The 144,179-nt window shown below is 45.2% G+C and overlaps 3 protein-coding genes across 4 annotated transcripts in view; 1 reads left to right on the top strand and 2 right to left on the bottom strand.

Moving 5' to 3' along the window:
* Window positions 1–33,093, top strand: part of LOC139375352 (protein ELYS-like) — a 35,143-nt gene extending 2,050 nt beyond the window's left edge. The window contains exons 2-37 of one of the 2 annotated variants that reach the window (XM_071117055.1): window positions 140–177; window positions 304–429; window positions 702–955; window positions 1,051–1,231; window positions 1,365–1,572; window positions 1,662–1,778; window positions 3,847–3,931; window positions 4,280–4,430; window positions 7,457–7,589; window positions 7,846–8,027; window positions 8,160–8,221; window positions 9,721–9,849; window positions 9,992–10,082; window positions 10,316–10,405; window positions 10,672–10,812; window positions 16,291–16,395; window positions 16,595–16,691; window positions 19,256–19,379; window positions 19,560–19,616; window positions 19,895–20,041; window positions 21,175–21,365; window positions 21,487–21,631; window positions 21,770–21,901; window positions 22,096–22,243; window positions 22,356–22,506; window positions 22,643–22,735; window positions 22,951–23,107; window positions 23,350–23,565; window positions 23,698–24,526; window positions 24,946–25,051; window positions 25,143–25,264; window positions 26,570–26,847; window positions 27,028–29,143; window positions 29,257–29,357; window positions 29,695–29,774; window positions 32,053–33,093. In XM_071117055.1, the coding sequence (XP_070973156.1) occupies window positions 309–429; window positions 702–955; window positions 1,051–1,231; window positions 1,365–1,572; window positions 1,662–1,778; window positions 3,847–3,931; window positions 4,280–4,430; window positions 7,457–7,589; window positions 7,846–8,027; window positions 8,160–8,221; window positions 9,721–9,849; window positions 9,992–10,082; window positions 10,316–10,405; window positions 10,672–10,812; window positions 16,291–16,395; window positions 16,595–16,691; window positions 19,256–19,379; window positions 19,560–19,616; window positions 19,895–20,041; window positions 21,175–21,365; window positions 21,487–21,631; window positions 21,770–21,901; window positions 22,096–22,243; window positions 22,356–22,506; window positions 22,643–22,735; window positions 22,951–23,107; window positions 23,350–23,565; window positions 23,698–24,526; window positions 24,946–25,051; window positions 25,143–25,264; window positions 26,570–26,847; window positions 27,028–29,143; window positions 29,257–29,357; window positions 29,695–29,774; window positions 32,053–32,248 (7,536 nt within the window). In that variant the 5' untranslated portion in view covers window positions 140–177; window positions 304–308 and the 3' untranslated portion in view covers window positions 32,249–33,093. The remainder of the gene's footprint in view (window positions 1–139; window positions 178–303; window positions 430–701; window positions 956–1,050; window positions 1,232–1,364; window positions 1,573–1,661; window positions 1,779–3,846; window positions 3,932–4,279; window positions 4,431–7,456; window positions 7,590–7,845; window positions 8,028–8,159; window positions 8,222–9,720; window positions 9,850–9,991; window positions 10,083–10,315; window positions 10,406–10,671; window positions 10,813–16,290; window positions 16,396–16,594; window positions 16,692–19,255; window positions 19,380–19,559; window positions 19,617–19,894; window positions 20,042–21,174; window positions 21,366–21,486; window positions 21,632–21,769; window positions 21,902–22,095; window positions 22,244–22,355; window positions 22,507–22,642; window positions 22,736–22,950; window positions 23,108–23,349; window positions 23,566–23,697; window positions 24,527–24,945; window positions 25,052–25,142; window positions 25,265–26,569; window positions 26,848–27,027; window positions 29,144–29,256; window positions 29,358–29,694; window positions 29,775–32,052) is intronic. The other variant, XM_071117054.1, reaches the window with a different exon arrangement.
* A 14,832-nt stretch (window positions 33,094–47,925) lies between these two features.
* LOC139375351 (phosphatidate phosphatase LPIN1-like) lies at window positions 47,926–89,525 on the bottom strand. The gene is given in 23 exon segments (XM_071117053.1): window positions 47,926–48,232; window positions 48,235–48,422; window positions 48,588–48,691; window positions 48,969–49,083; window positions 49,277–49,429; window positions 50,102–50,188; window positions 50,301–50,449; window positions 50,755–50,893; window positions 51,179–51,246; window positions 51,613–51,705; window positions 54,041–54,110; window positions 54,377–54,470; window positions 55,046–55,233; window positions 57,105–57,198; window positions 58,642–58,790; window positions 59,163–59,368; window positions 60,363–60,477; window positions 60,751–60,843; window positions 61,579–61,695; window positions 62,341–62,651; window positions 72,127–72,222; window positions 73,302–73,502; window positions 89,221–89,525. Coding segments are annotated over 23 exon segments (2,958 nt in total). The 5' UTR covers window positions 89,281–89,525; the 3' UTR covers window positions 47,926–48,164.
* A 2,240-nt stretch (window positions 89,526–91,765) lies between these two features.
* Window positions 91,766–131,452, bottom strand: LOC139374320 (protein GREB1-like). Its single transcript, XM_071115351.1, has 33 exons — window positions 131,299–131,452; window positions 130,868–130,975; window positions 130,499–130,675; window positions 127,479–127,661; window positions 124,398–124,514; window positions 124,122–124,247; window positions 122,440–122,577; window positions 120,192–120,314; window positions 116,517–116,702; window positions 116,216–116,373; window positions 115,738–115,951; window positions 115,410–115,538; window positions 112,411–112,608; window positions 111,950–112,147; window positions 105,632–105,812; window positions 105,328–105,517; window positions 104,983–105,119; window positions 104,261–104,615; window positions 102,728–102,843; window positions 102,417–102,634; window positions 100,935–101,259; window positions 100,674–100,833; window positions 99,329–99,431; window positions 98,840–98,995; window positions 98,450–98,586; window positions 95,086–95,247; window positions 94,406–94,610; window positions 94,060–94,222; window positions 93,688–93,930; window positions 93,306–93,441; window positions 92,909–93,103; window positions 92,628–92,766; window positions 91,766–92,542 (listed from the first exon to the last, which is right to left on the bottom strand). The coding sequence occupies exons 1-33, from the start codon at window positions 131,450–131,452 to the stop codon at window positions 92,379–92,381; spliced, it is 5,694 nt and encodes a 1,897-aa protein (XP_070971452.1). The 3' UTR covers window positions 91,766–92,378.
* Between the last annotated feature and the right edge of the window lie 12,727 nt (window positions 131,453–144,179).

The following is a 144,179-nucleotide window of genomic DNA, read 5'->3' as shown; positions in this document are numbered from 1 at the left end:
TTACCAAACTTTGCTTCTGCACTGTTGAAGTAAATGTGTTTTTGTAACATTTTCAGTGGAAGTTAAAAGTAGTCATTGTGCATAATTGTATGGATTGTTTAACTTTAGAATCATTCGTTTTTGTTTGCCATTTTTAAAGTGAACATCTCTGTGACTATGGAATTGCCAAGCAACAAGGTAACCTTGTAGGTTTTCGCATGCATATGTGCCTCAAACCTGAAGTTTGGAAGAATCACATGTAAAGCAATGTCCGTTTTGTCTGTTTTGTACATAATGCAGTGCAATGTCATGTTTTGTGTGTAGTGAACATGCGTGACCTGGCTGCCCAGGTCACCAGCAGCCTGCTGCGTTTCCCGGGGGTGACTGTAGATGCTCTGGGGGAGGATGAGATCACCCTGGACTCTGTGCTTCATGGGAAGTTCACTGTTGGTAAGTCAGTGTGTATGCACGGCGGCCATCTCTCACAAACAACCCAATGCATTTAGGTTTTTCTTTATTTTCTCATTTCAACTCATTCCGTCCCAGCATATGTTGTTTGCAGGAGGGAAGCTTTGAATTCCTGCATTCTTCAGTCTTAAAACAACTAAATACATCTCAAACAATCCCTTCTCAGAGGAGAGGTTTTACAATAAACCACCATGAACTAGGCCTAACTGCTCCCTTTTCCCTACCTCATGTTGTGCCTCCCTCCCTGGACGAAGGTCGTAGTGGGCTAGCTTGGCTCGCCTGTGGGCCCCAGCTGGAGGTGGTCCATGCGGTGACAGGTGAGCGCCTGTCCGCCTACTGCTTCTGTGGCGATGGAGAGCACCCCCCCAGCGTGCTGGCAGCCAGGGACTTCTGCTGGCTGAAAAGGACCGGGCTGCTTGTGGGCCTTGAGGAGGCCCAGGGCAGCATGCTCTGTCTCTATGACCTGGGTATCTCCCGAGTGGTCAAAGCCGTAGTCATACCGGGCAGGGTGAGTGCGCTCTCACCATCTACTACTGTCGCTTGCATCAACTGGTTGATTTGATGATTGTGATATGGACTTACTGACAAACTGATGATTGACAGATCAGGGCCATCGAGCCCCTGGTGAGCTATGGCGGGGCCAGTGCCAGCACACAGCACCTCCACCAGAGCCTGCGCTGGTTCTTTGGCGTGGCAGCGGTGGTCACGGACCTGGGACATGTCCTCCTAATGGACCTGTGTCTGGATGACCTCTCCTGCAGCCAGAGCGAGCTGGAGGCCTCAGGTCAGCGTGTGTGTGTTTTAACCTAACACAGACAACTTTTCTGGCCCACAGTTCCTCTCAAGATTGAGAATTTGATGAGTGTGTGTGTTTTCTCCCCCCCTCTCTAACCCACACCCTCCTCTGTCCTCTCCAGATCTGGAGGTGGTGAGTAAGTCCCTAGCTGAGATCCCCCGGCTACGTGAGCAGGAGACCCGTCAGGGGAGACATCTCTGTCTGCAGCTGAGCAGCCCCACGGGCACAGGGGCCACGGCTCTGCAGTACATCCCTCGCACCAACCAGCTGGCCGTGGGCTTCTCCGACGGATACCTGCAACTCTGGAACATGAAGACGCTCAAGAAGGAGTGAGTTGACGGCCCAGGGATGACATGGTGGCTATGGTAAACCTTCAGTTATAGCTTTTTCTGACTGTCTCTGCTGTGTTCTGCCACAGGTATCACTCCCAGCTGGAGGGCGGCAGGGTGCCAGTGTATGCCTTCACATTCCAGGAGCCAGAGAACGACCCCCGCAACTGCTGTTACCTGTGGGCCATCCAGTCTGCCCAAGACCAGTGAGTTCTCCCTCCCCACCTGTCTGCCTGCTTGAGGCACAAAGTTCAATAACTCTTGGAAGAGGTCACAGTGTGCACACCAGACCAGGATGTGATGTATTTGAAATACTTGAGGTTGTTTTGGTTTGTCCTGGACAATGGAACCAATGGAATAATTGCAGCTCCATGTGGGCTGGGATCTCTCAGCCCCAATCCCCTCTGGTATTCACATACTGTACCTGTCAAACACACCTACTTATTTAAGGGGTGGCAGCGTAACCTAGTGGTTAGAGCGTTGGACTAGTAACCGAAAGGTTGCAAGATCGAATCCCAGAGCTGACAAGGTACAAATCTGTCATTCTGCCCCCGAACAAGGCAGTTAACCCACTGTTCCTAGGCCGCCATTGAAAATAAGAATTTGTTCTTAACTGACTTGCCTAGTTAAATAAAAAAATTCCAGGGTTTTTCTTTTGCTATTTTCTACATTGTAGAATAATAACACATTCAATCAAAAAGTGTTAAACATATCAAAATTTATTTTATATTTGAGTTTCTTCAAAGTAGTCACCCTTTGCCTTGATGACAGCTTTGTACACTCTTGGCATTCTCTCAACCAGCTTCATGAGGTAGTCACCTGGAATGCATTTCAATTAACAGGTGATGCCTTGTTAAATGTTCATTTGTGGAATTTCTTTCCCTCTTCATGCGTTTCTGTTGTGTTGTGACAAGGTAGGGTTGGTACACAGAAGATAGCCCTATTTGGTAAAAGACCAAGTCCATATTATGGCAAGAACAGCTCAAATAAGCAAAGAGAAATTACAGTCCATTACTTTAAGACATGAAGGTCAGTCAATCGGAAAATGTCAAGAACTTTGAAAGTTTCTTCAAGTGCAGTCGCAAAAACCCTCAAGCGCTATGATGAAACTGGCGCTCATGAGGACCGCCACAGGAAAGGAAGACCCAGAGTTAACTCTGCTGCAGAGGATAAGTTCATTAGAGTTAACTGTTCATTGGATTGCAGACCAAATAAAAGCCTCACAGAGTTAAAGTAACAGACACATCTCAACATCAACTGTTCAGAGGAGACTGCTTGAATCAGGCCTTCATGGTTGAATTGCTGTAAAGAAAGAAAGAAACTACTGAAGGACACTTATAAGAAGAGACTTGCTTGGGCTAAGAAACACAAGCAATGGACATTAGACCGGTGGAAATCTGTCCTTTGATGAGAGTCCCAATTGGAGATTTTTGGTTCCATCCGCCGTGTATTTGTGAGACACAGAGAAGGTGAACGGTGTGATGTTGTAGGGGTGCTTTGCTGTTGACACTGTCGCTTTTATTTTAATTCAAGGCACACTTAACCAGCATGGCTGCCACAGCATTCTGCAGAGATACGCCATCCCATCTGGTTTGCGCTTAGTGGGACTATCATTTGTTTTTCAACAGTACATTTACCCAAAACACGCCTCCAGGCTGTGTAAGGGATATTTGACCAAGGACAGTGATGGAGTGTTGCATCAGATGACCTGGCCTCCACGATCACCCGACCTCAACCCAATTGAACTGCAGAGTGAAGGAAAAGCAGCCAACAAGTGATCAGCATATGTGAGAACTCCTTCAATATTGTTGGGAAAGCATTTCTCATGAAGCTGGTTGAGAGAATTCCAAGAATGTGCAACGCTGTCAAGGCAAAGGGTGGTTACTTTGAAGAATCTCAAATATTTTTTTTACTACATGATTCCATATGTCATTTCATAGTTTTGATGTCTTCACTATTATTCTACAATTTAGAAAATAGTGAAAATAAAGAAAAACCCTTTTAATGAGTAGGTGTCCAAACTTTTGACTGATACAGTGGACTGGATCAGTGAAAACAGTATGGTGGAAGCTCCACACTTTATAGCTTGTATGCAAATATAGCATTGGTCCAGTGAATGCAGCTATGGTGCTCAGTGGTCATAGCACATTGTTGGCCTTTATTTTGCATAAATACTCATGCAGCATTAACCACCTCATGTCAATACACATTACTTGGTGTATTTGCTTCCCTTTAACACATCTCCCTCTCTCCCCCCTCTTTCTCCCTCTCCAGTGAGGGAGATGTGGTCAGTCTGCACCTGCTCCAGCTGGCCTTCAGTGAGAGGAAGTGTTTAGCCTCAGGAAAGATCCTCTATGAGGTAACCGTAATTTCACCCCTTGTTTTTACCTCAAAGATTTTGTTCTGTCTAACTGAAATAAGTAGCTATTCCCGCTTCCAGCATGGATCGAGACGGGTCCAATTTCTGTTCAATGCCCCTTTTGCTTGGTCAAGACTGTTCTGACCGTCAGCTGGATGTTCAAGCTTGCTGGTTTCCAACAGTTCTTCTCAATGTTTCAGTCCTGAAGATGTCATTTAGTAATCTATTATGCCCAACCATATTTATTTCTTACTTAAATGTGGTGCTTTCACTGCTTTGAGACCTTTAAATCTTTCCATTGGTGCTGTATTAATGTCAATCCTTTCTCCCCCTCCGTCTCTTTCCTAGGGTCTGGAGTACTGTGAGGAACGGTACAGTCAGGAGCTGAGCAGCACAGCCTTCCCCCTGAGGGCTCAGGCCACCAACACCCGCCTGCTCAGCTGCCAGACCATCGAGAAGTTCCGACACCACCCTGACAGAGACGACAGCATGAACGAAGGTACCTTTTCCTTCATCTCAAGTCATCTCAACTCAAATCTTTTCAGGATTATATTGGTGTCTAAGTGACCGGAAAACCAACAAAAAATGTTCTTTATTACCTACGTGGGTGGTATTCATTTACTAGACACCAAACGGACCGAAAAGGAGTGGGGCTACCTGAACTTGTCCAACAGGAAATGCACGTTTGTTTTCCTTTGCAAAATTATTTGCCACGGTGTGCTCTAATGAATGCGACCCTGGAGGGAAAAGGATGTACAGTTGAAGTCGGAAGTTTACATGCACAGCCAACTACATTGAAACTCAGTTTTTCACAATTCCTGACATTTAATCCTAGTAAAAATTCCCTGTCTTTGGGGTAGTTAGATCACCACTTTATTTTAAGAATGTGAAATGTCAGAAAAATAGTAGTGATTTATTTCAGCATTTCTTTCTTTCATCACATTCCCAATGGGTCAGCAGTTTACATACACTCAATTAGTATTTGGAGCATTGCCTTTAAATTGTTTAACTTGGGTTAAACGTTTTGGGTAGCCTTCCACAAGCTTCCCACAACAATTTGGGTGAATTTTGGCCCATTCCTCCTGACAGAGCTGGTGTAACTGAGTCAGGTTTGTTGACCTCCTTGCTCGCACCTGCTTTTCAGTTCTGCCCACAAATTTTCAATAGGATTGAGGTCAGGGCTTTGTGGTGACCATTCCAATACCTTTACTTTGTTGTCCTTAAGCCATTTTGCCACAATTTTGGAACTATGCCTGGGGTCATTGTCCATTTGGAAGACCCATTTGCGACCAAGCTTTAACTTCCTGACTGATGTCTTGAGATGTTGCTTCAATGTATACACAATTTTCCTCCTTCTATTTTGTGAAGTTCACCAGTCCCTCCTGCAGCTAAGCACCCCCACAACATGATGCTGCCACCCCATGCTTCACAGTTGGGATGGTGTTCTTCTGCAAGCCTCCCCCTTTTTCCTCCAAACATAACGATGGTCATTATGGCCAAACCGTTCTATTTTTGTTTCATCAGACCAGAGGACATTTCTCCAACAAGTACGATCTTTGTCCCCATGTGCAGTTGCAAACTGTAGTCTGACTTTTTCTATGGTGTTTTTGGAGCAGTGGCTTCTTCCTTGCTGAGCGGCCTTTCAGGTTTTGTTGATACAGGACTCGTTTTACTGTGGATATAGATACTTTTGTACATGTTTCCTCCAGCATCTTCACAAGGTCCTTTGCTGTTGTTCTGGGATTGATTTGCACTTTTCGCACCAAAGTACGTTCATCTCTAGGAGACAGAACGTGTCTCCTTCCTGAGCGGTATGACGGCTGCATGGTCCCATGGTGTTTATACTTGCGTACTATTGTTTGTACAGATGAACGTGGTACCTTCAGGCATTTGGAAATTGCTCCCAAGATGAACCAGACTTGTGGAGGTCTACATTGTTTTTTTCTGAGGTATTGGCTGATTTCTTTAGATTTTACCATGATGTCAAGCAAAGAGGCACTGAGTTCGAAGGTAGACCTTGAAATACATCCACAGGTACACCTCCAATGGACTCAAATGATGTCAATTAAATCAAATCAAATTTATTTGTCACATACACATGGTTAGAAGATGTTAATGCGAGTGTAGCAAAATGCTTGTGCTTCTAGTTTCGACAATGCAGTAATAACCAACGAGTAATCTAACCTAACAATTCCAAAACTACTACCTTATACACACAAGTGTAAAGGGATAAAGAATATGTACATAAAGATATGAATGAGTGATGGTACAGAACGGCATATAGCAAGATGCAGTAGATGGTATCGAGTACAGTATATACATATGAGATGAGTAATGTAGGGTATGTAAACATTAATTATTAATTGTTTAAAGTGGCTAGTGATATATTTTACATCAATTCCCATTATTAAAGTGGCTGGAGTTGAGTCAGTGTGTTGGCAGCAGCCACTCAATGTTAGTGGTGGCTGTTTAACAGTCTGATGGCCTTGAGATAGAAGCTGTTTTTCAGTCTCTCGGTCCCTGCTTTGATGCACCTGTACTGACCTCGCCTTCTGGATGATAGCGGGGTGAACAGGCAGTGGCTCGGGTGGTTGTTGTCCTTGATGATCTTTATGGCCTTCCTGTGACATCGGGTGGTGTAGGTGTCCTGGAGGGCAGGTAGTTTGCCCCCGGTGATGCGTTGTGCAGACCTCACTACCCTCTGGAGAGCCTTACGGTTGTGGGCGGAGCAGTTGCCGTACCAGGCGGTGATGCAGCCCAACAGGATGCTCTCGATTGTGCATCTGTAGAAGTTTGTGAGTGCTTTTGGTGACAAGCCGAATTTCTTCAGCCTCCTGAGGTTGAAGAGGCGCTGCTGCGCCTTCTTCACGATGCTGTCTGTGTGAGTGGACCAATTCAGTTTGTCTGTGATGTGTATGCCGAGGAACTTAAAACTTACTACCCTCTCCACTACTGTCCCATCGATGTGGATAGGGGGGTGCACCCTCTGCTGTTTCCTGAAGTCCACAATCATCTCCTTTGTTTTGTTGACGTTGAGTGTGAGGTTATTTTCCTGACACCACACTTCGAGGGCCCTCACCTCCTCCCTGTAGGCCGTCTTGTCGTTGTTGGTAATCAAGCCTACCACTGTAGTGTCGTCCGCAAACTTGATGATTGAGATGATTTGAGTTGGATTAGCCTTTCATGGCTTTAGAAGCTTCTGATATCATTTTCTGGAATTTTCCAAGCTGTTTAAAGCCACAGTCAGCTTAGTGAATGTAAACTTCTGACCCACTGGAATTGTGATACATTGAAATAATCTGTATGTAAACAATTACTTGTGTCATGCACAAAGTAGATGTCCTAACCGACTTTCAAAAACTATAGTTTGTTCACAAGAAATTTGTGGAGTGGTTGTTAAACGAGTTTTAATGACTCCAACCTAAGTGTATGTAAGCTTCCGACTTCAACTGTATGAGGTGCTTGCGCTTTAATTGTTGTGGTCACGGCTTGTACTAAGGCCTTCTCTCCTTTCTCCCCCATCAGTTGCGTCTCCAGACACCAGCGTGTCCATTTTCAGCTGGCAGGTGAAGGCCTACGGACAGGGCAACCCCTCCACTTACATCGGCGTCTTTGACATCAACAGATGGTACCATGCACAGATGCCTGACTCTCTGAGGTAACATTCTGACATTAATATTCCATCACCAGCCGCCTAAATCGCATGCTGTGTCCAATTTACCCGAATACCAGGCGTTTATCAATCAGGTTATTTATTCATTTATGAATGTAGTTGGTTTAAAAAAACATTTTTTTTACAAACAAGTCTACTTTTTTGGGGGAAGGAGTGTTGATGGGACATATTTTCTGGGGTTGATAGTAAGCTTTTACATGATTACATGAATATGAAACCAACGTGTGTGTGTGTGTGTCAGAACGGGGGAGTCTCTGCGCAGCTGTCCCTACCTGGCCGTGTGGTCTCTGGATTCAGTGGTGGAGATGACATCACCCTGCCCCCTGTTGGACGTCCTGGTGCACGAGCGCAGCCTGAGCCGCGGCCTGCCCTACACCTGCCCCCCGCCAGAACAGTTCTTCAAACCCACCACATACAACTTCGGCAAGTTGGACACACAGCGCAAGCCTTTTCACACAACACCCTGAGCAAATAGAAATGCATTTAGCTCTTTAAAGTCATTCGGATAAGTTTTGTAAATGTTGTCATGACTTAATTTGTTTTTCCTTGGAACAGATGCAACCTGTTTGCTCAACACTGGTATTGTGCACTTAACTTGTTCTGGGTATCAGAAAGAGGTGAGTTTATCCCTACATTTTTGGTGTATTTTCTCCATCTGTATCGTTGCAAAGATAGTTATAGTGCATGCGGAAAGTATTCAAACCCCTTGACTTTTTCCACATTTTGTTATAGTACAGCCTTATTCTGAAATGTATTCAATTAAAGATTTTCTTCATCAATCGACACACAATACCTAAATGACAAAGCAAAAACGGGTATTTTGACATTTGCAAATTTATATTAAAAAAAAAAAACTATATTTACATAAGTATTCAAACCCTTTGCTATGAGACTTGAAATCAGGTGCATCCTGTTTCCATTGATCATCCTTGATGTTTTTTTCAACTTGATTGTGGAGTCTCCCTGTGGTAAATTCAATTGATTGGACATGATTTTGAAAGGCACACACCTGTCTATATAAGGTCCCACAGTTGACAGTCCATGTCAGAGCAAAAACCAAGCCATGAGGTCGATGGAATTGTCCGTAGAGCTCCGAGACAGGATTGTGTCGGCATTGATCTGGGGAAAGGTACCAAAAATGTCTGCTGCATTGAAGGTCCCCAAGAACACAGTGGCCTCATTCTTAAATGGAAGCAGTTTGAAACCAAAAAGACTCTTCCTAGAGCGGGCTGCCCAGACAAACTGAGCAATCAGGAGACGAGGGCCTTGGTCAGGGATGTGAGCAAGAACCCGATGGTCACTCTGACAGAGCTCCGGAGTCCCTCTGTGGAGATGGGAGAACCTTCAAGAAGGAAAACCATCTTGGAGTTTGTCAAAAGGCACCTAAAGGACTCTGACCATGAAACATGATTATCTGGTCTAATGAAACTAAGATTTAACTTTTTGCCTGAATGCCAAGCGTCCCGTCTGGAGGAAACCTGGCACCATCCCTATGGTGGTGACAGCATCATGCTGTGGGGATAGTTTTCAGTGGCAGGTACTGGGAGACTGGTAAGGATAGAGGGAAAGATGAACAGAGCCAAGTACAGAGAGAGATCCTTGATGAAAACCTGCTCCAGAGCACTCAGGACCTCCGACTGGGTTGAATGTTCACCTTCCAACAGGACAGCGACCCAAAGCACACGACCAAGTCAACATAGGTGTGGCTTCAGTACAAGCCTCTGAATGTCCTTGGGTGGCCCAGCCAGAGGCCGGACTTGAACTCGATAAAACATCTCTGGAGAGACCTGAAAATAGCTGTGCAGTAACGCTCCCCATCCAACCTGACAAAAGTTTGAGAGGATCTGCAGAGAAGAATGGGAGAAACTCCCCAAATACAGGTGTGCCAAGCATGTAGCTTGTTTTTTTCTATGTCATTATGGGGTATTGTGTGTAGATTGATGAGGGGGAAAAACTATTTAATCAATTTTTGAACAAGGCTGTATTGTATCTTTCTGAATGCACTGTACATGTGGCTAACATGACGACTTTCAATTAGTTGACTATTAAGCCATCCATTGTCCATACAGCAGGATGTTATCTTGTGAATCACATGAACTATCTCTTGCTGTCTCAGACTCTGAGCTTCTTGAAGAAGGCTGCTCCCTGCTCCAGTGATGTCATCTCAAATGGCTACTCTCGCTGCCTGATGTCCGGCCTGCTCTCCTCTCGCCTGGCTGACGTGCAGCCCTCCAGCCTCTCTCAGGTACACACACAGCTTCTGAGAGGTTGACGGTTATTCCTTTTTGCGGTACAAACTTTCCAGTGTCTAAAGGTTTTTAAGGACTATTTTATATATGTGAATGCATTAGCTCAATGTGCCGGACTCTCTTCCTCTCTCTGGTCAGGAAGAGCAGTTGGACGCCATCTTGTCTACAGCCATAGAGACCAGCTCCTTGGGCCTGATCACCAGCTGTATCAAGCAGTGGACCGCTGAGGGTGAGACACTGCATAACAACACTGGCACCCTGTTATTTAGATCAACCCTGGCTTCATCTCCTGTACTACATGTACACTGATCCGAACACACACAACAGGTGAATCACTTTCAGATATTCACATCCTCGCAGATAGAGGAAAGGAGACGGGGTGACACAGACAGTTTGGGTTATTGAGATGCACCCCTAGATTGGATTTCTCTCTAATGTAAAATGGTGGTGTTTGCTTCACAGAGCAACCAGGCTCTGCGGTGAACCTGCGCTACATTCTGGAGTGGGCCTGGGACAAGGTGGTTCACACCAAGGAGCAGCTGGATGGCATATGTGAGTGTTTCCTACCACAGTGATCAGCATGACACTCTGTCAACACCTTGTTGACCTTCTGGTTTACATTAAAAATAATACTCATGGCTGTGTATTTGGTTGGTAACTATAGCAACTTGCAGCTGTGTTGTCATGTGATTTCCTCAAGCATTTTTGGATTTGATATGTTTTCCTAGGGCAATAGATGTTCTTATACGTGAGGAGGTCCAGCAATCTGGACTGTGTTTTCTGATTTCCGTCTGCCCTTATTCTTTGTCTCCCCCCAGGTGCTCCCCTGTTTGACAGCTCATCTAACTTCACTGACTCCCCGACCCTTCAGCTGCTGCAGCACAGCCAGAGGCTACTGGGGAACCTCAGCACCATCTTCCACTGTCTGCTCAGAGAGGCACAGGATCTCACTCAGCGAGGTAAAGCCTAATTCAGACAAGGGGCACCGTTGCCAGGAGGCTTATTTATTTTAACGTTGAAGCACTGGTCGTTGACCGAGCAGAGCGGCAGTGCTCATGCAACTGAATATCACTTTGCTTCTGTAGAGAAAATGTTCAAAATATCAATATTTTGAGAGGCAGAGACGGGGTTCACACAAGTGTCTTGGTTGGTGGCTTTCACTCCCTGTGGTTAGAGCCATTAACACACCCTTTACTAAAATGGCCCTAGAGAAGAAGGCAGATGTTCTACGTGTCCCCAACCAATTGTTTATTTGCGTTTGTAACATTTTTAAACTTAATTTGTACATAATGTTGCCGCTACCGTCTCTTATGACTGAAATTAACTTCTGGACATCAGGACTGCAATTACTCACCATGGACTGGCAGAATCCTTTTTTTTTTTTTTACCTTTAGCAAGTCTGACGAGCCCGAAGTGAACGATATACTGCTTTCTCGGGAACCGGCCCAGATCCCCATGATTTGTGTGAAGAGGAGGCGGAGAAAAAGGGGCCAGAGGGCAGGTTGCCTTCTGAGAATTTGTAGGCGATCGAATAAACCCCCACTTCCTTCCATTCTGCTAGCAAACGTGCCATCGTTGGAGAATATAATTGATGATTTACGAGGAAGTTTAAACTACCAATGGGACATTCAAAACTGTAATATCTTATGCTTCACGGAGTCGTGGCTGAACGACGACACTCAACATACAGCTAGCTGGCTGGTTATATGATGTACTGGCAGGATAGAACAGCGGCGTTTGGTAAGGAAAGGGGCAGCGGTCTATGTATTTTTGTAAACAACAGCTGGTGCACGACACCGAAGGAAATCTCGAGCTATTGCTCGCCTGAGGTAGAGTTTCTCATGATAAGCTATAGACCACACTACCTACAGAGAGAGTTTTCATCTGTATTATTTGTAGCTGTTTACATACCACCACAGCCAGAGGCTGGCACTGAGCATTGAATGAGTTGTATTCTGCCATAAGCAAACAAGAAAACACTCACCCAGAGGCGGCGCTCCTGGTAGTCGGAGACTTTAACTTCTCTAGGGTAGGGGGCAGCATTTGGAATTTTGGATGAAAAGCGTGCCCAAATTAAACTGCCTTCTACTCAGGCCCAGAAGATAGGATATGCATATAATTGGTAGATTTGGATAGAAAACACTCTGAAGTTTCCAAAACTGTTAAAATAGTGTCTTGAGTATAGCAACTGATTTGGCAGGTGGATACATGAGAAAAATCCATTCAGGAAGTAGGATTTTTTTTGTGTGTAGTTTTCTATTCAATGCCATTACAGTATCCATTGACTTAGGACTCAAATTGCAGTTCCTATGCCTTCCACTAGATGTCAACAGTCTAAGTAAGTAAGAGTAAGAGCAGTCTATGAGTGGACCCTGCTGTGTCACAGAGCTTTTTCATGCGCGTGACCGAGAGTGCCTTTCTTGTTTACCTTTTATATTGAAGACGTTATTGTTCGGTTTAAATATTATCGATTATTTAGGCTAAAAACAACATGAGGATTGAATATAAACATAGTTTGACATGTTTATATGAACTAGAGGTCGACCGATTTAATCGGAATGGTCGATTTAATTAGGGCCGATTTCAAGGTTTCCTAACAATCGGAAATCGGTATTTCTGCGCGCCGATCTGCTGATTTATTATTTATTTTTTTACACCTTTATTTAATCTTTATTTAACCAGGCAAGTCAGTTAAGAACACATTCTTATTTTCAATGACGGCCTAGGAACGGTTGGTTAATAACTGCCTCGTTCAGGGGCAGAAAGACAGATTTCACCTTGTCCGCTCGGGGGATCCAATCTTGCAAACTTACAGTTAACTAGTCCAACGCAATAAGACCTGCCTCTCTCTCAATGCACTCCACAAGGAGACTGACTGTTACGCAAATGCAGTAAGCCAAGGTAAGTTGCTAGCTAGCATTAAACTTATCTTATAAAAAACAATCAATCATAATCACTAGTTAACTACACATGGTTGATATTACTAAATATTATCTAGCGTGTCCTGTGTTGCATATAATCTGACTGAGCATACAAGTATCTAAGTATCTGACTGAGCGGTGGTAGGCAGAAGCAGGCGCGTAAACATTCATTCAAACAGCACTTTCGTGCATTTTGCCAGCAGCTCTTCGTTATGTGTCAAGCATTGCGCTGTTTATGACTTCAAGCATATCAACTCCCGAGATGAGGCTGGTGTGACCGAAGTGAAATGGGTGGCTAGTTAGCGCGCGCTAATAGCGTTTCAAACTTCACTCGCTCTGAGCCTTGGGGTGGTTGTTTCCCTTGCTCTGCATCGGTAACGCTGCTTCAATGTGGTGGCTGTTGTCGTTGTGTTGCTGGTTCGAGCCCAGGGAGGAGCGAGGAGAGGGACGGAAGCTATACTTTTACACTGGCAATACTAAAGTGCCTATAAGAACATCCAACAGTCAAATGTTAATGTAATACAAATGGTATAGAGGGAAATAGTCCTATAATAACTACAACCTAAAACTTCTTACCTGGGAATATTGAAGACTCATGTTAAAAGGAACCACCAGCTTTCATATGTTCTCATGTTCTGAGCAAGGAACTGAAACTTTAGCTTTCTTACATAGCACATATTGCACTTTTACTTTCTTCTCCAACACTTTGTTTTTGCATTATTTAAACCAAATTGAACATGTTTCAGTATCTACTTATGGCTAAATTGATTTTATTGATGTTTTATATCAAGTTAAAATAAGTATTAATTCAGTATTGTTGTAATTGTAATTATTACAAATAAAAAAATATATATTTTAAATTGGCCGATTAATCGGCATCGGCTTTTTTGGTCCTCCAATAATCGGTATCGGCGTTGAAAAATTATTATCGGTCGACCTCTAATATGAACCTTACGGATACAATTTGCATTTTTTTGTCTGCCTGTTACTGTGTTTGAGCCTGTGGATTGCTGAAGAAAAGGTTTTTGGATATAAAGAGAGGCTTTATGAACAAAAGGAACATTTATTGAATAAATGAATGTGTTCTGAGTGCAACCATATGAAGATCATCAAAGGTAAGCCATTAATTTTCTCTATTTCTGACTTGTGTAACTCTTCTACTTGGTTGGTTACTGTTTGTAATGATTGTGTGCTGGGCTATGTTCTCAAATAATCGTAAGGTATGCTTTCGCCATAAAGCATTTTTGAAACCTGACACCGTGGTTGGATTCACAATAATTTAATCTTTAAACCTATGCGATAAATCTACGATAATTGAATTTCAACAAGCATTTTTCTACGGCTGGCCATGCTTTCCACCTGGCTGCCCCCTCCTTCTCCCTCACCAAAATCCAGACAGCTGATGTCCTGAAAGAGCTGCAAAATCTGGATCCCTACAAATCAGCTGGGCTAAACAATCTGGACCCTCTCTTTCTAAAATTATCCGCAGAAATTGTTGCAACCCCTATTGCTAGCCTGTTCAACCTCTTTCGTATCGTCTGAGATACCCAAAGATTGGAAAGCTTCCGCAGTCATCCCCCTCTTCAAAAGACAATACTGTGCAGCCGTCTTCCTCGACCTGGCCAAGGCTTTCGACTCCGTCAATCACTGCATTCTTATCGGCATACTCAATAGCCTTGGATTCTCAAATGACTGCCTCGCCTGGTTCACCAACTACCAACTACTAGACAGAGTTCAGTGTGTCAAATCGGAGGGACTGTTATCTGGACCTCTGGCAGTCTAAGGGGGTGCCACAGGGTTCAATTCTCAGGCTGACTCTTTTCTCTGTATACATCAATGATGTTGCTCTTGCTGCTGGTGAATCTCTGATCCACCTCTACGCAGACGACACCATTCTGTATACATCTGGCCCTTCTTTGGACACTGTTAACTAACCTCCAAACGAGCTTTAATGCCATACAATACTCCTTCTGTGGCCTCCAACTGCTTTTAAATGCTAGTAAAACTAAATGCATGCTCTTCAACCGATTGCTGCCCGCACCCGACCGACAAGCATCACTACTCTGGACAGTTCTGACTTAGAATATGTGGACAACTACAAATACCTAGGTGTCTGGTTAGACTATAAACTCTCCTTCCAGACTCACATCAAACATCTCCAATCCAAAGTTAAATCTAGAATTGGCTTCCTATTTCGCAAAAAAGCATCCTTCACTCATGCTGCCAAACACCCTCATAAAACTGACCATGCTACCGATCCTCGACTTCGGCGATGTCATTTACAAAATAGCCTCCAACACTCTACTCAATAAATTGGATGCAGTCTATCACAGTGCCATCCATTTTGTCACCAAAGCCCCATATACTACCCACCACGGTGACCTGTATGCTCCCGTTTGCTGGACCTCACTACATATTCATCGCTAAACCCACTGGCTCCAGGTCATCTATAAGTCCTTGCTAAGTAAAGCCCTGCCTTAACTCAGCTCACTGGTCACCATAGCAGCACCCACCCGTAGCACACGCTCCAGCAGGTATTTTTCACTGGTCATACCCAAAGCTAACACCTACTTTGGCTGCTTTTCCTTCCAGTTCTCTGCTGCCAATGACTGGAACAAATTGCAAAAATCACTGAAGCTGGAGACTTATTTCCCCCTCTAACTTTAGGCATCAGCTGTCAGAGCAGCTTACTGATCACTGTACCTGTACATAGCCAATCTGTAAATAGCACACCCAACATCCTCATCCCCATATTGCTATTTTGCCCCACAGTATCTCTACTTGCACATCATCATCTGCACATCTATCACTCCAGTGTTAATGCTAAATTGTAATTATTTTGCCTCTATGGCCTATTTATTGCCTTACTTCCCTAATCTTACTTAATTTGCACACACTGTACATAGACTGTACGTTTGTTTATCCAATGTAACTCTGCTGTTTTTGTCGCACTGCTTTGCTTTATCTTGGCCAAGTCGCAGTTGAGAACATGTTCTCATTTACAACTGGCCTACCTGGTTAAATAAAGGTGAAATAATAAAATTTATAAATAGTCTGTTCTCTCTGCTACCGCACGGCAAGCAGTACCTGACCACCAAGTCTAGGTCCAAGAGGCTTCTAAACAGCTTCTACCCCCAAACCATAAGACTCCTGAACACCTAATCAAATGGTCACCCAGACTGTTATCTATGCATAGTCACTTTAATAACTCTACCTACATATTACCTCAACTAACCGGTGCCCCCGCACAAGCTCTGTTCCCGGTACACCCCTATATATATATATAAAGTCTCGCTATTGTTATTTTACTGCTGTTACTTTTATTTCTTATTCTTGTAGGTATTTTTTTTTATCTGCATTGTTGGTTAAGGGCCTGTAAGTAAGCATTTCACTATGAAGTCTTCGCCTGTTGTATTCGGTGCATGTGACTAATAAAATGTCATTTGATTTATGTGCCTCTACATACCATGTCATGATATGTCAGAATTGGGTGTTATAATGCAGTTATTTGTGCAGGTCTGCTGGGTCTCATCAATAAGAATCTGGTGTCCAGCCTTATCTCTCAGTACGCCCAGGTGGTCCTCTGGTTCTGTCGGACTGGACTCCTGCCTGAGGGCTCCGGTAAGACCACGTACTGTGGTAGCAGTTCAAACATTTAAGTTCAGTCCATATTCCATGCCACCTTTTGGAACATAGACCACTTTCACCATGTACACCAAAAGTATTGTACGTCATAGGGAGTAGGGTGCCATTTCAGATGCAGTGCTAGAGATGTCCACTATTATAGGTTTGCAATAGTTTTAATTCCCCTGTCAACCAGATGAGGATGCTGTGCAGATCCCCCGGCCCTTCTACAGCTACTCTGTGAACCAGAACTACTACACCATCCGCAGAGAGGAGCTGCAGCAGCTCTCCAAGTGAGTGCTGTTCATATCATCCACGAGCTGGTACAGGACTGATAGTAAAACACATCAACAAGAAGAGACAGGAGAAGTTTAACTTAGTCCCCCCTGTGTCATTCTTCTGAAGATCTGTTTTTGTGATCTTGTATACGGTATGGGTGTTTCTCAAAATGCATACCACTGTGCTCCGAGCACGGGCGCGTTGGGAGTATGAGTCCAAGTCAAAGTTTCAAAATGGAGCACGAAGGGTCTTATCGAATGCATACTCCGTTTGAAAGCTTCATCAGAAATTTATGCAAAGAAATATGACGCAACCAATTTAAAAATGATGCAACATGTCTTAATGTTTCCTATTCACATCTCATATGTTGCCTGACTACAGTATTGTATCTTGATACGTTAATAAATATATGCTGTGTTCATTTTGGCATGTTTACCTGCCTACGTACCGTAGATCGCAAGCCCATAATAAGTTGTTGTGACGTTGTATTAGTTAATGTGACGACTGTTGTTCATCGAATGGTTAAAAGTTTCTAATTGCGTGATTAACTGAAGCAATTATTAACTCATTAACTTGGGGCACCATGGGAGAACTAGTTTTTATTGAGTTTCTATTTCCCAAATTAACTCAAAGAATATCAGAATATCGATTTCACAACAGCCGCTAATTAACCAGTTACCTCTACCAATCTCGTTCTGAACGAACGTCGTATAGACCGTGAATCTGCACGGACCCAGGTCTCACCAATGAGTTCCTACCACACCAATCTTAGTTGAATATGTATTTACTAAAAAGCTAAAATGATTAAAAGATACACATAGACAAAACACATTATAGGCTATTGATTAGAACTTAGTATAACGGGCCAACACACTATGGCGCGTGTTACCCACAATGGGGATTTCAAAGAGAGAGGGGGAAAAGAAAGTACACGAGAGAAATATACATTTGGGTGAATATGTCAGCTATGCTATTCTAACCCTAGCTTTGGCCCAAACTGCCGCTCTTATGGGTCAGAATATAATGATGTAGTTACGTGGGGTAGAACTCTGAGGATTCTCTGCGTGGACCGTTCAGGGGACCGTTTAGCTGCTCGATGACGCACTTCTCCTGCGCTCCTCTCTGATCGTCCTCCCGATGTCTGTGTCCTTTTGGCTTAGGAGTCTGTTCCCTCACCCTTGCTCTGGAAGGGGTCTTCTGAGGACAGACAGCTCTGTAGCTCAGAGCTCACAGCATAGGAATGAAACCCTTTAGATACCACAATTCACTGGGATTGGATGCTAAGGGGGTCCGGCTTGAATTCCCCTGCTTAGACACATCTACTCACCCGTAGCTTGGGTAGAAAATTATTTATTTGTCTTCAAACTTGTTGCGTTCTGTGTTCCTTGACTTTTTAGACCTTGGCTGCAGCTTGGGTCACGTAGTCTCCTCTGTAAATTCTATACTCACAGGTTTTATACCCTTGGGTCAGAAGTGGGTGTAACCCCCTTTAGGGCAATTCTCTGGGCGTACCAAGTTAATGAGGCAAGGTCTAGATTTGACTCAAATACAATTTTAGACAACTAACTTAACATTTCATCTTTACCAAAACATTCCCTTTGATTTGGACATTTTCCACACAACATCAAACATATACTAGGAAAACTCTTCACGTTACAATGTTTTCGTAATAACGTCATCTATTAACCTTTCATAACAAAACAAAAATGACATACATTTTCATATTCCATCTATCGTCATGACCATTGTGGCTGACGGAAACCATTGTTCCAAAGTCCTTTTATTTCATGTTTAATGTTCTGAGGCTGGTTCTCCATAGTGACAGGACAAAGGAATTTGTCTGGCCTGAGATTTACCAGGGGTGTGTGGGGTCATAAAACCCCCCACATCTTCAGACCCCTGGATCTCTCCTCCTCTGTTGGTGTTGAGAGATAATCTGTAGGGTTGTGGTCTCCTGTAACCTGACCTGATCAGGACAGTCATGACAAAGTCAATAGGCCTAACTGGCTAGCTACTACTGTTAGCTTGATAGCCACGAAGAATTGGTAGCTAGCTACCTACAAGTGTTTAATCTACCTTGCATAACATTCATTTTTGGTCACTTTTGCCTGTTTAACTATCTAGCTAGCTCGATTATTACGATTCGCACACATCTAGCTGATAATTATGAAGTAAAACATTAACTTTTGTATGTCTTGTTTTGTCTATTGTTGCCATTGTCCTGGCTGGATAAAGGTTCAGTGAATGGGGAGGTGCAGCGTAAGGTAATACATTTGGAGTGTGGGTGCTTGTCAAAGGGAATGTTTTATATGTTCTCCACACTCTTGTCCTCACAAGAACGTACTCAAGAGAACGTCCTCTGAGAATGTACTCTGAGCATGAGAGCGTGCAGTGCGGTAGTATGCATATTGAGAAACACCCTATATTTGGTATGCGTGTCTCATAGTAGTGTCCATTTTCCTTCATGTTCCTACTGTGGAGTCCTACTGTGAAAGACTGTTTTGGGAAACTAATGCATTTCACGTAAGACCACCTCAACCACCATCAATATTTAGAATGAACCATCTGTTCTTCTCAGGGGGAAGTGGTGTGCAGACTGCCTGATGATTGACGGCTTAGTCGCCCAATGCGGTGATCGCTTGGTTGACCTGTGGAAACGGGACGAGGGCGGGACGGGACAGTATCCGCCACCTACGCTACATGTAAGCATTTGGTACCTGCGCGTGAATGCGCGTGCATTCACGCGCACACAAACACACAGAGCCAAACAAGGATCTAACTTCCTACCTTGAGCACGTACTCTGAATGATTTCCATGATGTAGACATAGTATAACAGAAGCTAAAACACACCTAGTGTTGATCTTCTCTCTGCTGTCCACAGGGCCTGCTGGATATTTACCTCCTGGAGAACATAGATGAATCTGCTAAGCACGCCATCGTATCCTTGCTCTGTACTGGGTTCCCTCGCAACCATCTTACTAAGTGTTCATATCAGGGAATTGGTTTGATTTTAAATGCTGTGTCCCGTCCTTACACTCCTAACCCACACAAGTGCCTAGACTTGTGAAATCCACCTAACACATACAGACCCACTCTTCTACACACACACACACACACACACACACACACACACACACACACACACACACACACACAGTATATTGAGACAGAACACACTTCTTCTCTCTATGTGTGAGCCTTGACCCCTCCCCCCAGGTGATCTACCTGTTGTTGGATGTGATGTATTCCTTCCCCAACAAGAGCGGTGGGTCTGTGGAGTCCTTCCCCACTGCCTTCGCCATCCCCATCGGCCTGGTCAAACTGGTGCAGGGCTTCTGGCTGCTGGACCACCACGACCACCAGGTAAACGCGCACACACGTGCACATATACAGGCCAGACAATACAGGGTTATAACCAGTCACATTTCAGAAGACTATCTGGAAGTTAGCATTTAGCAAGGATAGTGTTTGGTTTGTGATGGGGCCTTTTCCCCGTAACTCAAACCTTGCATGTGGAATTTCAAATGTCTACAGTGAGTTATTTCATAGAATGATTCGTTGGTAGACGGATTACCAGGATGTGTACTCAAAGCATGCGCAGACCAACTGGCAAGTGTCTTCACTGACATGTTCAACCTCTCCCTGACCGAGTCTGTAATACCTGCATGTTTCAAACAGATCACCATAGTCCCTGTGCCCAAGGAAGCGAAGGTAACCTGTCTAAATGATTACCGCCCCGTAGCACTCATGTCGGTAGCCATGAAGTGCTTTGAAAGGCAGTTCATGGCTTACATCAACACCATCACTCCAGAAACCCTGGACCCACATCTGCCATGCTGGTCCTCAACACTGTGGCCTCTCTGGGGTGTGTGCTTAGTCCCCTCCTGTACTCCCTGTTCACCCACTGCTCGGCATCTGACCGTAAAGCGCCACAGAGGGTAGTGCATACGGCCCAGTACATCACTGGGGCCAAGCTTCCTGCCATCCAGGACCACTATACCAGGCGGTGTCAGAGGAAGACCCTAAAAATTGTCAGACTCCAGCCACCCAAGTCATAGACTGTTCTCTCTGCTACCGCATGGCAAGCGGTACCGGAGCGCCACGTCTAAGACCGAAAGGCTCCATAAAAGCTTCTACCCCCCAAGCCATAAGACTGCTCAACAATTAATCAAATGGCCAGCCGGAATATTTACTTTGTTTTTACACTGCTGCTACTCGCTGTCTATCTATGCATAGTCAGTATATAAATAACCTTGACTTACCTGTACCCCTGCACATTGACCCGGTATCCCCTGTACATAGCTTCGTTATTGTTATGTGATTTTCTTGTTACTTTATTTATATTTATACTTTTGTTTATATAGTAAATATTTTCTATTTTTTCTTGTAAGTAATCACATTAAGGTTGTATTCGGTGCATGTGACAAATTTGATTTGATAAAGGTAGTGATAAAATGGTTTCATCTAGTTGACACCTGAACTTTGACCCTCTCCAGAACTCCCTGGAGATGCTGCTGCACCCCACCACCTCCCCGTCCCTGTGGGGCTGGCAGCATGATCGCATCCTGCAAGCTCTCATGTGCCAGGGGAAACACGGGATCGCCCTGCGCTACCTCCACGTTATGAAGCCCCCCCTCTCTTCCACCGCTCAGGCCCAGCTCTGCCTGGCTGTGCTGCTACACAACAGGTGGCTGTTATAAGTGTGTGTGTGTGTTTGCTAGCATCCGTGCTAACAGTGACGGCATTGTGATGTTTTTTTTATTCTTCCTGGTACAGTTAACACGTCTGTGTAACCCCTCTCCGTGTAGGTGTCTGGTGGAGGCCTGGGCCATGCTGAGGCAGCACTCCAACAGCCTGAACACGGAGGAGTTGTTAAGTTTCCTCTACCAGACCTGTCAGGAGCTTGGCCTCATGAAGGAGCTGCTCAAACTGCCCCTGGGTCTGGCTGAACAAGTAGGATGCCTTGTTCCCCCAACTTTCCTTTCTACCAGGGCGAAATCACGAACCTGGCATGCTCATCAATAACATGTGTTTTCATGTGACAATCCCATCTCTGAAGATTTACCTGTGTGTGTGTGTGTGTGTGTGTAGGAGTGCTTGGAGAGGTTCCTGCAGGGTACAGGGGGTCTCCAGAACAGAGAGCTACTGATGATGCACTACCTGCAGCAGGCTAACTACGTCCCCGCCCTGCAGCTCAACCACACCCTCAAGATGAACATGGTGGTACGTTCACATTTACATTCATATTTAAATAAACTCATGGTTTATTTATACACTTCACCAATACAAAACATATGCTACGAGAAATGTTGAGCATGTTTTTAGAAATAAGTCACCCTAACGTGTATGTGTTGATATGACATGTTGCTGAAATCTGCCCTTAATGTTTCCATTCCGTTCATATATCTGTTCTCCAGAACGAGAGGGATCCCAAGCTGAAGGAGAGAACCAAAACCAGGAACTCAATCCTGGACCAGTACGGGAAAGTTCTTCCTCGGGTCCAGAGGAAGCTGGCCACGGAAAGAGCTAAGCCATACCACCACCCCTCCACCATCCTCAGAGAGGGTACGTGACCTTGTCCCTCCTAGCTTCTTATTACACTGCTCTGTACACGCTTCAAGGTTCGATTTATGTTTTCAGCGTGACCCTTGACTTCGATAATGTGTGTTCTTCTTAGTGTCGCGGCCACAGCCGCTGTCGACCATCGCCAAGCGGTCGGCCAATGAGAACGTGCTGACCAGAGCGGCGTTCATCAACAGCGTCCTGTCGAAGATCGAGGAGGTGTGGGTGGGGAAGAACCCCACGCCCCAGTCCTCCCCACTCAAGAGGTGAGACCCCAACCGCCCTGTCCCCAACCCCCCCCTTTCTGACTAAGATGTAAGTAAGTGGTAAAGATGGGTTATCCACCCCTGGATTTGATCTGTTCAATTGAGTTGTTTCCCTTCCCCTCTCCACGCCACCCAGCCCCAGGGCAGCGGAGGTGCTCTTCCCCTCCCGGGATCTGCCCGAGGCCTTCGTGGGCACGCCTATCACCATGGCCTCCAAGAGGAAGTCCAGGTACGACACACACCGAACCTCAACTTGACATAATCCCACCGAACTCAGACTCAAGTTAATCATACATCCATCCATGTCAATGAGAGGTTTGGGTGGAAGTATGTAAGATGAGCTATAAATGACATGCCGCTAGTCTTTTGTGTAAGAGGTTTGACATGTTGATTTCAATACATCTGACATGCTTTCCTAACCCTTCCTCCTGTCACAACCCCCAGGGTGCTGGACCTAGTGGTTCACCCCTCTCAGACCACTCCTCCAGAGGGGGCACGACCCCTGCTGACACCCCCTAGGGCAGCTAGCTCCTGGAACCCCCCCAAAAGTATCAACAAGGCCCCTGAGCTCAGCCTGCTGCAGACCCCACAGGTGGTCAAGGTAAGACCCAGACAAAAGGGGAGGGTGTCGACTGTCCCCACTGTCACACATGCTCCCACATCCTAGACACTGATGCTCACTGGCACGATGACTGGAAATCCCCTAGTTTTATAGCTTGGCTGGGAATGAACTCCTACTAGAAGTCACATGGTCCTGAACACCACTGTGCCTGAGACCTAAGCCTTCTGCAGTGGGTTGTCAACTGTGTGTTTGAAACTCAAATGGTTGTTTCTTTCCCGTAGCGAGCGCGAGCCCTGGCAACGTCCGGTCCCTTGTTCTCGGCCTTCACCCCTCAGTCCATCCTGAGGAGCAGCCTGCGCCCCACCCCCGTGGCCACCCCCTCTGCCTCTCCCGGGCGCTCTGTCACCCCCCCACTGTGCCCCAAGGAGAGTCGCATCACTTTCATCGAGGAGACTGCCTCGCAGTCAGAGAAAGGCACCCTCCACTGGAGCAACGGGGTAAGACCTCCTGGACCACTGGGCCTTATTTAGCAACATAACAGTGGAATTGAGAGAGTCTTTCTATGAAAAAACTTTTCAGATACTTTACCCTTGTGTACCATGTTAATGATTTTGTTTTGTACTCTACAGATCGCAACCGAGAATGAGATTAGCCTGCTGACAAGAGGCTCTCCACTGTCAAAGGCTGGACCTGAGGCCTGGACCTCACACTCTGCTGACTATGATGAGGAAGAGCAGGAAGAGGTGCAGGAGGTGAAGGTGACACATGTGAAGTTCCTGCAACCACCGGTCCGCGAGCCCTCACCAGAGAGTGGAGCGTCTGAGAGCGGCTCCTCTGTCGTGGTAACTGCATTGCCTAGCACGTTACCAGGACGACTCAGCCTAGGCTTGGAGACGAGCCAGGCCTCTGTCCTTTCAACGGACACCACACTGGAGTTCCATGATGCACCTCTGCCTGAAGACCTGGAGATGGAGGCGCTGCAACATCCAGCCAATGAGGTCACATATGAGGATGATGATGAAGTGGTGATTAACCTCAAAACTCAAGCAGTACTGGAAGCCCCACTCTCAAAGGAGGAAGTGCAGCCTGCAGCAGCCAATGAGCTGACTCTCCTCCTGTCACTGGAGGAAGGGCAGAACAAGGACCCGCAAGTAAAGGAAGAGGCGGTCAGCAGAGAAGTGGAGCTGGACCAGGAAGTAGGGGAGATGGAGGTCAGCCCTGACCAAGAGCCTAAGGCAGAAAATGAAGTTGTAGTCCAACCAAGGGTCACACAGGCAGTAGAACCAACTCCTGACACGGAGGTGGTTGAGGAATCTAACCTTCACCAGGAAGTTATTGATATGCCCAACCATGAGCTTGAGGTGGAGACTGCGGAGGTGGTGGAAGAGGGGACTCCCAAAGAGGATGAATCTCAACCCACTGAACCAATGAAACCTGTGGATGCCACAGAACACACTGGTGAGGGTTCCACCCACCTGTGAGGACATCACTCAGCCAGGATCTTACAGATGCTCCAGTAGACAAATTAAATACATTACATTCATGTCCTGCTTGGTTTCAGCTCTGTGTAGATGGTGTCAAATTATTCAAACCTGTGTAGTCTGAGGCAAAGTGAACACCAAAAATGTGTGTTCAATCAAAAACGTTAATGTTTTTGAGGAACAGTTTAGATTATCCTCACTGTGCAAAGGCACGCCCGTTTGAGGTGATTTAGGCTTTGATAATGTACTGAGGGCCTGTGAGGGGGAGCTCAGTGCAGGTAACCGAGCTAAACCTAACCACATCGAAATACTAAGCTTGGAAGAGTTTTACCCAGACAGGACTCATCTTGATGCACTTGATTTTAAACCTGGTTGATTCCTCTCTTGCTCTTGTAGATCTGGATGAGTTTGTGGAGCACCATCTGTTTGGCAACGACCTGTCTCCTCCCCTGACCCGCTCGGGCATCCACAAGGCTTCTGACAACTGGACATCCTTCAACAAGTACGTCCTGAAACACACAACCAATATTGTTGGGATGCATGTGCTTACAACCATTTATTGATATTAAACCTCCTCTCTCTCCCCTGGGCAGTGAGCCGGTGTGTGACGTGGTAAAGGAGGAGTCTACTCCTACAGCCGTCCCCCTGGCCCTCACCACCCAGAAGTCTCTGGTGTCCGTAGCCACCTCAGACCCCACGGGCACCGACTCCCAATGTGAGTGATCTCTCACCTCTTGCTCATGACTGTTTTATTTGTCACATACATTAACTTCTAGGTCATGCGATCAGAGATCTAACACGGGCTCACTGTACGAGCTACAACCACAAATTATTTTGTGTTTTTATTGGCTGGCAGCGGGATTAACACCTCTCTGGGCTAATACCGACCAATAATGGTCTGGAATGCTCATAATTAGAGATGCACGATATATCGGTGAACATATCGGAATCTGACGGTATTAGTTAAAAATACCAACATCGGTATCATCCGATGTCTAGTTTAACACCGATGTTAAAACCGATGTCAACGGTACCGTACATACATGACGTAATAACGGCACGTAAAATGTTGCTCTACACGTGCAACACAGCATTCCTAACCTAGCCCACAATGTCTGCTGTGTGGATCGAAGAGTAAGAACATTTCAGCGAGACAACTCAAAGGTGAAATCCATTAAAGGCAAGATAATGGGATTCATTGCCCTTGACAATCAACCAGAGTTACACAGTAATAGCGTCACTGCTATTAGCTTCACGACAATCATACTATAGAACGCAGTTTAGGTCTTTGCGTGTCAAAAAATATAGTAGCACAGTCAAAGCTGTAAAGTCTGCAAACAAGCAAACACCGGCCACGAACAATGTTTACAATACCGCGTTGGTAATGAAGCATCATTTGTTCAACCGTAACTGGGGTAGCTAGCTTTAGCTTGGTACCTAGCTAGCACCAATACAACCAGCCTGAAAACAATGACCAGTGGAAACTGTGGTCTTTTTCATTATTCTAAGCAACGATTTTGGAATCCTTGTAAGTATTAGCTAGGTTGCCACTTTTGAAATTGAACTTCAGTTCATGAACATACATAGCTAACCAGCTACTTAACTCAGTTGCCCAACGCTAACTTTGTATGCAGCCAGCTAGTCAGGTAAGAACAAATTCTTATTAACAATGAGGGCCCGGACAACACTGGGCCAATTGTGCGCCGCCCTATGGGACTCCCAATCCCGGCCGGATGTGATACAGCCTGGATTCGAACCAGGGACTGTAGTGACGCCTCTTGCACTGATGCAGTGCCCTAGACCGCTGCATCTGTTTTGTGTGTGTGTGTGTTAACTATTTAACTGTACTAGAATGCTTAAAAGGCTGCTAAAAATGTAAATATCTTATCAGTAGTGGTTTTTTTCGCAAGGAAATATCGGATATCGGTATCGGGCAAAAATGTCATTGGTGCATCGCTACTCATAATAGCTAATGTTACCTTTAGTGAGTGTGTTTGATGGGGCTCTTCCCTCCCTGTAGCTGTGGTGAGCCTGAACGACAATGAGGAACTCTCTAGTTCTGTGTTGGAGGATGATGATGAAGATGAGTCAGATGGTCCTGCTGAGCAGGACTCGGGCAGCGAGGTGGAGGTCATCGAGGAGGTGCAGGGGAACGGGAGGCAGCGAGCCCCCTTGCCGCCCCCCTCTCTCTTCCTGGACCAGCTCCCGCCCCTGCAGCCACACCCCCAGTTCCTGCCTGCACTATCGGAGCAGGATGCAGCTGTGCTCTCATTGGTCACCACAGAGGAAGACCTAAAGGTAAAACAGTGACTGTCTTAGGATTTCATAACTCAGTCATGTAAGCAGTGTAGACCTAAATGCTGTGGGTGACTGATGTTAAAAGTTGCACTTTTTGAAAAGGGGGTGAAAGTATCTTGTTTTGTGATCGTAGGTTTTGCTCTATAAATGTTCTCATGCTTCTGTGTTTTTCCCCTGCAGATGGTGGGGGATGACCTAGAGGGGGAGGTGGTGATGGTGAGGCTGGGGGTAGGAGGAGATGAGGCAGAGGGGATTTGCTACACAGAGCTGAAGCCCTCCACCACCCTGCTGGTTCCTCTGGAGCTGGTGGAGGGGCATGCCCTGGCCGACGGCGCCCACCTGGGGCTCATTGAGGTGGGGGAAGGCAGCCAACCAGAGGTAGCCACCTCTGGAGCCCACAGCAGCTTCTCTCTGATTCTGGAGGATGGGGATGACGATGCAGACACGGTACCACTAGAACCCAGTAAGCATCTGACCACAGAGGAGGCAGGTGGCACGTCTGAGACGCCTGTGACCGACCCGGAGGTCATCTGCCTGGGTACGGACAACCAGGACACCCTGGCTGCAGCTGAGCCCCTGCAGGAGCAGAAGGCTGAGATGGACACCCTGGAGGGGATGGACACCCTGGAGGGGATGGACACCCTGGAGGGGATCATGGATAGCTGGACGGAGGCAGAGACTGGTGGAACTGAGGCCATGTCAAAGGAGAATGTTCCTCTAGTCACGGACGTCCTGCCTGAATCCTTTGAGGCTAAACCAGCCAGATCAGCTGAAGATGTTGACACAGACCATGTAGAAGAGCCAGATGAGATCCCTGCTGACTCTGAACCAACCAAAGCAGAAGAGACGTCACCAGTCCTGGATGAGAATGAGCAGCCGAACGGAGCGTTGGAGGAAACCGAAGAGATGACCATGGAAGAGGAGACTCTCTCGTGTGCTCATCGAAAGGAGGAGATGAAGGCAGACGTTGTTGAGCTAGAAGAAGAGCGAGAGGAGCCCGTCTCTGTCCCTGCAGACCAGCCTCTGCCTCAGGTAGAAAGCAATGGATCCATCCAGTCAGACAACCATGAACCTGTCCAGGGAGAAGCCATAAGTGAGTTGGCAGCCATACTTGAAGAAGAAGCTGCTCAAACCGGAAAGCTCTCTATAGCCAGTGTGGAGGAGAGGAATCCGGACAAGACTTCCAACAGCCAGTCTAAGTCTGTGGAGGAAATCTCAGAGGGGGTCAGGAAAGCCCCGTCCACTCCGACACGCAGGATAACCAACCAGAGGAAGATGGTGAAGTTTACCTCAGTGGAGGCGGAGAGGCCTGGGTCAGAGGACGAGAGGCCGGCGGGACAGACTGAGATGGAGACAGACGCTCAGGTCCCAATCACACCCAGACGGATCACCAGGAGCTTCCGGCACGGCCAGGACTTCGGAGTTCCCGTCACACCTCGCCGAAGCGCTCGGAAAACTGAATCCCAGCCAGAACCGGAGCCTTGGAGAGAGCAGGAGGAGAGGAAAAGGGAGGAAGAGGTCCCGGCGGAAACTGTGGTCCTCTCAAAGGCCACCCCGACCAAGCAGCGCACTCCACAGAAGGCCACTCCGAGGACGGGAACCCGTCAGACCAGGAACACCCAGGTGGGGAGCAACAGAGAGCCAACAGCCATGGATGAAACAGCCAACCAGGTGTCAGTTCAGTCTGTTACACGCAGCGCTAGGAAAAGCACAACTGGAACCAAGACCCCAGCCGCCCATACTCAGTCGGTGGTCCCTGAGGAGGAAGAGAAGGGGAATGATGAAAGGGCCAAACAGCCCAGCAGTCCAGGCAGGGTGACCCGCAAATCGACCCGTGCGGGCGTGACCCTCGCCCTTTTCACAGAGGAAGGGGTTGCTCTGACCCCTCCTCGCAGCCGGAGGAAGACGAGGGGTGAAGGCACCGCTGAGAAGACGCCCTCCGCACTCGCCCTGGATGACCCGCCCCTCAGCATCTACCGCCGACCAACCAGGAGCCGCCTGTGGAACCACCAGGAGGAGGACCTTCCCCTGTTGGAGACGCCGCTGGAGGTGGTCTCCGGAACGCCGGTGGCCGACGCCCTCATCCAGAGACTCCGTGACGAGGAGGTCAAGAGGGAAGTGGTTGAGGCCCCGGTCATCACAGAGATGGTGAGAGTCAAGAGGAGAGTCACCAAGTCATTGGGTCAGCGGTCGCCCTCTCCACTCCCGATGGGAGACATCATGGTGCCCGAGGCCGACCAGGGAAGCCCCGTCAGGGACTCGTTCATCTACTCACCACCTCGAAGGAGAACCAGAGGTAACTTGCTCCTAATTTTTTAGCACATTTGCCTGTCAGACTTTGTGGTTAGAAGAGGAAGGTTATTCTGTAGTTCTGGCTTTCTTTCACACCTTTCATCTTCTGTCTGATAGGTAGGAGAGTAGAGTCTCCCGGTCAGAATGACATGTCTGCGCCTCCTGTTACTCGTACCAGGCGACCGGCGGACACCACTGCAGCACAGCCTGATAACGAGGTCAGTTGATCACGTCCTTTAGACTGATGTTAGACAAGACAGGACTGGCCGGTTCCATTTGCCTCCATAGCCCTGCTCCCTCAGCCACTACTTTAGTGTTCACAGGTTTAAATGGACTGTCTAGGTTTACACAATATGGTGGAGATGATTTCTCCACCTAGCCCTCAAATACAATAACTGGTTCCTTTGGCATATTGCACTCACCTATCCCATCCTCTCAGATCTGTGAACATAGAGGCCGTGTTCACAGATACATGGTCATTTGCTACATGTCAGGTTGCTGTTAGCTAAAACCATATTCAAGCTTAGTCTCTGACTATATCTTTCTATTGCTCAGGAAAAGAACTCGTCAGAAGACGATGTGGAGAAAGAGACGGCTGCTGCTAAAACCAAAGCACCCAAGAGGCGAACAACCAAGTAAGTTCTGTTGACATACGGCCATCGGCGTTCCTCTAGTCAAAGCTTGCCCTAACATGTGAGTGCTCCATCTGCAATGTGAGTGCTCCATCTGCAATGTGAGTGCTCCAACCCGCCAGGACTTGACATTAGCTGTTGTCCGGGACAAGTAAATAAATTGGCGGACAAAAGAATATACCATTTTTAAAAAATATATTTTTTTATCGCACAGTATCAAACAATTACACAGATCAGAATTGCATCAGAGGGGCCAACAGTGGAATAATATTACAATCTATTTTTCATGTACATAAAAAAAGCCTACAGGTCAGTGTAGGTGATATGCATATTGGCTACAGCCTTATGTCCAAACAGATGTTGACATGAGTGAGGCGCCAGAAAATGTAGCTAAACTTTAATGAGCTTTAATGAGACGTTTAGTTAAATAAATATATGTTAAACTGCAGTCATTTTTGACTAATATAATGAAGGATAATTAACATTAACGTCTAAGATTCTGTCGACATACTCGAGGCATGGTTCGTTCAGATCAAATGGTCACAAAACCGGAGAGTGAAGGACAGGGCCTGTTGCACACCGCGCATCTCCCAACTTGAATCAAAGCGGAGGTGGTCAGCATTTTGAAACTATTTCACCATAAACTTAATTGTTTAAAATATGGATGATTTGTCATGCAGCATATTGTTTCAAAGTAGCCTAGCCAAAATACAACAACATAAATGTTGAGGTAATTATTTAATAAACACGTAATATGCCATTTAAACCAGCATTTTACTCTGTTTTATTGGTTTTCAAAAACGTTATTTTATTGTCCAGAAGCAAAAGGCATAATCCTAGTCATTAGTAACCCGTGCTAGTTGATGATAATCCTAGTCATTAGTAAACCGTGCTAGTTGATGATAATCCTAGTCATTAGTAACCCGTTCTAGTTGATGATAATCCTAGTCATTAGTAAACCGTGCTAGTTGATGATAATCCTAGTCATTAGTAACCCGTGCTAGTTGATGATAATCCTAGTCATTAGTAACCCGTGCTAGTTGATGATAATCCTAGTCATATTAAGAACCCGTGCTAGTTGATGATAATCCTAGTCATTAGTAAACCGTGCTAGTTGATGATAATCCTAGTCATTAGTAAACCGTGCTAGTTGATGATAATCCTTGTCATATTAGTAACCAGTGCTAGTTGATGATAATCCTAGTCATATTAGTAACCCGTGCTAGTTGATGATAATCCTAGTCATATTAGTAACCAGTGCTAGTTGATGATAATCCTAGTCATATTAGTAACCAGTGCTAGTTGATGATAATCCTAGTCATTAGTAACCCGTGCTAGTTGATGATAATCCTAGTCATTAGTAACCCGTGCTAGTTGATGATAATCCTAGTCATATTAAGAACCCGTGCTAGTTGATGATAATCCTAGTCATTAGTAACCCGTGCTAGTTGATGATAATCCTAGTCATTAGTAAACCGTGCTAGTTGATGATAATCCTAGTCATATTAAGAACCCGTGCTAGTTGATGATAATCCTAGTCATTAGTAAACCGTGCTAGTTGATGATAATCCTAGTCATTAGTAAACCGTGCTAGTTGATGATAATCCTAGTCATTAGTAACCCGTGCTAGTTGATGATAATCCTAGTCATTAGTAACCCGTGCTAGTTGATGATAATCCTAGTCATATTAAGAACCCGTGCTAGTTGATGATAATCCTAGTCATTAGTAACCCGTGCTAGTTGATGATAATCCTAGTCATATTAAGAACCCATGCTAGTTGATGATAATCCTAGTCATTAGTAAACCGTTGTAGTTGATGATAATCCTGGTCATTAGTAAACCGTGCTAGTTGATGATAATCCTAGTCATTAGTAACCCGTGCTAGTTGATGATAATCCTAGTCATTAGTAAACCGTGCTAGTTGATGATAATCCTAGTCAAGGGTGGCCAACCATACTACAGGAGAGTCTTGTAAATGGGCAGTGTTGTGTTTTTAGACAGGCTTGACACAGAATCCAATGGGCAGTGTAGTGTTTTTAGACAGGCTTGAATATGCAAAGAAACCCATGGGCAGTGTAGTCTACATTTTAGTTTGATTCTCTACCATATAGAAACTATAGTACGGCATTTTATTTTGTAAAGTGGGGTGACAAGTGACTGGAGATTCTGTCCTATTTGTCCAAAGCACAAATGGCAAAAAAGTTTGTCGCGCCCTGCTCACTCTCTATCAGTTTGTTCCAGAAGTCACGAGATGACCTTTTCTCTCTTACTCTCCCCCAGGCGCAATGCAGCGCCCCCTCCCCCAGCCAAGGTGGATTTAATCTCTCCTATGCCCAGCCCGGCCAAGCCCGCCCCGCGCACCACGAGGAGGCTGGTGGAGGAGAACGATGCCCCAGCCTCCCGGATGAACCTCCGACGCAAACGAGTGCTGGAGGCAATCTTCCCCAAACCAGTCACCCGCAGGAAGAAACTATGATCGGATGCCAATTTAGCCCTGAACAAACTACAGCATCAACTTGGAATCTTACAGACTGAACTCATAGGGTGAATCTCCTCGTCTCCTTTCCTTCAACTGCCCTGAAAAATAGGATGGGGGAAAGTAGTATGGTGCCTGCTGGGTATTTGCTTTTCAATACACTATAACGCAGATGAAGAAAAGGAGACAGAGGAATCCATTCTAGAGATGCATCTGTGGACTGGACTCCTAACTTTACTCTGAGGAAACTATTTTATTCAGATTTTCTTTTAACGGTTACAGCCTGGGTTTTTGTATTTAAGACAGACAACCAGTGGAGAAATGTTTTTTTAAATGAATTAAGCAAATTTAATTGGATATTAATAAAATAATTTTCTATAAATTATTGTTATGTTTACAGGGTGGAAGACTGGGGGACTTGAACACCAAAAAAGTGTTTTTTATTTCTGGAGAATTCTTACATTTCTATAAATTGATGCGTATGTAAATAGTCTCTCTTGCCATGTTATGAATAAAGTTGAATACTTGTGAATGATCTGTGCTAAATTTGTGTTTTGAAAATGTTTGGCTCATAATCACGATGCCAATATCAGCCTTAAGACAATATTTAAGTTAATTGCTGTTTTTCGAGTGATTTAATTTGCAATGATTTGGATAATTTTGGCGTCTTTTCCTGTACTGTATCACTAACATGTATATAACCTACACAGTAAATCCACTGGGGCTGATGAGGCTTGTTTTAAGGTCGTTTATTTGACCAGCATAACATGCAGATGAATGTAGAATGTCTTATTTTCCGTGACTGCTCTTTGACAATACGCTAAAGCTGAAGTATTTCATTGAGACTGTGTGGAGTTCTTGTCTCTGTCCAATGTTCTGCTCTTACCAGTAAGCAATAAGAAGCAAGTAGTAAGACTTGATCCTGATTGGCTAGAAACCTTGATTGTGTACATTTAGTAGTGGGGCACGAGTATTTGAATTGTCCCATTTTGATTTATGACCAATTTAAGGTCAGGGTCAGATCGAGCTAGATAAGACAATTGAAATAGGGCAATCATGGGCCCAAAATGGCAGTATAAGACGGATGGGGACTGAGGGTTCAGGGAGTTATTAGTATTGGCTCATATGACAAAAGTCAACTGTGTGTATCAGTAATCTAACTTTTATAAAGTTTAGTGTGTTTAGTGTTAGGTTCTAATTCTGAGTAAAACACTCGACGGACACTATAAACACTAACCAAGTTTAATTCTTCCCAGTCAATACAGCTGCATTAGACAAATACGTTTTCACACTGCTGGTATTTAACCCTTCCTCATTGGATGAGTCTCCTGCACATCTGTACAAACATCATTCTTTACTGCTTGGCAGGACACTAGTGAAATGGGCCATCAACTTTAATTCTCCCATAAGGTGACCTGACCTCAACCTCCCCCCCCCCCCCCCCCCCATCACTAATCCATGGCTCCCTCCCCTTATCAATTCCTGCCACGTAATCGCTTCCCTGCACTCAACACATTCCAAGCTTTGTTGCACACACTATATACATTCCTCCTATAACCGTTAACTTCTGGTGTAGACCCTCTAAACCTCAGCACTCCATCAGTGACATGAAGAGGTATATTTCATATTCTCAGAACCTAACACTAGCCTTTCTCGGTAAATGGCTGTGCGTGTCAGTAGCCTTCCTGAAAGACAAACTTTCTAAAGGTGTTGTGTGTGTCTATAATTCATACAGGGAGATGCAGATTGAAAGTGATCAGGTTACTTAGCTACTCCCCTCGGCTGCATCTCAATAGTCTAGAATGGTCTTCACGTGTCTTCTCCATCTGCACTATCTGGAAATAAATGCTTGGTGAAAGCAACATGGATGATGACTGTGTGCACAGGAGCAACAGATCAATAGACACCCCGCCCAGGACCCACGCTGAGAAGACCTACAGCCACATACACCCCCCCCAAGTCAACCATGCCCACACCCCATTTAGGTCCCCTCAGATCAGACCTTTGCCCACCCCACCCCCGCAAAGAGGGCCTCAACATGTCAGTCAGACATGCGCCCAGGTCGTGAGTGTGCAAACAGGCCCAACCCCCACTCTTACACTAGCCAAGCCATTGTCTGCTCTGTACCATCACTCATTCATATATCCTTATGTACATATTCTTTATCCCCTTACACTGTGTACAAGACAGTAGTTTTGGAATTGTTAGTTAGATTACTTGTTATTACTGCATTGTCGGAACTAGAAGCACAAGCATTTCGCTACACTCGCATTAACATCTGCTAACCATGTGTATGTGACAAATAAAATTTGATTTGATTTGATTTGTCATGTACCAGATGCTCAGTAGGCTCTGCTCACACTTACTGGCCTGAGGCCAAACCACATGACCAACAACATTGGACACTTTATGGAACACAAAAGCCTTCACTATCTCATCCTGGAATATCCAAGGCCTGAGGTCATCTGCCTTTGGCCTAAAGAGAAGGAACCAAGACTTCATCAAAGAAATCAGAAATACAGACATTGTCCTCCTACAAGAAACCTGGTATAGAGGAGATGGACCCACTGGTTACCCTCTAGGTTACAGAGAGCTGGTAGTCCCATCCACCAAACTACCAGGTGTGAAACAGGGAAGGGACTCTACTATGCTAATTTGGTATAAAGCACACCTTACTCACTCCATTAAATTAATCAAAACAGGAACATTTAGCATTTGGCTAGAAATTCAAAAGAAAATGATCTAAACAGAAAAATGTCATCCTGTGTGCTACCTATATCCCCCCACTAGACTCCATACTAATGAAGACAGCTAATCCATCCTGGAGGGGGGAAATCAATCATTTCCAGGCCCAGGGACATGTACTAGTCTGTGGCGACCTAAATGCCAGAACCGGACAAGAACCTGACACCCTCAGCACACGGGGATAAACACCTGCCTGGAGGTGACAGCATTCCCTCCCCCATATGCCCCCCTAGGAACAACTATGACAACATAACCAAAAAAAATGGGTCACAACTCCTGCAGCTCTGTCGCACGCTGGGTATGTACATAGTCAATGGTAGGCTTCGAGGGGACTCCTACGGTAGGTACACCTATAGCTCATCTCTAGGCAGTAGTATTATAGACTACTTTATCACTGACCTCAACCCAGAGTCTCTCAGAGCGTTCACAGTCAGCCCACTAACTCCCCTATCAGACCACAGCAAAATCACAGTCTACTTGAACAGAGCAACACTCAATCATGAGGAATCAAAGCCAAATGAACTGAGTAATATTAAGAAATGCTATAGATAGAAAGTAGTGTGGAAACCTACCAAAAAACAATTAGGCAACAACAGATTGAATCCCTTTTAGACAACTTCCTGGATAAAACGTTCCACTGTAATAGTGAAGGTGTAAACTTGGCTGTAGAAAATCTTAACAGTATATTTGACCTCTCAGCTTCCCTATCAAATCTAAAAATCTCAAATAGAAAACTGAAGAAAATGAACAACAATATCAAATGGTTTGATGAAGAATGCAAAAATCTAAGAAATAAATTGAGAAACATGTCCAGCCAAAAACATAGAGACCCGGAAAACCTGAGTCTACGCCTTCACCACGGTGAATCACTAAAACAATACAGAAATACACTACGGAAAAAGAAGGAACAGCACGTCAGAAATCAGCTCAATGTAATTGAAGAATCCATAGGCTCTAACCACATCTGGGAAAATTGGAAAACACTAAACAAAGAACAACACGAAGAATTATCTATCCAAAATGGAGATGTATGGGTAAACAATTTCTCCAATCTTTTTGGCTCTATAACAAAGAACCAACAGCAAAAACATATACATCAAAATACAAATCTTAGAATCAACTATTAAAGACAACCAGAACCCACTGGATTCTCCAATTACCTTGAATGAGCTACAGGACAAAATAAAACCCTCCAACCCAAAAAGGCATGTGGTGCTGATGGTATCCTCAATGAAATGATCAAATATACAGACAACAAATTCAAACTGGCTATACTAAAACTCTTTAACATCATCCTTAGCTCTGGTATCTTCCCCAATATTTGGAACCAAGGACTGATCACCCCAATCCACAAAAGTGGAGACAAATTTGACCCCAATAACTACCGTTTGATATGCGTCAACAGCAGCCTTGGGAAAATCCTCTGCATTATCCAATTTTTACCAAATTACTGTACAACAGACCACGTATTCATCCTGCACACCCTAATTGACAAACAAACAAACCAAAGCAAAGGCAAAGTCTTCTCATGCTTTGTTGATTTCAAAAAAGTCTTCAACTCAATTTGGCATGAGGGTCTGCTATACATTGATGGAAAGTGGTGTTAGGGGAAAAACATACGACATTATAAAATCGATGAACACAAACAGCAAGTGTGCGGTTAAAATAGGCAAAAAACACACACATTTCCTCCCACAGGGGCGTGGGGTGAGACAGGGATGCAGCTTAATCCGCAACCACTTCAACATATTTCAACGAATTGGCACGAGCGCGAGAAAGGTCTGCAGCACCCGGCCTCACCCTACTAGAATATGAAGTCAAATGTCTACTTTTTGCTGATGATCTGGTGCTTCTGTCACCAACATAGGAGGGCCAACAGCAGCACCTAGATATTCTGCACAGATTCTGTCAGACCTGGGCCCTGACAGTAAATCTCAGTAGGACCAAAATAATGGTGCTCCAAAAAAGGTCCAGTTGCCAGGACCACAAATACAAATTCCATCTAGACACTGTTGCCCTAGAACACACTTCAGGGCAGTAACTCTGTCTCCCTCAGGGCAGTAACTCTGTCTCTCCTCCCTCGGGGCAGTAACTCTGTCTCCCTCAGGGCATTAACTGTCTGTCTCTGTCAGGGCTGTAACTCTGTATGGTCTCCTTCAGGGCAGTAACTCTGTATGGTCTCCTTCAGGGCAGTAACTCTGTATGGTCTCCTTCAGGGTAGTAACACTGTCTGGTCTCCTTCAGGGCAGTAACTCTGTATAGGCTCCTTCAGGGTAGTAACTCTGTATGGTCTCCTTCAGGGTAGTAACTCTGTCTGGCCTCCTTCAGGGCAGTAACTCTGTATGTCTCCTTCAGGGCAGTAACTCTATATGGCCCCCTTCAGGGCAGTAACTCTGTATGGTCTCCTTCAGGGCAGTAACTCTGTATGGTCTCCTTCAGGGCAGTAACTCTGTATGGTCTACCTCAGGGCAGTAACTCTGTATGGTTTCCTTCAGGGCAGTAACTATGTATGGTCTCCCTCAGGGCAGTACCTCTGTCTGGTCTCCTTCAGGGTAGAAACTCTGTCTGGTCTCCTTCAGGGATGTAACTCTGTATGTCTCCTTCAGGGCATTAACTATGTCTCCCTGATGGCAGTATCTCTGTATGGTCTCCATCAGGGCTGTAACTCTGTATGGTCTCTCTCAGGGCAGTAACTCTGTATGGTCTCCTTCAAGGCAGTAACTCTGTCTCTCCTCCCTCGGGGCAGTAACTCTGTATGGGCTCCTTCAGGGCAGTAACACTGTCTGGTCTCCCTCAGGGCAGTAACTCTGTCTCCCTCAGGGCTGTAACTCTGTCTGGCCTCCTTCAGGGCAGTAACTCTATGGTCTCCTTCAGGGCAGTAACACTGTCTGGTCTCCCTCAGGGCAGTAACTCTGTCTCCCTCAGGGCAGTAACTCTGTATGGCCTCCTTCAGGGCAGTAACTCTGTATGGTCTCCTTCAGGGCAGTAACTCTGCATGGTCTCCTTCAGGGAAGTAACTCTGCCTGGTCTCCTTCAGGGCAGTAACTCTGTCTCTCCTCCCTCGGAGCAGTAACTCTGTATGGGCTCCTTCAGGGCAGTAACTCTGTATGTCTCCTTTAGGGCAGTAACTCTGTATGTCTCCTTCAGGGCAGTAACTCTGTCTCTCCTCCCTCGGGGCAGTAACTCTGTATGGTCTCCTTCAGGGCAGTAACTCTGTATGGGCTCCTTCAGGGCAGTAACTCTGTATGTCTCCTTTAGGGCAGTAACGCTGTATGTCTCCTTTAGGGCAGTAACTCTGTATGTCTCCTTTAGGGCAGTAACGCTGTATGTCTCCTTTAGGGCAGTAACTCTGTCTCTCCTCCTTCAGGGCAGTAACGCTGTATGTCTCCTTTAGGGCAGTAACTCTGTATGGTCTCCTTAGGGGCAGTAACTCTGTATGGTCTCCCTCAGGGCAGTAACTCTGTCTCCCTCAGGGCAGTAACTCTGTATGGCTTCCTTCAGGGCAGTAACTCTGTATGGTCTCCTTCAGGGTAGTAACTCTGCCTGGTCTCCTTCAGGGCAGTAACTCTGTCTCTCCTCCTTCAGGGCAGTAACTCTGTATGGTCTCCTTTAGGGCAGTAACTCTGTATGGTCTCCTTAGGGGCAGTAACTCTGTATGGTCTCCCTCAGGGCAGTAACTCTGTCTCCTTCAGGGCAGTAACTCTGTATGGCCTCCTTCAGGGCAGTAACTCTGTATGGTCTCCTTCAGGGTAGTAACTCTATCTGGTATCCCTCAGGGCAGTAACTATGTCTCCCTCAGGGCAGTAACTCTGTATGGGCTCCTTCAGGGCAGTAACTCTGTATGGGCTCCTTCAGGGCAGTAACTCTGTATGGTCTCCTTCAGGGCAGTAACTCTGTCTGGTATCCCTCAGGGCAGTAACTCTGTATGGTCTCCTTCGGGGCCCTTCTCAAATGAACAGTAATCTGCACCGCTCAGTCATGTCAACAAGGCAGCATGGTGCATTGTTGAGAAACCATAAAAGCGTTTTTATCAAAAGCAATCACTTTCACATGTTCAGCACATAATCCTACTCATTACTCCACATCCTTAACATACATCACAGTCTACCTCTGAAAGTAAAATAAAGGTCCTTGGATGCTTGCACTAGCCACTGTGTAACTCAAATGAACTGATAGCTAACTTGCTAGCTAACTTTACTTGGAGAACTCTTGCCCAATAAAGAACCTGAGTATTTTGTACCTTTGTATTTAAAAAAAAAATTTTACCCCTTTTTTCTCCCCAATTTCATGGTATCCAATTGTTGTAGTAGCTACTATGTTGTCTCATCGCTACAACTCCCGTACGGGCTCGGGAGAGACGAAGGTTGAAAGTCATGCGTCCTCCGATACACAACACAACCCTTCTTAACACAGCGCACCAATGTGCCGGAGGAAACACCGTGCACCTGGCAACCTTGGCTAGCGCGCACTGCGCCCGGACCGCCACAGGAGTCGCTGGTGCGCGATGCCAACCTGTGCCTGTCCCACATGTGTGATGTTCGGATGTACCGATCCTGTGCAGGTGTTGTTACAAGTGGCCTGCCACTGTGAGGACGATCAGCTGTCCGTCCTGTCTCCTTGTAGCGCTGTCTTAGGCGTCTCACAGTATGGACATTGTAATTTATTGCTCTGGCCACATCTGCAGTCCTCATGCCTCTTTGCAGCATGCCTAAGGCATGTTCACACAGATGAGCAGGGACCCTGGGCATCTTTCTTTTGGTGTTTTTCAGTCCGTAGAAAGGCCTCTTTATAGTGTCCTAAGTTTTCATAACTGTGACCTTGATTGCATCGATCGTTACACAGGTGAATGTTAATTAATTGTTTGTGATTCATTGAACCAGCATGGGAAACAATGTTTAAACCCTTTACAATGAATATCTGTGAAGTTATTAGGATTTTTACGAATGATATTTGAAAGACAGGGTCCTGAAAAAGGGACGTTTTCTTTTTTTGCTGAGTTTATGTGTTATAAGTATATCCTACATTAGATGGCAGGAGATACCAAGCCTGCACAAAGCCATGGAGCAATACCATGGTATACATGGGCAGTAATGGGTGTTAGTTCTGATACCATGGTATACATGGGCAGTAATGGGAGTTAGTTCTGATACCATGGTATAAATGGGCAGTAATGGGTGTTAGTTCTGATACCATGGTATACATGGGCAGTAATGGGTGTTAGTTCTGATACCATGGTATACATGGGCAGTAATGGGTGTTAGTTCTGATACCATGGTATACATGGGCAGTAATGGGTGTTAGTTCTGATACCATGGTATACATGGGCAGTAATGGGTGTTAGTTCTGATACCATGGTATACATGGGCAGTAATGGGTGTTAGTTCTGATACCATGGTAAACATGGGCAGTAATAGGTGTTAGTTCTGTTACCATGGTAAACATGGGCAGTATAGGTGTTAGTTCTGTTACCATGGTAAACATGGGCAGTATGGGTGTTAGTTCTGTTACCATGGTAAACATGGGCAGTATGGGGGTTAGTTCTGATACCATGGTAAACATGGGCAGTAATAGGTGTTAGTTCTGTTACCATGGTAAACATGGGCAGTATGGGTGTTAGTTCTGATACCATGGTATACATGGGCAGTATGGGGGTTAGTTCTGTTACCATGGTATACATGGGCAGTATGGGTGTTAGTTCTGATACCATGGTATACATGGGCAGTAATGGGTGTTAGTTCTGATACCATGGTATACATGGGCAGTAATGGGTGTTAGTTCTGATACCATGGTATACATGGGCAGTATGGGGGTTAGTTCTGATACCATGGTATACATGGGCAGTATGGGTGTTAGTTCTGATACCATGGTAAACATGGGCAGTAATAGGTGTTAGTTCTGATACCATGGTAAACATGGGCAGTATAGGTGTTAGTTCTGTTACCATGGTAAACATGGGCAATATGGGTGTTAGTTCTGTTACCATGGTATACATGGGCAGTATGGTGGTTAGTTCTGATACCATGGTATACAACTCTGAAACTAAGGAAATACTAATCTGGTTTCACATCATGACATGTTCACTTCAGGGAGGAGAGATGAGACACATGCACATCCATCAACAATCATCTTAGCATTTATTGAAATAATTATTTTCAATATACAGTTATTTTTGAAACCAGATTGTTTAGCTATACAACATGACACAGTGCAAGAGTAATGGACTCTGTACATCTTAGAAACAAAACCAAAGAGGACAGACAACCAAGACATAAGACAAAATCACTTTGTTCATATGGATCTTTCACAGAAAGAACAGTCAGTCTGCTTAACCAGAATACACAGGTACAGTGCCTTGCGAAAGTATTCGGCCCCCTTGAACTTTGCGACCTTTTGCCACATTTCAGGCTTCAAACATAAAGATATAAAACTGTAGTTTTTTGTGAAGAATCAACAACAAGTGGGACACAATCATGAAGTGGAACGATATTTATTGGATATTTCAAACTGTTTTAACAAATCAAAAACTGAAAAATTGGGCGTGCAAAATTATTCAGCCCCTTTACTTTCAGTGCAGCAAACTCTCTCCAGAAGTTCAGTGAGGATCTCTGAATGATCCAATGTTGACCTAAATGACTAATGATGATAAATACAATCCACCTGTGTGTAATCAAGTCTCCGTATAAATGCACCTGCACTGTGATAGTCTCAGAGGTCCGTTAAAAGCGCAGAGAGCATCATGAAGAACAAGGAACACACCAGGCAGGTCCGAGATACTGTTGTGAAGAAGTGTAAAGCCGGATTTGGATACAAAAAGATTTCCCAAGCTTTAAACATCCCAAGGAGCACTATGCAAGCGATAATATTGAAATGGAAGGAGTATCAGACCACTGCAAATCTACCAAGACCTGGCCGTTCCTCTAAACTTTCAGCTCATACAAGGAGAAGACTGATCAGAGATGCAGCCAAGAGGCCCATGATCACTCTGGATGAACTGCAGAGATCTACAGCTGAGGTGGGAGACTCTGTCCATAGGACAACAATCAGTCGTATATTGCACAAATCTGGCCTTTATGGAAGAGTGGCAAGAAGAAAGCCATTTCTTAAAGATATCCATAAAAAGTGTCGTTTAAAGTTTGCCACAAGCCACCTGGGAGACACACCAAACATGTGGAAGAAGGTGCTCTGGTCAGATGAAACCAAAATTGAACTTTTTGGCAACAATGCAAAACGTTATGTTTGGCGTAAAAGCAACACAGCTGAACACACCATCCCCACTGTCAAACATGGTGGTGGCAGCATCATGGTTTGGGCCTGCTTTTCTTCAGCAGGGACAGGGAAGATGGTTAAAATTGATGGGAAGATGGATGGAGCCAAATACAGGACCATTCTGGAAGAAAACCTGATGGAGTCTGCAAAAGACCTGAGACTGGGACGGAGATTTGTCTTCCAACAAGACAATGATCCAAAACATAAAGCAAAATCTACAATGGAATGGTTCAAAAATAAACATATCCAGGTGTTAGAATAGCCAAGTCAAAGTCCAGACCTGAATCCAATCGAGAATCTGTGGAAAGAACTGAAAACTGCTGTTCACAAATGCTCTCCATCCAACCTCACTGAGCTCGAGCTGTTTTGCAAGGAGGAATGGGAAAAAATTTCAGTCTCTCGATGTGCAAAACTGATAGAGACATACCCCAAGCGACTTACAGCTGTAATCGCAGCAAAAGGTGGAGCTACAAAGTATTAACTTAAGGGGGCTGAATAATTTTGCACGCCCGATTTTTCAGTTTTTGATTTGTTAAAAAAGTTTGAAATATCCAATAAATGTCGTTCCACTTCATGATTGTGTCCCACTTGTTGTTGATTCTTCACAAAAAAATACAGTTTTATATCTTTATGTTTGAAGCCTGAAATGTGGCAAAAGGTCGCAAAGTTCAAGGGGGCCGAATACTTTCGCAAGGCACTGTAGTAATTCAACATACTTGGAACAAATTGTGTGACAATACATTAAGGAGACAAGAGGACAAGACAAGTGAACACATCACAACACATCACATGCCTCCTTTCACTCATCCATCCACCTATCCATGCTTCCATCCATCCACCTATCCATCTATCGATGCTTCCATCCATCCACCTATCCATCTATCCATGCTTCCATCCATCCACCTATCCATGCTTCCATCCATCCATCTATCCATGCTTCCATCCATCCGCCTATCCATCTATCCATGCTTCCATCCATCCACCTATCCATCTATCGATGCTTCCATCCATCCACCTATCCATCTATCCATGCTTCCATCCATCCACCTATCCATCTATCCATGCTTCCATCCATCCACCTATCCATCTATCCATGCTTCCATCCATCCACCTATCCATCTATCCATGCTTCCATCCATCCACCTATCCATCTATCCATGCTTCCATCCATCCACCTATCCATCTATCCATGCTTCCATCCATCCACCTATCCATTTATCCATGCTTCCATCCATCCACCTATCCATCTATCGATGCTTCCATCCATCCACCTATCCACCTATCCATGCTTCCATCCATCCACCTATCCATCCATCCATCTATCCATCCGTTACGGCTCCTCCAAATACCACCTCTTAGGTCGATGGCGAGTCCAACACCTCACGTTAGTCTCTGTTTCAATATTCTGAAATACCTCTATTTAAATTCATCCTAGAAACCCATGACTAGAGGAATGGCAATGGATGTTTCAACCAGCCCATGAAAGACATCTAGCCAAGAAATTCAAACTTATTTAAATCAATATGGTCCATAGGGACAGTGAGAACCTTCTCTCCTTCACAGTGATGTGATCAAGTTTGTATTGGTCATCAATATGATCAAAAGAGAAATACCACAGTGTAAGTATTCATTCAGGTAGTACAGGACGTCTTGCATTTTAGTTGTTGAACTCATCCATACTACATACAGGATAACATTGGAAATTGCACCATATACACGTTAGATACACATTACATGGCTGCCACTCCTAGAAACATACCTGCTCTGATAACAACAGAGATAAGATGGACTGACTGATGCACTGACTGAAGGGGCTTTTTACTTTTAACCCTTTGAGGAGGTTTAGAATATTCAAGGATATTGGGAATTCTAATGGCTGAAATTACAAGGAACATCAGTGTTGTAATCTATAAAGTTATTTGTATCTTAGTAATAGATTCTAGAATTTAGTAGAATATTGAATTTTTACTGTTGTAGAACTCCTCAATGGCTTTGCTTCAGTGGACACTGAAGTCAATGCAAAATGTTGTTCGCCATTTTAGATCAAACGACTGTAGTCCAGAAGCCAGCCAATGACTGACAAGATCAATGTTTCTGAATTAGATCACTAAAAAACATTGCACTATATACAAAAGTGAGAATAAACACCAATACTCTGAATATGAACAATCACATAAACACAATATATAAAATCAAAGGCCAAATACAAGTGTGTTCACAAGCTGCTTCTTAAAAATGATCGATTCATGAAATAGTTCCTAAATTAGTAGGTTTCTCTCATCTCGCAGTTAGAGTTGAAGATGATGGACAACCAAAGCAAATGACAGAATATGTTTTCTATTGTCTGCAACATAATACTCCCCCCAAAAAGAGCTCAGTCACACATCTGACTGATGCGACAGGACTAGTAGGCTATTCAGTGACCATAATGGTAGCCAAGACAATCTCCCTGCACAGTGTACGCAGTGAGAATATGATATGTTATATGTGTCATTGTCAACCTGAGTTTCCTTGCGTTGCTTATTATCAGAGTAATGCCAGTTTTAGATGTTTATTCTGAAGTGTTAAATTAGCATTAAAGGACTATTGATGACTATGGGTGAGAGACATCAATGAGAGAGGAAACCCCCCTCTGTGCCTTGTTAATAAACTGAAGAGCTACAATAGTTACCAGGTTTAGTTCAGTTGATCAGTAACATATTTACCTTACATAGAACAAGACAAGAAACTTAAGAATAAAACCCTAATATGGAATGCTACTACACTTTTAGAAAAAAGGTGCTATCTAGAACCAAAAAGGGTTCTTCGGGTGTCATAGGAGAACCCTTTGAAGAACCCCTTTTGGTTCCAGATAGAACCATGTTTGGTTTCAGGTACAACCCTCTGTGGAAAGGGTTCTACATGGAACCCAAAAGGAAACATGATTTAAAACTTCTTATAAACTGGGTGGTTTGAGCCCTGAATGCTGATTGGCTGACAGCCATGGTATATCAGACCTTATTCCACGTGTATGACAAAACATTTTATTTTTACTGCTCTAATTACGTTGCTAACCAGTTTATAACAGCAATAAGGCACCTCGGGGGTTTGTGGTATATGGCCAATAAACCAAAGGTAAGGGCTGTATCGGAGCTCTCCGCGTTGCGTAGTGCATAAGAACAGCCCTTAGCCGTGGTATATATATCAATTATAATGACAAGTTTGGAGCTCACAGGTGAACTGAATTATCGTCATGTCCTATAATATTTTCATTGCAAGTTAATAATACTATTGTATTGCTGAGCATTTATTACATTAGCGCCTAAAATGTATGTGAACATTAGCGCTTAAAACGTATGTGAACATTAGATCTGAAAATGTAGGAGATTCAATCAAAAGTAATTCCATTAATCAGACAACGTTATCTGGGTGAAACTCAGCTGTTTCACTGTTAGGCTCTACTTCACAATTATTTTTCCAGGTAGACTGTACTTCACAGTGATTTCTCCAGGTAGTCTGTACTTCACAGTGTTTTTTTTTCAGGTAGACTGTACTTCACAGTGATTTTTCCCAGTAGGCTGTACTTTTATCAGTTGTCTGGTTACCCAAACTCCTTGCTCTGGCTAAACGCTACGCCACGCCGTTAGTTTCTTCTCTGCAATGAGTCTGGATCTGAGTACCTTCCTGACAATTTTTAGAACTCAATCACATTTGAAACATTCTGATTGGTCCCAGAAACCGATGGGTTGGGCCAGAGCAAGAACACACGTGGGTAAAGCGGTGTTTTAAAAATGTGTTATTGGCTTTGATACTCTGGTTAGAGATGATCCAATTGCTGATTACTTTGTTTTGTACAACACCCCTCATTTTCACGTCACCACAAGTTATTTCAACGATGGCAGTCTCAGACTGAAGTATGTAGAGAACATAGAGCAGAGGAATAATTCAGTTTGAGTCATCAGGCAACTGAATCAGTGCTTCTTTTGCCTAAAAGTAGTACCTACAGTGGCTCGCGAAAGTAATCACCCCCTTGGCATTAATCCTATTTTGTTGCCATACAACCTGAAATTAAAATAGATTTTTGGGGGGTTTGTATCATTTGATTTACACAACATGCCACTTGAAGATTGCTAAATATTTTTCATTGTGAAACAAACAAGAAATAAGACAAGAAAACTGAAAACTTGAGCGTGCATAACTATTCACTCATTGTACTGCTGGAAGGTGAACCAATCTCAAATCTCTGGAAGACTGAAACAGGTTTCCCTCATGAATTTCCCTGTATTTAGCGCTATCCATCATTCCTTCAATTCTGACCAGTTACCCAGCCCCTGCCGATGGAAAAACATCCACACAGCATGATGCTTCCACTACCATGCTTCACTGTGGGGATGGTATTCTCGGGGTGATGAGAGGTGTTGGGTTTGCCCCAGACATAGTGTTTTCCTTGATGGCCAAAGAGCTCAATTTTAGTCTCATCTGACCAGAGTATCTTCTTTCATATGTTTGGGGAGTCTCCCACATGCCTTTTGGTGAACAACAAACATGTTTTTTTTAGTTTTTTTTAAGCAATGGCTTTTTTTCTGGCCACTCTTCCGTGAAGCCCAGCTCTGTGGAGTGCATGGCTTAAAGTGGTTCTATGGACAGATACTCCAATATTCACTATGGAGCTTTGCAGCTCCTTCAGGGTTATCTTTGTTGCCTCTCTGATTAATGCCCTCCTTGCCTGGCCCGTGAGATTTGGTGGGTGGCCCTCTCTTGGCGGGTTTGTTGTGGTGCCATATCCTTTCCATTCTTTAATAATGAATTTAATGGTGCTCAGTGGGATGTTCAAAATGTTGGATTAGTTTTTATAACCCAACCCTAATCTGTACTTCTTCTCCACAACTTCCTCCCCGACCTGTTTGGAAAGCTCCTTGGTCATCATGGTGCCGCTTGCTTGGTGGTGCCATGGGGCCTTTCAGAACAGGTGTATATATACTGAGATCATGTGACAGATCATGTGACACTTAGATTGCACACAGGTGGACTTTATTTAACTAATTATGGGACTTCTGAAAGTAATTGGTTCCACCATATCTTATTTAGGGGCTTCATAGCACACTTTTCTGTGTTTTTTTTTGTTGTTGAATTTTTTTAAACAAGTAGTTTTTTTCATTTCACTTCACCAATTTGGACTATTTTGTGTATGTCCATTACATGAAGTCCAAATAAAAATATTTATATTACAGGTTGTAATGCAACGAAATAGGAAAAAAGCCAAGGGGGGTGAATACTTTTACAAGGCACTGTATTTCACCTGATGAACAGTAGGCTGTGTATGAGTAGGCTAGGTAATGTACCTATTTCACCTGATGAACAGTAGGCTGTGTATGAGTAGGCTAGGTATTGTACCTATTTCACCTGATGAACAGTAGGCTGTGTATGAGTAGGCTAGGTATTGTACCTATTTCACCTGATGAACAGTAGGCCGTGTATGAGTAGGCTAGGTAATGTACCTATTTCACCTGATGAACAGTAGGCTGTGTATGAGTAGGCTAGGTATTGTACCTATTTCACCTGATGAACAGTAGGCTGTGTATGAGTAGGCTAGGTATTGTACCTATTTCACCTGATGAACAGTAGGCCGTGTATGAGTAGGCTAGGTAATGCAGAGAAAACAACACTGAAGAGTAAAACATAAATATAAATGATGACTACATATAAATACCACTCAGTGCTAACATGCCTGTTGTTGTAGCAAGTACACTTTCACTAGTGCAAGGTCTGCCTCTGCATAGCTGTGTGTGTGTGTGGCATTAGAGCAGATACATGCTTCTTGCATTTGCATGCCTGCATCATTATGAGTTTGAGCGTGTCTCTCCCTTCCCTTCCGTGATTGCACACAGCTCACTCCTGGGGTGGTCTGATGTGGTGTGGGGTCTCCTCAGCTGTTGTCCAGGGGCTGGTTGGTGCTGTGGACTTGGGGCTGGTCGGGGCGGTGGACTTGGGGCTGTGGACCTGTGGGTGGTCTGGGCTGTGGACCTGGTCAGGGATGTGGACCTGGTCAGGGATGTGGACCTGGGGCAGCTGTTCTCTCCAGTAGGTGAACTGGCTGAAGGTGTCAGGGCAGGAGACGTCAGAGACGTGGCCTCTAATCAACAGGGGAAAGACGTGGTCCACCACCTCACACAGGCCACCATACCTGGTAGGGACACAAACAGAAACATAATTCACTTCATTGTTCATAGACAGACACAAAGACAGAGAGAGGAAGAGAGAGCTACTGAGGGAGAGAGAAACAGAGACAGACAAAGACAGAGGGAGAAAGATAGAGGGATGAAGAGAAAGAGAGAGATGTCTGACTTACGATGAGATGTTGGTCTTAGCGTGTTCCTGTATCAGCTCTCCCTTGGGGTTGACTGTGAAGATCCTGTTTAGGGGAACGCCCACCTCCTTATAGGAATACACATCCTAAACAACAACAACTTTAACAACAACCGACATACTATCCAAAAACACGCATACAACAACAACTGCAACAGTAGCAAACAGAATATTCAGGTTGCAAATAGCCTTTTGGCTGAATCTGTCACATTTACAGATCGGTTACAGATCGGTTACAGATCGGTTACAGATCGGTTACAGATCGGTTACAGATCGGTTAATTACTGTGCATGGTTCCAGTCAGATGAAGGCAGATGTTTCCATAAGGTAATGTGTGCAGTGAGGGAGGGAGCAGGGCTCTCACCGTGGCTCTGTTGCCGAAGGCTGCGTAGAAAGGCTCAGTGTTGGGGTGGAACAGCTGCTTCACGTCGGTCAGACACTGGATCTTAAACCTCTCAGGCTTCTTCTCTATCACCTCCCTACAGGAAGGACAAGAAGGACGGGACAGGATGGAATCATCGTTATACAATACAGGGATAGCTAGTTCTATTACATCAGCGGCTGTACATCGTTACATATGATTGTCCACTTTTGTGTTTGACTCTTTGATTCTGCTGTGTTTATTTTTAGGATGGTGATGAACGAAGGTGTGTGACTGTATGTGTTCCTCACCTGTGCAGAGCTGAGAACAGACTGCTGGGGCTGAGTAGGACAGGTCCAATAGGCAGCATGGTTCCTCTCTCGTTGACCCAGTGGAGATACCCCCTCGTCATATCAGCCATACCTATGGCCCTCGCTGAGCAGTACATAAACTTATAACCATTCCTGAAAGAGAGAGAGAGAGAGGGATAGAGCGAGAGAAACAAATCGTATTTTGATAAACTCCCATATCTACTGGGTGAAATACCACAGTGTGACATCACAGCAGCAAGATCTGTGACCTGTTGCCACAAGAAAAGGTCAACCAGTGAAGAACACACACCACCCATATGTTTATTTATTTTCCCCTTGTGTACTTTAACTATTTGCACATCTTTACAACACTGTATATAGACATAATATGACATTTGTAATGTCTTTATTCGTTTGGAACGTTTGTGTAATGTTTACTGTTCATTTTTATTGTTTATTTCAATTTCTTTTTTTATCTACCTCACTTTCTTTGGCAATGTAAACATATGTTTCCCACGCCAATAAAGCCCCTTGAATTGAATTGAAAGATAGAAGGATAGGTAGAGCAAGAGAATGAGATTGAATTATTCTACTGTCTCAGTGTTTCCTAAGAGCAATGGAGGGGACAGTAGTTTAACTAATGAGCGTCAGGGGACAGGGCTGCCTTCATGAGGGTGCAACGTACTAAACCTTGTAGATTGAAACACCATGAATAAAGTTGATATGATTCATTGATCTTACGTTGAGCCCTATTCTAAATGTGACCTAGGTTTCATTACTGTAATGCTCATCTATAGTTATTGAATTACTCCTGTGGTAACTCACTGGCTGACTCGGTGGTAGAGGCGGGCAATGCCCTGATGCGTCCAGTCTTTACCCAGCGTGGGAAGAATGTGGCCCAGGGTGTCCGACCTGAAAGAGAGGACACACGCACACGCACACGCGCACACCTCATTAGACTACCATTAACAGAGATTTCACATGATCACACACAATTGCCAATAAAACTCATGCACACACACACCTGGTGATGGTGCCGTCAATGTCTGAGATGATGATCTTGTCGTCCCAGCTCCAGAGGTAGATGGTGCCCTGGCAGCGGCAGGTGCCCTGGTACTGAGTGGTCACACTGAACACCACCTCATTAGGACCCACCTTCAACTGCAGACTGGCCTGAGGACACAAAGACTACATTACCCATACACCCTCTAACGCTAACCCTGCTACTGAGTGGTTCAACTGCAGACTGGCCTGAGGACACAAAGACTACATTACCCATACACCCTCTAACGCTAACCCTGCTACTGAGTGGTTCAACTGCAGACTGGCCTGAGGACATAAAGACTACATTACCCATATAGACTAACTCTAACCCTGCTACTGAGTGGTTCAACTGCAGACTGGCCTGAAGACTACATTAGCCAGACACACTGAACACAACGTCGCCAGATAAAGAGGTCAGAAGTATTGTTCCTCACCAGCTGCTCTGGGGTCAGTCTGAGGGTCTTCCTGTAGCACACACTACCGGGTGTGAGAAGGGGCTCGGCGTTGCAGGATTCTGAGCCCTGATTGGACAATCTGTGGTCCTCATCGCTGGAGGAAGACTCCTCCTTCATTCTGTCATGACAACAGTTCAGCTATAAATACATTTTTTACTTTATAAGCAGAATATAAACACTATATAAACATGTAGTACACATTTTTAGGGGTGGTTTCCCAGACAAATTTTAAACCTAGATCTGCACAAATAAACAAACTCAAAGGAGAATCGGTTCATGAAACCGACCCTTTCTGTATAACGTATATGAGGATCTGTAAACTACAGTATATAAACATGTATTCAAAATAATTCAATTCTATTGCACATGATAAGCTTTTCTGGTGTTAGAGAAGTGTAGTTACCCGTTGACTGAAGCTATGCTGAGAGAGGTCTCACCCTCATCTCCAACTCCTGTCTCAGACACGGAGTCCTGGGGTAAAACAACCAGTCACACACTCATACAACAACCAGGACATTCTAAGAAATATAACACGCCAGTCCACTAGGCCTCCAATGTTGTAACTTCTGCAGAGTTTCCTAGTTATAGTTATGTTATAGAAGTTTGTTCAGGAGGTGTGTGTTACAGAGGTGTGTGTGTTACAGAGGTGTGTGTGCTTGAGCTGAGGTGTGTGTTACAGAGGTGTGTGTATTTGAGCTGAGGTGTGTGTTACAGAGGTGTGTGTGTTACAGAGGTGTGTGTGTTACAGAGGTGTGTGTGTTACAGAGGTGTGTGTTACAGAGGTGTGTGTTACAGAGGTGTGTGTTACAGAGGTGTGTGTGTTACAGAGGTGTGTACCGATTTGGAGTCACTGTTCCTGCTGCGCCATGAGAACCACCAGCGGCCTCCTTTCTTGGGCATCTTCTCCTTCATGATGTTCTCCACTGAGGCCTGGAACAAACGCACACAGTTCCTGACCAAAACTACAACTCAACAAAACTACTGAAATGCAAAAACACAGAGATACAAAAAACCCAAATGCAAAAATGTGAAGCTAGTGTCATATGTCTGGATGATGGCGATCTAAGGAAGCGAGCTGGCGACAAAGGGAGAGAGAGAGAGAGAGAGAGGGAGAGAGAGGATAAACACACAAAGAGACGTACAGACAGATATGCTATACCCAACAGGCAGACAGACAGATATGCTATACCCAACAGGCAGGTAGACAGATATGCTATACCCAACAGGCAGACAGACAGATATGCTATACCCAACAGGCAGACAGGCAGATATGCTATACCCAACAGGCAGACAGACAGATATGCTATACCCAACAGGCAGAAAGACAGATATGCTATACCCAACAGGCAGAAAGACAGATATACTATACCCAACAGGCAGACAGGCAGATATGCTATACCCAACAGACAGACAGGCAGATATGCTATACCCAACAGGCAGGTAGACAGATATGCTATACCCAACAGGCAGAAAGACAGATATGCTATACCCAACAGGCAGGTAGACAGATATGCTATACCCAACAGGCAGAAAGACAGATATGCTATACCCAACAGGCAGACAGACAGATATGCTATACCCAACAGGCAGACAGGCAGATATGCTATACCCAACAGGCAGAGAGACAGATATGCTATACCCAACAGGCAGACAGACAGATATGCTATACCCAACAGGCAGACAGGCAGATATGCTATACTGAACAGGCAGACAGACAGATATGCTATACCCAACAGACAGACAGACAGATATGCTATACCCAACAGACAGACAGACAGATATGCTATACCCAACAGACAGACAGACAGATATGCTATACCCAACAGACAGACAGACAGATATGCTATACCCAACAGACAGACAGATATACTATACCCAACAGGCAGACAGACAGATATGCTATACCCAACAGGCAGACAGACAGATATGCTATACCCAACAGGCAGACAGACAGATATGCTATACCCAACAGGCAGACAGGCAGATATGCTATACCCAACAGACAGACAGACAGATATGCTATACTGAACAGGCAGACAGACAGATATGCTATACCCAACAGACAGACAGACAGATATGCTATACCCAACAGACAGACAGACAGATATGCTATACCCAACAGACAGACAGACAGATATACTATACCCAACAGGCAGACAGACAGATATGCTATACCCAACAGGCAGACAGACAGATATGCTATACCCAACAGGCAGACAGACAGATATGCTATACCCAACAGGCAGACAGGCAGATATGCTATACCCAACAGACAGACAGACAGATATGCTATACTGAACAGGCAGACAGACAGATATGCTATACCCAACAGACAGACAGACAGATATGCTATACCCAACAGACAGACAGACAGATATGCTATACCCAACAGACAGACAGATATACTATACCCAACAGGCAGACAGACATATATGCTATACCCAACAGGCAGACAGACAGATATGCTATACCCAACAGGCAGGCAGACAGATATGCTATACCCAACAGGCAGAAAGACAGATATGCTATACCCAACAGGCAGGCAGACAGATATGCTATACCCAACAGGCAGAAAGACAGATATGCTATACCCAACAGGCAGACAGACAGATATGCTATACCCAACAGGCAGACAGGCAGATATGCTATACCCAACAGACAGACAGACAGATATGCTATACCCAACAGGCAGACAGGCAGATATGCTATACCCAACAGGCAGACAGATATGCTATACTGAACAGACAGACAGACAGATATGCTATACCCAACAGACAGACAGACAGATATGCTATACCCAACAGACAGACAGACAGATATGCTATACCCAACAGACAGACAGACAGATATGCTATACCCAGCAGACAGACAGACATATATGCTATACCGAACAGGCAGACGTACAGACAGACAGATATGCTATACATAAAAGAGGAAAAAGACTTTAGTGTGAGGACGATGTAGTTAAAGAGAATGCTTTTCAGTGCGCAGGAAGTTCAAACGAGACAGAGGATGTAGGAATTCAAACAAAAACAAAACAGGGCCAGACACAGAACTGGGCCCCAGATTTAGCAGGTACATGGGTTACATTTGGACTGCTTTTTTTTTTACATTGTCATACGATTAATGTGACATATGATAAACCTCAGGTAAAACCACTCAGGTACAGTGCACTATATTTGAGATCAGCATATATTCTCGTCTACCAGCCGTGTAGCCCAGATGCTATGCTAATGGTATGTTGCTAATGTTGTGGGGGTCTTACCATTGGCAGGGGCTTCTGATACACCTGCATAGCCAGCATCAGAGGGGCTGCAGTGGTCCAGTTATAGTACCTGGAGGAGAAAACAACAACATTTTCTACAACCAGTTTCTACATTTCTTATCAGAAGTATTATATTTGACAGCACACGAAGGGTGTTCTGTACATGACATACTTTTCTGTCAGGGATGTGGTCACGACAACATATAAAATCGGGATTTTGTCTATGGAATAGGTCAGATATATGAATGGAAGATAGTGTGTCCTGATTAATCAACAAACATCACATCCCTGCCATCTTCACTGCTATGATGCAGAGTTAGAAGGTATTTTACATACTTGGTTCCTATCTTGACCACCAGGTTGGGATCGTCAATGATGGAGGGGTTCTCAGTGAACTGCTGGTAAGAGATGGCTCTCTCCTCAAACTGTTCTATTGAGACACACAGACAGGAGAGGGTTAATATAACTGTTCTGTAGAGACACAGACAGGAGAGGGTTAATATAACTGTTCTGTAGAGACACAGACAGGAGAGGGTTAATATAACTGTTCTGTAGAGACACAGACAGGAGAGGGTTAATATAACTGTTCTGTAGAGACACAGACAGGAGAGGGTTAATATAACTGTTCTGTAGAGACACAGACAGGAGAGGGTTAATATAACTGTTCTGTAGAGACACAGACAGGAGAGGGTTAATATAACTGTTCTGTAGAGACACAGACAGGAGAGGGTTAATATAACTGTTCTGTAGAGACACAGACAGGAGAGGGTTAATATAACTGTTCTGTAGAGACACAGACAGGAGAGGGTTAATGTAACTGTTCTGTAGAGACACAGACAGGAGAGGGTTAATGTAACTCTTCTGTAGAGACACAGACAGGAGAGGGTTAATGCTCTTCTATTCCAGAAAGTTGTTCCCTTCCATCTGATCTCACATCAATTAGTGGATCTGAGCAGCAAATAGCTGAAGCTACAATTTTCTACAGTATTGAGATGCAGCCCCTACCTCTTGTGATCTCTCTGTTGTCAGTGAGACCTCCACACAGGGAGATGGCGATGTTGGGCATGTCTCCCAGCTGGTCAGAGTAGCTGTCCACGCCGCTGTCCATCCCACTGCTGCTCACCGACTGAGGGGATTGGTTGGCACTCCGCACTCCCGTTTCCAAGCCACCTCTCACCGAACCGCCCCCGTCACTAAGGAACAGGGTCATAGGGTCAGGAGTGTAGGACAACTCTGTGCGTAGGACAGGACAGGTGAGTGTGTGTATGTGTGTGCGTAACAGGTGTGTGTGTGTGGGTGTGTTGAGTGCCTGTATATGTGTGTCATTGGAGGCTGGTGGGAGGAGCTATAGGAAGACCAGCTCAATCGAATGGCTGGAATGGAATCAATGGAGTAAAAATATGTTCATATGTTTGATGTATTTGATACCGTTCCATTTATTAAATTCCAGCCATTACAATGAGTCTGTCCTCCTATAGCTCCTCCCACCAGCCTCCTCTGATGTGTGTGTGTAATAGGTGCGTACAGTGCATTCGGAAAGTATTTAGACCCCTTGACTTTTGCCACATTTTGTTACCTTACAGCCTTATTCTAAAATGGATTAAATCGTTTTTTCAATCATCATTCTACACACAATACCCTATAATGATGAAGCAAAAACAGGTTTTCAGAAATGTTTGCTAATTTATTAAAAAAAATTAAATATCACATTTACATAAGTATTCAGACCCTTTCCTCAGTACTTTGTTGAAGCACCTTTGAAAGAAATTACAGCCTCAAGTCTTCTTGGGTACGATGCTACAAGCTTGGCACACCTGTATTTGGGGAGTTTCTCCCATTCTTCTCTGCAGATCCTCTCAAGCTCTGTCAGGTTGGATGGGGAGCGTCGCTGCACAGCTATTTTCAGTCTCTCCAGAGATGTTCGATCGGGTTCCAGTCCGGGCTCTGGCTGGGCCACTGAAGGGCATTTAGAGACTTGTCCCGAAGCCACTCGTGCGTTGTCTTGGCTGTGTGCTCAGGGTCATTGTCCTGTTGGAAGGTGAACCTTCGCCCCCAGTCTGAGGTCCTGAGGGCTCTGGAGCAGGTTTTCATCAAGGATCTCTCTGTACTTTGCTCCATTCATCTTTCCCTTGATCCTGACTAGTCTCCCAGTCCCTGCCGCTGAAAAACATCCCCACAGCATGATGCTTCCACCACCAGGCCAAAAGTTCAATCTTGGTTTCATCAGACAAGAGAATCTTGTTTCTCATGGTCTGAGAATCTTTAGATGCCTTTTGACAAACTCCAAGTGGACTGTCATGTGCCTTTTACTGAGGAGTGGCTTACGTCTGGCCCAGATGGTTGTCCTTCTGGAAGGTTCACCCATCTCCACAGAAGACTCTGGAACTCTGTCAGAGAGACCATCGGGTTCTTGGTCACCTCCCTGACCAAGGCCCTTCTCCCCCGATTTCTCAGTTTGGCCGGGAGGCCAGCTCTAGGAAGAGTCTTGGTGGTTCCAAACTACTTCCATTTAAGAATCATGGAGGCCACTGTGTTCTTGGGGACAGACATTTTTAGGTACCCTTCCACAGATCTGTGCCGTGACACAATCCTGTCTCGGAGTTCTACGGACAATTCCTTCAATTCCTTGGTTTTTGCTCTGACATGCACTGTCAACTGTGGGACCTAATATAGTCAGGTGTGTGCCTTTCCAAATCATGTCCAATCAATTGAATTTACCACAGGTGGACTCCAATCAAGTTGTCGAAACATCTCAAGAATGATCAATGAAAACAGAATGCACCTGAACTCAAATTCATGTCTCATAGCAAAGGGTCTGAATATTTCTGTTTAAATTTTTTTATACATTTGCAAAAATGTCTAAAAACCCGTTTTGTCTTTGTCATTATGGAAAATTGTGTGTAGATTGATGAGGGATTAAAAAATATATATTTTAGAATAAGACTGTAACGTAAGAAAATGTGGAAAAAGGGAAGGGGTCTGAATACTTTCCGAATGCACAGTATGTGTGTGTGACAGGTGTGCCTGTAAGTGTGTGTGTGTGTGTTAGTTACAGTTGTGTTACCTTTTGGGGAAGTAGAGAGCGGCCACATCTGGCTCCAGCTCAGTGATGTCATCCAGGTAGATTCCATCAGAGCCCAGGTGGTGGCTCCTCTTGTCTGCAGGTACAGCGTCACACGTTACCATGGATACAATGATTGACAAGGCATTACTTTCATTCATTAAGTTGATATGAAACTAATGGCTGAGACATGCATATCTACAGACGTGAAACTAATGGCTGAGACATTCATATCTACAGACATGAAACTAATGGCTGAGACATTAATATCTACAGACATGAAACTAATGGCTGAGACATTCATATCTACAGACATGAAACTAATGGCTGAGACATTCATATCTACAGACATGAAACTAATGGCTGAGACATTCATATCTACAGACGTGAAACTAATGGCTGAGACATTCATATCTACAGACATGAAACTAATGGCTGAGACATTCATATCTACAGACATGAAACTAATGGCTGAGACATTCATATCTACAGACGTGAAACTAATGGCTGAGACATTCATATCTACAGACATGAAACTAATGGCTGAGACATTCATATCTACAGACATGAAACTAATGGCTGAGACATTCATATCTACAGACATGAAACTAATGGCTGAGACATTCATATCTACAGACGTGAAACTAATGGCTGAGACATTCATATCTACAGACGTGAAACTAATGGCTGAGACATTCATATCTACAGACGTGATATTATATATTCTGTCTGTCCTCTCCTTCCAGGTAATGGTTCAGCTACTCAAACATGCCTCTCCATGAACACTGATTACAATAACATATAACATATGCCGTTTAGCAGACGCTTTTATCCAAAGCGACTTACAGTCATGTGTGCATACATTTTACGTATGAGTGGCCCGGGGAATCAAACCCACAAACCTGGCGTTGCAAGTACCATGCTCTACGAACTGAGCTCCACGCTCTACTAACTGAGCTCCACGCTCTACCAACTGAGCTCCACGCTCTACCAACTGAGCTCCACGCTCTACCAACTGAGCTCCATGCTCTACCAACTGAGCTCCATGCTCTACGAACTGAGCTCCACGCTCTACCAACTGAGCTCCACGCTCTACCAACTGAGCTCCATGCTCTACCAACTGAGCTCCACGCTCTACCAACTGAGCTCCATGCTCTACCAACTGAGCTCCATGCTCTACGAACTGAGCTCCATGCTCTACGAACTGAGCTCCACGCTCTACCAACTGAGCTCCATGCTCTACCAACTGAGCTCCATGCTCTACGAACTGAGCTCCATGCTCTACGAACTGAGCTCCACGCTCTACCAACTGAGCTCCATGCTCTACCACCTGAGCTCCACGCTCTACCAACTGAGCTCCACGCTCTACCAACTGAGCTCCACGCTCTACCAACTGAGCTCCACGCTCTACCAACTGAGCTCCACGCTCTACCAACTGAGCTGCATGCTCTACCAAGTGAGTCATACAGGACACCCTAACCCTGAATGTGACACTGAAATAAACCAGATCATTACAGAAGCAGACTTGTAAGCTGCGTACCTTTCCTCTTAGATGGGGAGTCTGTGTGTCTGACCGTGTTGTCCCTATGGCACCCCTCATCCAGTTCTGACCGCATCCTGGAGGCCACCAGTCCCTCCACCTCTCTACAGGCTGCCCATACTTCCTCCATGTCTCCTCCAGGCCAAGACCTGGCCCCACACCCGGCCCCAGACCCAGCCCAAGACCCGGCCCCAGACCCAGCCCAAGACCCGGCCTCAGACCCTGCTCCAGACCCTGCTCCAGACCCGGCCCCAGACTCTGCTCCAGACCCTGCTCCAGACCCGGCCCCAGACCCTGCTCCAGACCCTGCTCCAGACCCGGCCCCAGACCCGGCCCCAGACCCTGCTCCAGACCCTGCTCCAGACCCGGCCCCAGACCCTGCTCCAGACCCTGCTCCAGACCCGGCCCCAGACCCGGCTCCAGACCCTGCTCCAGACCCGGCCCCAGACCCGGCCCCAGACCCGGCTCCAGACCTGGCCCCAGACCCTGCTCCAGACCTTGCTTCAGACCCTGCTCCAGACCCGGCCCCAGCTATGTTGTCCTCGGGCTGTGGAACATACAGGGTGAGGGACGGGGGGGCGCTGTCTTTTTGGCTCTGGGACTGGATCTGATCAGAGGGGCCACCGTCTCCAGTGATGGTTCTGAAGTGTGTGCTGTCACACACAGGGATGGTGACAGGGGACATCATCAAAGAATCTTGCATCTGGAACGGAGGGAAGAAGGAGGGCTAGAAGAGGAGAGAGAGAGAGGGAAAGAGAGAGAGGAGAAAGAAGAGAGAGAGCAGGACAGAGCAAGGGAGGGGAGGTAGGGTGTAGATAGGAGAAGAGAGAGAGAGAGAAAGAGAGAGAGAGATGTGTGGTTAGAGTGAGTGCTAGTGTATTAGCGTGTCCTCAGCTGCTCTCATGGAAGATGATTAAAGAGATTAAAGTCTGAAAACATCAGTCCTGATTTCTGGATCAACGTGTGGACATAATGCCTCCCTTTTTGTGTCTTTTCTTTCCTGTTCTGTCTCTCTGAATCTGTCTCCCCTCCCTATATCCCTCCCTCCCTCCCTATATCCCTCCCTCCCTAAATCCCTCCCTCCCTATATCCCTCCCTCCCTCCCTATATCCCTCCCTCCCTAAATCCCTCCCTCCCTCCATCCCTCCCGCCCTAAATTCCTCCCTCCCTATATCCCTCCCTCCCTATATCCCTATATCCCTCCCTCCCTATATCCCTCCCTCCCTCCCTATATCCCTCCCTCCCTCCCTATATCCCTCCCTCCCTATATCCCTCCCTCCCTCCCTATACCCCTCCCTCCCTAAATCCATCCCTCCCTCCCTATATCCCTCCCTCCCTCCCTCCCTATATCCCTCCCTCCCTATACCCCTGCCTCCCTATACCCCTCCCTCCCTCCCTATACCCCTCCCTCCCTATACCCCTCCCTCCCTATATCCCTCCCTCCCTATATCCCTCCCTCCCTATACCCCTCCCTCCCTATATCCCTCCCTTCCTATATCCCTCCCTCCCTATACCCCTCCCTCCCTCCCTCCCTCCCTCCCTATATCCCTCCCTCCCTATGTCCCTCCCTCCCTATATCCCTCCCTCCCTATACCCCTCCCTCCCTATATCCCTCCCTCCCTATACCCCTCCCTCCCTATACCCCTCCCTCCCTCCCACCCTTCACCCCCCCCCCCCCCCCCCACTCTGTCCCTTCCCGACCTCCCTCCCTCTCTCTGTACCTTGGCAGCTTGTGGCAGCTCTCCCCAGGCCCACATCATCTCAGGGTTGTCTTTGCTCTGATTGGTCAGCTCTGAGTCACTCTTTGGAGTTGAGGGGCTGGAGCCGCCTGGGCTGCTTGGTAACAAGTCACATAGAGGGATGTGATTGGTTGAGCCAGTACTACACTGATTCATGGACATCAACAATACAGTACAAAGTCTCTGCTGGTTCGCATGATTTTAGACTTTATAATGTAGTAAATAAATCTAATTCAATTTGATTAGATTTTTATCAACATGCGCCAAATACAACTGGTGTAGACTTTACAGTGAAATGCTTGCTTCTGAACCTTTCCCAACGATGCAGAGTTTAAAAAATAATAATACAAAATAAAATAGTATAACTTACCTGATCGGAGAAGGGAAGAGAGAAGTCTGCTGTGGACAGGAGATGGACAGACCACCGCTAGGAGGGATAGACAGAGTATGTTCTATCAGAGGACTGGAGGGAGACAGAGGTGGGGATGGGGAGGGAGAGAGAGATGGAGATGAGGAGGGAGATGGGGATGGGGGAGAGAGGGAGAGAGATGGGGATGGAGAGGCAGATGGGGGTAGGGAGGGAGAGGGAGATGGGGGTGGGGAGGGAGAGAGAGATGGGGAGGGAGATGGGGGTAGGGAGAGAGGGAGATTGGGATGGGGAGGGAGATGGGGGAGAGAGATGGGGATGGGGAGGGAGATGGGGGTAGGGAGGGAGGGAGAGAGAGATGGGGATGGGGAAGAGAGAGATGGGGATGGGGAAGAGAGAGATGGGGATGGGAAGAGAGAGATGGGGATGGGGAAGAGAGAGATGGGGATGGGGAAGAAAGAGATGGGGATGGGGAAGAGAGGGATGGGGATGGGGAAGAAAGAGATGGGGATGGGGAAGAGAGAGATGGGGATGGGGAAGAGAGAGATGGGGATGGGGAAGAGAGAGATGGGGATGGGGAAGAGAGAGATGGGGATGGGGAAGAAAGAGATGGGGATGGGGAAGAGAGAGATGGGGATGGGGAAGAGAGAGATGGGGATGGGGGAGAGACAGATACAGAGAGAACCATACGCAGTTCTTTCATTCTACAAAGGCATCCGACAAGAACCTGCATGAGTACAACAACCAAACTGTTTATTATTCTGTTCTGTTCAATCTTGTGGGTGCATGTGTGTGTGGGTGTGCATGCATGTGTGTGGGTTGGGTCATTACCTCTGCGAGTGTGCCCAGTCTGCGTCAGTGCGTGTGTATGTTGTGTTCTGGGTGTAGGTGATGCTCAACACACTGGCCTTAGGCCCCTGCTCTTCATCAAACTCTGGAGTAGAGGCCCTGAGACAGAGAGAGACACAAATATATATATATAGAGAGACAAAGAGAGAGAGAGAGAGAGAGAGAGGGAGACAAAAAAAGAGAGAGAGGAGACAAAAAGAGAGAGAGAAAGGCAAAGACAGAGAGCGACAAAGAGAGAGAGAGACATTAACAACAACAACACACACATCAGATGAATGAGAGAGAATAAGGAGGGTTCGACTGAGAGGCCCACGGTCATTACTCCACAGAGACAGAGAGCATTGTGGGAAAGATGAGTTACTGGAGCATTTCCAATACGGAGGACATAGAGCTGGCATTCACACACACACACACACACACACACACACACACACACACACACACACACACACACACATACACACACACACACACACACACACACACACACACACACACACACACACACACACACACACACACACACACACACACACACACACATTAGACAGACACTGGTTACTTCAGGCTTGTTTACCCAGTCTCAGCCACCCAGCACAGGGACGTGTGTGTGTATGTATGAGGGGGGAGGGGGGATTCACCAGAGACCAAAAAAAGGTATCTTGCTGTTTTTTTCACACACACACGCGTGTTGTACAGAAATGTAAATAGTGTTGATGTAAAGACTACATGTACTGTAATCACCTGCTGGAGTTGTTATCGTGCTCTTGCTCCTCATCAGTGCTCATATCGATGGTGAACATGTCCTCATCCTCTGAGTGCTCCCCACTCTCTTCCCGCCTCCCTCCTCCGCTCTCCCGCGCTTTCTTCCTCCTCTTCCTCCTCTTTTTCATCATCATCCCTCCTCCTCCTATGGTCTGCTGGGAGCTCAGGGTCTGGACCGAGAGGGAGGCGGGGTCAGAGAGGCGAGACATGCCCTTCCCCAGCTGGGCTTCCATTAGCTCCACCCCCTGGGACACAATAGGTGACGTTGCCAGGTAGGACGGAATCCCTTCCTTTTGGGGACAGAAAATAGAAAACAGGAAGTGAGGTCATGATGAAACATGAATGACTTATTAAGTAATCAGCCCTGGAAGTACATTTTGACCAAATATTATAAGATAGTAGAACATATTCAGCTCTTCTAATCTTCAAGGTACACCAGGTGAGTAGACTGACTTGCCAATCAGTAACATGAATCAGCCAATGAACTATCAGATTCTGATAAGCAGTAGCACGTGGAGGTATATGTTTTATGATCAACGACTTATGTTGTAACTGTGATAACATACAGGAACTCAAGTCCTTCTGTGCACCCGACCTAGAATATCTCACAATCAAATGCCGACCGTACTATCTTCCGAGAGAATTTTCATCAACAATAGCCACAGCGGTCTATATCCCCCCCAAGCGGACACCACGACGGCCCTCAAAGAACTTCACTGGACTGTATACAAACTGGTAACCACATATCCTGAGGCTGCATTTATTGTAGCTGGGGATTTTACCAAACAAATTTGAGGAAAAGGCTCCCAAAAATCTATCAACATATTGATAGCTGTACTCGCGCTGCTAAAACCCTCTCGACCATTGCTATACTACTTTCCAGAATGCATATAAGGCCCTCCCCCGCCCTCCATTCAGCAAATCGGACCACTATTCCATCTTGCTCCTCCCCTATAGGCAGAAACACAAACAGGAAGCACCCGTGATGAGGACTATTCAATGCTGGTCTGGCCAATCGGAATCTATGCTTCAAGATGGTTTTGATCACGCGGACTGGGATATGTTCAGAGTAGCTTCAGATAATAATATCAACACATATACTGATACGGTGAATGAGTTAATCAGGAAGTGTATATGAGATGTTGTACCCATTGTGACTATTAAAACCTACCCCAACCAGAAACCATGGATAGATGGGATTATTCGTGCAAAACTGAAAGCGCGAACTACCGCATTTAACCAGGGCAAGAAGACTGGAAATATAGAAGAATACCCTAGACCCACTTCAATTTGCTTACCGCCCCAATATATCCACAGACAATGCAATCGCCACCACACTGCACACTGCTCTGTCCCATCTGGACAAGAGGCATACCTATGTAAGAATGCTGTTCATTTACTATAGCTCAGCATTCAACAACATAGTACCCTCCAAGCTAATCATCAAGCTCAAGGCCCTGCGTCTGAACCCCGCACTGTGCAACTGGGCCCCGCACTGTGCAACTAGGAAACAACACCTCTTCGCTGATCCTCAAACAGGGGCCCCACAAGGGTGTGTGCTCAGCCCCCTCCTGTACTCCCTGTTCACCCATGACGGCGTAGCCAAGCACGCCTCCAACTCAATCATCAAGTTTTCAGACGAAACAACAGTAGTTGGCCTGATTACCAACAACGATGAGACAGCCTACAGGGAGGAGGTGAGGGCTCTGGGACTGTGGTACCAGGAAAATAACCTCTCACTCAACGTCAACAAAACAAAGGAGATGATCGTGGACTTCAGGAAACAGCAGAGGGATCAGCAGTGGAGAAGGTGGAAAGCTTCAAGTTTGTCTGCGTACACATCACTGCCAAACTGAATAGATCCACCCTCACAGACAGTGTGGTGAAGAAGGCGCTGTCTTCAACCTCAGGAGGCTAAAGAAATTTGGCTTAACAACTAAAACCCTTACAAAATTTTACAGATGCACAATTGAGAGCATCCTGTCGGGCTGTATCACCGCCCGGTACGGCAACTGCTCCGCCCACAAAGCTCACCAGAGGGTGGTGCGGTCTGCCCAACGCATTACCGGGGGCAAACTTCCCGCCCTCCTGGACACCTACAGCACGCAATGCCATAGGAAGGCCAAAAAGATCATCAAGGACATCAATCACCCGAGCCACTGCCTGTTCACCCCAATATCATCCAGAAGGCGAGGTCAGTATAGGGACCGAGAGCTGGGACCGAGAGACTGAAAAACAGCTTCTATATCAAAGCCATCAGACTGTTAAACAGCCATCACTAGCACATCAGAGGCTGCTGCCTATAGACATAGACTAGGAATCACTGGCCACTTTTAGAAATGGATCACTAGCCACTGTAATTATGTTCCGTATCCAGCATTACTCATCTCATACGTATAAACTGCACTCCACACTATTCTACAGTGTCTTAGTCACTTTAATTGTGTGTAAATATAGCATCACCCATCTCATGTGTATATACTGTACTCTATACTATTCCACTGTATCTTAGTCACTTTAATTGTGTGTAAATATAGCATCACCCATCTCATGTGTATATACTGTACTCTATACTATTCCACTGTATCTTAGTCACTTTAATTGTGTGTAAATATAGCATCACCCATCTCATGTGTATATTCTGTACTCTATACTATTCCACTGTATCTTAGTCACTTTAATTGTGTGTAAATATAGCATCACCCATCTCATGTGTATATTCTGTACTCTATACTATTCCACTGTATCTTAGTCCAATGCTGCTCTGACATATGTGTATATTCTTAATCCATTCATTACTTAGATTTACGTGTATTGTGGGTATATGTTGTGAAACTGTTAGATATTCCTTGTTATATATTATTGCACTAGAAGCACAAGCATTTCACTGCATCCACAATAACATCTGTTAAATACGTGTATGTGACCAATAAAATGTGATTTGATTGGATGTGTAGTAAGATAGGCTGCAGCTGCAGCACCCTCCAATACTGTCTGAATAGGAGGTCTATCCCTGTGAGGGATCTAGGGGTTCAGGAACACACACAGATGGTAAACATTTCTCTGCTAAGGAAATACACTAGGAACACATGTGGTGTGTGTGTGTGTGTGTGTGTGTGTGTGCGCGCGCGCGCATGTGTGGTAGCAGGGAGCCTAGCAACCAGTAACAGAAAGCTTGGTGGTTTGAATACCCACGCCGACAAGGTGAAAAACCTGTTGATGTGCCCTTTAGAGAGGCACTTACCCCTAATTATCTCCAGGGGTGCCGTACTACTATGGCCGACCCTGTAAAACAACACAGTTCACTCCACCTATCTGGTGTTCGTGACAATAACACATCTGTGTGTATATCAGGGGTGGGCAACTAGATTCAACCGCGGGACGATTTTTATCGAAGCGGATGGTCGAGGGGCAGGAACATAATTATACACATTTGACCACAACTAGTTCCCATACTAGCCCCAGAAGAGATGGTATTGGAAAAGAACTGTTTACGTTCATACCTTGATTACATTGAGACATACAGTCTGGGAATTCATGAACAGATTCTCTGAGTTAACCTCGTTTTCACCCTCAACGTTCTCTATATCTATATTTACTGAACACCTATATCTATATATACTGAACATCTATATCTATATATACTGAACAAATATATACTGAACATCTATATCTATATATACTGAACAAATATATACTAAACATCTATATCTATATATACTGAACAAATATATACTGAACATCTATATCTATATATACTGAACATCTATATATATATATACTGAACAAATATATACTGAACATCTATATCTATATATACTGAACAAATATATACTGAACATCTATATCTATATATACTGAACAAATATATACTGAACATCTATATCTATATATACTGAACATCTATATCTATATATACTGAACATCTATATCTATATATACTGAACATCTATATCTATATATACTGAACATCTATATCTATATATACTGAACATCTATATCTATATATACTGAACATCTATATCTATATATACTGAACATCTATATCTATATATACTGAACATCTATATCTATATATACTGAACATCTATATCTATATATACTGAACATCTATATCTATATATACTGAACATCTATATCTATATATACTGAACATCTATATCTATATATACTGAACAAATATATACTGAACATCTATATCTATATATACTGAACATCTATATCTATATATACTGAACATCTATATCTATATATACTGAACATCTATATCTATATATACTGAACATCTATATCTATATATACTAAACATCTATATCTATATATACTGAACATCTATATCTATATATACTGAACATCTATATCTATATATACTGAACATCTATATCTATATATACTGAACATCTATATCTATATATACTGAACATCTATATCTATATATACTGAACATCTATATCTATATATACTGAACATCTATATCTATATATACTGAACAAATATATACTGAACATCTATATCTATATATACTGAACATCTATATCTATATATACTGAACATCTATATCTATATATACTGAACATCTATATCTATATATACTGAACATCTATATCTATATATACTGAACATCTATATCTATATATACTGAACATCTATATCTATATATACTGAACATCTATATCTATATATACTGAACAAATATATACTGAACATCTATATCTATATATACTGAACATCTATATCTATATATACTGAACATCTATATCTATATATACTGAACAAATATATACTGAACATCTATATCTATATATACTGAACATCTATATCTATATATACTGAACAAAAATATACTGAACATCTATATCTATATATACTGAACATCTATATCTATATATACTGAACAAAAATATACTGAATATCTATATATACTGAACAAATATATACTGAACATCTATATCTATATATACTGAACAAAAATATACTGAACATCTATATCTATATATACTGAACATCTATATCTATATATACTGAACAAATATATACTGAACATCTATATCTATATATACTGAACATCTATATCTATATATACTGAACAAATATATACTGAACATCTATATCTATATATACTGAACAAAAATATAAACGCAACATGTAAAGTGTTGGCTCCATGTTTCATGAGCTGAAATAAAAAATCCCAAAAATGTTCCATATACACCAAAAGCTTATTTCTATAAAATGTTGTAAACAAATTTGTTCACATCCCTGTTAGTGAGCATTGATAGGAGCACCTGATAGGTGTGGCATATCAAGAAGCTGATTAAACAGCATGATCATTACACAGGTGCACTTAAGACTGATGGAGGCCACTGTTCTTGGGGACCTTCAATGCTGCAGACATTTTTTGGTACCCTTCCCCTGATCTGTGCCTCGACACAGTCTGACTGTCTCGGAGCTCTACGGACAATTCCTTCAACCTCATGGCTTGGTTTTTCTCTGACATGTACTGTCAACTGTGAGACATTATATAGACAGGTGTGTGCCTTTCCAAATCAGGTCCAATCAATTGTATTTACCACAGGTGGACTCCAATCAAACTGTGGAAACATCTCAATGATGATCAATGGAAACAGGCTGCATTTGAGCTCAATTTCAAGTCTCAAAGCAAAGGGTCTGAATATTTATGTAAATAAGGTATTTCTGTTTTTATAAATTTGCAAAAAGTTCTCAAAACTTGTTTTTGCTTCGTCATTATGGGGTATTGTGTGTAGATTGATGAGAAATGAATTGTATTTAATCCATTTTAGAATAAGGCTGTAGTGTAACGAAATGTGGAAAACGGGAAGGGGTCTGAACACCTTCCGAATGCGCTCATAATTTAAGAACCTGAGGCATACTGCAATGACTATCAAACTACACTACACACTGACACACACATGTATACACACATGCAGTCAAATGCACATGCCCACAGAGAAGCTAATAGCAGACCAAATAAATGGCTGTATGGACAGACATATTAGCAGCCAGCGCTCTGGACACAAGATGTCAGATCACATCATTCATCTTAGAAACCTACATCATTATTATAATGTCATGCATATTCATGATGCCCAGTCCACATGGGTTTATAACACTGTATTCTTTATCCAAATAAAATGGACCACTCAGAGGGTAGACACGGTGAATCAGGGAGAGGACAGACCCCAGAACGTGTGTGTGTGTGTGTGTGTGTGTGTGTGTGTGTTTGTGTGTGTGTATGCTGTGCAGTGGAATGTAGAAAAGGGATTTTTTTGTCCATAAATAGGGTTGTTATTTTTGGCTGGGTCAAGAGGAGGGTTTATCCCAGAGGAGAAACAAGATCTGTACAGTACAACCAAAACACACACTGTAAACTGAAGAACTCACTGGACGTGGAAAAGATATACAGCCACTGTCAGGAATAGCTCAGTGATACTTAGAACATGTTTCTGCATGAAATCCCTCGGTTGTTAGAGGGGAATAGACTAGGACAGGGAGGAGGAGAGGAGAGGAGGGGAGGGGAGGGGGGGGAGGAGGAGAGGCGAGGAGGGGAGAGGAGGGAGGGGGGGGGGGGGGAGGGGAGGAGGGCAGGAGAGGAGAGGCGAGGAGGGGAGGGGAGAGGGGAGGGGGGGAGGGGAGGAAAGGAGGGGAGGGGAGGAGAGGAGAGGAGGGGAGGGGAGGGGAGTGGAAGGGAGGAGAGGCGGGGAGGGGAGGGGAGGCGGGGAGGGGAAGGGAGGCGGGGAGGGGAGGGGAGGAGAGGCGAGGAGGGGAGGGGAGGCGAGGAGGGGAGGGGGGGAGGGGGGGAGTAAGGAAAGGAGATATGAGAGGAAAGGAAAGGGGTGGTTGTAGCAGGGAGGAGAGAAGAGGACAGCTGAGAGGAAAGGATGTAGCAGGAAAGTGGGGTGGAGGGAGGAATGGGAGTCCGACAGTCACGACAGCCCAGTTAAACTAAACCCCAGATTATAACAGCTCTGGTTTAATCCCTTACTGGAGAAAAGACCAAGCATCATCCCTCTATCCCTTTATCATCATTCTTCTCCTTCTACCTCACCATTATTCATTCTCTCCTCTCCCATCTTATCTTCTCCTCTCCCATCTTCTCTTCTCCTCTCCCCCTCTCCTCTCCTATCTTCTCTTCTCCTCTCCCATCTTCTCTTCTCCTCTCCTATCTTCTCTTCTCCTCTCCTATCTTCTCTTCTCCTCTCCCATCTTCTCTTCTCCTCTCCCATCTTCTCTTCTCCTCTCCCCCTCTCCTCTCCTATCTTCTCTTCTCGTCTCCCATCTTCTCTTCTCCTCTCCCATCTTCTCTTCTCCTCTCTTATCTTCTCTTCTCCTCTCCTATCTTCTCTTCTCCTCTCCTATCTTCTCTTCTCCTCTCCCATCTTCTCTTCTCCTTTCCCATCTTCTCTTCTCCTCTTCCATCTTCTCTTCTCTTCTCCCATCTTCTCTTCTCTTCTCTTCTCCTCTCCCATCTTCTCTTCTCCTCTCCCATCTTCTCTTCTCCTCTCCTATCTTCTCTTCTCCTCTCCTATCTTCTCTTCTCCTCTCCCATCTTCTCTTCTCCTCTCCCATCTTCTCTTCTCCTCTCCCACTCTCCTCTCCTATCTTCTCTTCTCCTCTCCCATCTTCTCTTCTCCTCTCCCATCTTCTCTTCTCCTCTCTTATCTTCTCTTCTCCTCTCCTATCTTCTCTTTTCCTCTCCTATCTTCTCTTCTCCTCTCCCATCTTCTCCCATCTTCTCTTCTCCTCTCCCATCTTCTCTTCTCCTCTTCCATCTTCTCTTCTCCTCTCCCATCTTCTCTTCTCTTCTCCTCTCTTCTCCCATCTTCTCCTCTCCTCTCCTCTCCTCTCCTCTCCTCTCCTCTCCTCTCCTCTCCTCTCCTGTGTGATGTTATTACTAAGGCCTGAGGGCTCGGTGGAGCAGTTCATCTGAGAGCTCAGAGAGCCACATACTAGATGATTAATAGAGTGACAATAAGAGTGAGGTAGTTAACTTATAAAAACACAATCTGTAGACTTTACTTCAAACAGAACTGTTCAATTTGGCATTTCCCCTTACTAAAGGTTATGAATTGAGTTTACATTTGCTGATCCTAGTAAATGTCATTATTGTAGGATTATTTATAGGACTCTATTATAGAATCAATGAGATCTATTACAGGATTCTTTCTCGCCTCCTGTCGCCTAAGATGGTGTCTCAAAGTTCACACTTGCACACTATTTAGTATGCATGGCTTAGGTGTATGCATGGCTGGTGCATCACTTCAAACTAAGTAGTGTGAGATCACATCACCGGGATTGAGTTTCCATCTTAAACCTTTTGGCCATGACCCCTGAATTGTGTGTGTGTGTGTGTGTGTGTGTGGCCTTGTCTGGACATGGAGTCCATTCTCTTCCCATCCTGTCCAGGATCCAGTTACAGCATGTGTCCTCATTGTTTGTTTCCAGGGAACACCGCTCACATTACTGAACATGCACCAAGTCAGTTCACTAGGCTACAGTCTTAGTAAAAAGTTTATATTTATCCTTAAAAGGTATATTTGGCTGTCCCCATAGGAGAACCATTTGAAAAAAGATTTTTGGTTCTAGGTAGACCCCTTTTCAGTCCCATGTAGAACCCTTTACACAGAGGGTTCTACCTGGAACCAAAAAGAGTTCTACCTGGAACCAAAAAGGGTTCTACCTGGATCCAAAAAGGGTTCCCTTATGGGGACAGCCGAAAAACCCTTTTGGAACCCCTTTTTTAAGAGTGTACTTTTTTTACTCTCTCTCTCTCTCTCTCTCTCTGTCTCTCTCTCTCTCTCTCTCTCTCTCTCTCTCTCAATTAAATTCCATAAAATGTCAATTCAATTCAAAGGGCTTTACTGGCATGAGAAACATATGTTTACATTGCCAAAGCACATCTTCTCTCTCTGTTCTCTCTCTCTGCTCTCTCTGTTCTCTCTCTGTTCTCTCTCTGTTCTCTCTCTCTGCTCTCTCTGTTCTCTCTCTGTTCTCACTCTGTTCTCTCACTCTGTTCTCTCTCTGTTCTCACTCTCTGTTCTCTCTCTGTGTTCTCGCTCTCTGTTCTCACTCTGTTCTCTCACTCTGTTCTCTCTCTGTTCTCTCTGTGTGTTCTCTCACTCTGTTCTCTCTGTGTTCTCTCTCTGTGTTCTCGCTCTCTGTTCTCACTCTGTTCTCTCACTCTGTTCTCTCTCTGTTCTCTCTCTCTGTTCTCTCTCTGTTCTCTCTCTGTTCTCTCTCTGTTCTCTCTCTGTGTTCTCACTCTCTGTTCTCTCTCTGTTCTCGCTCTCTGTTCTCACTCTCTGTTCTCACTCTCTGTTCTCTCTCTGTGTTCTCTGGCTCTGTTCTCTCTCTGTTCTCTCTCTCTGTTCTCACTCTCTGTTCTCTCTCTGTGTTCTCGCTCTCTGTTCTCACTCTCTGCTCTCTCTGTTCTCTCTCTGTTCTCTCTCTCTCTCTGTTCTCTCTCTGTTCTCTCTCTCCGTTCTCTCTCTGTTCTTCTCTCTGCTCTCTCTCTCTGTTCACTCTCTGTTCTCTCTCTCCGTTCTCTCTCTGTTCTTCTCTCTGCTCTCTCTCTCTGTTCACTCTCTGTTCTCTCTCTCTGCTCTCTCTCTATTCTCTCTCTTTGTTCACTCTCTGTTCTCTCTCTCTGTTCACTCTCTCTGTTCACTCTCTCTGTTTCGGGGGTGATGGTTGAGTGTGTGTGTGTGTGTGTTGGTGTGTGCATGTGTTTGTGGTTGTGTGTGTACATACCAGTGTGTTCTCTGTCTCCTTGACGAAAAAGGCCTCTCCGTTCTCCCCCAGCTTCATTTGTAGACTCACAGGCTCTCCATTGATCTCTATGTCCACCTGAGACACAGATGACACCAACCATCACTATACCTTTCAATCTCACTCTATCCCTCTCTCTTTCCTCTGCACTACCCTCCATCTCTATCTCTCTTTCCTCTGCTCTACCCTCCATCTCTATCTCTCTTTCCTCTGCTCTACCCTCCATCTCTATCTCTCTTTCCTCTGCTCTACCCTCCATCTCAATCTCTCTTTCCTCTGCTCTACCCTCCATATCTATCTCTCTTTCCTCTGCTCTACCCTCCATCTCTATCTCTCTTTCCTCTGCTCTACCCTCCATCTCTATCTCTCTTTCCTCTGCTCTACCCTCCATCTCTATCTCTCTTTCCTCTGCTCTACCCTCCATCTCTCTCTCTTTCCTCTGCTCTACCCTCTATCTCTCTTTCCTCTGCTCTACCCTCCATCTCTATCTCTCTTTCCTCTGCTCTACCCTCCATCTCTATCTCTCTTTCCTCTGCTCTACCCTCCATCTCGATCTCTCTTTCCTCTGCTCTACCCTCCATCTCTATCTCTCTTTCCTCTGCTCTACCCTCCATCTCGATCTCTCTTTCCTCTGCTCTACCCTCCATCTCGATCTCTCTTTCCTCTGCTCTACCCTCCATCTCTATCTCTCTTTCCTCTGCTCTACCCTCCATCTCGATCTCTCTTTCCTCTGCTCTACCCTCCATCTCTCTTTGTATTCATACTAACCTATGTCCATCTCCATCCCTCCAATCTACCATCATCTCTGTCTCTCCCACCATCTACCCCTTCTTCTCTATTTTTTTATTTCCATTTTTCTCTCTTCTATCTACAATAAATATTTCTCTCAGCAACTGTCATTGTCCATTTTGTCTGTGTCAGCTCAGGTCAAGGACAGCTACAGGTATACGTGGCAGAAAAATTAATGATTCATTTATCTCTCTCCCTTCATTCCCTTTTCTCCCTCTCTCTTTCTGTGTGGTAATTTCCATATAAACTGAGCGAAGATGAGCCTCCCTCCTTCCAGTACTGTAAGCACCCTCTTCTACCCAATGTCCTCTGCCCCAGTGCTCCTTAACCCAGACCCCCCCCCCCACAGCCTCCCTGTGTCCTCTCACCACTTTCTCACGGGAGCGCAGCACACCCATCTTGCCGAAGCGAACGTGGAAGGGCGAGCACTGCAGGGTGCCGTCAGGCTGACGCACCACGATGACATCGATGCAGCCCGACAGGGTGGCCGGGTTCAGGCCCCGGTACAGCTCCTTCACCTGCACAAACACCTGGCCCGCCAACTGGCCCACGTAGTTCATGGTCTCAGACTGAGGGGGTTAGAGGATGGAAGGGAGAGGGATGAGGGGAGGGTGGAGGGGAGAGGGATTAGGGGAGAGGGTTGGGGTGAGGCGAGGGGGAAAGGAAGGGGGAGGGATGAGGGGGAGAGGGATAGGAGGGAGAGAGAGAGAAAGACACCAAATATTTAATTTCCCAAACGCTTGCAAGGCAATCTGATGATGACTCTTGATGATCCTGTGGAGTGATGAGGGCGTGGTCATATCAATAGAATCTAGATGACATTACGACACACCAGAGTGATGTTATTGCCTGGATGGATCAGCCGGGACATCTCTCTGACTCTAACTGTGATTAACATTCCTCTCTGACTGCCTGTCCTCAATCCCCGCACATCACGTCTTTATAAGGCTTGTAACTCATACATTTGTCACATAGTGCTGAACAGCAACCAGCCGGGCCTCCAAAGCCCCACTGCCCTTTTAGCGGAAACAGAGGAATAGGGCTGGAATTGCATAATACGATGCAATAAACACACGGACATTCTCAGTCAAACACATGCTTGCTCTCTGCATATCACACACACATATATACACACACACAGACACACACACACACAGACACACATATATACACACACACACACAGACACACACACACACACACACACAGACACACATATATACACACACAGACACACACACACACACACACAGACACACACAGACACATACACAGACACACATATATACACACACACACACAGACACATGCACAAACACGCTTGGTGCCCAGTGCCACTGCGCTGGCATCTGAATGGGGATGAATCTGCATGCCAGTCTCTCAGTCACAGAGAAGGCAACACCACTAACACCTTCTGACTAGAACCAACAGGGCCCAGGGGAGGGAGAGGAAACCATTTCACTGGAAGGCCAATGTAACTATTCACTAACAGTGCAAAAGACAGACAAAATGTTCACTATCCTGTATTGTATAAGTCTTAACCACACCTACCATTATCTGGGTAAAATCTCCCATTGACTATGTTTGGGTAAAATCTCCCATTGACTATGTTTGGGTAAAATCTCCCATTGACTATGTTTGGATAAAATCTCCCATTGACTATGTTTGGGTAAAATCTCCCATTGACTATGTTTGGATAAAATCTCCCATTGACTATGTTTGGGTAAAATCTCCCATTGACTATGTTTGGGTAAAATCTCCCATTGACTATGCATGATTTACGTGAAAGTCAGCAGTTTTCAAGATAGGATTTGGCCCTAACAATGAAAAACAGTGAGAGGGAGAAGAAGGCTTGCTTTGTTGGCTGTAACTCTCCTCTTGATATCCCCCTGTCAGGGACATACACACACGTGCCTAGAGGATAGATGGCTTACTAGCCTGCTGACAGAATGTCAGTTCTCCTGACTCATGATCGTTATTTCTCAACCCCCATCAGTTACCAGGTTCAGAGAGGGCTATCTACTGGAATGTACTGACATTTTCTCCCACTGAGAGACAGCCCTACTGATCGTCTTCTCCATGCCTGGACACCTCATACTACTGTATATGAGGGCCGGGCGATATGACGATATATATCGTGTGACGATAGAGAAACGTCTATCGTTTCATATTATGCTCTATCGTTTATTTTGTTGTGCAGCAAATCGTACTCTTTCGGGCAACTGAACAACGCTTTGCGTTCTTGCACATGTGCCGTGTGGAAGGAAATGTGCAACACAAACAAATCTGGAAGAGAGTGAACGTGACACAGAGCACGGAGACCGTACCTAAAAGAGGGGCAATTTCGGTCACATGGACGTGGTTTGGGTATGAACAGTCTGACACGGACCAGAAAACCGCTCTCTGCAAAATATCCCGCAGGCCGGTCCCGACAACAGGCTCAAACACCACTAACCTCTATTACCACCTACGTAAGAATCATGTGAAACAGGCCGGTCCCAACAACAGGCTCAAACACCACTAACCTCTATTACCACCTACGTAAGAATCATGTGAAACAGGCCGGTCCCGATAACAGGCTCAAACACCACTAACCTCTATTACCACCTACGTAAGAATCATGTGAAACAGGCCGGTCCCGACAACAGGCTCAAACACCACTAACCTCTATTACCACCTACGTAAGAATCATGTGAAACAGGCCGGTCCCGACAACAGGCTCAAACACCACTAACCTCTATTACCACCTACGTAAGAATCATGTGAAACAGGCCGGTCCCGACAACAGGCTCAAACACCACTAACCTCTATTACCACCTACGTAAGAATCATGTGAAACAGGCCGGTCCCGACAACAGGCTCAAACACCACTAACCTCTATTACCACCTACGTAAGAATCATGTGAAACAGGCCGGTCCCGACAACAGGCTCAAACACCACTAACCTCTATTACCACCTACGTAAGAATCATGTGAAACAGGCCGGTCCCGACAACAGGCTCAAACACCACTAACCTCTATTACCACCTACGTAAGAATCATGTGAAACAGGCCGGAGAGAGTCTATGGATGAGACCCAAAGAAGTACAGTCGAGGGCTCAAAACAAACCCCCGACTCAGACGTTGAAGAGGCTTTTGCCCTCGTCACACCATATGGCAAAGCATCACGAAGATGGAAGGAGAGAACAGCCACCGTTACAACTTACATCTGCAAAGACACGGCCCCAATTTACACGGTCCAGAAACGGGGGTTTCGTGAGTTGGGCTAACACTCGACCCAAGGTACCAAATGCAAATTGATACGTGACACGTATTAATTCCAAAATAACATGCAAAACAGGCAAGCCCCCAAATGGCGGCAGGGTAGCCTAGTGGTTAGAGCATTGGACTAGTAACTGGAAGGTTGCAAGTTGAAACCCCGAGCAGACAAGGTACAAAACTGTTGTTCTGCCCCTGAACAGGCAGTTAACCCAGTGTTCCTAGGCCGTCATTGAAAATAAGAATGTGTTCTTAACTGACTGAGCTGGTTAAATAAAGGTTAATATATATATATATATACTGTATATATATTTAGGCCTGTATTTATTTTGTTTGCAACTATAGTAGAAGTATTTTCCATTTACCTTTTTAGATGTTATATGTTGTTTCATGCTTAATTGAAAATTTGCACAGATTCTAAATCAAATAAATTATCAAATATGAGTAAGTACCTTTTTATTTGTTGAGTATAATTCAACATGTAATAACATGGTCATTTTATATAAACTATTTATTCATTGAATTTACAGAAAAGAAAATATGCTATATCGTGATATGTATGTTATCGGGATAATGACCTATATCGGGATATGGCCATATCTCCCAGCCCTACTGTATATGTTCAAGGAGGAACAGAACATAGAATATATTGAGGTAAATGTGGATGTTTGAATCTATGAATCCTGTTTTTCATGTTGTTGTCATTTACAGATGTATTTTCTCATATTCTATTCCCTTCTGAAAATAACCAGTTTAATATTTGCACTTGATTACACAGTGCATACCTGACAAACATACTTAAACAGTATGCAGTCAATGGAAGCATCAAGTCTCTCTCTCTCTTTCTTGCCATCTCTCTCATCTAGCCCTACCTCTCTCCTCATGCCCCACCTCTCTCTCCTCTCTCCTCATGCCCTACCTCTCTCTCCTCTCTCCTCATGCCCTACCTCTCTCTCCTCTCTCCTCATGCCCCACCTCTCTCTCCTCATGCCCCACCCCTCTCTCCTCTCTCCTCATGCCCTACCTCTCTCTCCTCTCTCCCTCATGCCCCACCTCTTTCTCCTCATGACCCCAATCTCTCTCCCTCTCTATCCTTATGCCCCACCTCTCTCCCTTTCTCCCCTAACGCCCCCTCTCTCTCTCCCTCTCTCTCCTCATGCCCCCTCTCTCTCCCTCTCTCTCCTCATGCCCCACCTCTCTCTCCCTCTCTCTCATCATGCCCCCTTTCTCTCTCCCTCTCTCTCCTCATGCCCCACCTCTCTCTCCTCATGCCCTCTCTCTCTCTCTCTCTCCTCATGCCCCGTCTCTCTGTCTCTCTCTGTCTTTCTCTCCTCATGCCCCACCTCTCTCTCCTCATGCCCCACCTCTCTCTCTCCCTCTCTCTCCTCATGCCCCACCTCTCTCTCTAGTTCTCTCTTGTCATGCCCCACCTCTCTCTCCTCATGCCCCCTCTCTCTCTCCCTCTCTCTCCTCATGTCCCACCTCTCTTTCTCTCTCTCTCTCTCCCTCTCTCTCCTCATGCCCCACCTCTCTCTCTCGTCATGCCCCACCTCTCTCTCCTCATGCCCCACCTCTCTCTCCTCATGCCCCACCTCTCTCTTCTCAAGCCCCACCTCTCTTTCCTCATGCCCCACCTCTCTCCTCATGCCCCACCTCTCTCTCCTCATGCCCCACCTCTCTCTACTCATGCCCCACCTCTCTCTTCTCATGCCCCACCTCTCTCTCCTCATGCCCCACCTCTCTCTCCTCATGCCCCAACTCTCTTTCCTCATGCCCCACCTCTCTTTCCTCATGCCCCACCTCTCTCTTCTCATGCCCCACCTCTCTTTCCTCATGCCCCACCTCTCTCTCCTTATGCCCCACCTCTCTCTCCTCATGCCCCACCTCTCTCTCTCGTCATGCCCCACCTCTCTCTCCTCATGCCCCACCTCTCTCTCCTCATGCCCCACCTCTCTCTTCTCATGCCCCACCTCTCTTTCCTCATGCCCCACCTCTCTCTTCTCATACCCCACCTCTCTCTCCTCATGCCCCACCTCTCTCTCCTCATGCCCCACCTCTCTCTTCTCATGCCCCACCTCTCTTTCCTCATGCCCCACCTCTCTCTTCTCATACCCCACCTCTCTTTCCTCATGCCCCACCTCTCTCTTCTCATGCCCCACCTCTCTTTCCTCATGCCCCACCTCTCTCTTCTCATGCCCCACCTCTCTCTCCTCATGCCCCACCTCTCTCTTCTCATGCCCCACCTCTCTTTCCTCATGCCCCACCTCTCTCTCCTCATGCCCCACCTCTCTCTTCTCATGCCCCACCTCTCTCTCCTCATGCCCCACCTCTCTCTTCTCAAGCCCCACCTCTCTTTCCTCATGCCCCACCTCTCTCCTCATGCCCCACCTCTCTCTCCTCATGCCCCACCTCTCTCTTCTCATGCCCCACCTCTCTCTTCTCATGCCCCACCTCTCTCTCCTCATGCCCCACCTCTCTCTTCTCAAGCCCCAGCTCTCTTTCCTCATGCCCCACCTCTCTCCTCATGCCCCACCTCTCTCTCCTCATGCCCCACCTCTCTCTTCTCATGCCCCACCTCTCTCTTCTCATGCCCCACCTCTCTCTCCTCATGCCCCACCTCTCTCTCCTCATGCCCCACCTCTCTCTTCTCATGCCCCACCTCTCTCTCCTCATGCCCCACCTCTCTCTTCTCATGCCCCACCTCTCTCTCCTCATACCCCACCTCTCTCTTCTCATGCCCCACCTCTCTCTTCTCATGCCCCACCTCTCTTTCCTCATGCCCCACCTCTCTCTCCTCATGCCCCACCTCTCTCTTCTCATGCCCCACCTCTCTCTCCTCATGCCTCACCTCTCTCTTCTCATGCCCCACCTCTCTTTCCTCAATCCCCACCTCTCTCCTCATGCCCCACCTCTCTCTTCTCATGCCCCACCTCTCTTTCCTCATGCCTCACCTCTCTCTCCTCATGCCCCACCTCTCTCTTCTCATGCCCCACCTCTCTCTCCTCATGCCCCACCTCTCTCTTCTCATGCCCCACCTCTCTTTCCTCATGCCCCACCTCTCTCTCCTCATGCCCCACCTCTCTCTCCTCATGCCCCACCTCTCTCTTCTCATGCCCCACCTCTCTCTCCTCATGCCCCACCTCTCTCTCCTCATGCCCCACCTCTCTCTCCTCATGCCCCACCTCTCTCTTCTCATGCCCCACCTCTCTTTCCTCAATCCCCACCTCTCTCTCCTCATGCCCCACCTCTCTCTCCTCATGCCCCACCTCTGTCCCTCAATGTGACAACACTACAGAGCCGTGGCATTTCAGAACAATTCCATAATTACCCTGCCCCCCACTGCCGCACTCCCGACACATTCTGCCATCCCCACTAATACAAACACAAGGCCACGTGTTAAAGGAACTCATTCAGATGAAAGGTTTCCTCCACTCCCCCCTCAAGGACATAAACCTGCTTCCTGATTTACAACCAATCACAAGATACTCACAATATAGGCCCAGGGTTAGGGTTAATAAAATAAAACTACGCAAACCCTAGATCAGGCGTAACTTTATCCTAGTCCACAATGTAAGACACATGTCACAGTAGTACCATTACATCCTAGGGACACTCAGATTAGAGGTGAGGTGTTCGTGCCCATTCACTGACAGCCAGGTCGGGGAGAAAGGTAACCTTTAATACAGTCACTCCTTTCATAGGATTAGTCAATAACTGCATTAACTGTACCAAGTTTATCATCTTATCTCACCTAACAGACACCACACACACGCACGGAAGCGTGCATACACACATAAACATACACACACATGCACACACACAACAACATACCCATTGGCTGAGGTTCTTATTGATATACTAGAAGTACACACACACCGGTTGAATCAACATTGTTTCCACGTCATTTAAATTAAATGATGTAGAACCAATTTGGAATAGATGTTGAATTGGTGACTGCCCAGTGGGTTATGACATAGCGATCCCACACAAAGCTATCTGGCTGGCAGTCAGGGCAGTGAGAACACATTCAGGTGGCCACATTTGTCCAACACGGGTCCACATCAACGGCATGTATTCCAAATACGTTTCAGATATATTTTCAATTGTATGCCACTGGAATAATTGTTAGCTATGCTGATGCATATTCCAGCCGCTGTTCTGCAGCAGAGGACATGCATGACCTGGCATAAACTGCTGTTCAAACATGAATCTTTCACATTCTGACCAGTTTACAACAAATAACGACTAAGTGAAAACGAGCTGTTGTTGTGTTTATGTCCATAGCCTATTTCAGTCTCCATTGTATCATATGAATATAACTGTAATCTCAAAAGGCATCCTTTAGCATAATGCCTGACAATTGCTTGACAAAAACAAACTAGGCTAATCACAATCCAGGCAGAGATGATCTGGGTGCAGCTATCCGTTGATAAGAAATTATAGACCACACAAATATTAAGAATATCATATTGATAGATCGCCTAAAATTCACAAACATATTCATACATACATTATTGACGTTGTCACTTCGGGGTCTTGTCGTCATACAAATACCTTCCGTTGTATAGGTAAAGCTGTTTTTCTTATTCCACTTCACTACTACATTGTAATAGCGAACAGAACCGTTCCCGACATGTGATCTGCGGTTTGGCGGTGTGTTAAAGCACTGAGATGATAATCCTGTCACCGAAGAGAGAAAAAACACCCTACCCTCACTCCGCTGGTGACATATCACGTTATAAACCCTCACCAGGACCAATGACAGACCAGACCACCCATTACAGTGAGAAGAGTACAACTGCAGCCCGCAATTCGGGGTGTTCCTGCACGTGGGCTTTCCTGCATCTGCAGGAACCCGTCTTTATATTTATATTGTCAGTCTTTAAACTATGACTCCAGTACATAGGCGGAAGGCAGGGGCGCTCCACTACGGTAATGCATCAGAACTGCAGATAAACCCTACATAAAACATAGCTAGTTAGCAACGAGTGACGGGGACGATCCCCCGCCTGTCTGGCAGTTTACCCCAGCAGGCGGGAGCGACACCGGGTGTTCGCTAACTACGGTCTGCCGTACTAGCGGGGGGCGACCGGTAGACTGGCAAACATTGCCGCACGAGGGCGATGCGGGCACATTGGTGACAGAACAAGGAGTTGTTATAGAACTCCAGAAGGAAAGCCTGCTTCTTATGAACGCATTTCACACTACTTTTGTATTATGATTTGAAGGCTCGTATGAATGTCCTGCTTAATGCGTGTGTTATCATCGCATCAACTGCATTATACGTAAAAATTAAATAAATAAATAAACACTTCAACTTCAACCAGTAAAATGGCTATTTGGCTAGCTTTTTCTACAGCCTATAGTAGGCGGTGTCGATAAAACTCAGATAATACTTCATGCAGGAATGCCCCGATTGGCGGGCTGCAGTTGCACACTGTCAATAGCAGTAGCAGCCCACTAGCTGGTTACAAAGTAAAACATTTACTGACCAGTGTTGCTTTTAAAGCTGCAATATGTACATTTTTGGAAGACCCACCCAAAGAAATTCAATCTGTTCTATGTGCAATATTTCTATGCTTCCCGTTCTTAAATTTTGTTTTTGTATCTTTTACTTTCAGTTTTGTATACCTGCTTCAAGCAGCTGAAAATACAATATGTTTGATATTGCAAACACATTTCACAGCAGTTTAGATGGTACAATGATCTTCATTGCTTGTTTTGTCATATAAACTGAAATTAGGCAAACTATTAGAAGTTTAGCAACCAGGAAGTTCCAGACCGATTTCCCCATAGTGCACCTTTAAAGCTCAAAACATTTCTTAATTTACAAGGTAAATTCACATATTTTCAGAATGGTAGAGATGTGGTGATGGGGAGTCTCATAGACTAGAAATAACATAAATTCAAATCCGAGACGTTCAAATTAGTATGATACAGTAGGTTACATTTGATCTTGATAAGACAGGTTACTTAAAGGTCCTGCACAGTCATCCCTTTTCCCATGTAAAAATACCAACACATCATCCATAACATCTTTACTCTATTAAAATGCTCAGAATTGAAGAGATTTGTACCTTCTCTCTTCTCTTACTATCAGAAATCCTGAAAGAACAGACCCAGTGGGACAGGGAGCGTATATCCATGAGTTCGCCTTGACTGACAGCTCTTTTAAACACCCTTGTGATCGTTGCCAGGTAACAAGGTAAACAATGGGCCACATGTCATTGATGACCAGTAAACAATGGGCCACATGTCATTGATGACCAGGTAAACAATGGGCCACATGTCATTGATGACCAGGTAAACAATGGGCCACATGTCATTGATGACCAGGTAAACAATGGGCCACATGTCATTGATGACCAGGTAAACAATGGGCCACATGTCATTGATGACCAGGTAAACAATGGGCCACATGTTATTCCCGAGCCTAAATAGTGTGCTTCACCCCACTTTCTCTGCAAAATGCTCTTATTGTCAACAGAGCTGATCATGGACTGCTGGATGTCAGACAAACAGCAGCAATACACAACTGTATTTATATTGTTTTGTAGCTAATTACGGAATACACTTCACTGATTCAGTTCTTCCCAAGAATTTGTCAAGCCTGATTGACCTTAGAAGCTTAGACATAAGAGAATGTACATTAAAATAACTGTAAAATGTATTGGTGCTTCTGCATTAGCATTATACATGACAAATATGTTCAGAATTGTATGTATTAGTCAGACATTTATTTGATCATTTACAATAGGCCAGCATAGCCCGAAATATTGATCAAAATGAACACTCATGAGAAATAAAGGTTAGAAATAATGGCGAGACATAATTGAACATAAAACAAATAATTAGAGCCATGAGCCTAATATATGCAGGACCCCATCTGTCCTACAGTGGGCAGGCACCCATCCGCTGGTGACATATCACGTTATAAACCCTCACCAGGACCAATGACAGACCAGACCACCCATTACAGTGAGAAGAGTACAACTGCAGCCCGCAATTCGGGTGTGCAGGACCCCATCCGTCCTACAGTGTGCAGGACCCCATCCGTCCTACAGTGTGCAGGACCCCATCCGTCCTACAGTGTGCAGGACCCCATCCGTCCTACAGTGTGCAGGACCCCATCCATCCTACAGTGTGCAGGACCCCATCCGTCCTACAGTGTGCAGGACCCCATCCGTCCTACAGTGTGCAGGACCCCATCTGTCCTACAGTGGGCAGGCACCCATCCGCTGGTGACATATCACGTTATAAACCCTCACCAGGACCAATGACAGACCAGACCACCCATTACAGTGAGAAGAGTACAACTGCAGCCCGCAATTCGGGTGTGCAGGACCCCATCCGTCCTACAGTGTGCAGGACCCCATCCGTCCTACAGTGTGCAGGACCCCATCCGTCCTACAGTGTGCAGGACCCCATCCGTCCTACAGTGTGCAGGACCCCATCCGTCCTACAGTGTGCAGGACCCCATCTGTCCTACAGTGTGCAGGACCCCATTGATTCGTACAATTTCTAACACATCTTCCTGTCCGAATGCTTAAAAAAAAAATACAAAGTAACAAAATGTGACATCCATCATATGACGTAAAAGTGAATTACTTAGGCTTTGGGAAATGACACAAGCTACATCAACTGTAAGACAACAACACACACAATGGAATTGCAAAATATGATTTTTAAGTAATTACAAGTACTGTACACACCACAACTCCTTTTGTGAACAAAATTCATTTGTGTCAGCTGTGTGCTGGCAGACTCAACTTTGGGGGCTTAGGGATGGAAGAACAAAAACCATATAGTGACGATCAGTTGTGTTCCAGAAGTTATACCTTTCACAACAGTGGAGGCTGCTGATGGGAGGATGGCTCATAATAATGTCTGGAACAGAGCAAATGGAATGACATCGAACAACTGGAAACCATGTGTTTGATGTATTTGATAGCATTCTACTGATTCCTCTCCAGTCATTACCTCAAGCCTGTCCTCCCCAATTAAGGTGCCACCAACCTCCTGTGGTTCTTAAGTCAAAGCAGCCACAGTTACAGCCACAATTACAGCCACACATGATGTCTTAGTTCTTTGGAAAATAGTGTAACATTAAATTAACACTATGGCTTCCAATTACAACACAGTGGGCTTTTTCTAGCATGCTGTTAAATAGTCTGCTAGCTACAAGTCACAACACAGTGGGCGTTTTCTAGCATGCTGGTAGGTAGTCTGCTAGCTACAAGACACAACACAGTGGGCTTTTTCTGGCATGCTGGTAGGTAGTCTGCTAGCTACAAGTCACAACACAGTGGGCGTTTTCTAGCATGCTGGTAGGTAGTCTGCTAGCTACAAGACACAACACAGTGGGCTTTTTCTGGCATGCTGGTAGGTAGTCTGCTAGCTACAAGTCACAACACAGTGGGCTTTTTCTAGCATTCTGGTAGGTAGTCTGCTAGCTACAAGACACAACACAGTGGGCTTTTTCTGGCATGCTGGTAGGTAGTCTGCTAGCTACAAGTCACAACACAGTGGGCTTTTTCTGGCATGCTGGTAGGTAGTCTGCTAGCTACAAGACACAACACAGTGGGCTTTTTCTGGCATGCTGGTAGGTAGTCTGCTAGCTACAAGTCACAACACAGTGGGCTTTTTCTGGCATGCTGGTAGGTAGTCTGCTAGCTACAAGACACAACACAGTGGGCTTTTTCTGGCATGCTGGTAGGTAGTCTGCTAGCTACAAGACACAACACAGTGGGCTTTTTCTGGCATGCTGGTAGGTAGTCTGCTAGCTACAAGTCACAACACAGTGGGCGTTTTCTAGCATGCTGGTAGGTAGTCTGCTAGCTACAAGACACAACACAGTGGGCTTTTTCTGGCATGCTGGTAGGTAGTCTGCTAGCTACAAGTCACAACACAGTGGGCTTTTTCTGGCATGCTGGTAGGTAGTCTGCTAGCTACAAGACACAACACAGTGTAATTTATATGGCATGCTTGTAGGTAGTCTGCTAGCTACAAGTCACAACACAGTGGGCTTTTTCTGGCATGCTGGTAAGTAGTCTGCTAGCTACAAGACACAACACAGTGTAATTTATATGGCATGCTTGTAGGTAGTCTGCTAGCTACAAGTCACAACACAGTGGGCTTTTTCTGGCATGCTGGTAAGTAGTCTGCTAGCTACAAGACACAACACAGTGTAATTTATATGGCATGCTTGTAGGTAGTCTGCTAGCTACAAGACACAACACAAATGATTAAGGGTTATTCACCAGTATCGTTATGCTTGAGCTATCTTACGATTTGTAAAAAAGCCTTATGATGCGCCCAAGTGATGACATTTTAAGGCTATATATATTTAAAGTAGTTACAACTATAAGACACTACCGTTGACATCAATCAATCAAATGTATTTATAAAGCCCTTTTTACATCCCCAGATGTCACAAAGTGCTATTCAGAAACCCAGCCTACAACCCCAAACAGCAAGCAAATGCAGATGTAGAAGCACAGGGGAGGGGACCAGTAACTTTATGATCAACTTTGTCAATGTTCCTGGTACAGTCATTTTTCATACTTGGGTCAACCTGCTATGAGCTGGTTTCATCCAAATATCATCCGATTTGATGAAAAACATGATTTTCCGTGTTGGGGCCTTTAAGTCAAAAACAAAAGTAGGGTGGTTGGTCGGGGTGGATGGGTATAACGCCGCGAACATCTAGCAACCCATAGGTTGTGTGTTCAAACCTCATCATGGATAACTTTAGCATTTTAACTAATTAGCTACTTTGCAACTACTAAGCATGTTAGCTAACCCTTCCCCTAACCTAAAATAACTCCTAACCCTTTAACCTAACTCCTAACCTAGCTAATGTTAGCCACCTAGCTAGCGTTAGCCACCTACCCACCTAGCTAACGTTAACAACAACAAATTGTAATTCGTAAACATATTGTATGAATTGTAATTCATAATATATCATAATATAACATGAAATGGATGATGGACCACCACTAATTAATAGATACAATATGAAACGCAACATATGATAATAAATGAAGTGTCCCGGATTTACAGTTACTATGTTTCTTCTACCCCACTCAGCAGTGAAATTATATAACCACACACACACACACACACACACGCACGCACGCACGCACGCACGCACGCACGCGCACGCACGCACGCACACACACACACACACACTCACTCTCTCTTGGCATACCACACATTGATTTAACACACATATTGATTTCTGCACATCCTGTCCAAATTCACCAAGCTATTTGTTATTGCTCAAGAATTCCAAGAACAGCCCCAGAATTCCACTCATTATGATATTACAGAACGTTTTCCACCCATTGCGTCCTGGAGTCACCCTGAGCGTCGTGAGGGCTGGGCTGCCAGAGGGAAATATAGAAAGCAGAGTGAGAACAGTATCTATTGCAGCATGTGACCGCTGTTACAGAAGTAGTAGCAGAGGCCACTGTAGGAATGTTGTTTCTCCAGGAATTGGGGCCCAATGTAAACAGATAGCTCAGAGGAGGGCTGTGTGTGTGTGTGCCCCTCTTGCCAAATGCGTCCCTGTCTGTACAGACGTTCTGGGCACATACACACACACACACACAGACACATGCGCACATGCGCACACACACAGACACACAGACACACGCACACACACACCCAGCCTCTTGAATCCTGATTTCGAAACAGTTATTTCATTCACCTAGGTACATAAGCTGCCCATGGGACACGGCCTGGAACAGACAGTAATACTCATGTTCAGTGTTTCTAGGAACTATTAGAAAGTTCAGTGATTATTTTTCACGTACACATGGTTAGCAGATGTTAATGCGAGTGTAGAGAAATGCTTGTGCTTCTAGTTCCGACAGTTCAGTAATATCTAACAAGTAATCTAACAATACCCCAAAAACTACCTAATACAAACAAATCTAAAAGGGTGAATGAGAATATGTACATGTAAGTATATGGATGAGCGATGGCTGAGCAGCATAGGCAAGGTGCAGTAGATGGTATAAAATACAGTACATACATGTGATATGAGTAATCTAAGATATGTAAACATTATTAAAGTGGCATTATATAGAGTGGCTTTTTATAAAGTGACTAGTGATCCATTTATTAAAGTGGGCTGTGATTGGGTCTCAATGTTGGCAGCAGCCTCTCTGAGTTGGTGATGGCTGTTTAGCAGTCTGATGGCCTTGAGATAGAAGCTGTTTTTCAAGTCTCTCGGTCCCAGCTTTGATGCACCTGTACTGACCTCACCTTCTGGATGGTAGCGGGGTGAACAGGCAGTGGCTCAGGTGGTTGATGTCCTTGATGATCTTTATGGCCTTCCTGTGACATCGGGTGTTGTAGGTGTCATGGAGGGCAGGTAGTTTTCCCCAGTGATGCGTTGTGTAGACCGCACCACCCTCTGGAGAGCCTTGCGGTTGATAGCGGTGCAGTTGCTGTACCAGGCTGTGATACAGCCTGACAGGATGCTCTCGATTGTGCATCAGTAAAAGTTTGTCAGGGTTTTGGGTGACAAGCCACATTTCTTCAGCCTCCTGAGGTTGAAAAGGAGCTGTTGCACCTTCTTCACCATACTGTTTGTGTGAGTGGAACATTTCAGTTTATCTGTGATGTGTACGCCGAGGAACTTAAAACTTTCCACCTTCTCCACTGCTGTCCCTTCGATGTGGATAGGAGGGTGCACCCTCTGCTGTTTCCTGAAGTCCATGATCATCTCCTTTGTTTTGTTAATGTTGAGGGAGAGGTTGTTTTCCTGACACCATACTCCGAGAGCCCTCACCTCCTCCCTGTAGGTTGTCTCGTCGTTGTTGGTAATCAAGCCCACTTGCTGTCTGCAAACTTGATGATTGAGTTGGAGGCGTGCATGGCCACACAGTCGTGGGTGAACAGGGAGTACAGGATGGGGATAAACACACACCCTTGTGGGGCCCCAGTGTTGAGGGTCAGCAAAGCGAAGATGTTGTTTCCTACCTTCACCACCTGGGGGCGGCCCATCAGAAAGTCTAGGACCCAATTGCACAGGGCAGGGTTGGGACAGGGCCTCCAGCTTGATGATGAGCTTGGAGGGTACTATGGTGTTGGATGCTGAGCTGTAGTCAATTAACAGCATTCTTACATAGGTCTAGCTTTTGTCCAGATGTGATAGGGAATGAGTCACCTTGCCTGAGACCTGAGGACTGATTCACACTATAGGGCCAAACTGAACCAAGCTGAATTGGGCTGGCCTGGTTACGCATCCACCATAGTTGCTGGAACCATGTTGGAAAGAAGATATCTGAGCCAGCATGGTACGTGTCAGGTTGGCCAATTGTATGAATCGGGTCTCAGACTGGCATTTGGTCCCCCAGCTAAAGCCTAGACTTTGGCACAGCGGGTTACCACAATCTTGTGGCACGCAGATGACTTGGGTTCATACCCAGAGTTACACTTTCAGTACCTTCAGTATAGGGAAAGGGGATCCCTAGTCAGTTGCACAACTGAATGCGTTCAACTGAAATGTGTCTTTCTCATTTAACACAGCCCTCTGAAACAGAGAGCTGCGGGGGTACTGCCTTAATCAACATCGTCCACGTCATCGGCGCCCATATTCTTATTTGTGGCCAAGGAAGCCTTTTGAGTGCACAGTGCATTTTGAGATGTTCCAACAGCCCATCTCTCTCCAACCTCATCCCACTCTCTCCCTCTCTCTCTGCCTCTCCCTCGCTTTCTCAGAATTATATAGTCTCAACTGCCGCCACTGACTGTCTACCGACGGATATTCAGCAACAGAACAGTCTGTCTAGACTCAGGTTATAGTAGTCGTCTATCTCAGATAGTGACATACTCAGAGAGAGTATGGTTGGTAAAGAACTGTTTTAGGTCATTATAGGACCGTCTGTCTGTCCATGATATGATAGAGATGAGAGAAACAGAGAGAGAGTGAGTGACTGAAGACAGACAGACAGGCAGACATCCACAGGCAGACAGACAGACAAGCAGGTGGACAGACAGACAGACAGGTCACCGTACCCAAGACCAGTTGGGACTGGCGTTGTTGCAGAATTTTTCCAGATGTTCCTCTGGGGTCATGATTCCATGACACGGCTTGATCCCCACTCAGGTATACGATCCAAAAGGTGCGTTTCTGTGTTAAAAAACGGGTGATCCGACTGAAGTGTGTGTTTTAGATACTTGGTGATCTAACAGACAAGTGTATTCAGACGTTAGTTAAGTAAAGGTTCAATAAAACAGTTAAAGCACGTAGTGATCCCAGCTATTCTGTGTAAGACTGTAATACTGTGTTCAGTCTCACTTGTCAGACTGTCTATATAGTGTTTCTGGAGATATTGTGGGACTCCTTTTACCCAGTGTGTTCTGAGAACCGCGTTCCAAAGCTAAACGTTAGAGCACCCACCAGATCTTATCCCAGCCAGGACGGCACACACACACACACACACAGACACACACACACAGACACACACACACACACACACACACACACACACACACACACACACACACACACACACACACACACACACACACACACACACACACACACACACACACACACACACACAGGCCCGTCATGAGTGAGACATCTATTGGGGCAGTAACTCCTGGAACTTGTTTGCTACCTGACTCTCAGCTCTCTCAGTGACGTCATCAGAGCCACTTGGGACTCGGAGAGGCTCGGTCCCCTAAGTTCTGCCCTCTACTCTACACCCCCTCTTATATCCTACAAGCTCCCACAGTCTCACGCCACATCCATGTTTCTCAAATGTCACTCGGTTAGGGTTAAGTTTAGGCATTAACTCTGTAATACTAAGGTTAGGCATGAACTACGAATGGTTAAGGTAAGGGTTAAGGTTTGGGATCGGCTTACAATAAAAGTCTCAAAAACAACTTTCTATCGCTGGATTCGAACATGCAACTTTTTACACCAGAGGCAGATGTTTAAAACTGAAACCAACTTGAAGGTAACAGCGATAACTGTTGCCCCTATTGGCCGGTTTCCATGTCATCTCCCAACGTCCTCTGACTTGGATGGACGTCTAATACGATGTTGTATCACAGGTGACGTGGCTGCTCTATACCTGGATCAAAGGCTGCTAGACAGGTCAGCTCAACATGTCACTCCAACCCAGGACACACAGCTCAATTGAATGGCCATAGATGTCCTTATCTGCCCCCTTGGAACCCCCTCCCCCTCCCCCTCCTGCCCTAGCTAGTACAGACCTGCACCATGTCTCACCACTATCTACTGCAGGGGTACACTACTGTATAGCTACAGTAGGACACAAGACTCTTACATAATGACAGATTCTCTTAGTGATTCGCTAAGAGGAAAAACTTAGGTGTAAGGTAACACTGTTGCTCATGGGAGCTAGCCAACAAGACAACTACAGTAACATAATCACTTCCAACTGAAGTTGGAAAGACTGGAAATTAGCTGTGTTTCGTTTCACTTTTTATCAATGTATATATTTTTGTATATATATATATATATATATATGTATTCATAAAAATGATGACAACTGATTCATGATTTTGATTGGCTGAGAAACACTGCCTGCCTGTGTCTCGTCCCGACTCCCAACGTTCTTCACTATGGGACAGCTGGAGATCGAATTTCAATATTGAAACAATGTTGCAAATGTCGGAGAGACAGACAGGAAGGTTTATACAAATCTCTGCTGTTGAAAACTAAATGTTAGTCTAAAAGAAATGTGAGATAATGTCTAGATGCTTTTTGTACTGGAAATAAAGTTTATACATTTCTTTGCTGGGTTGATGAGACAATGGATTGCGCAGTCAGATGGAATAGAGTAAAAAGGCATTTTAAAGTCATAGATTTGTGGCAATTTGTGGAATAGACACTGGCTAGAATGCGGTTTTAACCTATCAGCATTCAGGATTAGACCCACCCGTTGTATAATACTGTATAACTACAGTAGGCCACAAGACTCTTACATAATGACTGATTATCTTAGTGGTTCGCTAAGAGGAAAACTTAGGCGTAAGGTTACACTGTTAGGTGTCAGTAAGGCACATTTCAATTGGACTTGATTTATTGTTCTCGTCTATCCTCAATTTGAGCCCAGTGGCAATAGCTTCCATTGACCGTCAGTTTAAATGTATAGTGTGTGCTGCCCTCTGCTGGCCACAGATAGTGTCGAGTCTCCTATGTGTAGTAAAAAGAATACAAATGGGGGGAATAAACAGGGAGACACCACCCACACTAGTGGTGGGAAATGAGAGTTGCTGTGAGAGATGTGTGAAGTGCAGTGAGTTAATGTTTAGAGCAGGGTTTTATGACTCCAGCACTTGGACAGCAAATGGGTGCATAGGCTTTTGTTCCAGCCCCGCATCAACTCTTCCTGGTCCAGACTACATACAGCCTGTGATTAGTTGATTATTTGAAACAGGTGTGTTAGTGCTGGGCTGGAATGAAAGCCTGCACTCCGAGTGGTTCTCTCGGACCTGATGGTAAAAAACATCATTCAGAAGAGCACCAACTTGGACGGATGTACAGCATAACCAACAGCAGATACTGTAAAATAGATTGAGACTGTTTTCAGAACATGTACATTTATACATTGTAAAACATAACAGTACACAGGACATTGTGTCTATAGAACATGACAACATCAATTCAAGTTTCTCAACACATTGATAATCAGGAGACCACAAACACGGAGCGTCAGAAATGAGAGCCACATACACACATAAGAGTTCTCACCTCTTGAAGAACACTGGCATGAAATCACTAAAGAAAACATCTTCTTTTACATAGATAAGTACTTTTTACATGACACAAAACTGTCAAAATATATGCAAAATATTGAATCATTGTATATCACAAAAAACGTATTTAAAAAAAACGACACTTCATTATCTCCAATAAGAATGGTGGCATGCACTGTGGAATGATGACTTGTAACAAATCACAACAGAGAGGAGGAGGGCTGATTGGAGTATTGTAGTATTGTAGTAAATACCACAGCAATGCTACAGTAAACAGAGCCATACAAGTCGCAGACTCAGAGCTATATTCACTAGCAGCTACTCTCTCTATGGGTTATTGGCTTGATCCACTAGAAGAGTACAGACAGTTTTTGGCTTTCTGTTTTGAACCTACAGCAGGGTTGAGGGTTGAGATTCATGGGTTTAGGAGTTAGGGGGGTTCATATGTGTTTCCCTGTGAGGAAGAAGAGGGGCCGGTCCTCTTTAGCGTTGGCTGTCTGGAACTCGTCACTCAGCCGGAACCTCCACTCGTCCTCGAGCTCCAGCCTCACCACTGTCTGTCTCAGAGAGCTGCGGTCAGCACATATCACACACAGAACCGCCCCTGGAGGAGGGAAGAGAGAATACCGTTGAAGAACTGATGACTTCTCTGTGTGTGAGTCTGCCTGCATGGGTCTGTGTACGTTTACCTTTGAGGAAGTGAAAGTTCTTTAGGAATCCTGGCGTGACGAAGGAATCCCAGAAGCAGAGCAACAGGCCGCTGAACAGCAGCCCTGTAGTACTGATGTTGATGGAGCGAGGTCTGGAACTCACAAAACACACCGTCACCTGGAGAGAGAGAGGGGGGGGGGGAGGAAAGGATGGAGGGATGGAAGGAAGGAGAGAGGGAGGGAAAGAGATGCCCCAATGACTGATCTGACATCGGAACAATCACATATTTATTTGTGTGTGTGTGTGTGTGTGTGTGTACCTCAGGCCCCAGGTTGAGGTAGCAGTCTACAGACAGTATGGGGTGTGTGTAGTTGCATGTGCTAAGGGGGAACAGGCTAGAGTGTTGCAGGTATTTCTCTAGCAGTAGCTGTGCAGGCGTGGCCAGGAATGGATGCTTGCTGTCCGGGGCACAGATATACTGAGACGGCTGGACCGAGGTGGGGACATCAGTCATCTGAAACCACACATTATATCAACATTACAATGGTCCTAGCATGAACGGTACAACAACATTACAACTGAGACATCACATTACAGAGGGATATGAATCGATCCCTGCGGAACACCACATTTGATTTGAAGATGATGTCGTGAGTGTATGTTTGTGTGTGTGGTTGTGTGTGTGTGTGGTTGTGTGTGTGTGTGTAAGACTGTACCTTGTTCTTGATGATGAAGGTGTGGTATCCTCCAATAGAGATCTGTTTCTTCATCACACTAAAGTTGTTGAAACGACAGATGAGCAGACCAGCACTGTGGACTCGCAGGGTGAAGTCAACATCATCACACGTAAACCTGAGGAGGAAGAGGAGGAGAGGGGGAAGAGAGGAAGAGAGGAGAGAGGGAGAAGAGGAGCGAAGGGAAAAAGAAGAGGCAGAGAGAAAGAGTGGGGGATGGTCCACATAGAAACCATTTCAACCTGCCACCACTCTTCTTCCAAAACAAATGACTTATCTAAAGTCAAGTGTCTGTCCTCTCTAATCCATTTTGGTTGTACAGGACTATTCTAGCATATTATTCAATTCTAGTCTACTGTCTCACCTGTTCTGGTTGAACTGGATGCCCTGGGTCAGGTCCACGTTTAGAAGCAGGAAGTCGTGGAGGTGTCCTCTGGAGAAAGGCTCCCTGTGACGAGCTCCTCCCCCTGACCCCTGACCCTGACCTGGGGAGTGACTGCTCCACTTCCTGATCCCACAGAGGCCGAACTGTGTGAGGTCAGGACACGCCTCCATGTGCTGCAGCACCTGCTTCAGCGACACGTTCCTCTCTACAGGGCCTGAGGTACTGGAAGAGAGAAAGAGAGAGAGGATTACAGAGCTATGCAAGGACATCAATGAATTGTGTTGTTGTATGTGTAGCTGAGAATCATTCCTTGTCGTGTGTATGTGTGTGTGTGTGAGTGTGACTGTATACCTGTGTGAGTCCAGGTCCACAGCATTCCACATGACGCAGGAGTCGTCAGAGAGGATGATGAAGGGCCAGACGTCGGCTGGCGGCCCTCCTCCCTCCACCCTGCGGCTGCGTTCCAGCTCCAGGTTGTTATAGGACAGCTCCTTGATCAGGAAGTGGGCCGCACCTGGGGGAGGGGACAGAGGTCAGAGAGGGAGACATTGTCTCTGTATCTCATAATGTATGTTAGTTCGTTTGTTTGTGTGGGGGAGAGGGTGAGAGATAGATGAAGGGAGGGGGAGTGAGAGAGAGTAAGAGAATGAGTGAGTTAGTGAGAAAGAGAGTGGAGCTGGAGGTGGTTATAGCGTACCGAGCCCGGCTCCATTGAAGATGGTGGGCAGCACCAGCATAATGTGGTTGGGCCAGTACTTCTTATAGACAGCCATCTCATGCTCCTTGATGACCAGGATGTGGAGGTGGGCCGCCCCATCCATGGCGTGGTACAGGTTGAACAGGCCATGCTCATGACGACCTGTTGTTGGGGTGAAGATGGGACTCTTGATACAGTCTGGGTTCTGATAGGGGAACGAGAAACATACACAAGTTTGAGTGGGTTCCGCAAAGATTTGATCTTTTCAGGGTTTCTATACTATGTATTATGTTGACTGTATATGTTAGTGGAGGTTTCAGATATGGAAGTACTATAGGAAATAAATAAATAAATAAATAAAGAGTAAGAGAGGAAAAATAGGCTCTTGGGAGCTCCCTGGTGGTGAGATTATGCAGTGCATCTTCACTTCACTGATTGTGGGTTTGAGGAAGGGGTTAGTAGTGTACTGCTATGGTTCAATTCTCTACTCTTCTCCTTGACATGTGTACCTGCTCAATCCCCCTATCATATTTAAATGTAATGAGTTAGCACCCTATTTCTTAAACCAATCCATTTATTTCACATCCATAAAGGGGAGTGGATGAGTGCACACCTCAGGAAGAACGGTAGAGAATGGGTATTACGGTTAGTATTAAGGGTGAGGGGCTTAGTTAGATTACCCAATCGGAGGTGAGGGGCAGTCTCATGCTCTCTAGTTGGCCTCCTGGTTGGCTAAAGCTGAAGTAGTGGTGTTTAGACTTGGGAATGATGAAGTAGAGCTGGATATCCTCCCCCAGCAGCAGGTGGGAGAAGGTGAAGGCATGCAGGGTCAACTCATACATCTACACATATATAATACACAAAGAAAACACATTACCATACATCTACACATATATAATACACAAAGAAAATACATTATCATACATCTACACAAATCAAATACATTATCATACATTTACACATATAGAATACATTATTATACATATACACATATAGAATACATTATTATACATCTGACATTTAATCCTAGTAAAAATCCCTGTTTTAGGTCAGTTAGGATCATCACTTTATTTTAAGAATGTGAAATGTCAGAATAATAGTAGAGAGAATGATTTTTTTCAGCTTTTATTTATTTCATCACATTCTCAGTGGGTCAGACGTTTACATACACTCAAATAGTATTTGGTAGCATTGACTTTAAATTGTTTAATTTGGGTCAAATGTTTCCCACAATAAATTGGGTGAATTTTGGCCCATTCCCCCTGACAGAGCTGGTGTAACTGAGTCAGGTTTGTGGGCTTGCACACGCTTTTTCAGTTCTGCCCACAAATTTTCTATGGGATTGAGGTCAGGGCGTTAACTTGACTTTGTTGTCCTTAAGCCATTTTGCCACAACTTTGGAAGTATGTTTTGGGTCATTGTCCATTTGGAAGACCCATTTGTGACCAAGCTGTTTCATCCGACCAGAGGACATTTCTCCAAAAAGTATGATCTTTGTCCCCATGTGCAGTTGCAAACTGTAGTCTGACTTTTTTTATGGCGGTTTTGGAGCAGTGGCTTCTTCCTTGCTAAGCGACCTTTCAGGTTGTGTCGATATAGGACTCGTTTTACTGTGGATATAGATACTTTTGTACTTGTTTCCTCCAGCATCTTCACAAGGTCCTTTGCTGTTGTTCTGGGATTGATTTGCACTTTTCGCACCAAAGTACATTCTTCTCTAGGAGACAGAACGCATCTCCTTCCTGAGCGGTATGATGGCTGTGTGGTCCCATGGTGTTTATACTTGCATACTATTGTTTGTACAGATGAACGTGGTGCCTTCAGGCATTTGGAAATTGCTCCCAAGGATGAACCAGACTTGTGGAGGTCTACAAATTCTTTAGATTTTTCCATGATGTCAAGCAAAGAGGCACTGAGTTTGAAGGTAGGCCTTGAAATACATCCACAGGTACACCTCCAATTGACTCAAATGATGTCAATTAGCCTATCAGAAGCTTCTAAAGCCATGACATCATTGTCTGGAATTTTCCAAGCTGTTTAAAGGCACAGTCAACTTAGTGTATGTAAACTTCTGACCCACTGGAATTGTGATACAGTGAAATATTCTGTCTATAAACAATTGTTGGAAAAAGTACTTGTGTTATGCACAAAGAAGATGTCCTAACCAACTTGCCAAAACTATAGTTTGTTAACAAGAAATGTGTGGAGTGGTTGAAAAACGAGTTTTAATGACTCCAACCTAAGTGTCTGTAAACTTCCGACTTCAACTGTATGCACATATAGAATACATTATCATACATCTACACATATAGAATACATTATCATACATCTACACATATAGAATAGATATACATCTACACATATAGAATACATTATCATACATATACACATATAGAATACATTATCATACATCTACACATATAGAATACATTATCATACATCTACACATAGAATACATTATCATACATATACACACATATGTCATACATCTACACATATAGAATAGATTTACATCTACACATATAGAATACATTATCATACATCTACACACATAGAATACATTATCATACATCTACACATATAGAATATATGATCATACATCTACACATATAGAATGCATTACTATACATCTACACATATACAATACATAATCATACATCTACACATATAGAATAGATATACATCTACACATATAGAATACATTATCATACATCTACACATATAGAATACATTATCATACATCTACACATATAGAATAGATATACATCTACACATATAGAATACATTATCATACATCTACAAATATAGAATACATTATCATACATCTACACATAGAATACATTATCATACATATACACATATAGAATAGATATACATCTACACATATAGAATACATTATCATACATCTACACATATAGAATACATTATCATACATCTACACATATAGAATAGATATACATCTACACATCTACAGTGCAATCAGAAAGTATTCAGACCCCTTGACTTTTCCCACATTTTCTTACATTACAGCCTTATTCTAAAATTGATTTAAAAAAAGTTTCCCCCTCATGAATCTACACAAAATAACCAATAATGACAAGGCAAAAACAGGTTTAGACATTTTTGCAAATGTATAAAATAAAAAAAAAACAGAAACATCTCGAGGATGATCAATGGAAACAGGATGCACCTGAGCTCAATTTAGAGTCTTATAGCAAAGGGTCTGAATACTTATAAGGTATTTCTGTTTTTAAATTGTAATACATTTGCAAAAAATATCTACACCTGTTTAGCCTTGTCATTATGGGGTCTGTTTGTAGATTGATGAGGATTTTATTTATTGAATCAATTTAGTTGAAATGTGGACATTTTAGAAATCAATTGACAAAATGTGTAAAAAGTCAAAAGGGGTCTGAACACTTTGGAAGGCATTGTATGTTTCTATTTATAAATGATAATATGTTTATAATACATGATCATGTATCTACAGATATAGAATACATGATCATGTATCTACAGATATAGAATACATGATCATGTCCCAGAGAGATACAACATAACAACATATTAAAGACCAACTATGCACTGATTAGTACAGCTAATAATAAACAGTGTGTGTGTGTGTGTTTGAGATTGTGTGTGTGTGTGTGTGTTTGAGATTGTGTGTGTTTGAGACTGTGTGTGTGTGTGTGTGTGTGTGTGTGTGTGTGTGTGTGTGTTTGAGACTGTGTGTGTGTGTGTGTGTGTTTGTGTGTGTGTTTGAGACTGTGTGTGTGTGTGTATGTTTGTGTGTGTGTTTGAGACTGTGTGTGTGTGTTTGAGACCATGTGTGTGTTTGAGACCGTGTGTGTGTGTGTTTGAGACCATGTGTGTGTTTGAGACCGTGTGTGTGTGTGTTTGAGACTGTGTGTGTGTGTGTTTGAGACTGTGTGTGTGTGTGTTTGAGACCGTGTGTGTGTGTGTGTATTTCAGACCATGTGTGTGTTTGAGACCGTGTGTGTGTGTGTGTTTGAGGCTGTGTGTGTGTGTGTGTTCTCTGCTCACCTGGTATGCGGGGTTGAAGCCAGTGTACTGGTGACACTGCTCACAGTGGTGGTAGGTGTTGTAGGCTGCGTATTTAGACAGTTTGATTCTGGCCGTACGCCTCCGCAGATACACGCCCTCCTGACGTCTGGGGATTCCTGGGGGGAGAGCAGGGGCTGGGGGTTAGTCGACCAGGAGAACACCAGTCAACAATCATGGAATAACCATAGAGCATCTGAGAACCAGAACCACATACTGTACACAGCTACAGAGTTTAGCCAATCATTGGTTATCTAGTTTGTTTTTTCTACAATAGTAGAACAAGAGACCAGGAGGTCCAAGACAATGATCTAGTAAGACTGCCTATGATAATGTTATGGTCCTAGAGAGATGTCCCGCTTAATGTCCAACCATCAGTGTTGGGGTAGTAGCCAGGGCAGTAGAGAGTGCTGATGTCTTCATATCTGGGGTCGTGGACTGTGTAGTCAAACGGAATGCCCCTCAGTGTGTCTGTGACTGGCCAGGAGGCACAGGTTGGCTGGCACTGGACACGCTCCAGCTGACCACCTATACAACACAGATATGTATATATTCATGATACATTCATAACAGCTAATAGTGCCTTAAAACAACCTCATGTAGGGTTATCAGAGTCCAAACCGCTTCTGCGTCTGCACAGCTGTTTTCTAGAATCTTGGACCGTTGAAGTGTCAGCACGGCCCAGATGATGTATCTATCTGTCATCACATTCAGTTGAATGGAAGGTGCTCTCAGTTAGCCGCTGGGCTATTAAGACTCTGCACCCTTCACTGCTCTAATATACAATAGCACAGAGGTGTAAAACACAATTCAGAGACCCACAGCCACAGTGGTTATGGGAGTGTTGTCATGGTAACTCACTGAAGTTGATATCTTCCTCATCATAGATGTCCACCTCCATCAGTCGGATCAGCATACGAGACAGGATGCCCAGAAACTGGAGGTACGCCCCTGTCTTCCCCACCTGAACAGTTTACAGGAGTCAGTAAGGCGTGTGTTTGTTTTGGTGTGTGTGTGTGCAAGGCTATGTATGTGTGTGTGTTTCCACTAAGCAGCAGTCTGCATGTGTGTATGTCTGTGTATACCTGTGGGGTCCACTGAGCAGCAGTCTGCATGTGTGTATGTCTGTGTATACCTGTGGGGGTCCGCTGAGCAGCAGTCTGCATGTGTGTATGTCTGTGTATACCTGTGGGGGTCCACTGAGCAGCAGTCTGCATGTGTGTATGTCTGTGTATACCTGTGGGGGTCCACTGAGCAGCAGTCTGCATGTGTGTATGTCTGTGTATACCTGTGGGGGTCCGCTGAGCAGCAGTCTGCATGTGTGTATGTCTGTGTATACCTGTGGGGGTCCACTGAGCAGCAGTCTGCATGTGTGTATGTCTGTGTATACCTGTGGGGGTCCACTGAGCAGCAGTCTGCATGTGTGTATGTCTGTGTATACCTGTGGGGGTCCGCTGAGCAGCAGTCTGCATGTGTGTATGTCTGTGTATACCTGTGGGGGTCCACTGAGCAGCAGTCTGCATGTGTGTATATCTGTGTATACCTGTGGGGGTCCGCTGAGCAGCAGTCTGCATGTGTGTATGTCTGTGTATACCTGTGGGGGTCCGCTGAGCAGGAGTCTGCATGTGTGTATGTCTGTGTATACCTGTGTGGGTCTGCTGAGCAGCAGTCTGCATGTGTGTATATCTGTGTATACCTGTGGGGGTCCACTGAGCAGCAGTCTGCATGTGTGTATGTCTGTGTATACCTGTGGGTGTCCGCTGAGCAGCAGTCTGCATGTGTGTATATCTGTGTATACCTGTGGGGGTCCACTGAGCAGCAGTCTGCATGTGTGTATGTCTGTGTATACCTGTGGGTGTCCGCTGAGCAGCAGTCTGCATGTGTGTATGTCTGTGTATACCTGTGGGGGTCCGCTGAGCAGCAGTCTGCATGTGTGTATGTCTGTGTATACCTGTGGGGGTCCACTGAGCAGCAGTCTGCATGTGTGTATGTCTGTGTATACCTGTGGGGGTCCACTGAGCAGCAGTCTGCATGTGTGTATGTCTGTGTATACCTGTGGGGGTCTGCTGAGCAGGAGTCTGCATGTGTGTATGTCTGTGTATACCTGTGGGGGTCCGCTGAGCAGCAGTCTGCATGTGTGTATGTCTGTGTATACCTGTGGGGGTCTGCTGAGCAGGAGTCTGCATGTGTGTATGTCTGTGTATACCTGTGGGGGTCCACTGAGCAGCAGTCTGCGGGGATGGAAGTTGTCTGTGCGCCCCTTTGCAGGGCGGTTGCTGCTGTCCATGTGGTGAGGCTGTGGGATGGTCCACTGGCGGTAATACAGAGACTGTTCTGTACACGTCATCATCTTACTTAGCAGAGGTCTGACACAGAGGAAGGGAAAGCTTCATTAGAAACGTTGATATACAGCATCATCTTACTCAACTGTCTGTGTGTGTTTGTGTTTGTGTGTGACTTTTCCTACCTGAAGGAGCTGGCCCAGGTCACAGACCGGTGTGGTAGGAAGGAGGTGCAGCGAGGCAGTCCGCTCCCGTCGCGTGCCTTGATGATGTCATAGAGTCCCCGGGGCAGCAGCAGGGAAGGGGGGCGGCTCACCCCCCGTGCCCAGGAGCAGCCCTGAAGGAGAGAGGGGGGTAGGGGGGAGGAGGAAACCAAGGAAGTGGACTTGGAGGGCCGGCGCTGGGTGTTGGGGGGGCGGTGAGGGTCTTGGGGGGTGGTGTGGGGATGGAGGGGGTCCACAGCAATGCTGTCGGGGAAGGTTCGGGTGGGCTGGAGAACCGATTTCAGAGCTAGAAGGAAGAGAAGAGGAAGAGGGTTAGAGGAGAACACAGAGGTGAGTTATACTGTTGATATAGAGAAGAACACAGGTGAGTTATACTGTTGATATAGAGAAGAACACAGAGGTGAGTTATACTGTTGATATAGAGAAGAACACAGGTGAGTTATACTGTTGATATAGAGAAGAACACAGAGGTGAGTTATACTGTTGATATAGAGAAGAACACAGGTGAGTTATACTGTTGATATAGAGAAGAACACAGAGGTGAGTTATACTGTTGATATAGAGAAGAACACAGGTGAGTTATACTGTTGATATAAAGAAGAACACAGGTGAGTTATACTGTTGATATAGAGAAGAACACAGGTGAGTTATACTGTTGATATAGAGAAGAACACTGGTGAGTTATACTGTTGATATAGAGAAGAACACTGGTGAGTTATACTGTTGATATAGAGAAGAACACAGGTGAGTTATACTGTTGACATAGAGAAGAACACAGGTGAGTTATACTGTTGATATAGAGAAGAACACAGGTGAGTTATACTGTTGATATAGAGAAGAACACAGGTGAGTTATACTGTTGACATAGAGAAGAACACAGGTGATTTATACTGTTGACATAGAGAAGATCACAGGTGAGTTATACTGTTGATATAGAGAAGAACACAGGTGAGTTATACTGTTGATATAGAGAAGAACACAGGTGAGTTATACTGTTGACATAGAGAAGAACACAGGTGAGTTATACTGTTGATATAGAGAAGAACACAGGTGAGTTATACTGTTGATATAGAGAAGAACACAGGTGAGTTATACTGTTGACATTGAGAAGAACACAGGTGAGTTATACTGTTGATATAGAGAAGAACACAGGTGAGTTATACTGTTGATATAGAGAAGAACACAGGTGAGTTATACTGTTGACATAGAGAAGAACACAGGTGAGTTATACTGTTGATATAGAGAAGAACACAGGTGAGTTATACTGTTGATATAGAGAAGAACACAGGTGAGTTATACTGTTGATATAGAGAAGAACACAGGTGAGTTATACTGTTGATATTATAAACAATCAAATGTGTTGTTAAGTGGTAGAAACACCTGACATTGTCTCATTTAATTGCTAGAATTTAGTTGTATTTAATTTAACTGAACATCTCTCACTGTTCTCTCCCCCCTCCTTCTCCTCATTGTCGGTGCTATTGAGTTTGTCTGAGTCGCTCTCTGATAGGTCACTGCCCAGGCCGGGGGCGTGGCCGTGGGGCTGTGACCCCTGGGACTCCACCCTCACCAGGTAGGCCGCCAATCCTAGCTCCTGCTCCAATGCCGTGCGCTGCAGGTAGGAGGAGCTTATCACACGTAGATCACAGTACTTCAGTGATCTGGTCAAAGGGGAGAGAAAATACATCAATCAACCAATCCAATGTTTGCGTATGTGTGTGTGTGTGTGAGTGCTTGCGTGCGTGCGTGTGTACCTGGGTAGGGACTCTCCCAGGGGGTCTGCCCCAGAGAGGATGAGGATGCAGGGCAGGGCCTCTAGCTCCAGGTAGGTACGAGGAACCCAGTCTGTCTCCTGGATCTTCAGCCATGTCTGGACACACACACACACACACACACACACACACACACACACACACAGGCGTTTACCAAGTACTAGGACAGTAAGAGATTGTATAAGGTTACAGTATATGTCGCCTGCCCTACTTTGAGATTGTTTTACAATGCTGTCCACTAAGGAACCTACTGTAGCTAACTGTCACGTGGGGTAACAACCCTAAGCTAGATCCTTATCCCTGTTCATGTGATCTAAAAGGCCAAACTGATCCTAAATCAGCACTCCTACTCAGAGACGTTTTAAACATACACTGCCGTTCAAAGGTTTGGGGTCACTTAGAAATGTTCTTGTTTTTGAAAGATTTTGTTGTTTTTTTGTCCATTAAAATAACATCAAATTGATCAGAAATACAGTGTAGACATTGTTAATGTTGTAAATGACTATTGTAGCTGGAAATGGCTGATTTTGTATGGAATATCTACATAGGAGTACAGAGGCCCATTATCAGCAACCATCACTCTGCAACGGCTGTCGTAGGTGGAAGAAGGAGAGGACCAAGGTGCAGCGTTGTATGTGTTCATGATCTTTTAATTACACTGAACACTAGAACAAAAATAACAAAACGGAACAAACAAAACTGTCCTGTCTGGTACAGAGACAGAGACAGAAAACAACTACCCACAAATCAAAGTGGGAATACAGGCTACCTAAGTATGGTTCTCAATCAGAGACAACGATTGACAGCTGCCTCTGATTGGGAACCATACCAGGCCAAAAGCAGAAATACAAAACATAGAACAAAAACATAGAATGCCCACTCCAACTCACGCCCTGACCAAACTAAAATAGAGACATAAAAAAGGAACTAAGGTCAGAACGTGACACACTCCTGTGTTCCAATGGCACGTTGTGTTAGCTAATCCAAGTTTATCATTTTAAAAGGCTAAATGATCATTAGAAACCCTTTTGCAATTATGTTAGCACAGCTGAAAACTGTTGTCCTGATTAAAGAAACAATAAAACTGGCCTTCTTTAGACTAGTTGAGTATCTGGAGCATCAGCATTTGTGGGTTCGATTACAGGCTCAAAATGGCCAGAAACAAATAACTTTCTTCTGAAACTCGTCAGTCTATTTTTGTTCTGAGAAATTAAGGCTATTCCATGCGAGAAATTGCCAAGAAACGAAAGATCTCGTACAACGCTGTGTACTACTCCCTTCACAGAACAGTGAAAACTGGCTCTAACCAGAATAGAAAGAGGAGTGGGAGAACCCGGTGCACAACTGAGCAAGAGGACAAGTACATTAGAGTGTCTAGTTTGAGAAACAGACACCTCACAAGTCCTCAACTGGCAGCTTCTTTAAATAATACCCACAAAACACCAGTCTCAACGTCAACAGTGAAGAGGCGACTCCAGAATGCTGGCCTTCAGTTCTCCTGTTGTTTAACCTTACCTTGATGCGCTCAGTGAAGCTCTGTCCTATGCTGAGGGTTTGGCTGGGGTTTCCCAGGATGATCTCAAAGAGCTCCCCCAGCCCCAGTCTCTGTCTGATCCGCACCAGCCGTTGGTGGGCCCACCCTGCCAGAGCCAATGAGGGGAGCCGTAGCAGCACCATGTGACCATGGTGGGAGGGGCATCGCTGGGCGGCGCTAAGCAGGCTCTGGACGATCTCCAGCGTCTCGACGGAGGTGTGTTTATGTTGGCTCCGCCCCCCTGAGCCAGACCGACCCGACACGGCCATCATGGCCACACAGTAGTGTTGTATTAAAACCTGGGTCCGGATCACTGCACTGTGTAGCTTGGGGAACCTGGGACAGGGGCATCAAGAAATTTAGTTACATGCTTGTGTCATTTCTGGGCTCCCGAGTGGCGCAGCGGTCTAAGACACTGCATCTCAGTCCTAGAGGTGTCACTACAGACCCTGGTTTGAGTCCAGGCTTTATCACAACCAGCCGTGATTGTCTGTCATTGTAAATAAGAATTTGTTGTTAACTAACTTGCCGCGTTAAATAAAGGTTAAATAAATAAAACATTTAATATGAAAAGAAATTGATAGCCCAAACGAAATCTTATGTATTGTGTGTATTTTTTTGACTGCGTGAGTGAGTATATGTGTGTTTCTGTGCGTATATGCATGTATATGTATGCGTGTATGTGTGTGTATGCGTGTGTTACCTCTCCTCCAGGACAGAGGCCATGCTTTCGAAGGAGCTGTCGTAGCGGAGGAGAGGCAGACCGCTGCCTGAACGAGTCGAGTCCAGCAGCTCACACACACCAAAGTACTGTGTCTTCTCAAGGTACAGATCCACTTCCTACGCACACACACACACAAACACACACACACACACACACACACACACACACACACACACACACACACACACACACACACACACACACACACACACACACACACACACACACACACACACACACAAACAAGAGTTTGAGAAAACAGTGTACGTGTGTGTGTGACTCTCTCTGTGTGTGACTGTTCGTGTATGTGAGAGAGTGTCTTACATTATTGAAAGCAGAGGGCCAGTGTATCTCGTTGTATGGGCTGATGCGTGTGTGTTGTGTCTGCAGGGCAAAGGGGAACGAGGTGACGTAGAGAGTCAGGATGTTGCTGGCGTCTCTGATCTGACAGGAGTTGAGCAGGCTGTCCACCAACCCACTGCCGGAGTCACCACCGCTGGCACCATACCCTCCACTGGGAACCACGGGATATATATGTTATGATCATGTCAGAAACACAAGGACACACACACACACACACCCATGCACATACACGAGTACTCACGCAAACACACAAAAACGCACACACCTGCTGATGTCCCAGTGAGCGTGGTCATGAACCAGAATGAAGAGTGTGTTGGGGTTCCTGTTTGCTTCCTGTATGAGGTCATCAATGCGCGCCCTGGCCTCCTGGTCCATCTTCACCACGTAGCGCTCTGCCTCTCTCTGAGACAGACAGTCTTGCTCCAACCCCAGATTCTGTAGGACACCTAGAGTACACACACAGTCAGGGATTAAACACACACACAGACACACAGACACACAGACACACACACACACACACACACACGACAGGTTGCCTAGTGGTTAAGAGCATTGGGCCAGACAACCAAAAGGTTGCTAGAATCCCAGAGTTGGCAAGGCGTAAGAGTTGGCAGGTACCCCCAACAACAACCTCTCCCCGTGTGCCGATGATGAGGACGTTGATTAAGGCAGTCCCACACACCTCTCTGATTCAGAGGGTTAAATGCAGAAGACACATTTCAGTTGAATGCATTCAGTTGTACAACTGACTATGTATCCCCTTTCCCTTTACACACAGACAGACACACACATGGCACCAATGTGTTTCAGGTGAAAGTTTGAGTAGCAAGAGCCAACACATCTCTGAATTTAGGTTTCTATAAAACACACCAGCAGGGGGCTCTGTGTCTTCAGCCTGGTAGGTTTCTATAAAACACACCAGCAGGGGGCTCTGTGTCTTCAGGTTGCTAGGTTTCTATAAAACACACCAGCTGGGGGCTCTGTGTCTTCAGCCTGCTAGGTTTCTATAAAACACACCAGCTGGGGGCTCTGTGTCTTCAGGTTGCTAGGTTTCTATAGAACACACCAGCTGGGGGCTCTGTGTCTTCAGGTTGCTAGGTTTCTATACAACACACCAGCTGGGGGCTCTGTGTCTTCAGGTTGCTAGGTTTCTATAAAACACACCAGCTGGGGGCTCTGTGTCTTCAGCCTGCTACACAACAGACATCAGTTAGAGGAGAACAAGAACTGAAGACAACTTCCTGGAAGTCCCCTCAGGAGGGATGGAGGTTGAGGAAAGAAGGGGGAGGACGAGCAGGAATAATAATAAGAAGAAAGTTAAAAAAAATAAAACTTTAAGTTTTATTTTAACCCTAAATGGTTCTCAAGTAGATTACTAAGAAAAGCTCATCCATTGTTTAAAAATTGCCTTTGTGCAGGTTGCCATGTCTCATTTTCGATTAATTGAAGGATCAAAGGATCTGTCTTTTTCAAACAAGCATTGCAGAGCTGGCTACAATTTCAATTTCATCCCCCTGAAAATATATATATTACAACAAATATTATGGCTGAACTCAAATGTGCTGGTTGATAAAATACCTGTATTTATGGGAAATATGTTTGAAAAGGGTATTTTGTTCTTAAATTCTATTGTAAATTGTAATGGTACCGATTCCATGGTACAGGGTGTATCCTAGATCTGAATGAATGAAATATTCTTATTAAATACTTTTTCTTTACATAGTTGAATGTGCTGATAACAAAATCACACAAAAATTATCAATGGAAATCAAATTTATCAACCCATGGAGGTCTGGATTTGGAGTCACACTCAAAATTAAAGTGGAAAACCACACTACAGCCTGATCCAACTTTGATGTAATGTCCTTAAAACAAGTCCAAATGAGGCTCAGTAGTGTGTGTGGCCTCCACGTGCCTGTATGACCTCCCTACAACGCCTGGGGATGCACCTGATGAGGTGGTGGATGGTCTCCTGAGGGATCTCCTCCCAGACCTGGACTAAAGCATCCGCCAACTCCTGGACAGTCTGTGGTGCAACGTGGCGAGACATGATGTCCCAGATGTGCTCAATTGGATTCAGGTCTGGGGAACGGGCGGGCCAGTCCATAGCATCTTGCAGGAACTGCTGACACACTCCAGCCACATGAGGTCTAGCATTGTCTTGCATTAGGAGGAACCCAGGGCAAACCGCACCAGCATATGGTTTCACAAGGGGTCTGAGGATCTCATCTCGGTACCTAATGGCAGTCAGGCTACCTCTGGCGAGCACATGGAGGGCTGTGCGGCCCCCCAAAGAAATGCCACCCCACACCATGACTGACCCACCGCCAAACCGGTCATGCTGGAGGATGTTGCAGGCAGCAGAACGTTCTCCACGGCGTCTCCAGACTCTGCCACATCTGTCATATGTGCTCAGTGTGCTCACTATGTGCTCACTGTGAAGAGCACAGGGCGTCAGTGGCGAATTTGCCAATCTTGGTGTTCTCTGGCAAATGCCAAACGTCCTGCATGGTGTTGGGCTGTAAGCATAACCCCCACCTGTGGACGTCGGGCCCTCATACCACCCTCATGGAGTCTGTTTCTGACCGTTTGAGCAGACACATGCACATTTGTGGCCTGCTGGAGGTCATTTTGCAGGGCTCTGGCAGTGCTCCTCCTGCTCCTCCTTGCACAAAGGCGGAGGTAGCGGTCCTGCTGCTGGGTTGTTGCCCTCCTACGGCCTCCTCCACGTCTCCTGATGTACTGGCCTGTCTCCTGGTAGCGCCTCCATGCTCTGGACACTACGCTGACAGACACAGCAAACCTTCTTGCCACAGCTCGCATTGATGTGCCATCCTGGATGAGCTGCACTACCTGAGCCACTTGTGTGGGTTGTAGACTCCGTCTCATGCTATCACTAGAGTGAAAGCACCAGTTCAAAAGTGACCAAAACATCAGCCAGGAAGCATAGGAACTGAGAAGTGGTCCGTGGTCACCACCTGCAGAACCACTCCTTTATTGGGGGTGTCTTGCTAATTGCCTATAATTTCCACCTGTTGTCTATTCCATTTGCACAACAGCATGTGAAATGTATTGTCAATCAGTGTTGCTTCCTAAGTGGACAGTTTGATTTCACAGAAGTGTGATTGACTTGGAGTTACATTGTGTTGTTTAAGTGTTCCCTTTATTTTTTTGAGCAGTGTACTCGTAGTAGTAAAAGTATTTATCTTCAACACGCAATCTGTAGATTCTATTCGATTAGATAGATTGAAATTGTACGTTAAACATCATAGCATAGTTGAAAGATATGTGTTGCATAGAAATACGAAGTGGGTGGCCAGCAGAGATAGATGGGATGGGCTGAGGGAAGCTGAGGGTTGGGATGGGCTGAGGGAAGCTGAGGGTTGGGATGGGCTGAGGGAAGCTGAGGGTTGGGATGGGCTGAGGGAAGCTGAGGGTTGGGATGGGCTGAGGGAAGCTGAGGGTTGGGATGGGCTGAGGGAAGCTGAGGGTTGGGATGGGCTGAGGGAAGCTGAGGGTTGGGATGGGCTGAGGGAAGCTGAGGGTTGGGATGGGCTGAGGGAAGCTGAGGGTTGGGATGGGCTGAGGGAAGCTGAGGGTTGGGATGTGGAATTGGAGACAAGTGGGAGTGGAGTTGCTGTGTGAGAGAATGATGGTCAAAAGATAAAGAAAAAAAACACAATATAAGTACATTTGAATGACACTAAGTGGCAGTGTTTTTACAACTACTGCTGGTTTGCCTGAGGCTGATGCTGTTTGTGTTTGTACACATGCATATACACACACTCTCATTCAAATAAACACATGAACACAAGAACACACACACACATGTAATAGTGCCAGACATGCACACAAACATATACAGTTGGCATTGCTGTTCTGATTTCAGTTGTCCTTGATGTCCTTTGTTTTAAATGTATTATTGTTATTATAATGTTGTTGTTTTTTGCATTGTTGTTTGCTGTTTTCTTCTGTCTTTTCCTTGTTTCTCTTTAGTTCATTCTCTTGGTGGTCGGTGCATTGGGGGGTTCTTGGGGTTGGGGAATGGAATTCATTGTTTTGTTTTATTTTCCGGGCGGAGAGGACTGTGGCAGGGGTCTAGAATGGTTGAGGGACAGCTATTGGGGAACTGTGGGGGGATCTTGGAGGGTTCGGGTTTCACAAGATTGTGATCATGAAAAAGGAAACTATGACATATATTTTATATCACTATCATGCACACGCACCCTCACACATAAGGATGGCTCTGTTGCAGAAAGACTGATACATGTTTGATAGTGTCTTGATGCTGTAGTGTTTGTACTTCATGTTCTAACACTTGACCTTTTTAGGGATAGGGGGCAGCATTTTCATTTTGGATGAATTGCGTGCCCATAGTGAACTGCCTCCTACTCTGTCCCAGATGCTAATATATTCATATTATTATTACTATTGGATAGAAAACACTCTGAAGTTTCTAAAACTGTTTGAATGATGTCTGTGAGTATAACAGAACTCGTATGGCAGGCAAACTTACAAACAGGAAGTGGAAATTCTGGAGCTGGTTTATTTTCAACTCATCGCCTATTCACATCCCAGTAAGATATGGATCTGTTCACACTTCCTACACCTTCCACTAGATGTCAACAGTCAGTAGAACGTGGAATGAAGTCTTTAGCGGGATGTGGGACTGGATGGCAGCTATTTGAGTCAGTGGTCTGGCAGAATGCCAGTTCCTAGTTACGCGCAGTACTTATTATATCACCATGCGTTCCATTACTTTGTAGACAAAAACGAATGCTCCGGTTGGAACATTATTGGAAATATATGATAATAACATCCTGAAGATTGATTCTCTATTTAGTTTGGCCAGTTTATTCGACCTGGAAGTTTTCGTCCGAGTTCGCCTGGACCAGCGTCCGCTTTTGGACATGTGAACTAAACATGCTAGCAAAAGTAGCTAATTGGACACTAGTAATGGACATTATCGAACAAAACAACGATTTATTGCGGAACTAAAATTCTGGGCATTGCATTCTGATGAAGGATCATCAAAGGTAAGGGAATATTTATGATGTAATTTCGTATTTCTGTTGATTCCAACATGGCGGAGAAATATTGTTACTTCTGAGCGCCATCTCAGATTATTGCATGGTATGCTTTTTTGTAAAGTTAAAAAAAAATCTGACACAGTGGTTGCATTAAGAACAAGTGTATCTTTTAATTATATGTAAAACATGTATCTTTCATCAAAGTTTATGATGAGTATTTCTGTTATTTGACGTAGCTCTCTGCAATTATTCAGGATATTTTTCTGAACATGGCGCCAATGTAAACCGAGATTTGTGGATATAAATATGCATATTATCGAACAAAACATAAATGTATTGTGTAACATGATGTCCTATGAGTGTCATCTGATGAAGATTATCAAAGGTAGTGATTAATTTGATCTCTAATTCTGCTTTTGTGACTCTATCTTTGGCTGGGAAAAATGGCTGTTGTTTTTGGGATTTGGTAGTGATCTAACATAAATATATGTTGTGTTTTCGCTGTAAAACATTTAAAAAATCGGACATGAAGGGTAGATTAACACGATGTTTATCTTTCATTTTCTGTATTGGACTTGTTAATGTGTGAAAGTTAAATATTTCAAAAAAATATTTTTGAATTTCCCGCGCTGCCTTTTCAGCGGAATGTTGGGGGGGGTCCGTTAGCGGAACGCATGTCCTAGACAGGCTAATGTTACCCCTTCCTTGTGTTTTTTGTAATAAATAATTATATAAAAAAAGAAAAGTAAAAGAAAGAAGAAGAGGAGTCTGTGGAATAGAAGTAAAAGAAACAGAAGAGGAGAAAGACGAGGTAAGAGCGGAAGATAAAAACGAGGTAAGAGAGGAGGAGGGAAGAGAGGAGGATTAAGACAAGGTAAGAGAGGAGGAGGGAAGAGAGGAGGATAAAGACGAGGTAAGAGAGGAGGAGGGAAGAGAGGAGGATAAAGACGAGGTAAGAGAGGAGGAGGGAAGAGAGGAGGATAAAGACGAGGTAAGAGCGGAAGATAAAAACGAGGTAAGAGAGGAGGAGGGAAGAGAGGAGGATTAAGACAAGGTAAGAGAGGAGGAGGGAAGAGAGGAGGATAAAGACGAGGTAAGAGAGGAGGAGGGAAGAGAGGAGGATAAAGACGAGGTAAGAGAGGAGGAGGGAAGAGAGGAGGATAAAGACGAGGTAAGAGGGGAGGAGGGAAGAGAGGAGGATAAAGACGAGGTAAGAGAGGAGGAGGGAAGAGAGGAGGACAAAGACAAGGTAAGAGAGAAGGATAAAGACGAGGTAAGAGAGGAGGAGGGAAGAGAGGAGGATAAAGACGAGGTAAGAGAGGAGGGAAGAGAGGAGGATAAAGACGAGGTAAGAGAGGAGGAGGGAAGAGAGGAGGATAAAGACGAGGTAAGAGAGGAGGATAAAGACGAGGTAAGAGAGGAGGAGGGAAGAGAGGAGGATAAAGATGAGGTAAGAGAGGAGGAGGGAAGAGAGGAGGATAAAGACGAGGTAAGAGAGGAGGAGGGAAGAGAGGAGGATAAAGACGAGGTAAGAGAGGAGGAGGGACAGTTACCTGAGTTCCAGAGATGCAGTACAGTCTGTTGGAAGGTGACCTCAGAAGGAGGGACACAGATGAGGAAGTGGACCCTGTCGAAGGAGTCCAGGTCCAGGTTCTGAGTACTGGAGTCAGCGATGGCGCACACATTGGACAGCAGCTTCCTGGCTACCACCAACTGGATGGGCCGCACCTCCCGCCACTCCACACGGTACTCTACACACACACACACACACACACACACACACACACACACACACACACACACACACACACACACACACACACACACACACACACACACACACACACACACACGTGGAAACACACTTATTAGACACAATGTATACACACAAAGCATCTATGCGCAAGCACGGACACAAAATCACACACACAGACACAAATTCAATTCAACACACACATACAGTATGTAGCTCAGTCAGACTACAAACATTTCCTGATCAGTGTGTGTGTCTCACCTGAGCAGGAGTCCTTGGGGCTCTCTGCTCTGTCTGTGTGTGTGTCTCTGGCTGGCTCTTTGGGGATGCCTGTAGCTCTGTCTGTCTGTCTGTCTACAGGCCTGCTGTCTCCTGTACACTCCTGACTGATGGACAGGAGGGTCAGTTGGCTCCTGTTCTCCACAGCAGCACTCTCCAGCAACACATCTACATCACCTTCTGACACACACACACACACACACACACACACACACACACACACACACACACACACACACACACACACACACACACACACACACACACACACACACACACACACACACACAGATACAGTAAATCCAAACCATTAGTATAAGATGTGTAAATATACACAAACACACCATATCTCTCTCTTTCTCTTTCTCACTAGCTCATTATATCTCAATTCAATTCAATTCAAAGGTCTTTATTGGCATGGGAAACATATATTACGTAACATTGCCAAAGCAAGTGAAGTAGATAATAAACAAAAGAGAAATAAACAATAAAAATGAACAGTAAACATTACACTCACAGAAGTTCCAAAACAATAACGACATTACAAATGTCATATATACAGTACCTTGCGAAAGTATTCTGCCCCCTTGAACTTTGTGACCTTTTGCCACATTTCAGGCTTCAAACATAAAGATATAAAACTGTATTTTTTTGTGAAGAATCAACAACAAGTGGGACACAATCATGAAGTGGAACGACATTTATTGGATATTTCAAACTTTTTTAACAAATCAAAAACTGAAAAATTGGGCGTGCAAAATTATTCAGTCCCTTTACTTTCAGTGCAGCAAACTCTCTCCAGAAGTTCAGTGAGGATCTCTGAATGATCCAATGTTGACCTAAATGACTAATGATGATAAATACAATCCACCTGTGTGTAATCAAGTCTCCGTATAAATGTACCTGCACTGTGATAGTCTCAGAGGTCCGTTAAAAGCGCAGAGAGCATCATGAAGAACAAGGAACACACCAGGCAGGTCCGAGATACTGTTGTGAAGAAGTTTAAAGCCGGATTTGGATACAAAAAGATTTCCCAAGCTTTCCCAAACATCCCAAGGAGCACTGTGCAAGCGATAATATTGAAATGGAAGGAGTATCAGACCACTGCAAATCTACCAAGACCTGGCCGTCCCTCTAAACTTTCAGCTCATACAAGGAGAAGACTGATCAGAGATGCAGCCAAGAGGCCCATGATCACTCTGGATGAACTGCAGAGATCTACAGCTGAGGTGGGAGACTCTGTCCATAGGACAACAATCAGTCGTATATTGCACAAATCTGGCCTTTATGGAAGAGTGGCAAGAAGAAAGCCATTTCTTAAAGATATCCATAAAAAGTGTTGTTTAAAGTTTGCCACAAGCCACCTGGGAGACACACCAAACATGTGGAAGAAGGTGCTCTGGTCAGATGAAACCAAAATTGAACTTTTTGGCAACAATGCAAAACGTTATGTTTGGCGTAAAAGCAACACAGCTGAACACACCATCCCCACTGTCAAACATGGTGGTGGCAGCATCATGGTTTGGGCCTGCTTTTCTTCAGCAGGGACAGGGAAGATGGTTAAAATTGATGGGAAGATGGATGGAGCCAAATACAGGACCATTCTGGAAGAAAACCTGATGGAGTCGGGAGATGGGACGGAGATTTGTCTTCCAACAAGACAATGATCCAAAACATAAAGCAAAATCTACAATGGAATGGTTCAAAAATAAACATATCCAGGTGTTAGAATGGCCAAGTCAAAGTCCAGACCTGAATCCAATCGAGAATCTGTGGAAAGAACTGAAAACTGCTGTTCACAAATGCTCTCCATCCAACCTCACTAAGCTCGAGCTGTTTTGCAAGGAGGAATGGGAAAAAATGTCAGTCTCTCGATGTGCAAAACTGATAGAGACATACCCCAAGCGACTTACAGCTGTAATCGCAGCAAAAGGTGGCGCTACAAAGTATTAACTTAAGGGGGCTGAATCATTTTGCACGCCCAATTTTTCAGTTTTTGATTTGTTAAAAAAGTTTAAAATATCCAATAAATGTTGTTCCACTTCATGATTGTGTCCCACTTGTTGTTGATTCTTCACAAAAAAATACAGTTTTATATCTTTATGTTTGAAGCCTGAAATGTGGCAAAAGGTCGCAAAGTTCAAGGGGGCCGAATACTTTCGCAAGGCACTGTATATATATATTTATATATATATATATATATATACAGTGTTATAATGATGTTCAAATAGTTAAGGTACAAAAGGGAAATGGTCATATATTTGACAGAAGGTTAGGAAGTGTGTCACATTCTGACCTTAGTTCTTTTGTTATGTCTTTGTTTTAGTATGGTCAGGGCATGAGTTCGGTGGGTTGTCTATGTTCCTTTTTCTATGTTTTGGGATTTCTGTGTTTGGCCTGGTATGGTTCTCAGAGGCAGCTGTTTATCGTTGTCCCTGATTGAGAACCATACTTAGGTAGCCTGGTTTCACTTTTGAGTGGTGGGTGATTATTTTCCGTGTCAGTGTTTGTGCCACACGGGGCCGCTTCATTTGTTTCACTTTGTTATTTTGTATTTTTGTAGTGTTCAGTTTGTCTTATTAAAATGGACACATACCATGTTGCAAATTGGTCCGACCTCTCTTACTCCTCATCAGAGGAAGACGACGAACGTTACAAAGTGCAGCTCAGTTTCCACCTCATTTTGTGGGCAGTGAGCACATAGTCTGTCTTCTCTTGAGAGCCATTCCTGCCTACGGTGGCCTTTCTCAATAGCAAGGCTATGCTCACTGAGTCTGTACATAGTCAAAGCTTTCCTTAAGTTTGGGTCAGTCACAGTGGTCAGGTATGTCTCTCGCTCTCATTCTGTCGCTCTCTCTCTGTGTGTCTCTCTCTCTGTGTTTCTGTGTCTCTTTCTCTCTCTCTCTCTCTCTCCACCCCCCCTTCACACTCACTCACTCACTCACTCACTCACTCACTCACTCACTCACTCACTCACTCACCAGGTCCCAGAGAGTTGCAGAAGGTAGTGAGCTCCTGGGTCATGCCAGAGGACAGCTGTTGACTGATCTCTCTCAGACTATCACTGGGACTGAACATCCCCTCAGTCAGGGCACGACACTGGTGTTGACCTACAACACACACACACACACACACACACACACACACACACACACACACACACACACACACACACACACACACACACACACACACACACACACACACACACACACACACACACACACACACACACACACAGTTCACTTACAGATAAAGGAACCCACAACAAAAATGACACCCCCCCTCCCAATCCCTCTACACACACACCTGTCACCACCATGCAAGACTCTGTCTCCTGTCCCTTGGCTGTACAGATGATGACCACATAGTTGGTATGAGCCAGCTGTCCCTCCATCAGCCTACTGAAGGTGTCAGACAACCCTAGAGCCATCGAGACCTTCTCCCCCAGAACCACCACTCCCTCCCCACATGACGAGGCTGCCAGTTTGGCCAGCCAGGGCAGCTGGGAGGGGGTGAGGGACTGGGCCTGGGGCAGTGGAAGCCCAGGCAGGGTGTAGGGAGCCTGGGGGAGGGAGAGGCCAGGCTGGGCCTGGGGCAGCGGACGCCCAGGCAGGGTGTAGGGAGCCTGGGGGAGGGAGAGGCCAGGCTGGGCCTGGGGCAGTGGAAGCCCAGGCAGGGTGTAGGGAGCCTGGGGGAGGGAGAGGCCAGGCTGGGCCTGGGGCAGTGGAAGCCCAGGCAGGGTGTAGGGAGCCTGGGGGAGGGGGAGGGAGAGGCCAGGCTGGGCCTGGGGCATTGGAAGCCCAGGCAGGGTGTAGGGAGCCTGGGGGAGGGAGAGGCCAGGCTGGGGCTGCTGGTACTGGCGAATCTCACTGAGGTGGGACTCTCTCCAGGAACGCATGAAGATCTGCTCCAGGTCCTCAATCAGCAGGACCTGGTCTGGACCTGCAGGGACACGACATTAACCAGGTACTACCAACTAGGTTTTTACACACTGTCTCAATGTAATAGTACATTCTGCACAATTTAGGGTGCTATTCAATCTGTATCGCTGAAGTGTTACAGATGGCCTTCTCTCTCTCTCTCACCTAGTTGCACCAGGTAGTACACAGTGAGTAGTATCTGCATCTCTACAGACAGGGGCTGTATGGGAGAGGGTCCGTAGTGTTGGTAGACCCTGGGCAGGGCCTGGCAGTTCTGATAGCAGCTCTGGAGCAGGGAACTGACCTGCACATCAGACACCTTACCACTCAGCCGAGGTAGGCTGCCATGACCTGGGACCGGAGACAAAACACACACAGGTCACACACACGGGTCACACACGGGTCACACACAAGGGTCATACACACGGGTCACACACACGGGTCATACACACGGGTCACACACACGGGTCACACACAAAGGTCACACACACGGGTCACACACAAAGGTCACACACACTGGTCACACACACAGGATCAGATCATGGGAAAATGGAGAGATAATGGATACCCCTAAGGAGTGGAGGGATGGAGGGATGAGGGGTGATAGGAGGAGAGGTGGAGGGATGGGGGGATGAGGGGGGATAGGAGGAGGGGTGGAGGGATGGAGGGACAGACAGGTAGAATAACAGATTGAGGTGAAGGGGTGGTTGAGAGCAAGAAAGACAGACAGACAGACAGACAGACAGACAGACAGACAGACAGACAGACAGACAGACCGGTGGAGTAACAGATTGAGGTGAAGGGGTGGTTGAGAGAGAGAGAGAGAGACAGACAGACAGACAGACAGACAGACAGGTGGAGTAGCAGATTGAGGTGAAGGGGTGGTTGAGAGAGAGAGAGAGAGAGAGAGAGAGAGAGAGAGAGAGAGACAGACAGACAGGTGGAGTAACAGATTGAGGTGAAGGGGTGGTTGAGAGAGAGAGAGAGAGAGAGAGAGAGAGAGAGAGAGAGACAGACAGACAGACAGGTGGAGTAACAGATTGAGGTGAAGGGGTGATTGACAGACAGACAGACAGACAGGTGGAGTAACAGATTGAGGTGAAGGGGTGGTTGAGACACAGACAGACAGACAGACAGACAGACAGACAGACAGACAGACAGACAGACAGACAGACAGAAAGAAAGACAGGTGGAGTAGCAGATTGAGGTGAAGGGGTGGTTGAGAGAGAGACAGACAGACAGACAGGTGGAGTAACAGATTGAGGTGAAGGGGTGGTTGACAGACAGACAGACAGACAGACAGACAGGTGGAGTAACAGATTGAGGTGAAGGGGTGATTGACAGACAGACAGACAGACAGACAGACAGGTGGAGTAACAGATTGAGGTGAAGGGGTGATTGACAGACAGACAGACAGACAGACAGACAGACAGACAGGTGGAGTAACAGATTGAGGTGAAGGGGTGATTGACAGACAGACAGACAGACAGACAGACAGGTGGAGTAACTGATTGAGGTGAAGGGGTGGTTGACAGACAGACAGACAGACAGACAGACAGACAGACAGACAGACAGAAAGACAGAAAGAAAGACAGGTGGAGTAGCAGATTGAGGTAAAGGGGTGGTTGAGAGCAAGAAAGACAGACAGACAGACAGGTGGAGTAACAGATTGAGGTGAAGGGGTGGTTGAGAGAGAGAGAGACAGACAGACAGACAGACAGACAGACAGACAGACAGGTGGGGTAACAGATTGAGGTGAAGGGGTGGTTGAGAGAGAGAGAGACAGACAGGTGGAGTAGCAGATTGAGGTGAAGGGGTGGTTGAGAGAGAGAGAGAGAGAGAGAGAGAGAGAGAGACAGACAGACAGACAGACAGACAGACAGGTGGAGTAACAGATTGAGGTGAAGGGGTGGTTGAGAGAGAGAGACAGACAGACAGACAGACAGGTGGAGTAACTGATTGAGGTGAAGGGGTGGTTGAGAGACAGACAGACAGACAGGTGGAGTAACTGATTGAGGTGAAGGGGTGGTTGAGAGAGAGAGACAGACAGACAGACAGGTGGAGTAACTGATTGAGGTGAAGGGGTGGTTGAGAGAGAGAGAGGGACAGACAGACAGACAGACAGACAGGTGGAGTAACTGATTGAGGTGAAGGGGTGGTTGACAGACAGACAGACAGACAGACAGACAGACAGACAGACAGACAGACAGACAGACAGACAGACAGGTGGAGTAACTGATTGAGGTGAAGGGGTGGATACGAAATGCTTCAGTCTGGTTTTAGACCCCATCATGTTTCAATGAAACATGGTGAATCCCCAAAATTGCCCTCGCTAGAAGCCTGTGTTTCAGACATAAGGAAGTAAATGGCTGCAAACTTTCTACTTTTAAACTCAGACAAAACAGAGATGCTTGATCTAGGTCCCAAGAAACAAAGAGATCTTCTGTTGAATCTGACAATTCATCTTGATGGTTGTACAGTCGTCTCAAATAAAACTGTGAAGGACCTCGGCGTTACTCTGGACCCTGATCTCTCTTTTGACAAACATATCAAGACTGTTTCAAGGACAGCTTTTTCCATCTACGTAACATTGCAAAAATCAGAAACTTTCTGTCCAAAAATGATGCAGAAAAATTAATCCATGCTTTTGTTACTTCTAGGTTAGACTACTGTAATGCTCTACTTTCCGGTTACCCGGATAAAGCACTAAATAAACTTCAGTTAGTGCTAAATACGGCTGCTATAATCCTGACTAGAACCAAAAAATGTGATCATATTACTCCAGTGCTAGCTTCCCTACACTGGCGTCCTGTTAAGGCAAGGGCTGATTTCAAGGATTTACTGCTAACCTACAAAGCATTACATGGGCTTGCTCCTACCTATCTTTCTGATTTGGTCCTGCCGTACATACCTACACGTACGCTACGGTCACAAGACGTGTGACCTACCTGGCATGATGACTCCTTGCTGTCCCCAGTCAACCTGGCCGTGCTGCTGCTCCAGTTTCAACTGTTCTGCCTGCAGCTATGGAACCCTGACCTGTTCACCGGACGTGCTACCTGTCCCAGACCTGCTGTTTTCAACTCTCTAGAGATAGTAGGAGTGGTAGAGATACTCTTAATGATCTGCTATGAAAAGCCAACTGACATTTACTCCTGAGGTGCTGACTTGCTGCACCCTCGACAACTACTGTGATTATTATTATTTGACCATGCTGGTCATTTATGAACATTCTAACATCTTGGCCATGTTCTGTTATAATCTCCACCCGGCACAGCCAGAAGAGGACTGGCCACCCCTCATAGCCTGGTTCCTCTCTAGGTTTCTTCCTAGGTTTTGGCCTTTCTAGGGAGTTCTTCCTAGCCACCGTGCTTCTACACCTGCATTGTTGCTGTTTGGGGTTTTAGGCTGGGTTTCTGTACAGCACTTTGAGATATCAGCTGATGTAAGAAGGGCTATATAAATACATTTGATTTGATTTGAGGGGGTGGTTGATAGAGAGAGAGGGACAGACAGACAGACAGACAGGTGGAGTAACAGATTGAGGTGAAGGGGTGGCTATAGGAGGACCATTCTGTCCACTGCTAAGCTAAGAGGCTTTAAGACAGTGGCTCAGACTCCAGTCCTCAAGGACCACAGTGTTTGCTGAGTTTTGTTGCAATCTTGCATTTAATGTCACTGAGGTACAGGAACTACACACACACACACACACACACACACACACACACACACACACACACACACACACACACACACACACACACACACACACACACACACACACACACACACACACACACACACACACACACACACACACACACACACACTCAGTCTGACCACTGAAGATGATTGGCTGGAGTCTGCAGGTGTGTAGCAGCTGATCAGGCACTGTGACAGACGGCCCGGGAGGAGAGGGGGAGTTGGAGGACCCCTGGGACAGACTCACTGGAGGGGCATTGTCTGTGGACACAGGAACACAGTACGTAGCAAAAAAGAAGAGAGACACTGATACAATGGTAACTACACCCTGTAGGAGACTGATACAGTGGTAACTACACCCTGTAGAAGACTGATTCAGTGGTAACTACACCCTGTAGGAGACTGATACAGTGGTAACTACACCCTGTAGAAGACTGATACAGTGGTAACTACACCCTGTAGAAGACTGATACAATGGTAACTACACCCTGTAGGAGACTGATACAGTGGTAACTACACCCTGTAGAAGACTGATTCAGTGGTAACTACACCCTGTAGGAGACTGATACAGTGGTAACTACACCCTGTAGAAGACTGATACAGTGGTAACTACACCCTGTAGAAGACTGATACAATGGTAACTACACCCTGTAGAAGACTGATACAATGGTAACTACACCCTGTAGGAGACTGATACAGTGGTAACTAAACCCTGTAGAAGACTGATACAATGGTAACTACACCCTGTAGGAGACTTATACAGTGGTAACTACACCCTGTAGAAGACTGATACAGTGGTAACTACACCCTGTAGAAGACTGATACAATGGTAACAACACCCTGTAGGAGACTGATACAGTGGTAACTAAACCCTGTAGAAGACTGATACAATGGTAACTACACCCTGTAGGAGACTGATACAATGGTAACTACACCCTGTAGGAGACTGATACAGTGGTAACTAAACCCTGAAGAAGACTGATACAGTGGTAACTACACCCTGTAGAAGACTGATACAGTGGTAACTAAACCCTGAAGAAGACTGATACAGTGGTAACTACACCCTGTAGAAGACTGATACAGTGGTAACTACACCCTGTAGAAGACTGATTCAGTGGTAACTACACCCTGTAGAAGACTGATACAGTGGTAACTACACCCTGTAGAAGACTGATACAGTGGTAATTACACCCTGTAGAAGACTGATACAGTGGTTACTAAACCTTGTAGAAGACTGATACAGTGGTATCTACACCCTGTAGAAGACTGATACAGTGGTAACTACACCCTGTAGAAGACTGAAACAGTGGTAACTACACCCTGTAGAAGACTGATACAGTGGTAACTACACCCTGTAGAAGACTGATACAGTGGTAACTACACCCTGTAGAAGACTAATACAGTGGTAACTACACCCTGTAGAAGACTGAAACAGTGGTAACTACACCCTGTAGAAGACTGATACAGTGGTAACTACACCCTGTAGAAGACTGATTCAGTGGTAACTACACCCTGTAGAAGACTGATACAGTGGTAACTACACCCTGAAGAAGAGTGATACAGTGGTAACTACACCCTGTAGCAGACTGATTCAGTGGTAACTACACCCTGTAGACGACTGATACAGTGGTAATTACACCCTGTAGAAGACTGGTACAGTGGTAACTACACCCTGAAGAAGAGTGATAGAGTGGTATCTACACCCTGTAGAAGACTGATTCAGTGGTAACTACACCCTGTAGAAGACTGATACAGTGGTAACTACACCCTGTAGAAGACTGATACAGTGGTAATTACACCCTGTAGAAGACTGATACAGTGGTTACTAAACCTTGTAGAAGACTGATACAGTGGTAACTACACCCTGTAGAAGACTGATACAGTGGTAATTACACCCTGTAGAAGACTAATACAGTGGTATCTACACCCTGTAGAAGACTGATACAGTGGTAACTACACCCTGTAGAAGACTGAAACAGTGGTAACTACACCCTGTAGAAGACTGATACAGTGGTAACTACACCCTGTAGAAGACTGATACAGTGGTAACTACACCCTGTAGAAGACTAATACAGTGGTAACTACACCCTGTAGAAGACTGATACAGTGGTAACTACACCCTGTAGAAGACTGATACAATGGTAACTACACCCTGTAGAAGACTGAAACAGTGGTAACTACACCCTGTAGAAGACTGAAACAGTGGTAACTACACCCTGTAGAAGACACACACGTACGCACACACACACACACACACACACACACACACACACACACACACACACACACACACACACACACACACACACACACACACACACACACACACACACACACAAGCTCTCTCTCTCTCTCTCTCTCTCTCTCTCTCTCTGAGCTCTCCTACCTGGTTTGGTCCAATTGGTGAGTGATGAGGAAGAGGAGGAGGAAGATAGGGGGGTCTTCACAGCAGACTCAGCCCCAGCAGAAGACTCAGGAGACCAGCCTTTGTGTCTCTTTTTAGGCGGTCCCGTATTGAGTGTACCTGACAGGACAAGCAACACATTATTATGTATGTATTGGGCGTGAGGGATGTTTCAGAAAGCACAGAATGATGTCATCTTGAAGAACAGCTGACATTCATTCATTATATCATACGGCACCCTAAATTCTGTTTCACTTTGTTTCTTTGTTTCTTTGTTCATTAATTTATACTACTTTTATCCAACAGATCAGCCAACCAGTCAACCAACCAACCAGCCAGCCAGCCAGTCAACCAGCTAGCCAGTCTACCAGCCAGCCAGCCAGTCAGTCAACCAGCCAGCCAGCCAATCAATCAACCATCCAGTCAACCAGGCAGTCAACCAGCCAGCCAGCCAGCCAGCCAATCAGTCAACCAGCCAGTCAACCAGCCAGCCAGCCAATCAGTCAACCAGCCAGCCAGCCAGCCAATCAGTCAACCAGCCAGTCAACCAGCCAGCCAGCCAATCAGTCAACCAGCCAGTCAGCCAGCCAGCCAGCCAGCCACTGCAGTATAACTGTAGCTCAGTATTGATCATAAAGATAGCATGGTCTTTGTTATACATTAACCAGCTCCTCCTCTTCCCCTCTATACATGCTGTCTTCCCTCACCACTCTGCCTGCTCTCTTCTTATGCAGCAACAGAGACAAAGACCAAAGGGCCCACGTGTTGAAACACCCCTATCAAAACCCAGAGTGGCAGGAAGGAAACCTTCAACTTTACAACTAAGACTGAGAATGAGACGGCCGGAAAGAGAGAGAGACGGAAAGAGAGAGGGGGGAAGAGAGAAAGAGGGAAAGAGAGAGTGAGGGAAAGAGAGAGTGAGGGAAAGAGAGAGAGGGAAAGAGAGAGGGAAAGAGAGAGAGGGAAAGAGAGAGAGGGAAAGAGAGAAAGGGAAGAGAGAAAGGGGGAAAGAAAGAGGGAAAGAGAAAGAGAGAGTCTATTATTTTGAAACTTTTGTCATTGTAATATTTACTGTTAATTTCTGATTGTTTATTTCACTTTTGTTTATTATCTACTTCACTTGCTTTGGCAATGTTAACATGTTTCCCATGCCAATAAAGCCCTTTGAATTGAATTGAATTGAAAGATAATTACTTTTTACTGCCCTGCTTTTATTGAGTTCAGGGATAGAGGAAGGAAGAGGCAGAGAAAAGAGAGAGGTAGACTTTTAGTGGGGAAGTGTTGCTGAATGAAAGAGGGTCGTAACAATATGGGCCCACGCACACAATACAGCCGTCTCCTACTGGGTACTTTAGACTGATAAAACACAGAAGCTCTCCCTTTCAGGGGGAGGTGGGAAGATGAGAGAAAGGGGAGGGGAGGCTACAATGATAACACACACATTTAAAGGCATGCCTCCTACCCCATAGAGATTCTAGAATGAATATGTCATTCTATGTTGTACGCCTTCATAATGATACATAAACAAACATGCATACAAGTATAGAAACACATGCACGACACGTCTGCACACACACACACACACACACACACACACACACACACACACACACACACACACACACACACACACACACACACACACACACACACACACGGGTTACCTATAACTGTGGGTCTCCCAGGTCCTTTCGACAGTATGGGAGTCTGGGGCAGAGGATTCTGGGATAGGGGGATGTGGCTCCCGTTGCCCAGGGGAGGGGGGGCAATGGGTTCTAAAGGGAAACTGGCTAGAGGAGCGAAAAACAACAACAATGGTAATCTAGCAGACACTTACATAGTGTGTGTGTGTGGAGGGGGGATTTATGTGAGTGTGTGCACGGTATGTGTGTGTGTGGGTATGTCTGTGAGTATGTGTGTGTATTTGTGTGTGTGTGTACCTGTGTAGTTCCCGGGTGTGTGTGCAGGGTGAGCGGTGACTGCTGGGTTGGGGAAGTGATTGTCTGAGGTTACATGCCCGTCAGAGGCGTTGGGCACTGTCTGTCTCCCTCTGCTCTCTGAAAAGACAGAATCGACAGTATACAATACAATCGACAATACAGTAACACACAATACTAATTTGAGAGAACTAATGTTTTTTTTCTTCCAATAAGAGCACTAGAGTCACTCCAGTGATTATGATAATGTAAATGGTACTAACGTGTTAATGTAAGCTCTACTCTAGTTACTGTACTGTAGCTCTGAAACTCATTCCAAACCCCCTTCCTGTTCAGTCAGGGAGCATTAGACTGCCCAGCATGTAGCTGGACTAACTGTCTCTGTCCTGTGAAACATCACAGGCTTAATCAGTAACACAGTAAGTCTAGCCACAGGCTCTGACTCCTATTTACCCTCTGACTCCTGTCCTAAACCCTGACCCCAGACCTCTGCCCTCCACACCTGTAAAGACAGGTAGGGTCACAGACCCCCCCCCCATCCTAAATACACCTCCCCCAGACAAGCCCTGTCTACAAAATTACAGCATAGAAACACAGGAGAGCGTTAACCACTGATATAAACTATCTCTCTCTCTCTCTCTCTAATCTCTCTCTCTCTCTTTCTAATCTCTCTCTCTCTCTAATCTCTCTCTCTCTCTCTCTCTCTAATCTCTCTCTATTAACTCTCTCTCTCTCTAATCTCTCTCTCTAATCTCTCTCTCTCTAATCTCTCTCTCTCTAATCTCTCTCTCTAATCTCTCTCTCTAATCTCTCTAATCGCTCTCTGTTTCTCTCTCTCTCTCTTTGTCTCTCTCTCTCTAATCTCTCTCTCTCTCTCTCTCTCTCTAATCTCTCTCTCTAATCTCTCTCTCTCTCTCTAATCTCTCTCTCTCTCTCTCTCTAATCTCTCTCTATTAACTCTCTCTCTCTCTAATCTCTCTCTCTAATCTCTCTCTCTCTAATCTCTCTATCTCTCTAATCTCTCTCTCTCTCCAATCGCTCTCTCTAATCTCTCTCTCTAATCTCTCTCTCTCTCTAATCTCTCTCTATTAACTCTCTCTCTCTCTAATCTCTCTCTCTAATCTCTCTCTCTCTAATCTCTCTATCTCTCTAATCTCTCTCTCTCTCCAATCGCTCTCTCTAATCTCTCTCTCTAATCTCTCTCTCTCTCTAATCTCTCTCTATTAACTCTCTCTCTCTCTAATCTCTCTCTCCAATCTCTCTCTCTAATCTCTCTCTCTAATCTCTCTCTCTCTCTCTCTCTCTCTAATCTCTCTAATCTCTCTCTGTCTCTCTCTCTGTCTCTCGCTCTCTAATCTCTCTCTCTCTCTCTAATATCTCTCTCTCTCTAATCTCTCTCTCTCTCTAATCTCTCTCTCTCGCTCTCTCTCTCGCTCTCTCTCAATTCAAGGGGCGTTATTGGCATGGGAAACATATGTTTACATTGCCAAAGCAAGTGAAATAGATAATAAACAATAGTGAAATAAACAATAAAATGAACAGTAAACATTACACTCACAGAAGTTCCAAAATAATAAAGATATTTCAAATGTCCTATTATGTCTATATACAGTGTTGTAACGATGTGCAAGTAGTTAAAGAAAATAAATAATCATAAATATGGGATGTATTTACAATGGTGTTTGTTCTTCACTTCAAGGTTGCCCTTTTCAAATGATTTGTGGGTCTGTGTAATCTGAAGGGAACATGTGTCTCTAATATGGCCATAGATTTGGTAGGAGGTTAGGAAGTGAAGCTCAGTTTCCACCTCATTTTGTGGGCAGTGTGCACATAGCCTGTCTTCCCTTGATAGCCAGGTCTACCTATGGCAGCCTTTCTCAATAGCAAGGCTATGCTCACTGAGTCTGTACATAGTCAAACGTTCCCCTTACGTTTGGGTCAGTCACAGTGGTCAGGTATTCTGCCACTGTGTACTCTCTGTTTAGGGCCAAATAGCATTCTAGTTTGCTCAGTTTTTTTGTTAATTCTTTCCAATGTGTCAAGTAATTCTCTTTTTGTTTTCTCATGTTTTGGTTGGGTCTAATTGTGTTGCTGTCCTGGGGCTTATGTTTGTGAACAGAGCCCCCGGACCAGCTTGCTTAGGGGGCTCTTCTCCAGGTTAATTTCTCTGTAGGTGATGACTTTGTTATGGAAGGTTTGGGAATCGCTTCCATTTAGGTGTTTGTAAAATGTAATGGCTATTTTCTGGATTTTGATAATTAGCAGGTATCAGCTTAAATCTACTATGCATGCATAATTTGCTGTTTTACGTTGTACACAGAGGATATTTTTTGCAGAATTCTGCATGCAAAGTCTCAATTATTTTTGTCAAACTAAGATTTACTCTCAGGGCCCAGGTCTGGGCCGGGTGCTGCAGACTGTTCTTGTGCTCTTTCCAATTCATTAATACATATGCTGAAGAGGGTGGGGTTTAAGATGCATCCCTGTCTCACCCCACGGCCCTGTGGAAAGAAATGTGTGTTTTCTGCCATTTTTAATCACATACTTGTTGTTTATGTACATGGATTTTATAATGTTGTATGTTTTTCCCCCCAACACCCCTTTCCATCAATTTGTATAGCAGACCCTTGAGCCAAATTGATTCAAAAGCTTATTTAGAAATCCACAAAGCATACGAAGACTTTGCCTTTATTTTGGTTTGTTTACTTGTGCAATTAGCGTGTGCAGGGTGAATACGTACAGTCCTTTGGTAAAAAGCCTATTTGAAATTTGCTCAGCTCCTAAGTGGCGCAGTGGTCTAGGGCACTACATCTCAGTGCTAGAGGCGTCACTACAGGCCCTGGTTTGATTCCAGGCTGTATTACAACCGGATGGGATTTGGAGTCCCATAGGGCGGTGCACAATTGGCCCAGCGTTGTCCGGGTTAGGTTAGGGTTTGGCAGGGATAGGCCATCATTGTAAAAAACAATTTGTTCTTAACTGACTTGTCTAGTTAAATAAAGGTTGAAAAAATGAAGTATATTGTTTTCACTGAGGAAATGTACGAGTCTACAGTTAATGCAGAGGATCCCCCTGCCGTCTTACCAAGGCCCTTCCAGCAGATAGCAGCCCCTCTGACCAGCTGTCCCTGGTTGTTCCTGTACAGATGGTACTTTAAGTGCTTCTGTTTCTTGGGCTGGGTGCTCAGCTTCAGGTTGATGTGGTTGGAGAATTCTGTGAAGTAGCGAAAACCCTTCTCTCCACAGCCTATACAGTTCCCCGAGAACCCTGAGGATGACCACACAAACACTGGGTCAGTGTGTGTGTGTATCATGTGGTGACTCAGTGGAGTAACAGTAACACTTTTCTCCCGTAGCAAGAGAAAGAGTGTGTGAGTGATGATTTTTCCATGGTTACAGCTGGGCTGTGGGTTGGTGTTCCGGGTGTGTGTGTTTGTGTGTGTGTATGTGTGTGTGTGTATGTGTGTAGCAGAGCCCAGGTGGAGGGACTAATAATGTGTGTCTGTGTATGTGTGTAGCAGAGCCCAGGTAGAGGGACTAATAATGTGTGTGTGTATGTGTGTAGCAGAGCCCAGGTAGAGGGACTAATAATGTGTGTGTGTATGTGTGTAGCAGAGCCCAGGTCGAGGGACTAATAATGTGTGTGTATGTGTGTAGCAGAGCCCAGGTAGAGCGACTAATAATGTGTGTGTGTGTATGTGTGTAGCAGAGCCCAGGTAGAGGGACTAATAATGTGTGTGTGACTGCAGTCAGCTACCCTGACCATGTTCTGTAGCTGCTGCTAACCCCACTCTTGCTCTCTCATTGTAGCTGCTGCCAACCCCACTCCCCTCTCTCATTGTAGCTGCTGCCAACCCCACTCCCCTCTCTCATTGTAGCTGCTGCCAACCCCACTCTCGCTCTCTCATTGTAGCTGCTGCCAACCCCACTCCCCTCTCTCATTGTAGCTGCTGCCAACCCCACTCTCCCTCTCTCATTGTAGCTGCTGCTAACCCCACTCTCCCTCTCTCATTGTAGCTGCTGCCAACCCCACTCTCCCTCTCTCATTGTAGCTGCTGCCAACCCCACTCTCCCTCTCTCATTGTAGCTGCTGCTAACCCCACTCTCCCTCTCTCATTGTAGCTGCTGCCAACCCCACTCTCCCTCTCATTGTTGCTGCTGCTAACCCCTCTCCCTCTCTCATTGTAGCTGCTGCCAACCCCACTCTCCCTCTCTCATTGTAGCTGCTGCCAACCCCACTCTCCCTCTCATTGTAGCTGCTGCTAAACCCACTCTCCCTCTCTCATTGTAGCTGCTGCCAACCCCACTCTCCCTCTCTCATTGTAGCTGCTGCTAACCCCACTCTCCCTATCTCATTGTAGCTGCTGTCAACCCTACTCTCCCTCTCTCATGGTGGCTGCTGCCAAGCCCTCTCTCCCTCTCCAATTGTAGCTGCTGCTAACCCCACTCTCCCTCTCTCATTGTATCTGCTGCTAACCCCATTCTCCCTAACTCATTGTAGCTGCTGTCAACCCCTCTCCCGCTCTCATTGTAGCTGCTGCTAACCCCACTCTCCCTCTCTCATTGTAGCTGCTGCCAACCCCACTCTCCTTCTCTCATTGTAGCTGCTGCCAACCCAACTCTCCCTCTCTCATTGTAGCTGCCACTAACCCCACTCTCCATCTCATTGTAGCTGCTGCCAACCCCACTCTCCTTCTCTCATTGTAGCTGCTGCCAACCCAACTCTCCCTCTCTCATTGTAGCTGCCACTAACCCCACTCTCCATCTCATTGTAGCTGCTGCTAACCCCACTCTCGCTCTCTCATTGTAGCTGCTGTCAATCCCACTCCCCTCTCTCATTGTAGCTGCTGCCAACCCCACTCCCCCTCTCTCATTGTAGCTGCTGCCAACCCAACTCTCCATTTCTCATTGTAGCTGCCACTAACCCCACTCTCCCTCTCATTGTAGCTGCTGCTAACCCCACTCTTGCTCTCTCATTGTAGCTGCTGCCAACCCCACTCCCCTCTCTCATTGTAGCTGCTGCCAACCCCACTCCCCTCTCTCATTGTAGCTGCTGCCAACCCCACTCTCGCTCTCTCATTGTAGCTGCTGCCAACCCCACTCCCCTCTCTCATTGTAGCTGCTGCCAACCCCACTCTCCCTCTCTCATTGTAGCTGCTGCTAACCCCACTCTCCCTCTCTCATTGTAGCTGCTGCCAACCCCACTCTCCCTCTCTCATTGTAGCTGCTGCCAACCCCACTCTCCCTCTCTCATTGTAGCTGCTGCTAACCCCACTCTCCCTCTCTCATTGTAGCTGCTGCCAACCCCACTCTCCCTCTCATTGTTGCTGCTGCTAACCCCTCTCCCTCTCTCATTGTAGCTGCTGCCAACCCCACTCTCCCTCTCTCATTGTAGCTGCTGCCAACCCCACTCTCCCTCTCATTGTAGCTGCTGCTAAACCCACTCTCCCTCTCTCATTGTAGCTGCTGCCAACCCCACTCTCCCTCTGATTGTAGCTGCTGCTAGCCCCACTCTCCCTCTCTCATTGTAGCTGCTGCCAACCCCACTCTCCCTCTCTCATTGTAGCTGCTGCCAACCCCACTCTCCCTCTCTCATTGTAGCTGCTGCCAACCCCACTCTCCCTCTCATTGTAGCTGCTGCTAACCCCACTCTCCCTCTCTCATTGTAGCTGCTGCCAACCCCACTCTCCCTCTCATTGTAGCTGCTGCTAACCCCACTCTCCCTCTCTCATTGTAGCTGCTGCCAACCCCACTCTCCCTCTCATTGTAGCTGCTGCTAACCCCACTCTCCCCCTCTCATTGTAGCTGCTGCTAACCCCACTCTCCCTCTCTCATTGTAGCTGCTGCCAACCCCACTCTCCCTCTCATTGTAGCTGCTGCTAACCCCACTCTCCCTCTCATTGTAGCTGCTGCTAACCCCACTCTCCCTCTGTCCATCCATCTAACTGCAAACCTCACTCCACCGCCACTCTTTCTCAATCTCTTCAATCTCTTTCTCCCTGTCTATCCTCTCACCTTTAACCTTTCTTTTCCTTCCCGCTGGACCAGGGGTTGCCTAGCCCTGCTACAGACTGGGCTTTATATATGTGTGTGTGTGTGTCTCACCCAGCAGTGCGTTGCATCCCCGTTCATCGGGCAGGAACCTGTGGTCGACTGCACACACCAGCAGGGTGTCTGGTGCGCCTGCAGACAAGGCCCCTACCAGCTGGAATCCTGGGGGCACGTCTTGAGGCTCTGACACCAGGGAGGATAGACGCAGGTCTCTACCCGCCTGGCAGAATCCTGAGAAGGACACACACACACACGCATAGGTAGGCACACACACACACCCACACGCATGCACACACAAACTGTTAAACAGTGTTACCCTAACCTGTAACCAGACAGACAGAGATCTCTTTCCTCCAGACAGTACGCAGGCCAGGCAGCGTAAGACAGTGGGGGGGTGGAGCTGAGGGAACCGTGTGTTCGTACCGTCCGTCGTGCAGCATCCCTCTGGTGTGGGCTTCATCTTGTACGGGACGGGAGGGCTGTTGGACTCTGAGCCATCTTCCTCCTCCTCATCCTCATTCTCTACCCGGCCTAATGACACACACATGCTCATTACAGAGTGTTATAACACACTCACACTCACACACAAGTGCGCACACCAGGGGAGGCTGCTAATAATTGCTGGAACAGAGCAAATGGAATGGCATAAAACCATTTGTTTGATGTATTTGATACCATTCCACCTATTCTGCTCCAGTCATTACCACAAGCTCGTCCTAGACAATTATGGTGCCAACAACCTCCTGTGGCACACATATACAGAAACACACACACACACACACACACACACACACACACACACACACACACACACACACACACACACACACACACACACACACACACACACACACCGTTGTGCAGGGTTGGCTGCTTTGCCTCCAGGTAGAGCTGTGAGAAGACAGGCCGTGGCACCACAGTGTTGGAGCGGAGAGAAGCCTCAATGGAGTTATGAAGCACCTCCTCAAAACGTGTGGTCCTCAACTGGCCTGCATACGAGTTCCCCATCGCACACCTACACACACAGGATTAAACACACACCAGTTCAACATGACCTTGTTCATTACTGCTTAACAGCTTCACATAACCTCTTCTACACACACGCACACGCACGCACACGATCACACTCATCCAGAGTCATCTCTCTCTCAATAATACATATGGCACTGTTGTCCCTTCATCTGTCACCTAGGGCAACGTTTGTGGCATGTCATATTTCCCCCTATCAATACTGTGACAGGGTGAGAAGGTGAGCCAGTGACTAAAACCCATGCTGGTCAACATCCCTTTCTTAAAATATCTTTAAGAAACTGAACCCAGAAAGAAAAAAAAGGATAAAAAACAAACATTCTAAACACGTCAAATAAATGGCCTTTTCTTCATGTGATTTTCTTTGTTAGATATGTTGACAATGCTGTGAAGAAAACTTCCTGAAAGTGACAGTTGATTGGTTGCTTCAAGAAAACATAGGAAGAGACAGAGCAAAACTACTCAAACTTCCAGTTCCCCTATCAGTGAATATGATTAGGTAACTAGAGAGATTAGCACCTTATTAATTTTCCCTTTAGTGCTTTAACTATTTGTACATCGCTACAACACAGTAATGTCTTTCACATGTATTTTTTCTTTTGGAACTTGTGTGATGGTAATATTTGCTGTTCACTTTTTATTGTTTATTTCACTTTTGTTTATCCATTTCACTTGCTTTGGCAATATAAACATGTTTCCCATGCCAATAAAGCCCTTTGAATTGAATTGAAAGGTGGGGAGAGAGAGAGAGCGAGGTATAGAGGAGATGGACCCACTGGTTGCCCTCTAAGTTACAGAGAGCTGGTAGTCCCATCCACCAAACTACCAGGTGTGAAACAGGGAATGAACTCAGGGGGTATGCTCATTTGTAATAGAGCAGACCTAACTCACTCTATTAAATTCATCAAAACAAGAACATTTTACAAAAGGAAGGAAATGATCTCAACAAATCAAAATGTCCACCTGTGTGCTACTTATATCCACCCATTAGAATCCCCATACTTTAATGAAGACAGCTTCTCCATCCTGGAGGGGGAAATCATTCATATCCAGGCACAGGGACATGTACTAGTCTGTGGCGACCTAAATGCCAGAACTGGACAAGAACCTGACACCCTCAGCGCACAGGGGGACAAACACCTACTTGGAGGTGACAGCATTCCCTCCCCCATAGGCACAACTACGACAATATAACCAATAAAAACGGGTAACTCCTGCAGCTCTGTCGCACGCTGGGTATGCACATAGTCAGTGGTAGGCTTCGAGGGGACTCCTACGGTAGGTACACCTATAGCTCATCTCTTGGCAGTAGTACTGTTGACTACTTTATCACTGACCTCAACCCAGAGTCTCTCAGAGCGTTCACAGTCAGCCCACTAACTCCCCTATCAGACCACAGCAAAATCACAGTCTACTTGAACAGAGCAACACTCAATCATGAGCAGTGGAGGCTCCTCAGTAAAATTTCATGAAAATAAAAAATTTGAAGCATTAAAAATGTATCCTTTTTAGATAAAACTATACTAAATATGTTCATACAGTGCCTTGCGAAAGTATTCGCCCCCCTTGAACTTTGCGACCTTTTGCCACATTTCAGGCTTCAAACATAAAGATATAAAACTGTATTTTTTTGTGAAGAATCAACAACAAGTGGGACACAATCATGAAGTGGAACGACATTTATTGGATATTTCAAACTTTTTTAACAAATCAAAAACTGAAAAATTGGGCGTGCAAAATTATTCAGCCCCTTTACTTTCAGTGCAGCAAACTCTCTCCAGAAGTTCAGTGAGGATCTCTGAATGATCCAATGTTGACCTAAATGACTAATGATGATAAATACAATCCACCTGTGTGTAATCAAGTCTCCGTATAAATGCACCTGCACTGTGATAGTCTCAGAGGTCCGTTAAAAGCGCAGAGAGCATCATGAAGAACAAGGAACACACCAGGCAGGTCCGAGATACTGTTGTGAAGAAGTTTAAAGCCGGATTTGGATACAAAAAGATTTCCCAAGCTTTAAACATCCCAAGGAGCACTGTGCAAGCGATAATATTGAAATGGAAGGAGTATCAGACCACTGCAAATCTACCAAGACCTGGCCGTCCCTCTAAACTTTCAGCTCATACAAGGAGAAGACTGATCAGAGATGCAGCCAAGAGGCCCATGATCACTCTGGATGAACTGCAGCTGAGGTGGGAGACTCTGTCCATAGGACAACAATCAGTCGTATATTGCACAAATCTGGCCTTTATGGAAGAGTGGCAAGAAGAAAGCCATTTCTTAAAGATATCCATAAAAAGTGTTGTTTAAAGTTTGCCACAAGCCACCTGGGAGACACACCAAACATGCGGCCGCAGTGCGTGCTACTACGATTTTGAAGTCGACGTCAGCAACCTTCTGTCCCCTGAGCGGAGCTTCTTCATCTGTCGGAGGCCTGCATCAGGCGCCGTAGCAACAGGCTCAAGTTATCTTGCCTCTCGCCTGTCCGTAAAGGGTTCTCCGAATCCTGTGAAGCATGGAAGTGGGCGGATTTCCTCCTCCTTCTAGCCAGCCATTATTTTGGGCAGCTCCATGGTAAGAAATATGACTTTTCCTGGAGCAAAAACAATGTCCTATCCCGGAGCTCTAGTAAATTACATTACTAAGCTGCTCCCGAATGTACTACGTCAGGACATGGAAATCGATTCTATCGTAGTTCATGAGGATTTTATTGACATTGTGAAGGGCAGCTCTGAACAGTTGAAACTGTATTTTAAAGAGCTGATTGACTCTGCTAGACACTAACAAAAGACCCATCATATCTGGCCCTGTGCCCTCTGAATCGTGGCATTGAACGCTTTAGCACAATTCTTTCTCTTCACAACTGGCTACGTGATTATTGCAGCTCAATGGGTGTAACTTTTGTTGACATTTTCTTCTGGAAACAAAACACGTTTTATAAGGAGGATGGGATCCACCCAAATCATTTGGGTTCCTGGATCTTTTCACAGCATGATAAGGCTGCGTTGAGACAATAACTTATCAATGACCCAAGCCCAGCTCAGTTAATCCCTACCATTGTGTCGCAGAGTCATCATAATGCTACAACAAATGTACAATACACCAGGGGCATTGGTAGACACAATGTAAGTAAACTAATTTATGTCCCTCTAACTGCACTGAATGCCTCAGCTGATCCTACAGCTATTGTGTGCAGCTCACCCTGCTCTAACATAAATAACATAAGCATTTCTACTTCTTCGAAGCTTCCCAGTAAAGGAATAAAACCAAGTAAGCATCCCAGAAGAAAAGTTCTAAAAATAGCCCATGTTAACATACAGTACCAGTCAAAGGTTTGGACACACCTACTCATTCAAGGGTTTTTCTTAACTGTTTACTATTTTCTGCATTGTAGAATAATACTGAAAACATCAAAGCTATGAAATAACACATATGGAATCATTTAGTAACCAAAAAATTGTTAAACAAATCAAAATATGTTTTATATTTGAGATTCTTTAAAGTAGCCACCCTTTGTATTGATGACAGCTTTGCACACTTTTCCTCAACCAGCTTCACCTGGAATGGTTTTCCAACATAGTTGAAAGGGAGTTCCCGCATATGCTGAGCACTTGTTGGCTGCTTTTCTTTCCCTCTGTGGTCCAACTCATCCTAAACCATCTGAATTGGGTTGAGGTTGTGTGATTGTGGATGCCAGGTCATCTGATACAGCACTCCATCAATCTCCTTCTTGGTCAAATAGCCCTTACACAGCACTGGAGGTGCGTTGAGTCATTGTCCTGTTGAAAAACAAATGATAGTTCCACTAAGCGCAAACCAGATGGGATGGCGTATTGCTGCAGAATGCTGTGGTAGCCATGCTGGTTAAGCGTGCCTTGAATTCTAAATAAATCACAGACAGTGTCACCAGCAATGCACCCCCACACCATCACACCTCCTCCTTCATGCTTCACGGTGGGAATCACACATGCGGAGATCATCCGTTCACCTATTTAAGTATACCCATGAACAAAGTTTTCATCCTATGCGTTGTGCATGTTATATGAAAAATGATGAAAGTGTTTTTGTTAAGAGAGGGATGTGATTTGAGAAACTATAAGAGACAATTGTTCACATCAAAGTAGTCAGGAGACAGGCAGGGGTCAAAACCGGGAAGACTAGCAAAAAGAGAATAGCAAAAAGAGTACGGGAAAAACACGCTGGTTGACTTGACTAACATATAAGACCAACTGGCACAGAGAGACAGGAAACACAGGGATAAATACACTGGGGAAAATAAGTGACACCTCGAGGGGGTGGAGACAATCACAGGAACAGGCGAAACAGATCAGGGCGTGACACTGTCAACTGTGGGACCTTATATAGATGTGTGTGCATTTCCAAATCATGCCCACTGTCACGCCCTGGCCATAGAGAGGCTTTTTATTCTCTATTTTGGTTAGGCCAGGGTGTGACTAGGGTTACTGTCATTTTTTATTGTTTATTTCACTGTTGTTTATTAAATATTTAACTTGCCACGCCAATGTAAACAAATGCAAATAAAGCCCCTTAAATTGAAATTGAGAGAGCGAGAGAGAAGTGGGGGAGAGAGAACAGAGGAGAAAAAAAAGGTTTTTACTTCAAGCTTTTAAAGACTTCCCTTTCCTCAGGCAAGGACTCTGGCATTCACGCACACATACACATACACACACGCACGCACACACACACACGCACACACACACACACACACACACACACACACACACACACACACACACACACACACACACACACACACACACACACACACACACACACACACACACACACACACACACAGAGCAGCGGCAGACTCTGGCGCGGTGGATGTCTAATCTCCAGCTCAATAAACAATCAGCTCCACAGTCACAGTCAGGTCGCCCTAACCTAGACAGTCAGCTCGGCTCAGCTCGCCCCCATCACACACACACACACACACACACACACACACACACACACACACACACACACACACACACACACACACACACACACACACACACACACAGAAACATACAAATTGCCGGTAAACAAAGCAAGCACTAGTGAGTGACCATGGCCAGCATTACAGACTACTTTGACTCATTATCACAGACTACTGGAGCCAACAGAGGTGGTCGCCTCGCTTCGAATCCTTAGGAAACTATGCAGTATTTAGTTTATTTCTTACATTGTTAACCCAGGAAATCTTACGTCTTATTACATACAGCCGGGAAGAACTATTGGATATGAAAGCGACGTCAACTTACCAACATTACGACCAGAAATACGACTTTCCCGAAGCGGATCCTCTGTTTGGACCACCACCCAGGACAATGGATTTAATCCCAGAGGCCGACCCAAGACAACGGCGCCGCAGAAGGGGCAGACGGAGCGGTCTCCTGGTCAGGCTCCGTAGACGTGCACATTGCCCACCGCTCCCGAGTATACTACCCGCCAATGCCCAGTCTTTTGACAGCAAAGTAGACGAAATTCAAGCAACGATTGCCTTCCAGAGATTGTAACATTCTCTGGAAACATAGCTCTCTCAGGATATGTTGTCGGAATCGGTGCAGCAACCGGGCTTCTCCATGCATCACGCCGACAGAGATAAACACCTCTCTGGGAAGAGGAAGGGCAGGGGTGTATGCTTCATAATTAACGACTCATGGTGTAATCATAACAACATACAGTAACTCAAGTCCTTCTGCTCACCCGACCTAGAATTCCTCACAATCAAATGCCGACCATATTACCTTCCATGGGAATTCTCGTCAGTTATCGTTACAGCTGTGAACATTCCCCCTCAAGCAGACACCAAGATGGCCCTAAAGGAACTTCACTGGACTCTATGTAAACTGGAAACCATATATGCTGAGGCTGCATTTATTGTAGCTGGGGATTTTAACAAAGTAAATTTGAGAACAAGGCTACCTAAATTCTATCAGCATATTGATTGCACTACGCGCGGTGGTAATACACTCGACTACTGCTACTCTAACTTCTGCGATGCATACAAATCCCTCCCCCGCCCTCCCTTCGGCAAATCCGACCACGATGCCATCTTGCTCTACCGCCTCATAGGCAGAAACTCAAACAGGATGTACAAGTGACTAGAACCATTTAACGCTGGTCTGACCAATCGGAATCCATGCTTGAAGATTGTTTTGATCACGCTGACTTGGATATGTTCCGGTCAGCCTCAGAGAATAACATCGACCTATACGCAGTGACTGAATTTATAAGGAAGTGCATTGGAGATGTTGTACCCACTGTGAATATTAAAACCTACCCTAACCAGAAACCGTGGATGGATGGCGGCATTCGCGCAAAGCTGAACGCGTGAACCACCACATTTAACCTCTCTTGGGTAGGGGGCAGTATTTTCACGTCCGGATGAAAAGCATGCCCAAAGTAAACTGCCGGTTCCTCAGGCCCAGAAGCTAGGATATGCATATAATTGGTAGGTTTGGATAGAAAACACTGTAAAGTTTCTAAAATTGTTCAAATAATGTATGTGAGTATAACAGAACTGATATGGCAGGCGAAACCCTGAGGACAAACCATCCCACCCCCAAAAAATCAGTCTACCACTATTTTCAATGGCTGCCACTTTTATTAGAAGGCAAAGTCCTCCCTGATTGCAGTTCCTAGGGCTTCCACTAGATGTCAACAGTCTTTAGAAAGAGTATCAGGCTGGTTTTTAGAAAAATGGCCCGGAAATTGTAGTTTTTCTAGGTGGCTCCCATTTTGGCTGTAGTGTTTCCAAGCGCGTGAATGAGAGCGCATTCTTTGGTATTTTTCTCCGGTAAAGACAATAACGATTCTCCATCTTGTATAGTTTATTTACGTATTAGGGTACCTAAGGTTTGATTATAAACATTGTTTGACTTGTTTGGAAAAGTTTATTAGTAATGTTTGGGATTCATTTTGTATGCATTTTGATGGAGGGAAACTGGGTGGATTATTGACTGAAGCGCGCCAGCCAAACTGAGTTTTTATGGATATAAAGAAGGACATTATCGAACAAAGGGACCATTTTTGATGTAACAGGGACCTTTTGGAGTGCCAACAGAAGAAGATCATCAAAGATAAGGCATTTAGCTATTTCTGACTTTCGTGTCGCACCTGCCTGGTTGAAATATGTTTTTCATGGTTTTGTATGCGGGGCGCTGTCCTCAGATAATCACATGGTGTGCTTTCGCCGTAAAGCCTTTTTGAAATTTGACACATAGCGGCTGGATTAACAAGAAGTTAAGCTTTATTTTGATGTATTACATTTGTGATTTTATGAAAGTTAAATATTGATAATTCTGTAGTTTGAATTTCGCTCTCTGCAATTTCACCGGATGTTGGCCAGGTGGGAAGCTACCATCCCACTTGCACATAAGAAGATAACAATGGAAAGAGATCTGGGAATATGGCTGAATATAAAGAGTGTAGTTATTACCTCCGCAAGGCAATCAAACAAGCGAAAAGCGAAGGGACAAAGTGGAGTCGCAATTCAACGGCTCAGACACAAGACGTATGTGGCAGGGTCTACAGGAGATCATGGACTACAAAAAGAAAACTAGCCACATCACAGACACCGATGTCACGCTTCCAGACAAACTAAACACCTTCTTTTCCCACTTGAAGATAATACAGTGCCAATGTCGCGGCCCACTAACAAGAACTGAGTCACCCCCTCTCCTTCTCTGTGGTCAACATGAGTAAAACATTTAAACGTGTTAACCCTCCCAAGGCTGCTGGCCCAGACGGCATCCCTAGCGGCGTCCTCAGACCATGCGCAGACCAGCTGGCTGGTGTGTTTACGGACATATTCAATCAATCCTTATCCCAGTCTGCTGTCCCCACATGCTTCAAGATGGCCACCAATTTTCCTGTACCCAAGAAGGCAAAGATAACTGAACTAAATGACTACTTCTGTCATCATGAAGTGCTTTGAGAGACTAGTCAAGGATCATGGAAGCAAGCTTCCAGAAAATTGGAACAGAAATGGCGGCAGTATCGAAGAGCCCTCACTGCTGCTCGATCATCATATTTTTCCAACTTAGTCGAGGAAAATAAGACCAATACGAAATGTATTTTTGATACTGTCGCAACGCTAACTAAAAAGCAGCATTCCCCAAGAGAGATGGCTTTCACTTCAGCAGTAATAAATTCATGAACTTCTTTGAGGAAAATATTATGATTATTAGAAAGCAAATTACCTTTTTAAATCGGCGTATTCCTCCAAAGCTCAGTTGTCCTGAGTCTGCACAACACTGCCAGGACCTAGGATCAAGAGAGACGCTCAAGTGTTTTAGTACTATATCTCTTGACACAATGATGGAAATAATCATGGCCTCTAAACCTTCAAGCTGCACACTGGACCCAATTCCAACTAAACTCCTGAAAGAGCTGCTTCCTGTGCTTGGCCCTCCTATGTTGAACATAATAAACGGCTCTCTATCCACCGGATGTGTACCAAACTCACTAAAAGTGGCACTAATAAAGCCTCTCTTGAAAGAGACAAACCTTGACCCAGAAAATATAAAAAACTTTCGGCTTATATCGAATCTTCCATTCCTCTCAATTTTTTTTAGAAAAAGCTGTTGTGCAGCAACTCACTGCCTTCCTGAAGACAAACAATGTATACAAAATGCTTCATTCTGGTTTTAGACCCCATCATAGCACTGAGACTGCACTTGTGAAGGTGGGACATGGCCTTTTAATGGCGTCAGACCGAGGCTCTGTATCTGTCCTCGTGCTCCTAGACCTTAGTGCTGCTTTGGTACTATCGATCACCACATTCTTTTGGAGAGATTGGAAACCCAAATTGGTCTACATGGACAAGTTCTGGCCTGGTTTAGATATTATCTGTCGGAAAGATATCAGTTTGTCTCTGTGAATGGTTTGTCCTCTGACAAATCAACTGTAAATGTCGGTGTTCCTCAAGGTACCGTTTTAGGACCACTATTGTTTTCACTATATATTTTACCTCTTGGGGATGTCATTCAAAAACATAATGCTAACTTTCACTGCTATGCGGATGACACACAGCTGTACATTTCAATGAAACATGATGAAGCCCCAAAATTGCCCTCGCGAGAAGCCTGTGTTTCAGACATAAGGAAGTGGATGGCTGCAAACGTTCTACTTTTAAACTCAGACAAAACAGAGATGCTTGTTCTAGGTCCCAAGAAACAAAGAGATCTTCTGTTGAATCTGACAATTCATCTTGATGGTTGTACAGTCGTCTCAAATAAAACTGTGAAGGACCTCGGCGTTACTCTGGACCCTGATCTCTCTTTTGACAAACATATCAAGACTGTTTCAAGGACAGCTTTTTCCATCTACGTAAAATTGCAAAAATCAGAAACTTTCTGTCCAAAAATGATGCAGAAAAATGTATCCATGCTTTTGTTACTTCTAGGTTAGACTACTGCAATGCTCTACTTTCCGGCTACCCGGATAAAGCACTAAATAAACTTCAGTTAGTGCTAAATACGGCTGCTAAAATCCTGACTAGAACCAAAATATTTGATCATATTACTCCAGTGCTAGCCTCCCTACACTGGCTTCCTGTTAAGGCAAGGGCTGATTTCAAGGTTTTACTGCTAACCTATAAAGCATTACATGGGCTTGCTCCTACCTATCTTTCCGATTTGGTCCTGCAGTACATACCTACACGTACGCTACAGTCACAAGACGCAGGCCTCCTAATTGTCCCAGGAATTTCTAAGCAAACAGCTGGAGGCAGGGCTTTCTCCTATAGAGCTCCATTGTTATGGAATGGTCTGCCTACCCATGTGAGAGACACAAACTTGGTCTCAACCTTTAAGTCTTTACTGAAGACTCATCTCTTCAGTGGGTCATATGATTGAGTATAGTCTGGCCCACAAGTGTGAAGGTGAACGGAAAGGCTATGGAGCAACGAACCGCCCTTGCTGTCTCTGCCTGGCCGGTTCCCCTCTCTTCACTGAGATTCTCTGCCTCTAACCCTATTACCGGGGCTGATATCCCTCCAGTGGTGTGGGGGCTGTGCTTTGGCAAAGTGGGTGGGGTTATATCCTGCCTGTTTGGCCCTGTCCGGGGGTGTCATCAAATGGGGCCACAGTGTCTCCTGACCCCTCCTGTCTAAGCCTCCAGTATTTATGCTGCAGGAGTTTATGTTTCGGGGGGCTAGGGTCAGTCTCTTATATCTGGAGTACTTCTCCTGTCTTATCCGGTGTCCTGTCTGAACTTAAGTATGCTCTCTCTAATTCTCTCTTTCTCTCTCTCTCTCAGAGGACCAGAGCCCTTGGACCATGCCTCAGGATTACCTGGCATGATGACTCCTTGCTGTTTCCAGTCCACCTGACCGTGCTGCTGCTCCAGTTTCAACTGTTCTGCCTGCGGCTATGGAACCCTGACCTGTTCACCGGACGTGCTACCTGTCCCAGACCTGCTGTTTTCAACTCTCTAGAGACAGCAGGAGTGGTAGAGATACTCTTAATGATCGGCTATGAAAAGCCAACTGTCATTTACTCCTGAGGTGCTGACTTGCTGCACCCTCGACAACTACTGTGATTATTATTATTTAACCATGCTGGTCATTTATGAACATTTGAACATCTTGGCCATGTTCTGTTATAATCTCCACCCAGCACAGCCAGAAGAGGACTGGCCACCCCTCATAGCCTGGTTCCTCTCTAGGTTTCATCCTAGGTTTTGGCCTTTCTAGGGAGTTTTTCCTAGCCACCGTGCTTCTACACCTGCATTGTTGCTGTTTGGGGTTTTAGGCTGGGTTTCTGTACAGCACTTTGAGATATCAGCTGATGTAAGAAGGGCTATATAAATACATTTAATTTGATATCACCTCCACGTTACCGGCCACCCAAGACCTCAGTTTGCCCACCTCCCTAACAGTTCCACAGACGATGCAATCGCCATCCCATCTGGACAAGAGGAATACCTACACTAATGTTCAAAAGTTTGGGGTCACTTAGAAATGTCCTTGTTTTTAAAAGAAAGGCACATTTTTATGTCCATAAAAAAAATAGAATTTATCAGAAATACAGTGTTAATACATTGTTAATGTTGTAAATAGTGAAGGGGCGACACAGGGATGCTAGCCTTCTAGGCTGTTCTAGGCAGTTCCTCTGTCCAGTGTCTGTGTTATTTTGCCCAACTTAATCTTTTATTTTTATTGGCCAGTCTGAGATATGTCTCTTTTTTTGCAACTCTGCCTAGAAGGCCAGCATCCCGGAGTCGCCTCTTCACTGTTGACGTTGAGACTGGTGTTTTGCTGGTACTATTTAATGTCATTATTTGTCATTATGGGGTATTGTGTGTAGATTGATGAAGGGGGGAAAAACCATTTAATCCATTTTAGAATAAGGCTGTAACCTAACTAAATGTGGAAAAAGTCAAGGGGTCTGAATACTTTCCGGAGGCAGTGTATACAGTCACCACCACATTCTCTATACATACTAAAGGCGTCAGCATGCTTCGGTGTGGCTATCTGAACCGAAAGAGTGTGCTCGCATACTCCCTTAAAAAACCTTTGCTTGAAAAACAAGAAAAAAGAGGAAATAGTACTGGTTGTCCATTTTGAGATGCCGTAGCCAGTATACACTTCCCCAAAACAGTCTGAATTAATCTAAGATACAGTGCAGTCAAAGATTTCTATAACTAAACCAAGATAGACCACAGCCTGTCATTTCCAATGGTGGGCAGAAGAAGCAAGGAAGTGGGCAGAGCCAAGCACGAGCTAGCGAGATCCTATTGGCGAGTTCGAGCAGACATCTGCATATTTCCATTCGGGAACACCTCCTCTGTGAAGTGCGCGTGTGCAATAACTCAATTCACCCTTGCACTCCTTCTAAACAACTCGATTTAAAAATAACTTTTGCAAAGGGTAAAGTCTACAAAACCTTGTCCACTCTGTTCATAACAAATTCTAGTTTTGGGAACAGAAAACTGTATTGAGATTAAATGTTTCATCGATCAGAAAATGTGTAGAATGTCGGACAAAATTGACCTCGTTCCATCTTCTCCCACTGCAGGCCAGAGGGCTTCCTCTCACGACCATATTTGGTAGTGAGTGGAAACGCTAAGCGGATGCTTCACATTTATACATCCGGTAAAATATCTGTCTCGTTGTTCTATCTGTGGTACAGTCAGAGCTATTGACTCCAGTCATGGAGGTCAGTGTGGGGAAAGCACAAGGTGAAAGACACACACACACACATACGAGCACACACACACACACACATACAGTGGGGCAAAAAAAGTATTTAGTCAGCCACCAATTGTGCAAGTTCTCCCACTTAAAAAGATGAGAGAGGCCTGTAATTTTCATCATAGGTACACTTCAACTATGACAGACAAAAAAAAAATCCAGAAAATCACATTGCAGGATTTTTTATGAATTTATTTGCAAATTATGATGGAAAATAAGTATTTGGTCAATAACAAAAGTTTATCTCAATACTTTGTTATATACCCTTTGTTGGCAATGACAGAGGTCAAACGTTTTCTGTAAGTCTTCACAAGGTTTTCACACACTGTTGCTGGTATTTTGGCCCATTCCTCCATGCAGATCTCCTCTAGAGCAATGATGTTTTGGGGCTGTTGCTGGCCAACATGGACTTTCAACTCCCTCCAAAGATTTTCTATGGGGTTGAGATCTGGAGACTGGCTAGGCCACTCCAGGACCTTGAAATGCTTCTTACGAAGC

Source organism: Oncorhynchus clarkii, chromosome 19 (assembly GCF_045791955.1).
Source record: "Oncorhynchus clarkii lewisi isolate Uvic-CL-2024 chromosome 19, UVic_Ocla_1.0, whole genome shotgun sequence".
Taxonomy (NCBI): Eukaryota; Metazoa; Chordata; class Actinopteri; order Salmoniformes; family Salmonidae; genus Oncorhynchus; species Oncorhynchus clarkii.
This window is presented reverse-complemented; position numbering and strand designations above follow the sequence as displayed.

Excerpts from the sequence above, each read along its gene's own strand:
- LOC139374320 (XM_071115351.1), bottom strand. The coding sequence starts at position 131,452 with ATGGGGAACTCGTATGCAGGCCAGTTGAGGACCACACGTTTTGAGGAG. Across the intron at positions 99,432-100,673 it reads TGCTCAGTGGACCCCCACAG|GTGGGGAAGACAGGGGCGTA; the intron begins GTATACACAGAC and ends TAAACTGTTCAG. Across the intron at positions 93,931-94,059 it reads GTGGACCTGGACTCACACAG|TACCTCAGGCCCTGTAGAGA; the intron begins GTATACAGTCAC and ends TCTCTCTTCCAG.